At 45.2% G+C, this 144,179-nt stretch overlaps 1 protein-coding gene across 1 annotated transcript; it reads right to left on the bottom strand.

The window, feature by feature from the left end:
- Positions 1-15,195: 15,195 nt before the first annotated feature.
- HSPA12B (heat shock protein family A (Hsp70) member 12B) lies at positions 15,196-113,879 on the bottom strand. Its single transcript, XM_082262923.1, has 13 exons — positions 113,785-113,879; positions 104,848-104,893; positions 83,813-83,913; positions 77,361-77,485; positions 65,340-65,526; positions 62,321-62,425; positions 59,975-60,091; positions 52,442-52,622; positions 46,086-46,172; positions 35,612-35,716; positions 28,555-28,813; positions 22,085-22,188; positions 15,196-15,929 (listed from the first exon to the last, which is right to left on the bottom strand). Exons 2-13 carry the CDS (start codon positions 104,888-104,890, stop codon positions 15,295-15,297), a joined length of 2,049 nt encoding a protein of 682 aa, XP_082119049.1. The 5' UTR covers positions 104,891-104,893; positions 113,785-113,879; the 3' UTR covers positions 15,196-15,294.
- Positions 113,880-144,179: the final 30,300 nt, after the last annotated feature.

Here is a 144,179-nt window from a genome sequence, read left to right on the forward strand (position 1 = left end):
CAGGATCCCAACCCAGTTCCTGTGGCCACCCCTCCTGTGTCTGTAGGTATTCCTTCTGTGTCTGTCTCTGTGTCCCCCCAGCCTACTGTACCTGCTCCTCTTGTGTGAGAACCTTCCAGGTCTGTCCCCCCCCCAGTCTGTTATCACCCATGAGTCTTCCCCTTCTAAGTCTGACTTAAAGGAAGCCCCCTCCACCAGGAGTAGTAGAGGGTACCAAAAAGGATGCTGCTGCTGCTGCTTCTGTAAAGAAGTCTTCTGTGAAGACTTCAAAGAAAAAAGCAAGAGATGAAAACCTCTCAGTCTGACCTGCATTACCTGGAGGAGAGAAGGAGGGTTGTGAGGAGGAAGAGACAGGCGGTGAGGACGGAACAGGGACAGGAAGCCCCAGTGCCTGTCCCCAACCATTATAGGGCTTCTACTTTGGATATTTCCTCATCTGGGGCTTCTTCAGAGCAAAGTTCTGATTCTGAAATGGAGTTGGAGGAGGCCTCAAGAAAGAGAGAGGCTTCTGGTGATGAGCAGCAGAGGGGAGCTAAGAAGCAATCCACCCAATAACCCAAATGGCGGTTCCCCCTCCGTTAAAAGTGAAGACAATAAATGTCGCCAGTATTAAGTCAGTAAGAGCTCGTTCTATGGCCTTCTTTTTGTTCAGCCAATTAGATGCTGAAATGTTTTTTTTTTTTAAAGAGACTAGGCTCACCTCCTTGGCAGATATTCTTATGTATTAAAAAAGAATAGCGCACACATGCAAAAGAAATTACTACCAAATCTGAAGTCAATCCATAAATAAAAATGGGGATTTGGTCCCACCATATGGCCATATAGTGCTCAAGCCCACCACCACGTCAAAATTTTTTTGCTTGTTTATTAGATATTCATATGGCCAAGAGAGAGTGGCGGTATGGTCCACCTTGCTGGTCCTTATGGCGGTGTTGTGTAAAACCGGCAGGATAACTGTCCAGCCGGTTATTGAGATGGAGATTGGGAGATGTATGGTCTTAGACGCCCTTGTGTGGGGGGGGGACAGGACCTGCGCCTAATTAATGTTTATGGGCCGCACACAAAGTGGGACAGTAAATGCCTTTTTACAAGGATCAAGCCATTTCTTTTTACATCCCGGCAAGTGGTTTTTGGAGATGACTTTAACCACTTAAGCCCCGGAAGATTTTACCCCCTTCCTGACCAGGGGGTTTTTTGCGATTTTTTACTGCGTGACTTTAACGGACAATTGCGCGGTCGTGCGACGCTGTACCTAAACAAATTTGACGTCCTTTTTTTCCCACAAACAGAGCTTTCTTTTGGTGGTATTTGATCACCTGTGCGATTTTTACTTTTTGCGCTATAAACAAAAAAATAGCGTAAATTTTGAAAAAATAACAATATTTTTCACATTTTTTTATATGAAATCCCCCCCCCCCCAAAAAAAATGTAAAAATCAAAATTTTTTAACATTTTTGGCCAATTTGTTTTCTGCTACATATGTTTGGTAAAAAAAATTGCAAAAAGCGTATTTTGATTGGTTTGCGCAAAAGTTATTGCGTTTACTAACTAAGGGAAAGATTTCTGTCATTTTTGTTGTTTTTTTTTTTAACGCGTAATGGCGGCGATCTGCAATTTTTTTTTGCGGTACTTTGACAGATCGGACCCTTGACTGACATTTTTGACACTTGGGGTTACCAGTGACATTACTGCAGTAATCAGTGCTATACATATGCACTGTTACTGCAAAATGACACTGGCACGGAAGGGGTTAACTTTATTGGGGAAGGAGGGGTTAAGTGTGTCCCTAGGGGCGTGCTTTTTACTGTGATTGGCTGTGGCTACTAGTGTAGGAACAGTGATCAACGGTCCTACATAGTAGAACCATATGATCACCATTCCTACACAGGGAAGAATGACAGGCGGCTTGCTTACATTAGCCGCCTGCCTTTCTCCCTCTCCACCGATGATCGCCGAGTGACCGGCGGACATCGGGTCCGCCGGTCACACGCACAGACTTCCTAGGGAACGAGCCGTGGCTCACAAGGAAGTGACAGGCTAGTGACGTATATATATGTCACTTTGCCTGGCCGGGGCTGACCGCCGCCGTATATAGTCGTGCGGCGGTCGGCAACCGGTTAATACTGTGACTAGGCCCAAGGACAGGAAGGACTTCAAAGACAAGCTGGGACATGATAGCATTTTTTTAAATAGTATGGTTAGGGATGCTGGTCTTGTGGATGTGCACAATAAGCACCTTCCGGGTGACATAGGGTTCACCTTTCATCGAGGTATTAGTCAGAGTAGGATAGATAGGTTTTTTTTTTGAAGGAGGCCTCTGCTTTCTCACCCCCAGTGGTGCAGGCAGTGGAGTTCTCTGATCACTGTATGCTATCTGTGGTCTTGAATGCTTCAGACTTCCTTCAGAGGGGCAAAGGCATCTGGAGATTAAATTTGACTCTCCTTGAGGAAGAACATGTTAGATAATCCTTTGAGGAATTCTTTCAGGCACAGGTGACCATCCTGGACTTTTGTAGCAGCAAGGCTGAGTGGTGGGAGCTGACCAAAAAGAGGATTGCTGGATTCTTCAGGGGCCTAGCCAATAAAAAACAGTTTAATAGATACATGACCTACCAACGTTTGCGGAGGAAGCTGGATATTCTTGTCTCAAGAGGAGGAGATCCTGGGGCAATCTCTGAAGTGAAAATCCTTCTCCATCCGCCTCTTTGGTTCTGGAGTGGGACTATGGGAAATACCACTCGCCTGACCCTTACCAGAACTGCAAACAAGATGTAGCCGTTAAGACGGTCATTACCCTAAAGGATAGTACAGGTTCCTTGACAAAGTCCAGGTCAGGGATCCTGGAGGTCGTGAGGTCTTTTTATGCTGAACTTCTTGGGATGAAAGAGCTTGACCGAGACAAGATGGAAAGCTTTTTGCACTCTACTCCAGGTTCTAAATGGTGGAGATGTCCCATTGATGAATTTGACAGAAGAGATCACAGTTGAAGAGGTGATGAGTAGTGATGTACCGAACGGTTCGCCGGCGAACGGTTCCCGGCGAACTTTGCATGTTCGCGTTCGCTGCTGCGGGCGAACATATGCGATGTTCGGTCCGCCTCCTATACATCATCATTGAGGCAAACTTTGACCCTGAATCTCACAGTCAGCAGACACATTCCAGGCCAATCAGCATACCTCCCTCCCACACCTATAAATAAGCAAGGGCAGCATCCATCTTAGATCATTTCTGTGTTACTGAGAGCAGGGAGAGCTGCTGCTGCTGTTATAGCTAGGGACAGTTAGTCAGTGTTCCCGGTCTTGTTAGCCAGTGTTCTTGGTACACTCCTGCTGTAAGGACAGCACCCCAAAAAGCCCTTCCTAGGGCTGGTATTTGAGGGTTTTTTGGATATATATATATATATATCTATTGTCCCCAAAAAGCCCTTTTGAGGGCTGGTATTTGTGTAATTTTTTTTGTTCTGTGATATATATATATATATATATATATATATATATATATATATATATATTGTCCCCAAAAGCCCTTTTGAGGGCTGGTATTTGAGTATTTTATATATATATATATATATATATATATATATCTATTGTGCACTGCAGTTACCTGCCCGCTGTGTGTGAGAAGCCACAGACCCACCACAGACTGTACTGTGTGCACACCACACTCATTTCGGGTGGCACAGGCACAGTACCTTGCATTTTAAAAAATATTTTTTCTTTTCCTCTGTCATAATTGCAGTGAGTGCTGTGTCAGGTCCACAGAGTGCACTGTACCCACTGCAGTGCACTGCCCACCACTGATATATATACGGTGGCACAGCATCTTGTTGCAAATTGAAAAAAATATATTTTTTATTATTGCAGTTGCCTGGGCTGCCAGTGACTGTCAGGTCCACAGAGTGTACTGTGCCCACTGCAGTGCCACTGTGTGCCCACCCACCACTGATATATACGGTGGCAGGCATGACTTTTTTTGGATTAGTGTCTGGGGGGGTCTAAAAAGCGTACCTGTGAAGTTTCAGCTCTGTAGCATCATGTCCAGAACCAGAAAAAAAAAGATCATATAGGTGTAAAAGGGGTTCCCACCATCCCTGCTCTACTGAAAAAATATCTTTTTTTCTGGTTCTGGACATGCTACAGAGCTGAAACTTCACAGGTACACTTTTTAGACCCCCTAGACACTAAATCACACAAAAAAAAGTTCTTAAAAATTGTCATTTTTGATAGAGAGACAATTATTGGAAAAATTAAAAAAAAAAAAACTTAAAAAAAAAACAATTTCTTTGGATTTATTGTCTGGGGGGTCTAAAAAGTGTACCTGTGAAGTTTCAGCTCTGTAGCATGTCCAGAACCAGAAAAAAAAATAGAATTAGGGCTAGGGTTAGGGTTAGGGCTAGGGTTAGGGTCAGGGCTAAGGTTAGGGTTATTTTTAGTGCTTAGGGTTAGACGGTTAGAGTTAGAGGGGTAGGGCTACTAACTCTAACCCTAAGTATCTCACCGTAACCCTAACCCTAGCCCCTAACACTAAACCTAACCCTAACCCTCTAACCTTAACCCTAACCCTCTAAGCCTAGCCATAAAAATAACCCTAACCCTAGCCCTAAGCCTAGCCCTAAGCCTAACCCTAGCCCTAACCCTAATTCGTAATTTTTTCTGGTTCCGGACATGCTACAGAGCTGAAACTTCACAGGTACACTTTTTAGACCCACCAGATGCTAAATCCAAAGAAGTTTTTTATTTTTTTTTATTTTTATTTTTTTTTAATTTTTCCAATAATTGGCTCTCTATCAAAAAATTAAAATTTTTAAGAACTTTTTTTGTGTGATTCAGTGTCTGGGGGGTCTAAAAAGTGTACCTGTGAAGTTTCAGCTCTGTAGCATGTCCAGAACCAGAAAAAAAATTTGAATTAGGGTTAGGGCTAGGGTTAGGGTTAGGGTTATTTTTAGTGCTTAGGGTTAGACGGTTAGGGTTAGAGGCGTAGGGGTAGGGTTACTAACTCTAACCCTAAGTATCTCACCGTAACCCTAACCCTATCCCCTAACACTAAACCTAACCCTAACCCTTAAAGCCCAGTTCCTGTCCCATTTTGGTCGGTTCTGGTCTGTTTGCGGTTGTTTGCGGTGCGTTAAACGGGGAGTTTGGTCTGTCACTGTGAAGCGGGCGTAACCCTTACACTACCTGATCGATACAACATCATACCTGATCGTATACACACACTGGATGTTTTAAAGCACGTTATTCCAAACAATTTAGGAATGTTAGGTGATTTATGCCCTTTATGGAATAAAACCCGACTCTGCGTCAACTACGTAATTTTCCATGGGAGTTTTGCCATGAATCCCCCTCCGGCATGCCACAGTCCAGGTGTTTGTCCCCTTGAAACAACTTTTCCATCACTATTGTGGCCAGAAAGAGTCCCTGTGGGTTTTAAAATTCACCTGCCTATTAAAGTCTATGGCGGTTCGCAATGTTCGCCGGTTCGCGAACATTCGCCGATGTTTGCGTTCGCCGTTCGCGAACGGCGAATTTTATGTTTGCGACATCACTAGTGATGAGGGCAATTGAACAGCTTGTCATCAATATGTCACCTGGACCGGTCTGAAGGCTGTGTTTTACAAAGCCTTTAAATCTATTCTGGCCCCACAATTTGTAGAGGTTTTTAACAGTTGTCTTGCTGAGGGGGTGCTTCCCCCTTCCATGAGACACTCAGCTGTGATTCTTCTTTCAAAAGGTAAAGATCCTTCGATGATTGAGAATTGGCGCCCCATCAGCCTTCTCAATGTCGATAGAAAGGTGCTGACGAAGATACTTTTCTGGCGCCTCTCGGCAGTAGCAGAGTCTTTGCTTTCTCGCCATCAGCACTGTACAATTCAGGGTAGGAGCACCTTCACAGCGGTTTTAGCTGTCTAGGTGGCCTTGGAGCAGTGCAGGGCTGCAGGCTGGGGAAAGTATTTACTGGCATTGGATCAGGCAAAGGCTTTTGATCGTGTCAACCATGAGTACCTGTGGTTGCTCCTTAGTAAGTACGGTCTGCCGGGTGGTTTTGTCGATTGGTTAAAAGTCTTGTATAAGGGTGCAGAAAGCTTCCCTCTTGTTAATGGTTGGGTTGGGCAGTCCTTTGAGGTTGGCTCTGGGGTGCGCCAGGGTTGTCCTCTGCTCTATGTATTTGCAATCGACCCCTTCTTTAGGAGGCTAGAGAGCATGTTGTGTGGGGTACCAGTGGGGATCCTGGGTGAGCCGCCTTTGAGGGTTGTTGCCTATGCGGATGATGTGTCAGTGATTGTCACTGGGACAGATGAAGTGGAGGAGGTGGTCTCTCTGATATCACGGTACTCTGAAGCATCAGGCTCCAAGATCAATCAGGAAAAGAGTGAAGTTTTCTGGATGGGAAAGGAAGGTGAGGGGTTTGATCTCCCGGACACCTTTCCAGTGCCCCAGGAAAAAATTAAGATACTAGGCACTGAATTTGGACCCGGTGAATATGGCCTCAAAAACTGGGAATGCAGGCTGGAAGTTGCCAATACTAAGGTGGTCAGATGGAAGTTATTTATGAGGGAAAGGGTTGATCTGATTAAGACTTACCTGATACCGATCTTCTTGTATGTCAGCTTGCCAGTGTCTCTCTATGCTAGGATCTATAGTGTGTTCTTCCGGTTGCTGTTGGGGAACAGACTGAACCTCATCAAGAGGAATGTCACCTATCTATTCAGGAGGGAGCGTGGCTTTAGGTAGGGTCAACCCATTTCTTTTCTTTTCACTGCTATTTCTCAAGTTTAACATTGGTAATATGCTTGCAGTGGAACCTCCTGGATGGGCAGGCATGTTTAGATCTTGGTTTAGGCTTTTTCTATGACTTTGGGAAGAAGGTGGCCAAGTGAAGAATCTCAGGGGGTCATTGTGGTCAGCTTCCAGTTTATGTTGCTCTGCGCCTGAAGTTGCTGCAGCAGTGGTGATTGTTGGCTGAAGATCTCAGATCCGCGCCAAGAAAAGTTCTTATGAGCCGAGTCTTGAGCAAAGTCTTTCATGACCCGCTGGCCTAAGAGATTGCCCAGGCCCAATTTTGTGGGAGGGGTTAAGACTGATTAATTTGGCTATGAAAAAAGGGGGGGTTTTTTGGGACTTTAAATGAGGCGTGTGATTTTTACGCCTTTTCACTTTTTGGAAAAGTGGTCTACTTCTTTACGCTGCTCTCACTATTATATTATTGCACTTTATTCTACTTTTCATTCACTCTGTTTCATACTTTTCACCTTGTGCTATACTGGGGATGCTCTATATCCACCCTATGTTCACCATCATTCAATCTTATCATTGTTTTACCAACACTTCTATCGATACTCTCAGTATGTATACACTTTTGGGGCACTTTATGTTGGTTTTGCTACTCTTGGCTTTGGGAGCTCATTAATCTTCTCAACTCAATAATTGGCTATTATATTATTATTTACAATATAATATATAATTTACTAAAACATACACATTTAACCCAATTTTAGAAACCACTTCGGATGAATTATTGAGATGCTTATTATCCCTCCTACTACCAAGATTCTTTTACTGCACTTCCATTGTTCATCCCCATGCATGCCTGGTATTGCTCCCTCAGCTCCCGGCACGGATGGTATAGAGGACCTTCCATGGCGAGTCCCTTGAGATAACAGCTTCAATTCAATTGTAAGCAATTCTACATACCAAATACTTTTTCCCAATGGGCGTCTACACTGTTATATGCATTGTGACTTTCATGTTATTTCCCTCTTTTTATAGTTAACCAATTGCACCAGCTCCTGAGGAAGTGTTACATACACGAAACGCGTAGAGCATACATGATGCAATCTCTATGGATTATGTACTACCTTGTTATACAATGTTTTTACGGTTGATTTTATACTTATTGTGATATGTATTGGTACACTTTTGGATATGCTCTGTTTATTGGGATTTATTGTATGGCATCCACTGTCCTTATGTTGTTACAACCGTGCATACAAATAAATCAAGTTACATGTGCACCAATTCATGTTTTTTGTTGGGATGTGTATGCACATATACTCTTGTGTATAATTTATGGTCATTTTAATCACACGCCTCATTTAAAGTCCCAAACCCCCCCCCCCCCCCCCGCTTTTTTCATGGTGATATTAGGGATGGAGATACAAAAATCTTTGTAACCTCATTTAAAGTCCCGACTCCCCTTACTTTCCTTCCGCTTAATTTGGCTAGAGTCCCTCCTAAATTCAGGGATCTGGCCTGGTTGTGCTTCCATGGGAGGCTCTATGTTCGGGGCAATTTGAAATTCCGCAGTGGGATGGATTGTGTTTGTCCATGGGAGGAATGTACAGGTGAGGAGGAGACTATGGACCATTTTCTGCTTCGTTGCCCTTTTAAAATAGAGGTATACAAACAGGTTGGGTGGGCCCTTGGTGTTCCTTTGCTCTCCAGGCTGGGTTATGCTTAGTGGGTGTACGGAGCATTCAATACTGGTGGGGGCTTTTGTTTGGATACACTTTTTTTAGTTAGCCTAGTAGTCCGTTATTACACCTGAAACGCACGGTGTCAGGTCACCACTCGGCAAAAAATCCTTCCTGTTCAGGTGGTGGTGTGTGACATTCTGCATGAGGTGGGGAGAATTCGGGTCTTGAGAGAGACAAGTGGAGTCGGGGGGCTTGGTTGAAGGCGTGGAGGGGTTTCAAGCCTCCCTGACTGCCAGGAGTCTCTTTCCCGGGTGTGGCTTTCTGTCTCTTATCACCTTAGATTTTTTCTTTAAGCTTAGGTTTTGATAAATGGCTGCATACATAGGTGATGGGTTGTGCCTCTTAGGCCCTCTCTGCTGCTTTATGTAAATAGTTTTCTAAAACTTTTGGCAATGGACTATGTATATATTGTATATATTCTGCACATGGATGTGTATTCCTTTGTTTTCTGTTGGAATATTGTACTATGGTTCTGTTTTTTACTTTTGTATAAAATGTACTGCTTGATTCTTTTCATTAAAAGATCAGCAGAGTCCTCCAGCAGTGCAGAGTATTTCAGGAGAGGAGAGTAAGATAGAGGAAGGAGCAGTGTCCTCCAGCAGTGCAGAGTATTTCAGGAGAGGACAGTTGGATAGAGGAAGTAGCAGAGTCATCCAGCAGAGCAGAGTATTTCAGGAGAGGAGAGTTAGATAGAGAAAGGAGCAGAGTCCCCCAGCAGTGCATAGTATTTAGGGAGATGAGAGTTAGATAGATGAAGGAGCAGGGTCCTCCACCAGAGAAGAGTATTTCAGAAGAGGAGAGTTAGAGGAAGGAACAGAATCCTCCAGCAGAGAAGAGTATTTCAGGAGAGGAGGGTTAGAGGAAAGAGCAGAGTCCTCCAGCAGAGAAGAGTATTTCGGGAGAGGACAGTTGGAAAGAGAAAGGAGCAGAGTCCTGCAGCAATGAAGAGTATTTCAGGAGAGGAGAGTTAGATAGAGGAAGGAGCAGTGTCCTCCAGCAGTGCAGAGTATTTCAGGAGAGGACAGTTGGATAGAGGAAGGAGCAGAGTCCTCCAGCAGAGAAGAGTATTTCGGGAGAGGACAGTTGGATAGAGGAAGGAGCAGAGTCCTGCAGCAATGAAGAGTATTTCAGGAGAGAAGTGTTAGAGGAAAGAGAAGAGTCCTCCAGCAGAGCAGAGTATTTCAGGAGAGGAGAGTTATAGGAAGGAGCAGAGTCCTCACACGTGGTGTTAGATTCCAGGACAACACTCTGGTATATGTTGGATTTATCAGTACATTCCATAGTGGTTTATTGAGGTTGAGTCATACACTTCATACACAGGAGAACCAATTCTACACAATATAACAATACAGAAATATGTGAATACGAGTACAAAAATAAACTTTGAGTACATTTTGTGATATTCTCCACACGCAGCTCTGGCTCCCCCTGTGGGAAGCAATAAGCAATGACATGTCCATATTTCCTGCTGGGACAGGCCACACCGGCCTCTGCACTATTGCTGGTGGAGGGACATAATGAAAATGGTGATTATGACGTCTTCCATCTGGTTTGTGTTTTGTACATTTTAACTTTGTTTTTTCATCGTCAGCCTGGATTGCTTCTTTTCCTGAGACACGACCACGGGGGAATGCTCTGTACACAATTGGGGGACATTCGGTCCTATGTAGAGGAGCAGTGCAGAAGACCAATGGAGGTGTACAGCAAGTGAACACTGACCCCCTATAGCCAGCACAAAGATCTAATTAAATTCTGTGTCTGACATTTAAATAAAACATAGAAATCTCTGTTGTATCAAGTTACTATTGTTCTGAAGTATTCTGACATCTAGTGGTGGTTTAGGGCCACTACAGTTTGTTTACTTATCTAATTTAGTGTTTCCATCTGTTCTCACCTCCTGTTTAACACTAAGTTCAGTCCTAGTGAGACCCTCCCTGTTTCGTCCATGTTCCCTCTATCAGTGTTAGTTCTTTGTAAAGACAAGGTTTAGGAAAGTCATTGTCTTTTTGAACTCCCAAAGACTGGAAAAACTTCTTCTGTACTGAAATTATCTGAAGTAAAATTGCTCTGGATCCAACTTCTGTGTTTTGTTGAAGAGTTAAGCTGCCTGTGAATTGTGCCAAGTCAGCAGGTGAGCATATTGTCTGGGCAGACTGGGACTACAGAGTTAAGTCAATGCATACATTTACATTTGAATCACTGCTGATAATATTCATAACTATAAAGCATCTATTGAACAGTTTCACGTTACTATTGTTCTGTTGCCTGCTGACATCCAGTGGTAGTTCAGGGCCATTACAACTTGTTTACCTATGTGATTTGGTATTGCCCTCTGTTCTCCCTTCCTATTTAATGCTAGTTAGTTCAGTCCTAGCTAGACCCTCTGTGTTCCTCAGTCATAGCTAGACACTCTGTGTTCCTCAGTCCTAGCTAGACCCTCTGTGCTTTTCAGTTCCAGCTAGACCCTCTGTGTTTCTCAGTCCTAGCTAGTCCCTCTGTGTTTCTCTGTCCTAGCTAGATCCTCTGTGTTCCTCAGTCCTAGCTAAACCCTCTGTGTTCCTCAGTCCTAGCTAAACCCTCTGTTTTTCCTCAGGTCTAGTTAGACCCTCTGTGTTCCTCAGTCTTAGCTAGATCCTCTGTGTTCCTCAGTCCTAGCTAAACCCTCTGTGTTCCTCGGTCCTAGCTAAACACTCTGTGTTCCTCGGTCCTAGCTAAACACTCTGTGTTCCTCGGTCCTAGCTAAACACTCTGTGTTCCTCGGTCCTAGCTAAACACTCTGTGTTCCTCGGTCCTAGCTAAACCCTCTGTGTTCCTCAGTCCTAGCTAGACCCTCTGTGTTCCTCGGTCCTAGCTAGACCCTCTGTGTTCCTCGGTCCTAGCTAGACCCTCTGTGTTCCTCGGTCCTAACTAGACCCTCTGTGTTTCTCGGTCCTAACTAGACCCTCTGTGTTTCTCGGTCCTAGCTAGACCCTCTGTGTTTCTCAGTCCTAGCTAGGCCCTCTGTGTATCTCAGTCCTAGCTAGGCCCTCTGTGTTTCTCAGTCCTAGCTAGGCCCTCTGTGCTTTTCAGTTCCAGCTAGACCCTCTGTGTTTCTCAGTCCTAGCTAGTCCCTCTGTGTTTCTCTGTCCTAGCTAGATCCTCTGTGTTCCTCAGTCCTAGCTAAACCCTCTGTGTTCCTCAGTCCTAGCTAAACCCTCTGTTTTTCCTCAGGTCTAGTTAGACCCTCTGTGTTCCTCAGTCTTAGCTAGATCCTCTGTGTTCCTCAGTCCTAGCTAAACCCTCTGTGTTCCTCGGTCCTAGCTAAACACTCTGTGTTCCTCGGTCCTAGCTAAACACTCTGTGTTCCTCGGTCCTAGCTAAACACTCTGTGTTCCTCGGTCCTAGCTAAACACTCTGTGTTCCTCGGTCCTAGCTAAACCCTCTGTGTTCCTCAGTCCTAGCTAGACCCTCTGTGTTCCTCGGTCCTAGCTAGACCCTCTGTGTTCCTCGGTCCTAGCTAGACCCTCTGTGTTCCTCGGTCCTAACTAGACCCTCTGTGTTTCTCGGTCCTAACTAGACCCTCTGTGTTTCTCGGTCCTAGCTAGACCCTCTGTGTTTCTCAGTCCTAGCTAGGCCCTCTGTGTATCTCAGTCCTAGCTAGGCCCTCTGTGTTTCTCAGTCCTAGCTAGGCCCTCTGTGTTTCTCAGTCCTAGCTAGGCCCTCTGTGTTTCTCAGTCCTAGCTAGGCCCTCTGTGTTTCTCAGTCCTAGCTAGGCCCTCTGTGTTTCTCAGTCCTAGCTAGACCCTCTGTGTTTCTCAGTCCTAGCTAGACCCTCTGTGTTTCTCAGTCCTAGCTAGGCCCTCTGTGTTCCTTCCATGTTTCTTCAGTTAGTGTTAGTTCTTTGCAAAACTGGTGTTTAGGAAACTCATTGGGGTTGATTTACTAAAACTGGATAGTGCGAAATCTGATGCAATTCTGCATAGTAGTAGCTTCATACTTCAGCTTTTTCAATTAAGCTTTGACAAACAAGCCTGATTGGTTTCTATGAGCGGCACCACATTTTGCACCCTCCATTTATGGTAATATCAACCCCATTGTCCTCTGGGGGTTGACCTGAGGGGGGCCACCCCGGAGTAGGATAGTCAGTGGACGGGTGTCCGTGGTCAAGAAAGAGGATACTAGGAGAGTGTCCTAAAGATAACATTAGTTCATCAAGTCATCTGGAAAGAGACTTAACCCTAAATCCACCTAAGTGGCAAGGTGGATCAACAGCCTGGCTGTATCAATAGATAGATGTCCTCCAAACCTTGTGCATAGTTAATCTGGAGTATCCCACTATTCCCTTCTCCCATCCCTAATTTATAAAATAAAACACAAAACAACGACAACCCCCTGGACTAATTATTGACTGAGCCAAGAAGTAAAGTGATAAACTGTGAATGTGAAAGTTGCTAACGGTAACCCAGGGGGACCCAAATGTGCGGAAATCCAGCAGTCCTTAAGGGGGCAGTGCTACACACAAAATGTATACATAATCCTGCAGCGCGTTCCCCCGAGTCCATTCCAAACCAAAGAAATCAATACAACATTGGTCTTCCCTTTTACTGATTATTTACCAGCCCGGCGCACAAGAAACACAGGCTGCTACCCTCACAGTAAGTGTGGGCCTGAAAGGGAACAGGTACTCTTGTGCCCTCTTGCTATACTTCCTGTAAGCCTGGTTTGCTGGTATTTTGGGACAGGGGAGCTACCCTGGACCTTTCTTCTTTAAAATATACAATAGCAGCTGTCAAGAAAGCCACCGATCACCATCTCAGTGTTAACATGGTGATCACATGGCTTTGTCTATCCAAAAGCCATGTTAGACAATGATGGTGTTTAGAGCCGGTTCACACTAGCGCGACTTGTCAGCCTGACCAGTCACGCTCCCTCGTGGTCCATTGACCGCTACAGGACCCGTTCTAATACGCTCCGACTTAGAAAAAGGGTCCTGAACTACTTCGGGGCGACCTCGGAGCGACTTGCATAGACTTCCATTATGTGAAGTCCCTGCAAGTCGCTCCGAAGTCGTGGTGCATGGCAATGCACAAGTCGCCCCCGAAATAGTACAGAGTCGTGTCGCCCCAGTGTGAACCGGCTCTTAAGGTGGCTTTATTTATAAACAAACCATGCCACATCACCACGGGGAATGTTTATTTTTTGTGCCTCTTTTTTGTGCCTCATCATGAAGTACTTTGGATGCCAAAGGGACACAGGCGCCACTCTAAGTGTAATAAGAAGCTTTAATATGAATAAGAATCTCATACACCAAAATACTCACAAACGTGCATATGTAAGAAGCATGTAGTATAAATCATAGTTGTCCGTCTGTCCGGTAGAGCGGTTCAGGATGGCTCCAGTGGTCTCAGTTAGTCAGCAACAGCCGGTGGAATTCAGCGCTTCCTGGTACCTGAAACGCACAGAGGCCTCCTGAGGCCTGAGGAAGGAGCGCATGCTCCGCAAATGCGTTGCCGCCTGCGCCCATTTCGTCACATACGGGAAGTGACATCGGGATAGTGCCTCTGTGCGTTCCAGGTACCAGGAAGCGCCAACTTCCACCGGCTGTTGCTGACTAACTGAGACCGCTGGAGCCATCCTGAACCACTCTACCAGACAGACGGCTTCTTACATATGCTCGTTTGTGAGTATTTTGGTGTATGAGATTCTTATTCAAATTAAACCTTCTTATTACACTTAGAGTGGCGCCTGTGTTCCTTTTGCAGCTGCCATCAAGCATCTTCTTACTTGTCATCAGAGAAGCCCTCAGTGTAAATGAAGAATTTATATATGGACTTTCACATGGACTATCTCTCATATATTTATATCTGATATTGATATGTTGTACTTGTTTTTAGTGTGGTAACTGTTGGTCCCATATTCCTCGCGCCAGTATATATATATATGTTTGAAGTACTTTGGAGGCTCCTTTTGATGAAATTTCAGAGAACTTAATTTGTGTTTTAGATGCTAATTCAACATCCCCTGCTCATCCTTATGCCTCGTACACACGCAATGATTATCGGCCGACCGATCGGCCGTCTTTTGTCCAGTGTTGTTGTTTTGGTTGGAATGTGCTCTAGACTGCACACAAATTTTCTCGGCCAACAAAAATCAACTTCAGAAGTGATGTCATGCGCTGGTTTACTTTCCGTGTGTTTTTTCATCTCTGAGCATGCCCAGTCTTGCTCATCAGATTTTTGTCTGCTGAAATCTGTACTGACTGACGGAAAATCGGCCGTTCTGTTGACGGCCAACAAAAATTTTATAGCATGCACACCAGATTTTTTTCGGCCGAAAAGTCGGAGTCGGTTGTCGAAAGCATCATACTAACAAGTCGAAAATCGGCCGATTGGACGTTGTCCGAAAATTCACGGCCAACTATCGATGCGTGTGTACGAGGCATTACACTGCACCTGGCTTTCCAGCTCCACCATCGAGTATAAAAAAAGAAAGAAAAAAACTGTTGAGGGAATCCACCAGGTGACATAAATCTGCAATAGAAATATCAGTTTTGGACTGACTTGGTTGAATCAACCCGGATGGCATTATTATATAATGGGAAAATCAGTTTTTGGTGGACTGACCTTGGTGAATCAACCAGGTGGCATCATTCCATAATAGAAAGGTCAGTTTTGGTTGGATTGACTGTTCAATGTGCCGATCCATGTAGTACTTTAAAAATGCAACATGAAATAAAAATGTTCAATGCAGTCATACGGTGCATTTCTGAATTCGACAGTCCAAAACAGTCTAAATCATTAAGTGCTTGGAGTTATTGTCCGAATGTGGTAGGACTTTGCCCATCAGTTGGACAGGAAGTCAATGGCGGCTCGGACAATTTTTGAGGTTTTCACATCCATGGCAGTGACTTTGATCTCCGTGTCTCCAAACTGCATACTGGCTTTAATCTCTCGCCGAAATGATTTGGCGTCATTGATGTCTGGTAAGTCCAGGTTGATGGTGCCACACTTCCTGACTCCCGGATCGGTGATGTAGACCACATCATCGGTGGAGGAGCAGTAGATGTTGATGATAATCTTACGTTGCCCGAGGCGTGCCGGACAGTAGCTCCTCTGAACGATGTCACCGAGTGCCACTGATTGGTCCATAGAGACAAACTTGTCGAAGATGTCCGTGCACCAGTTCTTCCCGTCTTTCACCAGGAGTTTCTCCTTCGGATGTTTCCCCTCAACGAACTTATTGAGGACTCCGACCCCGTAGGTTAGTGGTGAGCGTCGCACCCTCACAATGGTCGGGTCTAGGCCAAATAGAACTGCGCCTTTGAGGATGGTCAGGCCAACGTCTTGGGGGATGATGACCCGGCAGATCTCGCTGAAGGCAGTCTGGACAGCATTTTGAAGCATCGGTGACTCGGCGAAACCACCCACCAGGAACAGGTACTTGATACCTCTCACCTCTGGCTTGTTCATGAGGTCACCTGCAGGCAACATGCATAAGAATGACATAATGATTGCATAAGTACAAACAGCTTTTCCTCCCATGATAAATACATAGTTTGAAAAGTTTTGTGTGGAGGAATTTAAGTGGAACAAAGCTCTGACCTCAACCCTACTGAACACCTCTGGGATGACATGGAATACCAGTGGTATTCCTATCTAACTATCTGACCTCACAAGTGTTTTTTTGACTGAATGGGCACAAATTTCCACAGACATGCTCCAAAATCTTGTGTAAAGTCCAGGGCCCCTCCCACTGATGCCAGGGCCCTGAACTACCATTGCAGGGCCCTTTGTTATGGTCCCGCAGCAGGACCCTTTCACATGTTCTGCAGTGGAACCCCTTCCTGCCATCTTGGGCCCCCTCAAGGTAGTGGAAAGCCAGGGCTTGATCGCAAGTGCCAGCTTTACAAACCCTGGTAGTTTCGCCACTAGTGTCAGCAATTTTTTTATTTGTTTATTTCTTTTTTTTATTATTTTATTTTTTTCATAATTTTTTACCATTTTTAGAAGCCCCATTGGGGGGGGGGGGTTTGGTGAAATATTGGGGGTCCAAACAAAACCTTTGATGTTTGACCTTTGAGGCAGAGAAAGGAGATTGGGGACACGGCCCTACACCTTCACCTCTGCAGCCTCAGCAGCAAGGAAAGGTAAGGACAGTTAGAGCTCTTTACAGAACTTCCTGTTCATTCACAAACCAAAGCATAGTAAACACAGTTTAATATGCTTCAATTATAAATGAACAGAATATAATATGACAGCTTAAATGCCCACCGAAAACCAAATAAAGGTATAAGCTATCCCAAGCGCTTCAAATGAGGACCACTCACCAATAAATAAATTGGCTATGCAGCTACTTAACTAAAACATATGGAAAAGGATATATAATAGATAGATACTCAACAATATCCCTATATATATATAGTAGCGCAAACTTGTCAAGAAGCAAGTGCCAAAAAAATACTGTGCCCACTGCACAAAAGTCCGAAATGCAATAAATGTCACATAGGCAGCAAACAAAAAGTTCAGAAATGACTCAAACAGTCCATATTCCTTCACTCTATCTCCTGGGATGATAATGTACAAAGACGTGTTTCTTAAAAGGATCACCACCACCACCGTGCTCCAAGGGGGGAGGAGAATTGCCCACTCACCAGATGCTGTGGCCCAACCCACTTTCGTGTTTGAGCATTCAGGCTTATAATGATGGTCACTGGTCCAGAGTATCCACAACAGGAATCACACCAGCACAGTCAAAAAAAGCTCAGCAGCCCTCTCTTCAAACCTTTTTAGAGTTCCAGCAATCCGCCAAAAATACCTTGATTTTTCCTCAGCAGGGGGCTCCCATCTCCCATCTCCACACGCCCACAATTAAGATGGGAGCCCCCTGCTGAGGAAAAATCAAGGTATTTTTGGCGGATTGCTGGAACTCTAAAAAGGTTTGAAGAGAGGGCTGCTGAGCTTTTTTTGACTGTGCTGGTGTGATTCCTGTTGTGGATACTCTGGACCAGTGACCATCATTATAAGCCTGAATGCTCAAACACGAAAGTGGGTTGGGCCACAGCATCTGGTGAGTGGGCAATTCTCCTCCCCCCTTGGAGCACGGTGGTGGTGGTGATCCTTTTAAGAAACACGTCTTTGTACATTATCATCCCAGGAGATAGAGTGAAGGAATATGGACTGTTTGAGTCATTTCTGAACTTTTTCCTGCTGCCTATGTGCCATTTATTGCATTTCGGACTTTTGTGCAGTGGGCACAGTATTTTTTTGGCACTTGCTTCTTGACAAGTTTGCGCTACTATATATATATATATAGGGATATTGTTGAGTATCTATCTATTATATATCTTTTTCCATATAAATGAACAGAGTCGGTGATCGGTACCATTTACTGACTCTGTCCATTCAGAAAATCGGCAGGTAAATTACATATTTACAGTCCACGTCCACGTCCCCGCTCTCTATCCTGACACATCAGCGAGAGAAGAGAGGGGGAAAGCTGGCAATGTTGTGGGAAGAAGAGGGGAGGCTGACCAGGGGAGCTCACAGGGGCCTGGGGGCAGCATTAGACAAGCAACCTGGATTGGAGGAGCGGCAGACGTGGCATACAGAGAAACCGATCCCCTCCACTTTCCTCCTGCAGGTGCTGAATGCCTGCGGGAGGGAAAGAAGAAGAAGCAGGCTTTCAGCAGCTGCAGGAGTAAGATGGGGGGGGGGGATTGATTCCTCTATATGCCACTCCTGTTGCCCCTCCTATCCAGGTGTACGGGGGGGCACACGGACCCCTTGGTGCATGGGGCCAGGTGGCAATTTCGACCCCTGTAGTTATGCCCCTGGTTGTTATTGCTGCAAAGGTATGGGGGAAAGGGGCAACTCCATATTAGTGGCCATGCTTTTGAAATGAGATGCCCAACAAGTTCTTATAGGTGTGATGGTCAGGTGTCCACACACTTTGTGCCTATATAGGGGGCAATTTATAACAGAGAACAGATATCACGATCTAATCTCCATTTTACACCCCTAGGATATGCACACATTGGCCTGCATTTTACAGATATTTCATGAAATCCAGGTTGTGGTGTGGAGCCAGTGGTGCTCCATGGAATATTCTCTGCTTTGTGCAGCAGAGAGAGCTCCATGATTGGAGAACAGATAGTCATATGATTTTGACAAGTTCTCCCATTCATTCGCAAGACTTCATTTTTATTAGGCCCCCACCAGCTTCAGACTCCAGAACTCCGGAAGTGGTACTGCTATATTGCTGCTTTTTAACCACTTAAGCCCCAGAAGATTTTACCCCCTTCCTGACCAGGGCCTATTTTGCGATTCGGCACTGCGTGAATTTAACGGACAATTGCGCGGTCGTGCAACGCTGTACCTAAACTAAATTTTTTTCCCACAAACAGAGCTTTCTTTTGGTGGTATTTGATCACCTGTGCGATTTTTACTTTTTGCGCTATAAACAAAAAAAGAGCGTCAATTTTGCAAAAATAGCAATATTTTTCACATTTTTTTAATATAAAATTCCCCAAAAAAAAAATGTAAAAATCAAAATTTTTTTACATTTTAGGCCAATTTGTTTTATGCTACATATGTTTGGTAAAAAAAAATCGCAAAAAGCGTATTTTGATTGGTTTGCGCAAAAGTTACTGCGTTTACTAACTAAGGGAAAGATTTTTGTTATTTTTGTTGTTTTTTTTTAACGCGTAATGGCGGCGATCTGCAATTTTGTTTGCGGGACTGCGACATTGCGGCAGACAGATCGGACCCTTGACTGACATTTTTGACACTTTTGGGGTTACCAGTGACATTACTACAGTAATCAGTACTATACATATGCACTGTTACTGTAAAATGACACAGGCAGGGAAGGGGTTAACTTTTTTTGAGAGGGAGGGGTTATGTGTGTCCCTAGGGGCGTGATTCTAACTGTGATTGGCTGTGGCTTGAGGTGTATGAACAGTGATCAACGGTCCTACATAGTAGAACCGTATGATCACTATTCCTACACAGGGGAGAATGACAGGCGGCTTGTTTACATTAGCCGCCTGCCTTTCTCCTGCTCTAACGGACGATCGCACACGCGCGGGGGGGTCCGTGACCGAGCGGGAGCGCGCCTCCAGCGGCGCACGCTCGCTCCCTAGACCCTCACAGGCTAGCGACGTAGCCCTACGTCGCTTTGCCTGTGAGGGGCTGACTGCCAACGTAAATCGTCGTGCGTCGGTTGGCAAGCGGTTAAAGATACCCCATAGTGTATTGCTTAGGGACTCTTGACCCTGGTTCTTTTCCCAACACTTCCGAGAGTCTTTTACATCTTGGTTGAATTTTCCCTCAATATAAAAGGAATAAAAATCCAACAGATATTAAGACCCTCCTGCTAATGGTTTGCAGACCTAAAAAAAATGTAGCAACTTCCTAGGTAGGGCCTAGAAGAGAGAGTGTAGTTTTTGGGTCTTTCTGCTTATCAGAGAGATTGCCAGGTAAATGTATATTGCTCTCTGCCTACCAGAGAGCAAGATCCATTGGTAGGGTCTGCTCATGGTGATCAGGTGCAGCTCATCTTGTCTGTAATGTTTCACATTGGTCCAATAGGGAGGCATATTGGACTGTAATGTTTCACACTGGTCCAATAGGGAGGCATATTGGACCAGTAGGAAGGCATATTGGACAGGGAAACCTGACAAGTGAGTGCACAGGCATTGTTACAGCCTTGGCAGAGGAAAGTGCATTGCTGCATGCTGGGATACTGTATATATGCCAAAGGCACGTGTGCTTGGGGTCTTCGGCTGGAGAGCAGGGTCCCGGAGGGAGGGGGCGGCTGCCCCTCTTCTGTAGAAGCTGCCATGCGGCCTTGGGTGGTCGTCCTGAGGGCCTGAACGTTAGAGAGGAGCTGAACCCAGAGGTCCTACTGAGCTGACTTGAAGGGAGACACTGGAAAGGATCTGATTCTGTGTACAATGAGTACAAATCTATGTCATGGGGCCTGTCATGGGCCATCCCTTCAGTGGAAGAGTCAGTAGACGGGTGTCAGTGAAGGGGATGCTAGAGAGTGTTCTGAAGATAAAGTAGTTGCCTCAAGTCTGCTGCTAGAGAGAGCAAGAGGACTTAATTCTTCCATACAAGTGGCAGTATGGTTAAAGAGTTGTCCTTATCTACTGTATATAGTTCAAGTTGTTGGAGTATCCCACTATTCCCTTCTACCATACAAGTTCCACAATAAATACAAAACCAAATCCCCTCGACAGCTTATTGAGTAACGAGCAAATGGGAGTAAGGATGGATGTGTGAAAAATCCCCTAGTGACTGTCTGCAGGTAATCAGAGGGAGACCCAAGAAGTCATTACACAGTAAGCCCTATGGGGACAGTGCTACATAGGCACAGAGTTCAAGGTCTCATCAATGGTGTCCCCCGAGAGATAAAGGAAACCTTTACTCCCCAGCTTCTCCCCAACTGTGAAACATCAGTTTTGGATGGATTGTCCCTTTTATTTTTCGGAACTGCAGACAACGGACTGACGCTCTCGCCTTGCAGAAGATCCCATCGGAGGTGTGCTATAATTCTTGCAGATGTTTTTCTCTGGCTCTCAGGGTTGCCCCATACATTATTAATATCGCCCGTCTGCCAGTAAATTATCCGTATCTGTTACATCTCCTGCGGGTGAATCATGGCTCAGGGATGAATCATGCTGGGATATCTCTCAGGACACAATAGTAAAACACTATTCATATTCTGCACAGGCAGATAAAATGACTGTCTGAGCCGCTGATGGAAAAAATAAAGAAGAAGAAAGACGGGAAAAAGAGAAAAAAAATCCTAACGTTCAAATGCTGCAAGAAGGCACATGAAGCAGCAGATAAATTGGACTGAGATGGGAGAGGTCTATCAAACCTAACCCTGGAAACTTCGCTCTCCACCTCCCTGGCTTAGCAGGGTATTGTCCCTAGAGATAAAATGGCCAAAAGTTTGGACGCCTTTATGAGCTTGTTGGACATCCCATTCCAATACCATGGCCATTAAACCCCTTTGCAGTTATAAAGGCCTGCACTCTTCTGGGAAGGCTTTCCACCAAATTTTGAGGTCTAGTACATTTACTGATCCTCACTCTTGTGGGCTCCTCCTTTCACATGACCGGTTCCCTGAAGCCTCTTCTCTTTGGCGCTCTGTTCATCTGATGCAGCTCTATAGTCCTCACGTACAATGCAGGACCAGCAGTGCTCCATTGTAAGTGAAGACGCCGGGAGCCCGCCCAAATCCTGGGGCGCAGTAGAGAGTAGTACAGTGATGGCTGCCAATATGGAAGGAGGAGAGAGGGGTATAAGGTAAGAAGAAAAATCATTTTTCCTGTTACCCTGGGAAAAAACAAGCACTGAACTCTCCCAGTGCTGGGGGACCCCACTGCAAGGGTAGAGCTTTCAGGTCCCCATATTTTATCTTTAAGGTTGGAATCTTTCTAAAAAAGCCCTGAAAAACCTGACAAGTTATAATATTTCCCGCTGAAAAAATACAAATCTGGCCGAACATACACTTTAGGACAACACCCACTCTCCAACATGGCCACAAATTTCTGCGGCATCGCGACACACTTTGTGATTTATTTATTTACTGTTTAACATTGTAGCCTAAGACTCTCCATACCTATGTGCTGGACGATCTGCTGGACGGTGGGCTGGAAGAGTTCATTCATGGCTTCGGAGGACATTCGCAGCATCCCTTGTGATGACCACTTCACGAAGTTCACGCTACGACAAAGACACAAATATCTGATCATTGCATGGCAGGCATTGAACATAAATCATTGTATCCTGGAATTAGAAGGACCAGTTTGTAAGCAGGTGCTTACCCGAGGTATTTCTGTGTTGGTTGTGTTCAGTACTTTGGGGGTTAATTGTATTTTCTGCTGTGTAAATTGCACTGCTTAGTTGAGGTTGCCCAGCAGAAGTGATGCTATACGGTAGGTAAGAGTTAACTCTGTTGGTCAGGTTTTCCTGGGCTTTTCTGAATAGCACCGCCCTCTGCTGGACATAACCTATAAAAAAAGGGAACTGAATATAGGACAAGAGCTTTCTAAGGACTGAACTGCTAAAATCGAAGCTAAATCTAACCTTGTGGGAGCCCAGTTGGGGTTCCAAGGGGTATGGACTTATATGGATTTACTGCCAGTTATTGATTATTGCTACCACATTATAGATTCACTGCCAATAATGGACTCTTGCTTGCAAAGTATTTTGAATGGACTTTACTACCTAATTAACAGCCTCAATACCAGGCACTTTCACCTCCTTCCTGCCCAGGCCAATTTTTTTAGCTTCCAACGCTGTCACACTTTGAATGACAATTGCACGGTCATGCAATGCTGTACCCAAATTTAATTTTTATAATTGTTTTGAGGCAGATAGCGCTTTCTTTTGGTGGTTATTTTTTGCTAAAAATTTGCAACATTTTTGAAAAAAAAAAAATGTTTTTTCTTACTTTGGTTAAGAATGTCTACCTCATGAGGCACTGCAACAATGGCACTTAGAGGACTTTTTCATTAATGTGTGTTGGAGATGTCATGGAAAACTGAAAGTGATTAAGTGCCACGTGGATAATGTGCAAACATAAATAGTGATGCTCAAACACTATTAGAAAACTTATATTTGGGTCCAAACTAAGGTGCACTAGTGACTTGTGGTATGACAAGGATAACCAATTTTTTATCCTGGACCCAAAGCAAGGTGCAATAGTAAAGTGCTGAGTGCTGTGCAATAAATATGCTGAAGTAATGGAGAAAACAGTGAATTTTATTTCAAAGAATAAATATGTTATACAGTGCAATTTACTAGTGATAAGTTGTGCTTGGTGAAAAAAAACAAATAAATAAAAGAATTTCTCCTTGGACTAAAAGTGCTTGTATATTTAAATAAATAAGGAGAGGTTCCACTTAGTGAAAGGTCAAGTAAAAAGGAGTAATTATGAATGAGAAAAAAAAGAAAAGAAAAAATGAAACAAATGAGAAAAATGGGGTTGCATCCACCAGTGTGACCACTAGGTGTCGCACCTCACATACGACCTGTTTTGCCACAAGATGGGATTTTTTCGGGGTTTCTCCGGTAGAATGAGCGTTTACAAGCTTTTGATTCCTCAAAAAGTAAGAGGGAACCCCATGATGTCGTATACAATGTGATAGAAAATGTAGAATAGTAGTAACTCACGGGTTAGGCTGTCCGAGATCAGTTGGTGTAGCCGGGAAGCTTCCGCGTTCCACGGCCCAGGCTCCGAATACCGGAAGTGACGTAATGACGTAATAGACTCCACCCTACGCGTTTCGTCAGAGGACGTCTGCTGGAGCGGCCCGGCTACACCAACTCCATTACTTTGGCATATTTATTGCACAGCACTCAGCACTTTACTATTGCATATTGCTTTGGGTCCAGGATAAAAAATTGGTTATCCTTGTCATACCACAAGTCACTAGTGCACCTTAGTTTGGACCCAAATATAAAGTTTTCTAATAGTGTTTGAGCATCACTATTTATGTTGGCACATTATCCACGTGGCACTTAATCACTTTAAAGGTAGCGCCGTTGCAACCTCTTTGCACCTATTTCATTTTTTAACCCCCAAGGGTTCGGTTGTTGGCAGCTTACACCTGTTAATCTTTATACATTATCTGCACAACTCCATAGCGCTGGTCACCCCCGTTCATTGTATTGTCATGGAGAACTGCTTCTGTGCTACTTACAACTACTTATGTAAAAGGACTTTGTTGTTCCATTTAACTGCCTGGTCTGAATTTATTAAAGGGGTGCATTGATGGTGTATCAAAGAACAGGGCTTATTCAAGGAGGTGAGAGAGGTTAGAGAACATATAGTACAGAGACCTAACACACTGAGAGCTGTCCTAATGAAGCAACATTGCCAATGTCTACTGTATTTGGGTCTAGTGCTTTGCAGTCAACCAGCCAGGAAGCGGGTGACATGGCATGGGAGACAGAAACTCTGGTATTGAAAGGATTTAATGCTTAGCCCTTTTACTGCCGACCAGTTGCCAACATACTGGAACCTTACTCATGGCACAGAGTACCTAGGGGACCAGCCTGTGGGTCACAAGATATGTAGTGGAGCCTCAGGAGGGGAGCAAGCATAGGTTTACAAGTAATATGCTTCCTCTATCCAGTGTGAATATACGGATCATAGTCACTAAGAGTGAGCTGACGGGTCTGCTGGGTTGGTGTGGACTGGTACAGGCTCTTCAGTATCAGCTCAGAAATGCAGCACACCTGGGGAGAGGTCTAACAAAGGTGGCCCATAGTGCATATGTGTCAACAGTGTAGAAGTTGGCCAAGGACTACAGAGAGTTAACACGTGTGCTCTCGGAGAAGTCTCGCTTTTAATCTAGAGCGTTGCCTTAATGTGGATTTCACTAAATGCAGCTTCTGCTCGCCACTGGAGGCACCAGCAAGAACTCACTCCTTGGTCCCCGCAGCTGGGCGCATTAAGCCCCGCCCACAACTTCACTATAAAGATAATAATGTGGGTGTGTGCATCTGTATATAAAATAGAACAGCTGTGTGTGCATTTTCTGGTCAAGAAAAAACAATAAAATATTTTATACAGATAAACATTTATAATATTTTATTCCTAAAACAGGCGAAGCTTCAGGCTTCTGTTCACCAAAGAAGAGTGAAATGATTTAACTGAAATTGGATTCAGGCAGCGGCTGCAGCAGGCCTTCTCGTCTAACATCACTGCCTGACCTCACAAATGCACTTCTGGAAGAATGGTCAAACATTCCCATAGACACACTCCTAAACCTTGTGGACAGCCTTCCAAAATGAGCTGAAGCTGTTATAGCTGCAAAGGTTGGGCCAACTCAATATTGAACCCTGCAGACTAAGACTGGGATGCTATTAAAGTTCATGTGTGTGTAAAGGCAGGCGTCCCAATACTTTTGGTATTATTGTGTGTGTGTGTGTGTGTGTGTGTGTGTGTGTGTGTACACACCCCTCACATTTTTGTAAATATTTTATCCTATATATTTTATTATATCTTTTCATGTGACAACACTGAAGAAATGACACTTTGCTACAATGTAAAGTAGCGAGTGTACAGCTTGTATAACAGTGTAAACTTTCTGTCTCCTCAAAATAACTCAACACACAGCCATTAATGTCTAAACCTCTTACACTGTTATACAAGCTGTACACTCACTACATTACATTGTAGCAAAGTGACATTTCTTCAGTGTTGTTACATGAAAAGATATAATAAAATATTTACAAAAATGAGAGGGGTGTACTCACTTTTGTGACATACTGTATATACAGTGCCTTGCGAAAGTATCGCAAGGCACTGTATTAGGTCAACATTGGATCATTCAGAGATCCTCACTGAACTTCTGGAGAGAGTTTGCTGCACTGAAAGTAAGGGGGCTGAATAATTTTGCACGCCCAATTTTTCAGTTTTTTATTTGTTAACAAATTTTTTTGAAATATCCAATAAATTTCGTTCCACTTCATGATTGTGTCCCACTTGTTGATTCTTCACAAAAAATTACAGTTTTATATCTTTATGTTTGAAGCCTGAAATGTGGCAAAAGGTTGCAAAGTTCAAGGGGGGCGAATACTTTCGCAAGGCACTGTATGCATTAATTGTAGAGATGCACTGTGTACATTTTCCACCTCTGAGTGTAGGCCCTCTTTAAATTGAATTTGATTAGGATTTCCATTAATACAAATGTGATACACACATACAGAATTGCTCTAAGTCTAGTTACGGGGGCCCCTGGGATATAAAGCTGTGACAGATGAGCTCCTGAACACACAGTGAAGTCATCACAGACGACTCAGAGATCACCTTGTCAACAGCGATTGCAGGATTGATGCACGGTCATTGGACTTGGTGAGAGTGAAAAATGACCGCTCCCTGTGGACTCTCTGCCAGCACTGAGTGATTGCCGAGGAGGTAGGAACTGAATACTCATTACACATAGATCGATAAATAGTGTTATCTATTTCCAAGAGGTGCTGGGTGTCAGCCATCATAGGTAAATTACTTTTTAAAGGGATGCTTTACCAATGTGATAGGTCTAAATTCCCACAAAGGCAAACAAGGCAACTAATTAGGGAAGTGCGCCATTGTACTGCACATGGAGAATTAAAAAGAGGAGCTGATGATATTGCTGACTCCAAATAGTTTGTGAACACCTGACCATCACACCAACTATATGACCACCTCTCCAAATGATTGAGCCAAGGTGTTTCCAGTGGTTACCGGTAATGCTACAGTACAAAGACATTTTAGACAATTGCGCTCTTCCAACCTTGTGGTAACAGTTTGGGGAAGGGCCTTTCCTGTTCCATCATGAACGTGCCCCTGTGTATAACCCAGTTCCATAAAAACATGGTTTGGTTGGATTGGACTAACTTGAGTGGTCTACAGAGAGCCCTGACCTCAACCCTACTGGATACAGAGCTCTGACCTCAACCCTACTAGACACAGACACCCGACCTCAACTTTACTAGACACAGAGCCCTGTCCTTAACCCTACTGAATACAGAGCCCTGTCCTCAACCCTACTGAACACAGAGCCCTGTCCTCAACCCTACTGAACACAGAGACTTGTCCTCAACCCTACTGAACACAGAGACCTGTCCTCAACCCTGCTAAACACAGAGCCCTGTCCTCAACCATACTGAACACAGAGTCCTTATCCCATCCCTACTGAACAAAAAGCCCTGACCTCAACCCTACTGAACACAGAGCCCTGTCCTCAACCCTACTGAACACAAAGCCCTGACCTCAACCCTACTGAACACAAAGCCCTGACCTCAACCCTACTGAACACAGAGCCCTGACCTCAACCCTACAGAGCACAGAGCCCTGACCTTAACCCTACTGAACACAGAGCCCTTATCCCATCCCTACTGGACACAGAGCCTTGACCTCAACCCTACTGAACACAGAGCATTGTTCTCATCCCTACTGAATACAAAGCCCTGATGTCAACCCTACTGAACAGAGACCTGATCCCAACCCTACTGAACAGAGACCTGATCCCAACCCTACTGAATAGAGACCTGATCCTAACCCTACTGAACACAGAGCCTCAACCTCAACCCTACTGAACACAGAGCCCTGTCCTGAACCCTACTGAACACAGAGCCCTGTCCTCAATCCTGCTAAACACACAACCCTAACCTTAACCCAACTGAACACAGAGCCCTGATCCCAACCCTACTGAACACAGAGCCCTGATCCCAACCCTACCAAACACTTTTCGGATGAACTAGAATGCCAACTTGGATCAATATCCAATATCAGTACCTGACCTCACAAATGTTCTTTAGGCTGAATGAGCAAAACATTCCCACAGATACCTTCCAAAATCTTGTGAATAGCCTTCCCAGAAGGGTGGAAGATGTTATAGCCATTGAGGTTGGGGAAACTCCATAATAATGGCCATGGTTATGGAATTGGATATCCAACAAGCTCATATAGGTGTGATGGTCAGTGGCCACAAACCTAATGGGTATTTAATGTTTACACATTTTCCAATAGCCGATCGGCATGTATACAGTAGTTTTGGGAATTCTAAAATGTCTAATTATTGCTAGTTTTTTGAACCATAAAAAAAATCCAGAAAAAGCTAAAACAGCTGAAGTTTTAAGCATATCTCAACTTTCCTTGTAAGAATTTAGCCAAGTACCACCTAGTAGGAATCACTTTGAATTGCAGAGAAAGCCATAACTTCAATTGCTAAACTACAATATATATTCTGAGGTTTGGGGGAATGGGCCATGGTTTAATTAGCTGCTACTGTTTAGGACCCCTGCAAAGCAGTGAAAGCTGCTGTTGTCACCAATCCAAGTTTCTTTCTACATATTGCTACGAAGAGTCTACTAGAGGGCGCTCAACATAATCGATTTGTGTCCTAGTACCTCTAGGGATATATGGAAAAATCAAACCAGTGACAAGAATAGCCCAGCTGAAAAGCCAAGTGCTCAGTCATGCTACGACTGGATGCTCCCCCCTTCATCAATCATTGAACTTTTCCATACTATACAAATTATAGATTTTTTTGGAGGCACCTTTTAAAATTACACAAGCTTATCTTCCTGAATTACCTGCTCTTTCGGAGAGCCGTCTCCACGTTATGCCCCTTGTGTCTGCGGTAGAAGTCGATGAAGGAGAAGGGGAGAGAGATGTTCAAGTGGTTGGACCTCTGCGGGGCAGCTGTCCTCTTCCGAGCCTCAAATGCGATCATCAGATCCACCCAGGCAGCTGGGCGCTTCACCTTGAAGGTCTGGATGAAATCTTCGCTGAATATCTTGCACAGCATCTTCTCAAAAGCGAGGTCAACCCCAACAGATCCATATGGACCCCCTTTAAGGACAAAAAATTAGAATCTCTGTCACCATTGGAACAGATTGTTATTCACTCCCTGTCAATGTGACACCCATACAAGAAATGGGAGGTGGAGCGGTTGCCACCAGAACAGGAAGGCATAGACAACAATAAAGAACATCGGCAAAAGTTGGAAGCAGAGGCGTAACTAGAACCTTCAGAGCCCGGTGCAAGAAACCATAATGGACCCCCCTTCTATCAGTCCCGGGCCCTTTCTATTGGTCCCAGAGCCCTTTACTGTGGTCCAGGGGGCCCTTTCCTCCAAGCCAGGGGGCCCTTCCCTCCGAGCCTGCAGCCCTCCCCACTGATCCTGGGGCCATTTACTCTCACCGCAGGGCCTGTTCCAGCAGTGGGACAATTTCACATGTTCTTTCCTGCCGTCTTGCCCCCCCCCCCCCCCACTATGGTGGCAGAACGCCAGGGCCAGTTCGCAAGTGCAACCTTTGCAACCCTGTTAGTTCCTCCACTGGTTGGAAGCTCTTTCCTACTCTACTAAAAACGTCTTTTTTGTTTGTCTGTGTCCCGATTGGAGATATTTTTATATTACTTCCTGTCCTAAGAGGAAGTGAGGTGGCAATAAAGACCTGCTCTATTTAGAACAACGATTTAGCTAAAGTTGGGCTTTCAATTAATTTAAATATCTCTTTCCCAATTAGGATTTCTCTCTTAGATCTGAAATGCTATCTGTGTACCTACATAGAAAATGTATCTTCTCTTCCTGTTCTCACAACTGTCACCTGAACAGCTAGTGAGGGGGGTCTCCATCAGAGGAACACAGATAGCATCCTGCTATAGGTCATTTCCTCGTTCTACTAAAAAATTTGTTTTTTGGTGCCCCGCTGGGGCAACTTCCCCCAACTCCCTGTTCTATATAATAGATAGGAAGTGGGGAGATGCGAGTAGATAAAAAACCCCCACACTACAACACAAGAATACATTTTAGAAAGGATTGGAACCCTGATCAGGATTTCTGTTTTTTCTGTTAAACTGACTTTAAAAATAACTGGTCTGATATGGGCATAAGAATATATGCATAAGAATGATAAGAATCTCAATCTTCACCCTTAATTTGTTATAACAGTGCAGCAATACCTCTCAAGAATGGGGGTGTGTGCAGTTATTCACTTGTATTCTCTCCCTGTCAGAGGCCCCCAAGGAGGCTGTCCTGTCTGCTGCCTGAGCTCAGGACTGATACCTGACACTGTCTGGGCTGCTGGAGGAGAGGGGAAACAGTTAGTGAACAAAGTCTTTATTTTTTTCCCAGAGGGGCAGGTTGTACATCCGGTGTCCACCAGCGGGTGTCTCCCAGCAGCCAGCAGTTTCCAGTAATCAGTCTCCACCTTATCCCGGCTGCTGGGAGGGTATTTAGTCCCTCCTCTACTATTACACTTCTCATCAGTGTTTAGCTTTGCTAGCCAGCTACTGTGTGCCATTTAACCTGCTCCTGATCTTGCCTTTTCCCTGCGTCCTGTACTCTGCTGCCCTAATTCTGCTCCTGATCCAAGTCCTGTTTCCCCCTTCTCCCTTCATCTCAGGTATTACCCTGTTTATCTGTGTTCCTCGTTTTCTATATATTGTATATAGTTAATTTGTTAGCCACCTCAGCTCCAGAAGGTTTTACCCCCTTCATGACCAGGGCATTTTTTGCAATTCAGCACTGCTCTACTTTAACTGGTAATTGTGCGGTCATGTAACGCTGTCCCCAAACAAACTTTATATAATTTTTTTCACACAAATAGAGCTTCATTTTAGTGGTTTTTGATCACCACTATGTTTTTCATTTTTTATTATATAAATGAAAAAATACTAAAGATTTTGAAAAAAAAAAACATACATCCAATTAAAAAAAAAAATAAATAAATCAAATTTCTTTATACATTTTGGCTAAAATGTATTCTGCTACACGTCTTTGCTAAAAAAAAAAAAAAAATCCCAATAAGTGTACATTGATTGGTTTGTGTGAAGGTTATAGCATCTACAAACTATGGTATGTATACTGTAATTTTTTTTTTTTTTTATACTACAAATGGAGGTGATCGGCGACTTATAATAGGACTGCGATAGTGCGGCGGGAAATCTGACACTAACTGACAGTGAGTGGGAACTTACTAAGTGCCACTGACATCACCAACATAATTATTATTATTATTATTATTATACAGGATTTATATAGTAACAGTTTGCGCAGCGCTTTACAGTGTGGGGGAAGACAATACAGTTACAGTACAATTCAATACAGGAGGAATCAGAGGGCCCTGCTCGTTAGAGCTTACAATCTAGAAGGGAGGGTCAGGTGAAACATAAGGCAGTAACAGAGGGATGGGCAGATGGATAAAATGGAGGTAGAGTTGTTAGGTGTGGGTAGGATAGGCTTCACTGAAAAGGAGGGTTTTCAGAGATCGCCTAAAAGCTAATAGAGTAGGAGATAATCGGACAGATTGGGGTAAGGAGTTCCATAGGATTGGAGAGGCTCTGGTAAAGTCCGAGGCGAGCGTGGGAGGAGGTGACAAGGGAGCTAGAGAGCAGGAGGTTTTGAGAGGAACGAAGAGAGTGATTAGGTTGGTATTTTGAGACTAGGCTGGTGATGTAGTTGGGGGCAGAGTTGTGGATGGCTTTGTAAGATGTTAGTATTTTTGAATTTAATTCGTTGGGTGAGCGGAAGCCAGTGGAGGGCTTGACAGAGAGGAGCAGCGGACACTGAGCGATTGGTGAGGTGGATGAGTCTGGCGGCAGCATTCATGATGGATTGAAGGAGGGATAACCTGTGTAGAGTTAAGCCAATGAGAAGGGAATTGCAGTAGTCAAGGTGCGAGATGAGCAGGGAGTGAACTAAGAGCTTTGTTGTGTCTTTGGTTAGAAAGGGGCGTATTTTGGAGATGTTGCGGAGGCTGAGGCGGCAAGATTTGGACAGTGATTGAATGTGGGGCTTGAAGGAGAGTTCAGAGTCCAGGACAACACCTAGGACCTTGGCATGCAGGGATGGGCTGATAGTAATGCCATCGATATTGACAGAGAGATAAGGGGAAGGGGCACGTGGTGGAGGAAAGATTATTAGCTTAGGTTTTGGAGGGATTGAGTTTGAGGAAGTGGTGTGACATCCAGACCGATATATCAGATAGTAAATTAGTGATACGTGTAGAGACTGGGGGAGAGAGCTGAGGGGTGGATAAATAGATTTGGGTATTTTCAGCGTAGAGATGGTATTGGAAGCCGTGGGAGGCTATCAGCTGACCCAGGGAGGAGGTGTAGATTGAAAATAGGAGGGGTCCAAGAACAGAGCCTTGGGGGACCCCAACAGAGAAGGGAAGAGGAGAGGAGGAAGTGGAATTGTAGGTAACGCTAAAGGTGCGGTTGGATAAGTAGGAAGAGAACCAGTGAAGAGTACAGTCACGGAGACCAAAGGCGTGGAGTTTTTTGAGGAGGAGGGGGGTGGTCAACTGTATCAAAGGCAGCAGAAAGGTCCAGGAGTAGGAGTATAGAATAGTGTCCATTGGTTTTGGCCGTTAGTAGATCGTTTGTCAGTTTTAGGAGAGCAAAAGAATAACTATAAAAAATATTAAATATTCAGAGTGTTAAAATCAACAGTAGGTACTTCACTATGGAGAAAATATGGTTTATTTAAAATTATATTAAAAAATATTGAATATATTGAAAAAAATTAAAAAAATATATATAAAAATGAAAAAAATTGTATATTTTTTTGGAAGAGAACTTCTTTCAGATATTTCTGCTTATGAAATTTTCCATTTTCTTATTAGAGAAGATTAATAGACGAAACAACCCCTGAGCAATCTGAATATTTAATATATTTTTTATAGTTATTCTTTTTGGAGGTAATTTTAACCTTTTTTTATATATTAAAAATAAAGTTTAAAAGATTGTCTTTTACATGATAAATATCGTGATCCATACAGGCTGTCTACGAAATGATGAGTGAGTAGCGTATACACTCCTAAGCAGTGACAAATAGGCAGGCATTGCATGGAGGCAAAAGATGGCTTCCGTTCGGCCTCATTTGTCAGCATCAATATGGCGGCGGGGGAGGTCGTATTGTTGCTAGGTGATGGAACGCTACTTAATAGCCGGGAAGCCAGGTTGTTGACGCCGCTCCTAGTAGACGTCTTGTTACGAAACCGGTAGGGCGGAGTCAGCGACGTCTATACGTCATTTCCGGCACCCGGTGCCTAGAGCCGTGGAACGCGGAAGCTTCCCGGCCATCCAACACTGATCGCGGACAGCCTTAAACCTTCCCTGTGAGTCTTTACATTTTCTCTGCTATGTTGTTTTGGTTTTGGTACCTAGGGGTCTCCTTCTTTTCTCTCTGAGGACCACATACAGACCCACCAGCAAGCAGAAAAGGGGCAGTGGAACCCACATACGGTACCTTCCGGCAACAGAGACACATCAGGTCGTATAGCAGGGTGCGACACCTAGCGGCCGCGCAGGTTGTTGCAACCCAAATACCTTCACATTCATTCATGTATTCCTATCATCATTTGCTCATTAGTAGCAGTTATTAACTCACTCTTTTCCTCTCACTGAGCACCATCACTTCTTCCTCACAGTGAGGATAGCTCTATGCTTTACCTGACTGTTTTTTAATAAAATATCACTAATCAATTTCAGCCTTGTGTTTTTCTTCTCAGCACCAGCACTTATGCACCTTATTAATACAATTAAAGACACAAGGTATTTATTTTAATTGATTTTTTTGTATTTTAACTTAAAACAAGCATTTTAAATTGCACTTTATAAATCAATTTATTTATTAATCTGTTTACCCACGGCACATATATAAGTGGTATCACTTCACACCACTACTCACGCCAGCACATTATTGCTACATTTTTACAATACGGTAGCGCCGTTCACAACCCCACTTGCACTATTATACTTTTACTTATAGTTCTCTTTGATTTTTATTCCTGCTTTGCAGGGAGAGGAAATAGACCGATTGTTCCCTCTATACAAAGCTCTGTATTGATTGTCAACGCAGGGATCTGGGCTGTGATTGGGCACAGCCGATCAGCAGGTCCCGGACATGAATCATTGGCTGGCAGGCTCCCGCTGTGTACAGCCATTGCCAAAAGTTTCAAGAATGACACAAATATTACATTTTCACAAAGTCTGCTGCTTCAGTGTTTTTAGATCTTTTTGTCAGATGTTACTATGGTATAGTGAAGTATAATTACAAGAATTCCATAAGTGTCAAAGGCTTTTATTGACAATTACGTGACGTTTATGCAAAAAGTCAATATTTGCAGTGTTGACCTTTCTTTTTCATGACCTCTGCAATTCCCGCTGGCATGGTGCCAATCAACTTCTGGGCCACATTTTGACTGATGGCCGCCCATTCTTGCATAATCAATGCTTGGAGTTTGGCAGAATTTGTGTTGTTTTTTTGTTTATTCACCTCTTGAGGATTGACCACAAGTTCTCAATGGGATTTATTTGTTTCTGTTAGAGACCCCCTATGGATTCCGGTTTTCCAGAGTGGGTTGGGTAGACATGTGCAGTTTCTTTCATTCCAAATGGAAATTCTGACAAATTTTTCGTCATTTGGAAATTAATTACAATATTACCGAATCCAAAATAACGAAACAAAAATTCAGAGGAAATTTGAATTCAAATTGTTTTCGAACCGATTTTTAAATTCCGAAGAGAATAAAATAGAATAGAAAATAAAGGAATAAAATAGAAAATAATAGAATAGAAAGAATAGCATTGAAAATAAAAGAATATAATATAATAGAGTAAAACGAAAACAACATAAAAGAATAGAAAAAAATAGAATAGAAAATAAAGGGAGAGAATAGAAAATAAAGGAATAGAAAATAATAGAGTAAAACAGAAAAAAATAGAATAGAAAAAAAAAGAACAGAATAGATAAGAATAAAAAACAATAACATAAAATAAAATAGAAAGGATATAACCATCTTCTGAAATTCAAATTTCAAATAGAGTAAATTCAAAATTGAATAGAATGGAAAATAATAGAATAGAAAAAAAAAGAATAGAATAGAATTAAAAAAGAATAGGAAATAAAAGAATAGAATTAAAAAAAGTAAAGAAAAGAATGAATATAACTGTTTCCCAAAATTTGAATAGAATAAATTCGAATAGAATAGAAAAGAATAGTAAAAAACAATAGAAGAGAAAGAATGTAACAATCTTCTGAACTTTGAATAGAATAAATTTGGATAAAAAAAGAATAGAATAGGATAAAATAGAAAAAAAAACAATAGAAAAGAATAGAAAGAACATAACAATATAACCATTTTCAGAAATTAAAAATTTGAATAGAATGCATTTGAATAGAATATAAAGGAATATAATATAATAGAAAATAAAAGAATAGAATAGAAAATAAAAGAAAATAATAGAATAGAAAAAAAAAAGCATAGAATGGAATATAAAGAATATAGCCAACTTCCAAAATTCAAATTTCAAATAGAATAAATTTGTTTAATTTGTTTTCGGAATTAGTTTCTTTTATTCAAATTTGAATTGATTTAAATTTTCCGAATTCAACTTGAGTTTAATTCGACCGAATTTGAAAAAATCAAATCGATTCAAATTTGATTAAAAGAAACAAATCCTGAAAATGAATAAAATTAATTTAACTAAACTAATTTATGTAAATAACGACTCAAAACAAAACTAATATTTTCGTTCTGCACATGTCCAGAATTGGAGAGTGGAAGCTGATTGGCTGCTATAGGAAGCTACATCCTTATATCTTCGCTGAATCGCTGTGATGCTACAATCCGGTCTCACCTGATGCTTTGTAGAGCTCCTTCAATGTCCCCTCCGGCTGCTCGATCTGATGTACTGTGAGGTCCACCGTACCGCCACCGCAGTCCACCACAATGTAGCGATCACCTAGACAGAGAACAGAGAGATTCAGTAAGAGAAAAGTCTGGGCTGATGATAAAGAGAACCTAGAATTACTCCTCACATGGTGGTACTGTGCCCAACCAGAGAGATGAAACCACGCACAGCAACTTCCAGTCTAGAGCTCTGCTGGAGTTCCATTGGACCATCTTAACATTTGTGGGGCACCTTGGTCTCCATTCTCAAGGTTCCATCAGTTACCTCGATAAAGGGACCAAAGACTCTCCGAAACGTCATGCTGGTCTAATGGAATTCCAGTAGAGGTCCGGAGAAGAACTAGGCATGAGAAAATTAACGTTCAATCAGTCAGCAGACTGCACCATCACCCCTAAATTGAAAATGTAAAAATGGTTGAGGAGCTAGAAAGGGGGCTATGTCGGTGGTGTATATCCCGCCCCTGGAGACAAAAAGTATTTCAAACAAAATAATATAGAAAACCTTTATTCAAAGATACAAATACTAAGATAAAATCTAACACACATATATTGATACAACTACCATCACATGTCCATGAAACCATATATGTGGACCTCTATATAACACCTTACCCATACCCAGTTCCACATATATATATATAGGACTAGCCTACAGCGGTGCAGGGTAGGGATCTCCGATGCATTTCGCCTATGCGGCTTCTTCAGGGAAAGATAGGTGCCGAGGATTCACAGAGGTTCATAGGGTTGTTAATAAGATCAAAGGATGGTCTCACACATGCAAGGGCCAATAGAGCGTCCAGAAACATTTAAAGCTTGGATTATCCACAAATGGGATCCTGCTCCTTTATTTCATTGTTTTGGGACCAGATCATATCCTTCATCAACGACATCTACAACTGCCAAAGGACCCTATGCTCCTGATTTTCGGCCCCTGGGACAAACAATTACAAATTTGGTCCAGCAGGCCTTCCACTCCATCCCATTCCTGGATCCTCACCTGCCTACTGGTAGCTCGGAGGGCTATCCTCTCTAACTGGATTTCAACCACATGTCCAACTGTTACTCAGGTTCAAAGAGAGATAGTACTTCTCCTCCGTAAGGATCACATCAATACGGATTTCAACTCAACATCTTCTCAACGTCGCTTTTATAGCAAATGGAAGGACTTCTCACCCTCACTTTCATCTGCCCAGGATTTGACGGCTATATACAAAACTTTCACATACACGGAACCCGACCAATGACGGTTTCTAGGACCCTACTCTACCAAGAGGCCAACAGTTCTAGGCCTCCTCTCACCCTTCTCCCCTGTCCTCCCCTCCACCCCCTTGTCTCTAGTACTGGATAGAGCTTTTTGATCTTCTCCGTAAGACCCATCCGTTTATTGGTGGTAACGATTGTGTCTCTGCCCTCCAGAGCCGTAACTAGAACCTTCAGGGCCCCGGTGCAGGAAACCATGAAGGGCCCCCCGGACCCTTCCCTTGAAGCCTGGGGCTCTTCCCACTGATCCTGGGGACCTTTACTCTTGTTGTGGAGCTCTTTATTACGGTCCCGCAGCGGGACCCTTTCACAAATTCTGCAGTGGGCCCCCTTCCTGCCATCTTGGGGCTTCCCAACGGAATGCCAGGGCCCAGTTGCAAGTGTGACCTTTGTGATCCTGGAAGTTCACCCACTGGTGTCAGTAGTTTTTATTTTTTTATTTTTGATCTTTTAATTGTATTATTTTTTATTATTTTGTTTAGTTTTTTACAATGTCACTGACTATGACTCTGTCCATTCAGAAAAGGAAGGAGCTGGTAAATTACATATTTACTGACCCCTTCCTGGTTCTCTATTGTGACACATCCCCTGCAGCAGCCAGCAGGAGAGGGAAGGGAGCATAGTGGGGAGGGGGGCAGCACAGTGGGGAGGGGGGGAAGCACAGTGGGGGAGGGGGGCAGCACAGTGGGGGAGGGGGCAGCACAGTGGGGGGGCCAGGGGAGCACACAGGGGCCCAGAGACAGCAGAACACAAGTGAACTGGATAGGAGGGGCGGAGGGGGCAGCATACAGAGGAACCAATCTCCTCCATTTTCCTCCTGCAGCTACAGGAGGAAAAAGGGGGACAGTGATTTCTCTACATTCTGCCCCCCCCCCTCCTATCCAGGTGTACAGGGGAGCCGCACAGGCCCCCTGGAGCATGGGGCCCGGTTGCAATTGCAACCCCTGTAGTTACGCCCCTGCTACCCTTTACTGCCATGGCACAATACCACTTGATGATTGACGAGTTTATTGTTTATTAAATGTTATTGTCTGATGTTCCTTTTTGGCTTTGAACTGCACCCTTTTTCTCAATAAAATTTAATAGAAAAAAAAAATCCCTTTAAAACCGTGTTGTACCGCCATCTTTGGTCCTAACATCTTTGGCTCTGGTTTCTGGCAGCGCACCCCCTGATGATGTGAGTCAGGCCTCCTCCAGCTATCTTGAATGGAAGTGAAGCATCTCGGGATTTGTGAAGGAGGCTTCACAGGACTGGAGATGTCATTCTTGCCTAGTCAAGACTGGTGGCTCTGGAGAAGGGATGGGGCAAGCATAAAGAAATTAGGGTGGGGGGTTAATGGATTTTAGTTGAGACGAATGGTCTGGCAACAGGGTCACTTTAAATGTTGTGCAATGTGTTTAGGTCCTCCAAGCTCTCTAGTGTGTCGGTCAGGAAGAGACCTGGACAGCGCGATCCCCTCCCCTGCACAGGAAATACAACTTTTTAATTTTAGCTCCGAACCCTCAGCTTAGTATCCGGCTCCACCCGCTCTTCCACCAACACTCCAACAGTGACCTCACCATCACCACCTCCCATCCGGGAGCCATAAAGCTCTTCACAGGACTGAAAACACGGCCAACGTCTCCTCCTCCAACCTCATCTGGTCTGCCAGGCCGGGGTTCCTCCACCGCCAATGTCAGAGAGACGGGGATTTTACTGACATTCTATTGGTCTATACCAGGGGACTCCAGACTTTTCATCCTACTCTACAAATATTCACCCACTGATAAAAAATAGTTTTATAAATTCAGTGAATGTAACTGAAATGAATAAATACATTATGAAGTGTTTTGGTGTGATGTGATTTATAGCAATTTCACTAACAAACCAGGGAAATTCCAAATAAACCTGAGCCAATCAGAGTCCTCCTCATCAGAGCTCCCTCTTACCCACAGTCCCCCTTACATCAAGGTACGCATCAGAGTCCCCCCTTACTTCAGAGCCCCCTCTTACATAAGAGTCCCCCCTTACATCAGGGTACCCATCAGAGTCCCCCCCTTACATCAGAGGCACCGATCAGAGTCGTCCCCCCACTTACTTCAGAACCCCTCTTACATCAGAGTCTCTCCTTACATCAGGGACCCCTCTTACATCAGAGTCCCCCTTGCATCGGGGTACCCATCAGAGTCCCCCCTTACATCAGAGGCCCAGTCAGATTCCCGTTTTACATGAGAGACCCCCTAGCATTAAAGTTGCCCCTTATCAGAAACTCACCTTATATCAGAGTCCCCCCTTAAATCAGAGTCCCACCCTTCATCAGAGTCAATCTAACAACAGAGGCCCCCCATACATCAGAATCCCCCTGACATCAGAATCCCCCCTTACATCAGAGTCCTCACTTACATCAAAGCTCCCTCTTGTAGCAGAATCTCCCCCTTTTTCATCAGAGTCCCTCCTTACATTATTCTTCTTTTAAACCAGACAGAAGACTGGATTTGCCTGGAGACTGTAGTTTGGAGACCCCTGATCTATAATCAGGGGTTAAAAAATTAAGTTTATTTATTGAACTAATATGTAGATCAAAGATCATATCTCTCCCTCTCCTCCCATCCCCCTTCCTCCATCTCTCTCTTCCTCTCCCCCCTTTTCTCCTTCCTCTCTCTCCCTCCCTCCCTCTACTTCCCTCTCCCTCCCCCCTTTTCTCTCCCCCTCCCTCTCCCTCCCCCCTCTCCTTCACTCTCCCTCCCATTTTCTCCCTCTTCTCTCTCCCTCTCCCCTCCCTCTCTCTACTTCCCTCTCTCCTTCCCTCCTTCCCTCTCCCCCTCTCTCTCCCCCTTTTCTCTCTCCCTCTACCCTCCCTCTCTCCTTCCCTCTCCCCTTCACTCTCACTCCCCCTCTTCTCTCTCCTCTCCCCTCCCTCTCTCTACTTCCCTCTCTCCTTCCCTCTCCCTCTCCCCTTCACTCTCACTCCCCCTCTTCTCTCTCCTCTCCCCTCCCTCTCTCTACTTCCCTCTCTCCTTCCCTCTCCCTCCCCCTCTACTTCCCTCTCCCTCCCCCCTCTTCTTCCCTCTCTCCCCCTCCCCCCTTCTCTCTCCCTCCCCCACTCTCTTCCTCCCCCTCTCTCTCCTTCTCTCTCCCCCTTCTCTCTCTCCTTCCCCACTCTCTCTCCCCCTCCTTCTCTCCCCTCCCTCCCCCCTCTCTCTCTCTCCCCTCTCCCCCTTCTCTCTCTCTCTCCCTCCCCCTCTCTCTCCTTCCCTCTCCCTCCCTCTCTCTACTTCCCTCTCTCCTTCCCCCCCTCTCTCTCTCTCTCTCCCTCTCTCTACTTCGCTCTCTCCTTCCCCCTCTCTCCCCCTTCTCTCTCTCCCTCCCCCTCCTTCTCTCCCCTCCCTCCCCCCTCTCTCTCTCTCCCCTCTCCCCCTTCTCTCTCTCTCTCCCTCCCCCTCTCTCTCCTTCCCTCTCCCTCCCTCTCTCTACTTCCCTCTCTCCTTCCCCCCCCTCTCTCTCTCTCTCCCTCTCTCTACTTCGCTCTCTCCTTCCCTCTCTCTCTCCCTCCTCTCTCTCCCTCCCTCCCTCTACTTCCCTCTCCCTCCCCCTCTCTCTCTTTCACTCTCTCTCTCTCTCTCTCTCCCCTCCCTCTCCCTCCCCCCTCTCCTTCACTCTCCCTCCCCTTTTCTCCCTCCTCTCTCTCCCCTCTCTCTCTCTACTTCCCTCTCTCCTTCCCTCTCCCCCCTCTCTCTCCCCCCTTTTCTCTCTCCCTCTACCCTCCCTCTCTCCTTCCCTCTCCCCTCTCTCCTTCACTCTCACTCCCCCTTTTCTCTCTCCTCTCCCCTCCCTCTCTCTACTTCCCTCTCTCCTTCCCTCTCCCTCCCCCCTCTTCTTCCCTCTCCCTCCCCCTCTTCTTCCCTCTCTCCCCCCTACCCCCTTCTCTCTCCCTCCCCCTCTCTCTCCTTCTCTCTCCCCTTCTCTCTCTCCTTCCCCCACTCTCTCTCCCCCTCCTTCTCTCCCCTCCCTCCCCCCCTCTCTCTCTCCCCTCTCCCCCTTCTCTCTCCCTCCCCCTCTCTCTCCTTCCCTCTCTCCTTCCCCCCCTCTCTCTCCCTCTCTCTACTTCCCTCTCTACTTCCCTCTCTCCCTCCCCCTCCTTCTCTCCCTCTCCCTCCTTCTCTCCCCTTCTTCTCTCCCCTCCTTCTCTCCCCTCCCTCCCCTTCCCTCTCTCTCTCCCTCCTTCTCTCCCCTCCCCCTCTCTCCCTCTCCCCCCCCCCTCTCTCCTCCTTTCTTCTTCACTGACCACTAAAAGGCTAGGGGGTTGGGTGGGGTGGGGGGTGTTGGCCAGCTGTATTGTTTAACAGCAGTGGAAAAAAGGTTAGGTAAATGACCTTACTCTGCCGTCAAACAGTGCTGTGTAAGTTTAAGGACTGGATGAACAAAACAGCCCGGAGTTCAGCTGTAAATAACTACGGCGTGCAGAAGAAAGTTCCATTGCTTCAATGTTTGTATTTCGTTTATTCATTTTCTAATGAGTTCCAAATTTTCAGAATGATTAGAATTCAGATCAGTCGAAAAACGATCGACTGATTTGAATCCTGTGTGAAGAATAGCTGGTTGTTAAGCAGCGCTCCAGGAAGGCGGCCGCCACGTCCTTAACAACCAAAGACTCATCAGCTGTCAGCGGGCTTCCCCACTTCCCCACTGACAGCTGCAATGAAATCAGAACAATGCCAGCAATTGAAAAATCCCCCCCCCCCCCCAAAAAAAAGGCATGGGGTGGGGTTTCTCCCCCTCCCCCTTGGTCCATACAAGGCCCTTTGGGGCTGGAGGTTTTTCTTTTTTTTTCGAGTGCGGCCGGCGGCGTGAGATGGATCTACTTCAGGTGACATTGTTTTCTACTTTTTAATAAAGGAATTCTCAAAAATGTGTTTACTGTCTTTACGTATTCACTTTTTACACATTTTTGGTAAAGGGGGCTTCCAGATTTTGATAAGCCCCCCACCCGCAGACCCCCACAACTACCGTCCAGGGTTGTGGGGATGAGGCCCTTGTCCCCATAAACATGGAAAGAAGGTGCTTTGGCGAGGGCATAGCCCCCTCCCCCTTCTCCAAAGCACCCACACCCCCCATGTTAAGGGCATTTGTTCTTGTATGGTCCACCCCCTTTACTAATCTGCCAGGCTGCATGCTTGGATAAGGGTCTGGTATGGATTTTGAGGGGGACCCTGCGCCATTTTTATTTTTTACATTTTGGCGTGGGGTTCCCTTTAGAATCCATACCAGACCTGAAGGGACTGGTATGAACTGGGTTTTATGTTATCGGTCGGAGTACCTATCTCCCAAACTCCTACATTTTTCTATACTTTGATTAACCACTTGCCGTCCGCCCGCCGCAGTTTTACTGGCTGGGCTGCGCAAATCGACGTAGGGGCACGTCAGTTTGTCGGAGGGTGAACATGCACCGCCACTAGGCAGCGGGGATGCTGATCCACGGGATCGGCAGCCATGATTGGATGAGACAAACCATTTACCACTGACAGGCGTGCTTACAATGATCAGTTTTATTCATTCATAAAAAAAACCTTTATCCCACAAGGAACAAAACCTGTTGGCTGTAACCAAACCACTTATAAAGTATTAGCTGGAGTTTGGCTTCAGTTTGTTAGTGTATTTAAATCTTCTAGTACATCTCCTCCACCCAGATTAACAATTCTGCTGTCCATAGGTGCCCCTTGTGCTCCTTCGTCCAGAGTGGGCACACGCTAATACAGGAGGGGTGTTACTGGCCAGATCACTAGGCAGAGGCGGCTCTAGACTTTTTGAGGCCTTAGGCAAAAATCAAATAGGAGGCCCCCCCACACGTGATAAAAGAAATAAATAAGCAGGCGATATTAAAATGAACTGCATATTGTGGCAGTGGTGGTGATGGGGGGCTGGGATGAGTGGCAGCAGTGGTGATGGGGGGTGGGATCAGTGGCAGCTGTGATGATGGGGGGTGGGATGAGTGGCAGCAGTGGTGATGGGGGGTGGGATCGGTGCGTGATGATGGCAGCGGTAGTGATGGGGGGGTGGGATGAGTGGCAGCGTTGGTGATGGGGGGTGGGATGAGTGGCAGCAGTGGTGATGGGGGGTGGGATCGGTGCGTGATGATGATGGGGGGTGGGATGAGGGGCAGCAGTGGTGATGGGGGGTGGGATCGGTGCGTGATGATGGCAGCGGTAGTGATGGGGGGGTGGGATGAGTGGCAGCGTTGGTGATGTGGGGGTGGGATGAGTGGCAGCGGTGGTGATGTGGGGGGGTGGATTGGTGGCAGCGGTGGTGATGTGGGGGTGGGATGAGTGGCAGCGGTGGTGATGGGGGGTGGGATGAGTGGCAGCGGTGGTGATGTGGGGGTAGGATGAGTGGGAGCGGTGGTGATGTGGGGGTGAGATGAGTGGCAGCGTTGGTGATGGGGGCTGGGATGAGTGGCAGCAGTGGTGATGGGGGGTGGGATCAGTGGCAGCTGTGATGATGGGGGGTGGGATGAGTGGCAGCAGTGGTGATGGGGGGTGGGATCGGTGCGTGATGATGGCAGCGGTAGTGATGGGGGGGTGGGATGAGTGGCAGCGTTGGTGATGGGGGGTGGGATGAGTGGCAGCAGTGGTGATGGGGGGTGGGATCGGTGCGTGATGATGATGGGGGGTGGGATGAGGGGCAGCAGTGGTGATGGGGGGTGGGATCGGTGCGTGATGATGGCAGCGGTAGTGATGGGGGGGTGGGATGAGTGGCAGCGTTGGTGATGTGGGGGTGGGATGAGTGGCAGCGGTGGTGATGTGGGGGGGTGGATTGGTGGCAGCGGTGGTGATGTGGGGGTGGGATGAGTGGCAGCGGTGGTGATGGGGGGTGGGATGAGTGGCAGCGGTGGTGATGTGGGGGTAGGATGAGTGGGAGCGGTGGTGATGTGGGGGTGAGATGAGTGGCAGCGTTGGTGATGGGGGCTGGGATGAGTGGCAGCAGTGGTGATGGGGGGTGGGATCAGTGGCAGCTGTGATGATGGGGGGTGGGATGAGTGGCAGCAGTGGTGATGGGGGGTGGGATCGGTGCGTGATGATGATGGGGGGTGGGATGAGGGGCAGCAGTGGTGATGGGGGGTGGGATCGGTGCGTGATGATGGCAGCGGTAGTGATGGGGGGGTGGGATGAGTGGCAGCGTTGGTGATGTGGGGGTGGGATGAGTGGCAGCGGTGGTGATGTGGGGGGGTGGATTGGTGGCAGCGGTGGTGATGTGGGGGTGGGATGAGTGGCAGCGGTGGTGATGGGGGGTGGGATGAGTGGCAGCGGTGGTGATGGGGGGTGGGATGAGTGGCAGCGGTGGTGATGTGGGGGTAGGATGAGTGGGAGCGGTGGTGATGTGGGGGTGAGATGAGTGGCAGCGGTGGGATGAGTGGCAGCGGTGGTGATGTGGGGGTGGGATGAGTGGCAGCGTTGGTGATGGGGGCTGGGATCAGTGGCAGCTGTAGTGGTGAGGGCGGGATCAGTGGCAGTGGTAATAGGGGGGTGCCATCCTCCCCCATCACCACCTCTTACTAATTCCCCCCCATCAGGGATGAGATCTGTGAAGATTGTGGGGGGATGGGATCAGCAAGAGGCCGTGGGGGTGGTGGGGGAGAATGGCACCAATTACCAATCAATTGCACTGGCAATTACTTACTTTGTCAGTCGATTTCCCCCTCAGCTTCAGACAGTTGTTCAGACTTCATGGATGCCTTTTCTTTGTGGGGTCTCCTAGCAGAGCCTGCCAGAGCTCCTCCCCCCTAACTCTATTGGCCGTCAGCTGACTTTCTCTTTTCATTTCCGCCTCCAGATTCTCTCTGCATCTATGGGCGGAGGATAGGCGGGGCGGTCCGCACTTCACAGCGACACTCTGCTTACCCTACCCTCTGCGACGAGCGGACAACAGCGTCTGCCCCTCCATCACACAGACAGTAATTGTCCGGAAATGTTGTGCCCCCTCCAAGCGGCGGAACGGTTGGGTGGGCTGCGGGTAGGCTCCCTCTTAGCGGGAACAAACAGAGGTAGCACCTCGCCGGCCCTGACTACATGGTTTAGGTGGCCGCGAGGCCCCTCTTAGCACGAGGCCTTAGGCGGCCGCCTAAATCGCCTAATTAGAGAGCCGCCTCTGTCACTAGGTAACTACAAAGAGGAAAAAGCCTAAAAAAAAAAAAGAAAACGAATGCAGCCACCACATCTAATGATTGGTAAGTTGCAATATATTACAATTTGTGGTTTAGGGGATTAATACTGCTTTGACCTGTTCCCTCCTTTCATTCATATGTCTTTTCCTGGTGCCAACATGGATCGGTGCCAGGAAAGGCAAATTCCTGTAAGTGACACAATTTTCCATTTTTTTTCCCCCCATCATGAACTATCTGCTGCCATCTAGAGGGCAGCTTTGATACCGTTCACCGTTGTTGGCCACTAGATGGCAGAAGATCCATTTGGTCTCTCTAAGTATTTCCTTTTTTTTTTAATTCTTTTTATTTCAATATGTGCATAAAAACGAACATTCCAAACGTCCTTTCAACAAAGGGACAAAACAATATAAAATAAAAAAATTATACAATATCCAAATAATTATCTGTTTACTTAGTATTCATAATCTCTTTATGCCAAGGTATATCCATTTAACTTAATTGATTGCCGTTGTCCCGGTGTGCCCCAACCCCTTGCTCCATCGCATTGATAGATTTATTTCCTCATCATACTATGTGCATCCCTCTATATCCTCTTGGTTATCTCCTTATATTCAACCATTGGTTAATGTTGATTGACTCCAATTATCCCAAATTTTATTATATTTTGTTGAGCATCCTCTATGCATATACAATACTTTTTCAAATGGTAAAATCTGATTTACCGCTCTTATCCAGTTCTTAACAGCAGGGGGCTTCACTTGAATCCACTTAACTGTGATTGTTTTCCTTGCCATAAACAGCGTTTCTCTAAGCATTATCTTGTGATATCTAGACCATGTTATTTCATCTAATATACCCAGCAAACAGGTTTCTGGGGTCAAAGGTACAGGCATATTCAGGACAGAGGATAATATTTGAATTATTTCCTGCCAGAATCTTGATATCACTGGACAAAACCACATAATATGTAAGTATTTTCAAAAATCCTGAAAGCTTCAAAAGTGGAAAAAATTGAATCCTTACCTGTCTGCATCTCCGACCACAGCTCCCCCATGCCCGTCTCCACCAGGAACGTCCGACTGAGCCGAGATTTCCGCAGCTGCTCTCTCGCTGATGGGAGAAGTTTTTTTTTTTTTTTATTTAGGATTTGTAACAATAAAACTTTTTTTTTTTTTTTTTAATTAACAACCAGATCCAGCCAAAACCCATATTTAATTTTTAAAGGTATGTGGATTAGAACCTCAGTCATGTTTTTTTTTTTTTTTTTTAATTAGCAACCAGAGCCAGCCAAAACCCATATTTAGTTTTTAAAAAGTATGTGGATTAGAACCTCAGTCGTGTTTTTTATTTAATTAACAACCAGAGCCAGCCAAAACCCATATTTAGTTTTTAAAAAGTATGTGGATTAGAACCTCAGTCGTGTTTTTTTTTTAATTAACAACCAGATCCAGCCAAAACCCCTATTTAATTTTTAAAAAGTATGTGGATTAGAACCTCAGTCATGTTTTTTTTTTTAATTAACAACCAGATCCAGCCAAAACCCGTATTTAATTTTTAAAAAGTATGTGGATTAGAACCTCAGTCGTGTTTTTTTAATTAACAACCAGATCCAGCCAAAACCCGTATTTCATTTTTAAAAAGTATGTGGATTAGAACCTCAGTCATGTTTTTTTAATTAACAACCAGATCCAGCCAAAACCCGTATTTCATTTTTAAAAAGTATGTGGATTAGAACCTCAGTTGTGTTTTTTTTTAATTAACAACCAGATCCAGCCAAAACCCATATTTAAATTTTTAAAAAGTATGTGGATTAGAACCTCAGTCGTGTTTTTTTAATTAACAACCAGATCCAGCCAAAACCGGAATTTAATTTTTAAAAAGTATGTGGATTAGAACCTCAGTCCTGTTTTTTTTTTTTTTTTTTTAATTAACAACCACATCCAGCCAAAACCCATATTTAATTTTTAAAAAGTATGTGGATTAGAACCTCAGTCGTGTTTTTTTTTTTTTAATCAACAACCAGATCCAGCCAAAACCCATATTTAATTATTTTTTTTTTTTTAATTAACAACCAGATCCAGCCAAAACCCGTATTTAATTTTTAAAAAGTATGTGGATTAGAACCTCAGTCGTGTTTTTTTTTATTTTAATTAACAACCAGATCGAGCCAAAACCCGTATTTAATTTTTAAAAAGTATGTGGATTAGAACCTCAGTCGTGTTTTTTTTTTTTTATTAACAACCAGATCCAGCCAAAACCCATATTTAATGTTTAAGAAGTATGTGGATTAGAACCTCAGTCGTGTTTTTTTTTAAATTAACAACCAGATCCCGCCAAAACCTGTATTTAATTTTTAAAAAGTATGTGGATTAGAACCTCAGTCGTGTTTTTTATTTTTTATTGCGGTTTGAGTCACTGTTGGGAAGATAATTCCCATATATCCTCCACCTTCTTCTTGGGGCAACAGATGTGGGGATGAGACCCTTGTTTCCCAACATGGTGCTAAAGCCTCCTCCCTTGCAAGGTACGGTGCATTCGGAAAGTATTCACAGGGCTTCACTTTTTTCACATTTTATGTTACAGCCTTATTCCAAAATGGATTAAATTCATTATTTTCCTCAAAATTCCACAAACAATCCCCCATAATGACAATGTGAAAGAAGTTTGTTTGAAATCTTTGCACATTTATTAAAAATAAAAAAAGGAAAAAATCCCATGTACATAAGTATCACACCCTTTGCCATGACACTCAAAATTGAGCTCAGGTGCATCCTGTTTTCACTGATCATCCTTGAGATGTTTCTACAACTTGATTGGAGTCCACCTGTGGTAAATTCAGTTGGTTGGACATGATTTGGAAAGGAACACACCTGTCTATATAAGGTCCCACAGTTAGCAGGGCATGTCAGAGCACAAACCAAGTCCAAGGATTTGTCTATAGACCTCTGAGACAGGATTGTATGGAGGCACAGATCTGGGGAAGGGTACGGAAAAATATCTGCAGCATTGAAGGTCCCAATGAGCACAGTGGCCTCCATCATTTGTAAATAGAAGAAGTTTGGATCCACCAGGACTCTTCCTAGAGTGGGCCGACAGGCCAAACTGAGCGATCGGGGGAGAAGGGTCTTAGTCAGGGAGGTGACCAAGAAACTGATGGTCACTCTGACAGAGCTCCAGCATTTCTATGTGGAGAGAGGAGAACCTTCCAGAAGAACAACCATCACTGCAGCACTTCACCAATCAGTCCTGTATTGTAGAGTGGCCAGATGGAAGTCACTCCTGAGTGAAAGGCACATTACAGCCCGTCTGGAGTTTGCCAAAAGGCACCTAAAGGACTCTCAGACCATGAGAAACAAAATTCTCTGGTCTGATGAAACAAAGATTGAACTCTTTGGCCTGAATGGCAAGCGTCATGTCTGGAGGAAATCAGGCACCGCTCATCACCTGGCCAATACCATCCCTACAGTGAAGCATGGTGGTGGCAGCATCATGCTGTGGGGATGTTTCTCAGCAGTAGGAACTGGGAGACTAGTCAAGATGGAGGGAAAGATGAGTGAAGCAATGTACAGAGACATCCTTGACCTGCTCCAGAGCGCTCTGGACCTCAGACTGGGGTGAAGGTTCATCTTCCAACAGGACAACAACCCTAAGCACACAGCCAAGATAACAAAGGAGTGGATACGGGACAACTCTGTGAATGTTCTTGAGTGGCCCAGCCAGAGCCCAGACTTGAACCCGATCGAACATCTCTGGAGAGATCTGAAAATTGCTGTGCACCGACGCTCCCCATCCAACCTGATGGAGCTTGAGAGGTCCTGCCAAGAAGAAACTGCCCAAAAATAGGTGTGCCAAGCTTGTAGCATCATACTCAGAAAGACTTGAGGCTGTAATTGGGGCCAAAGGAGCTTCAACAAAGTATTGGGCAAAGGGTGTGAATACTTATGTACATGGATTTTTTTTAGGTTTTTATATGTAATAAATTTGCAAAGATTTCAAACAAACTTCTCTCACGTTGTCATTATGGGGGATTGTTTGTAGAGTCTCCAGTGAGGCATGGAACCGGCCTCTGCTCAGACACAGTTTATACCATCCGTGCTGGGGGGGAGGATGTTATACGGACGGTATAAACTGTGTCTGAGCAGAGGCCGGTTCCATGCCACACTGGAGACTCTCCTCCCCCAGGCAGCCCAGACTGAGCTGTCCCAGCTCCCCCCAACTGCCCCCTGCTGGTCAGGTCAGGAACCCAGGTTGGGCAGGTGGGTAGAGAGTACTTAGAACAGAGGTTCAGCCTGGAATGAGGCTCAGGAGGAGGCCAAGAAGAGAGAGACTGGGAGGGGGAGGGGGGGGGCCGAGTCACTGCACCATGGGCCTCTGGTTTGTACTTGCCCTCTGGGCTGAAATTTGCCAGTCAGCGCTCTGTCCTTGTCTTCATCCCGCACTCAGTAGGTCAGCGGTGGAGACTTTTTACTTCTCCCCACCAGGAATCCTTTAGGCATGTCTGTGGCTGGCAGAAGTGGTGCAGTCTTTTTACGGGGCATCAGAGCGGCCTGGGGGGCAATTTCCCCTCCCTGCCCCCTGGCCCATCCTCCCTTGCGGTAGGCATTGTAGCAAATTAATTTAGAAATGAAAGAAAGGAGAGGTGAGAGTGTGCTGTACCTCTTTCATGTATTCTTTTTCTGTTTTATTGAATTACATCAGCTTATTATTGATTTGTAGTATGCTGACATCTAGTGGCAGTTCTGGGCCAATACAACTTGTTTAGTTATGTGATTTGGTATCGTCCTCTGTCGCACCCTCCCGTATAGTGCAGCTAGACACTCCCTATTTCTCGAATGTTCCTTCAGTCAGTGTTAGTACTTCGCAGGGACCGGTCTTAGGAAAGTCATTGTCTTCTTACACTTCCAAAGACTGGAAAGACATCCTCTGCACTGCAATTAGCCGAAATAAAATTGGGTTGGATTCAACTTATCGTCTTATTGGAGAGTTAAGCTGCCTATGATTGGTACTGAGTCAGCAGGTGACCATACTGTCCAGACACACTGGGTCTAAGGAGGTGTGTCAATGCATAGCTCCCTTGTCACCTCCTCCCATGCTCACCTCCAGGACTTCTCCAGAGCCTCTCCCATTCTCTGGAACTCTCTACTCCAATCTGTCCGACTATCTCCTACTGCTATCAGACGATCCCAGATAATCATCTCTTCTGAGAATCCTATATGGCCCTCACCTAGCAACTGCATATTTATTTTCTCCATCAGCCCATCCCCCACAATTATTAACTCTTTTTTATCTCTTTACCCTCTCTTAGATTGTAAGTTCTATTGAGCAAGGCCCTCTGATTCCTCCTGTATTAACTACTTCGATCCGCCCACCGTGTATTTACGTCAGTCCTTTGATGTTAAATATCGGGGTTATGGCAGCAGATAGCTGCCCCATATTTTTTTTAAACGGCGGGCGGTCCGCTTTAACATAAGGGTGGGCCCAGCGGGGGATTCGCCACGGGATCACCCTTATGGGCGGTGGAAGAGGTGCACCACCCCCCCGCCCTCCGCCCGCTTCCCGGTCGTTTTCCCCAGTTACTGCACCAGCCGGTAGCGGGAAAAACGATCCGGTATGCTGTCCCCTCAGGTAGGAAGTCGAGTGAGGGCAAGATGTTCCCCACTCCACTCTATGGTCTTGGAGGACCGAAGCGACGTCATACGTCGCTTCCTAGCAACCAATTTAAAGAGCCCATTTTTTTTCACCATGAAAAAAAAAATACTTTTTTTTTTCTTTTTTAGTGTAGATGTGAGATGTGAGGTCTTTTTTGACCCCAGATCTCACATTAAAGAGGACCTGTCATGCTTATTTCTATTACATGGGATGTTTACATTCCTTGTAATAGGAATAAAAGTGATAAAAAATGTTTTTTTTTTTTTTTCAAAAAACTGTGTAAAAATATAAAATAAAAGATGAAATAAATAGGAAAAAAAACAATTAAAGCGCCCCAGCCCTGTTAGCTCGCACGCAGAGGCGAACGCATACGCAAGTCACACCCACATGTGTTAACGGCGTTCAAACCACACATGTGAGGTATCGCCGCAATCGTTACAGCAAGAGCAATAATTTGAGCCCCAGACCTCCTCTGTAACTCTAAACTGGTAACCTGTAGATTTTTTTAAATTGTCGCCTATGGGGATTTTTAAGTACCAATGTTTGTCGCCATTCCACGAGCGTGGAGAATTTTGAAGCATGACATGTTGGGTATTTATTTACTCGGCGTAACATTATCTTTCATGTAGCACTGCCCCCTTGAGGACTGCTGGATATTACACTTTCAGGTCCCCCTGGGCTACCGTTGGCAATACTGGCATTCACAATTTAACACTTTTGGCTCAGTCAATGATCAGTACAGGGGTTTGTAGTTGTTTTTGCTGTTCTATTTTAAATAGGGAAGAGAGAAGGGAATAAGGGGATACTCCAAATTAACTATTCACAAGTTGTGAGGACTCCTGTCTGATGATGCAGCCAGGCTGCTCATCCACCTTTCCACTTAGGTAGATTTGGGTTTAAGTCTCTTGCCAGAAGACTTGGTGAACTATATTTATCTTTGGGACACTCTCCTCAGTATCCCCTTTCTTGACCACTGACATCTGTCCACTGACTATCCTACTCCGGGGTGGCCCCCCTCAGGTCAGGCCCCTTGACACGATCCCCTGTACTCACGATACTGTTTTTCTAGGGTCTCCAGTGTCTCCCTCTCAGTCAGCTCTCTAGGACCTCTGGGTTCAGCTCTGTTCCTCTGGCCCTCAGGACGACCTCCTGACGCCACGTGCCACTGCTACAGAGGAGGAGGCAGCCGCCACCCTCCCTCCGGGACTCTGCTCACCAGCCAAAGACCCCGCAGCACATGTGCTCCTGGCTTTTATACAGTATCCCAGAATGCACTGAGACAGCCTGTCTCTGCCAATCACCAGGACTGTATCAAAGCCTATGTATCCATTGGTCAGGTTTCCTCCCACTGTCCAATATGCCTCCCTATTGGACCAGTGTGAAGCACTCCTCTAGACCCAATGAATCACACACTGAGCAGACCTCACTAACAGATCCTGCTCTCTGGTAGACAGAAAGCAATATAGATTTTCCTGCTGCTCCTCTGATAGGCAGACAGAGCCAAAAACTATACTCTCAAAGCGCTGCGTAAACCATTGGCGCTATATACATCCTGTATAATAATAATACATAATAATAATAAATAATAAATAATAATAATAATAATACATAATAATAATAAATAATAATAAATAATAAAATGGCATATGAACCAAGACACTTAAAATTTGTGCAATACTGGATGGTCCTAAACCCGGCAAGTGTGACAGCGGGACCAATGGTAAGCTCACCTATTCGGAAGCTGGAGTCGATGCTGCGCGTGCGGTCGGTGGGGAAGCCGCCGTTGAACAGGGACTTGCTGCTGAGGTCTATCAGCTGGTGTAGGCGGAGCTTCCTGCAGTAGATAGAGGCGGCTTCCGGCTCCAGAGCGATCAGGAGCTGCTCCGGGTTCTCTGGAGACACCAGACCGGCCTAGAAATGATGGAGGGTAGAGTTTAATGATTACAACACAGAGAATAAAGTTACAGTGTACAGTCTGAGAGATGGATCGCTGGGGGAGGGGATGTTGGAGACATGTCTAAATCATGCCCCTCAGACCAGGCACAACCACTTAAGGTAGTATTAACCACTTCAGCTCCGGAGGATTTACCCCCCCCCTTCATGACCAGGCCTTTTTTTTGCAATACGGCACTGCGTTACTTTATTTGACAATGGCGTGGTCGTGGGATGCTGTACCCTAATAAAATTTATGTATTTTTTTCCCCCCACAAATAAAGCTTTCTTTTGGTGGTATTTGATCACCTCTGTGATTTTTATTTTTTTATTTTTTGTGCTATAAACAAAAAAAGAACAACAAAACACCATATTTTTTACTTTCTGCTATATAATATTCCCAAAAAAATAAAATAAAAAATAAAAATTTTTCATCCTTTTAGGCCAATTTGTATTCTGCTACATATTTTTGTTAAAAAAAAAAACAAAACAAATCGCAATAAGCGTATTTTGATTGGCGTGCACAAAAGTTATCACATCTACAAACTAGGGGAAAAATTTTTTTTATTGTTTTTTTTTTTTAACTAGTAATGGCGGTGGTATTTGATCACCTCTGCGTTTTTTATCTTTTGCGCTTTAAACAAAAAAAAAAAAACAAACAAAACGACAATTTAAAAAAAAAAAATATATATATTTTTTTCAATATATACTTTCTGCTATAAAACATCCAATAAAAAAATTGTAAAAAATCAAATTTCTTCATCATTTTGCTACATATTTTTATAAAAAAAAAAAATCGCAATAAGCATATTTTGATTGGTGTGCGCAAAAGTTATCGCTTCTACAAATTAGGGGAAAAATTTATGTCATTTTTTATTGTTTTTTTTTTTAACTAGTAATGGCGGTGGTATTTGATCACCTCTGCGTTTTTATCTTTTGCGCTTTAAACAAAAAAAAAAAAACATAAAGACAATTTAAAAAAAAAAAATATATATATATTTTTAAATATATACTTTCTGCTATAAAACATCCAATAAAAAAATTGTAAAAAATCAAATTTCTTCATCATTTTAGGCCAATTTGCATTCTGCTACATATTTTTGTTAAAAAAAAAAAAAAAAAAAATCGCAATAATAAGCGTATTTTGATTGGTGTGCACAAAAGTTATCACATCTACAAACTAGGGGAAAAATATATGTCATTTTTTATTGTTTTTTTTTTTAACTAGTAATGGCGGTGGTATTTGATCACCTCTGCGTTTTTTTATCTTTTGCGCTTTAAACAAAAAAACAAAAACGACAATTTAAAAAAAATATATATATATTTTTTTCAATATATACTTTCTGCTATAAAACATCCAATAAAAAAATTGTAAAAAATCAAATTTCTTCATCATTTTGCTACATATTTTTATAAAAAAAAAAAATCGCAATAAGCGTATTTTGATTGGTGTGCGCAAAAGTTATCGCTTCTACAAACTAGGGGAAAAATTTATGTCATTTTTTATTGTTTTTTTTTTAACTAGTAATGGCGGTGGTATTTGATCACCTCTGCGTTTTTTATCTTTTGCGCTTTAAACAAAAAAAAAAAAAACAAACAAAACGACAATTTAAAAAAAAAAATATATATATTTTTTTCAATATATACTTTCTGCTATAAAACATCCAATAAAAAAATTGTAAAAAATCGAATTTGTTCATCATTTTAGGCCAATTTGCATTCTGCTACATATTTTTGTTAAAAAAAAAAAAACGCAATAAGCATATTTTGATTGGTGTGCGCAAAAGTTATCGCTTCTACAAATTAGGGGAAAAATTTATGTCATTTTTTATTGTTTTTTTTTTTTTTTTAACTAGTGATTGCGGTGGTATTTGATCACCTCTGCGTTTTTTATCTTTTGCGCTTTAAACAAAAAAAAAAAAAAACATAAAGACAATTTAAAAAAAAATATATATATATATATATATATATATATTTTTAAATATATACTTTCTGCTATAAAACATCCAATAAAAAAATTGTAAAAAATCAAATTTCTTCATCATTTTAGGCCAATTTGTATTCTGCTACATATTTTTGGGGAAAAAAAAAAATCCCAATAAGCGTATATTGATTGGACTGCACAAAAGTTATTGCGTCTACAAACTAGGGGATACATTTTTGGAATTTTTTATTTATTCATTTTTAGTAGTAATGGCGGCGATCAGCGACTTATAGTGGGACCGTGACATTGGGGCAAAAAATCAGACACTAGCTGACACATTTTGGGGACCAGATCAGTGCTAAAAAATATGCACGGTCACTGTACTAATGACACTGGCAGGGAAGGGGTTAACATCAGGGGCGATCAAAATGGGTTAAATATGTTCCTAGGGGGTGCTTTCTAACTGTGGGTGGAGGTACTTGTACTGGGGGAAGACAGAGATCCGTGTTACTGCTTAGCAGAAACACAGGATCACATCCTTCCCTTGCCACAGATCGTCGTTCTGCCTGTGTCCCGAAGGATCACCAGGTGCCGGCGGACATCGCGTCCACCGGACCCGCTGATTGGCTCCAATCACAGGGGGGGGGGGGGGGTGGGTCGCCAGCGGCATGCATGCGTGCGTGCGCCCCAGAACTGGAAGTGCAGGATCATGTACAGGCACATGGTTCTGCCCAGAGAGGCCGCCCTGCTGCAGTAAATGTAGGTGTGGCTTGCCGACCGCTTGCTGCAGATATACTGCGGCAGGCTGGCTCGGATGCGCGAACCGCCGTACCTGTCGAGGGAGCGCTCCTGGGGGCATCTTGAAGCGGGGCATTTTGAACATTCTATATATATAGAATGTTTGGGGGTTCTAAGTAATTTTCTAGCAAGCTTAGGGGATCCTACACCCAGCAGTCACTCACGTGTTAAAATCAGTGCTGCTGTCGCTTTTGCTGTCAGCCTTGCAACAGAAAGAAGGCGCCCCCATCCCTATAGTAAACCATTGTGCACGGGGCAACCGCTCCTCCTGCCCACCCCTTGTCCCTGTTCACATGTCTAATGCCTTCACATAAAGCAAAATTTCAGCACAGTGGGCGGAGCTATGAAGATTATTATATTTCGTCTCATCAGCCGGATGCTCAACCATAACTGCAGTCATAGGTGTGCGTTAGGGTGTGCGCCCCCAAAGCTCAAACACACATCCCTTTCTCTACAGCCTCAGCTGCACTGGACAGTGAATGAATGGGAGGTGCTCTGTGCTGAATGACTTCCTGTTCATTCACACACTGGAACATAGCAAATGCAGTTTACTATGCTTCGGTTATAAATGAACACAGTAAGTGAGTGCGGTCATTTAGAAAAGGAAGGGACCGGTAATTTACATATTGATTAGCCCCTTCCCCCCACTCTTCATCCTGAAACATCCTCCACAGCAGCTGGGGGGAGAGGAAAGAAAAGGAAAGGAAAGGAGGAAAGCCAGCAGCACTAGACAAAAGGAAGCCTTGGCAATAGGGGGAATCGGCACTGCACAATGATTAGGGTGTGCCCAGGCACACCTGGCACACCCCCTGCGCACGCCTAAGCTGGTGTATATGGCAAACATAGCCCAACCATGTATTTCCTTTATTATAATCATCTAAACAATCTCAGTGTTGTAATGAGAATCTGCGACAAACTACCAAAGATATAGAATCCATCAAAGAGAGAAAACATATGTCAAATCTAACGAATAAACAAAAACAAGCTCTTCAAGAACTCAGAGATAATGATGATATTATCATCAAGCCTTCAGACAAAGGAGGAAATGTAGTAGTGATGAGCAAGGAAAAATACAAGAATATGTGCCACACTATACTTTCAAATACAAAATGCTACAAGAAGATCCTCCCCATAATGACCAAAACATACGACCAAATCTTCTACTCGAAAGTCGATAATGCATTCAAAGATGGCACCATCTCTCAAACGTTATGGGAATACATAAGGACACCACATCCGAAAACACCTACACTGTATGCGCTACCCAAACTACATAAGGACCTTGAAGACCCCCCTGGAAGACCAATTATTTCGGGCAACGGAAGCATATCTGAGTCTGTGAGCAAGGTAATAGACAGATACTTACGCCCTCATGTTAAAGAACTACCATCGTATACTCAAGATACCCTTCACCTCCTTAGAATACTGAATGATATCACCATTCCAGAAGAAACCTACCTAATTACGATCGATGTAGAATCCTTATACAACAACATACCCCATACCAAAGGGCTCCAGGCAGTGGAAAAGACACTCCAATGCCACAGTGAACGTGATCAAAACTTCAATAAATTCATTATCGATATGCTACAATACATACTCAATCACAATGTCTTTACCTTTGGTGGCAACTACTACATCCAAACATGCGGAGTAGCGATGGGAACCAGCTGCGCCCCCTCTTATGCAAATATCTATTTAGGCTCATGGGAGCAAGAATTCCTATCAAATGAGGCAAATGCCACCTACACTGACAAGATTCTTATATTTCAACGATATATTGATGACATATTGATTGTATGGAACGGGCCAGAACATATGATACAAGAATTACTAACCAGGATGAACAAAAACGAACATAACATGTTTTTTACAATGACCTACAGTAGACAACAAGTATCGTTTCTCGATACCCTAATATACAAAGACTCCACAGGCAAAATTTCCACCACTCTATACAGAAAAGATACGGCAGGCAATTCCATCCTCCATGCCTCCAGCTTTCACCCACAACCTCTAATCAACTCCATACCTTATAGCCAATACCTCAGGCTGAAGAGAAACTGTACAGATCCAATCAACTTCCAATTAGAGGCTAACGCATTGACCAACAGATTTCTACAAAGAGGTTATACTAAAACATCATTACGCAAGGCTTTTAATCGGGCCAATCAAAAAGACAGAGAAACACTCCTCTTTAAGAATAAGGAACCAACGAAAACTGAACCCGACACCCGGATAATTATCAGATTCACCAATGAGCACCAACAAATTAGAAATATCCTTACTAAAAATTGGTCTATTCTCATGGAAGAACACAGCACCTCCAAGCTTTTACCCCAAAATCCACCCATTACCTTTCGGAAGGCAGGCTCCTTACAACAACAATTAGTACATAGTGAATTTAAAGAAGGATCCAAAAAAGACCCCTGCAGAACTAAAGGCACGTTTCCTTGCGGGTGCTGTGCCCAATGTCACGTTATCCGCCAAACGACTAATATTACTCTACCCAATGGAGAACCATTTCGACCAAAACACTTTTGTAATTGCAAAACTAGAGGAATAGTGTACATGATGACCTGTGAATGTGGGTCCTTCTATATAGGGAAGACCCGACAGGAGTTTGGCAAACGGGTGAACCAACATCTTCAGACCATGCACGTTGGAAACTTTTTTGTCCCACTGGGCAGACATGTAAGAGACCATCATAAGTACAAAATGCCAAAAATAAACTTTATGGCTTTGGACAGGATTCACGTCCCGCTACGAGGCGGAGATTGGAACAAAACTTTGCTACAATTGGAAATGCGCTGGATCTCTAGACTTAAAGCAACTATTCCACCAGGGCTCAACGAAGCACAGAGCTTTCGTCCATTTCTCCAAGGTTTCTCGTCAGGGAAAAAAGACTAAACCAGAAACCTCCCGTCCTGAAACAATTTCCCATAATTTCCATACCTTCTTCAGATTTTTTCAACCTCAATCTCAATGTGTATGGACATTGAAATCGATCCTCTCCCACTCCTACAACTGTCCTGCCCTTGACCCTACTCTGGCCCTCCAATACCATACCACTCACTATTTAATCGCCCATACATCATCGCACAACCATACAACCTACCGGCGATATCCGACTTACTATTCAATCTCCCATACATCATCGCACAAACATACAACCAACTGGTGATATCCGACTATACTCCTCCCCTGACCCGCCCACATCCTCCCACAGAAATTCTTCTTTTTATTTCATTGCTGCAACCTATATATATTATGCTTTATATATGGACCTCCTTTATATAATTGTATTTACATACGATTACACTGATATACAGTGTACCACCTTCAAAATGTTTATACTGATATACAGTGTACCACCTTTTAAAATGCTTATTCTGTTAATCCACTTCCTCTTTGCCCCTTCTCCCAAGACTCCAGGAGCTCCCAGCACAGAAAGCCCCGAATCCCTACGGGATCGGGGCAATTTTGAAACCGATTGGTCGGTCCTGCACCTTCCTATCCCAAGTGGGGACTTCGGTTTCTAATCCGTGTCGGCGGCCGCACTGGCACGTCCGCACGGTCACAAGGGAATGCGGTTCCTGCTTCACGCAGGCGCACCCTGTACCACGCTACGGACTCTGCCTATGGGCGGCACGCAGCGCATCACCGCGCATGCGTGACTGCCTTAAAAGGCCGGGGAACACTCCAGGTCCTTCAGTCTCTCCTGGACCAAGGGAGAAGTCGGACCTGAAGCTTATATGCTGCCAGACTAGATGAGATCTCTTCTCACAAACGTAAGTTCAGCCTTGAAGGAGATTTATCTCCCTACCAAAGCTACTTTTCCATTGCCTACTTACTTTGAACCCCCTTTTTTTTGTACCTCACCTATATACAATATACCCTACTACTACAGACGATCTCTATCAATGTGAAAATTGGTTACCCCCAACCACATTGGACCTTGGACCAGAAACGCTGCCAAGAAGTAAATGATTATTATTTAGACCTCATTTAATGAGGAAAAAAACCCTCTTTTTTCCTCTCCTCCAATATTCAGCAAATCACCTCTCTCACCCATACTGTTCCTGTAGCACCTGGAGAAACTCCGGGGAGGCATTACCTTAGGAAGTGGACAAAAATAATCGGTGACATATCCTTGATAAAGGCCACAACTGGCCGAAACATGTCAGATTACCGATCAGGCCCCTTCTCTGCAATTATCCCTGTCTACTGACACGAGGAACAGCAGAGCAGGACCACCTACAAACCTATTCTCAAGTCACTCCTTTTCTCACGTGTATCACACCTTATTATTTCCTCTTCACTTGCACAATGGGACTTTACCCATCAAGTCACCATTACCTTTGTATATAAACCTATACTTTATGCAATAAACTGTATTTTATTTAATGCACAACTATTGCCTACCTCCCTTACTCCTGCCCTTAAAATCCCATACCTGACCTGAGGCATCACAATCTACAGAGAATCTGCATCCCATTCCTATTGCAGAGGATGGCTGACATTGGAATTGATGTTCTGTGCAGATCAGTAATATATATTGTGGGGTGTTGGGGGTCACCCCCCCCCCTTAGAATTATTAGCATGTTACCAGGTAGGCGGCCTCCCTCATGAACTGCTTGGCTGGCTGCTTCCAGATGGCGGGGACGGTGATGACCCATCGGATGGCCTCCTTCTCATCCAGGGAGGGGCATTGATCATGCAGTTCCTGCGATAAAGACACTCGTTAATAATCTGCAGGTGCCAAATGACATTAAGGGACGACTTGTATTGCTCTGGGCTGTGATGTGTTTTGTATAAATGAAATATTTCCATTTTCATTGCATTCCTTTTTTTTTTTTTTAGATCCTGTGCTTCTCTATGCAATGCAGGCAGATCATGGCTGGTGGGAGGGGCCAGCATGGTGCTGTACATAGCATCCCAGCCGGTGTTAATTTTGGCAGCAAATTTTGATTTAGTTTTAGTCCTAGTCTTTTGACTAAAATGCTATTTTATTTTTAGTCGTATTTTAGTCATCTGAATTTTTTTCGTTTTAGTCGTATTTTAGTCCACAAAATTAACACTGATCCCAGGACCCTGCCTCAGTACCCCTCTCCGGGGCCCTCAGCCCTGATACAAGCAGTGGGCTGGCTCCAGGGAGGAGGAATACAAATGTCAAAATGTCTGGAGCGTTCCTAGGTAGACTGCCGTAGATAACACCGACATGTGATGCTGAGCCTCCAGTAGGGGCATACCTAGAGCATTTGGCACCCGGGCGGATCCAATATCTGGCAACCCCCCCCCCCTCTAAAATGTAAAAACACCCAACTGGACCCCCTGCATATCTCTTCACCCCCAATATCTCTTTGTCACTACTGTGTACCCCCTCTCCACAACTGCACCTCTGGACCCCTTCACATTACACAGCCCCCCCTGCAGCTCTGGACCCCTGCACATTACACAGCCCCCCTGCAGCTCTGGACCCCTGCTAATTACACAGCCCCCATCCCCCCACCGCTCTGGACTCCTTCACATTACACAGCCCCCCTGCCCCTCTGGACCCCCGCACATTACACAGACCCCCCTGCCCCTCTGGACCCCCGCACATTACACAGACCCCCCTGCACCTCTGGATCCCTTCACATTACACAGCCCCCCTGCACCTCCGGACCCCTTCACATTACACAGCCCCCCTGCACCTCTGGGCCTCTGCACAATACACAGCCCCCCTGCAGCTCTGGACCCTTGCACATTACACAGCTCCCCCTGCAGCTCTGGACCCCTGCACATTACACAGCCCTCCCTGCAGCTCTGGACCCCTGCACATTACACAACCCTCCCTGCAGCTCTGGACCCCTGCACATTACACAGCCCCCCTGCAGCTCTGGGCCCCTGCACATTACACAGCCCCTTCTGCATCTCTGGACCCCTGCACATTACACAGCCCTCCCTGAAGCTGTGGACCCCTGCTAATTACACAGCCCCCCTGCAGCTCTGGACCCCTGCACATTATACAGCCCCCTCAGCTCTGGACCCCTGCTAATTACACAGCCCCCGCCCCCTCCCCCACAGCTCTGGACCCTTGCACATTACACAGCCCCGCCCCCCACAGCTCTGGATCCCTGCACATTACACAGCCCCGCCCCCCCCCACAGCTCTGGACCCCTGCACATTACACAGACACTGTACCCCTGGACCCCTTCACATTACACAGCCCCCCCCCTGCAGCTCTGGACCCCTGCACATTTACACAGCCCCCCAGCTCTGGACCCCTGCTAATTACACAGCCCCCCCAGCTCTAGACCCCTGCACATTACACAACAACATCCCCCTACAGCTCTGGACCCCTGCACATTACACAGCCCTCCCTCCTGCAGCTCTGCACACCTTTACATTACACAACCCCCTCTGCAGCTCTGGATCCCTGCACATTTACACAAAAACCACCCCCCCAGCTCTGGACCGCTGCTAACTACATAGCCCCCCCAGCTCTGGACCCCTGCACATTACACAGACCCTTCATCTCTGGATTCCTTTACATTACACAGCCCTCTGCACCTCTGGACCCCTGCACATTACACAGCCTCCCTGCGGCTCTGGTCCCCTGCAGGTTACAAACCCCTCTACCCCCATAGCTCCGCCCCTTCCTACCTTACTCGGGCATGGAGAGGGGGGAGACACAGCAGCGCTGAACAGAGGGCGGGAACTGCTGGAGTTAATGTTTCTGATTTGTCAATTTTCAATGTGTCAGATTTAACAGTCACACTGTGTAATGGATTGGCAAAGAGTGCAGATTCTGGTAGCACAGACAGTTCTTATTTCAGACACTTTGATCATTGTATCAGTGGGTAGTTTGGAATCTATTTGTCAATCCTGAGCAGAGAGCGATGGTAAGGTTCTGGTGACAGGTCCTCTTTGAACAGAAGCCGATCACCTCTGGAGTGTATGGCGCCCTCACCTTTATGGCGTGCTCCTTGAAGAATCGCAGGGCGTGTGCGAAGACCTCCAGCGCCTGAACCTTCCTCCCGTTCACAGCTTCCAGCTCAGTCTTCATGGTGAGGTCCTGTGGGAGGCAATCTGCATTACTACAGGAGGAGGCTGAGGAGAGCAGGGGCTTTACAGTGGTGGTGGTCAACTTTTTTTAATATAGGAATATTTGAATTCCACCACAAGATGTCCTCAGTTTTCTAGGTTGAATGCCCCCACCCGCAATAATTCAATTCTGCCAAAAGATGTCCTCAGTTTTTTGGGTTGAATACCGCCACCTGCAGTATGTCAATTCTACCACAAGATGTCCTCAGTTCTCTGGGGTGAATTCCCCACCCACAGTATTTCAATTTCACCAGAAGATGTCCTAATTTTTTGGGTTGAATGCCCCACCTACAGTAATTCAACCCCCCCCCCCCCCCCCCTCACAGGATGTCCTCAGTTGCAGTATTCCAATTCCACCACAAGATATCCTCAGTCCTCTGGGTTGAATACCCCACCCACAGTATTTCAATTCCACCACAAAATGTCCTCAGATTTTGGGTTGAATGCCCCACCCGCAGTAATTCAAATCCCCCACAAGATGTCCTAATTTTTTGGGTTGAATGCCCCACCCACAGTAATTCAAACCCCCCCCCACAGGATGTCCTCAGTTGCTGTATTCCAATTCCACCACAAGATGTCCTCAGTTCTCTGGGTTGAATGCCCCCACCCGCAATAATTCTATTCTGCCAAAAGATGTCCTCAGTTTTTTTGGTTGCCCCCACCTACAGTATGTCAATTCCACCACAAGATGTCCTCAGTTCTTTGTGTTGAATGCACCACCCACGGTATTTCAATTCCACCACAAAATGTCCTCAGTTTTTTGGGTTGAATGCCCCACCCACAATAATTCATATCCCCACAAGATGTCCTAATTTTTTGGGTTGAATGCCCCACCCACAATAATTAATCCCCCACAGGATGTCCTCAGTTGCAGTATTCGAATTCCACCACAAGATGTCCTCAGTTCCCTGGGTTGAATGCCCCCACTCGCAATAATTAAATTCTGCCAAAAGATGTCCTAAGTTTTTTGGGTTGAATGTCCCCACTTGCAGTATGTCATCTCCACCACAAAATGTCCTCAGTTCTCTGGGTTGAATGCCCCACCTGCAGTATTTCAACTCCACCACAACATGTCCTCCGTTTTTTGGGTTGAATGCCCCACCCGCAGTAATTCAAATCCCCCACAGGATGTCCTCAGTTGCAATATTCCAATTCCACCACGATATCCTCACTTTTCTAGTTTGAATGCCCCCACCTGTGGTAATTTAATTCCACCAGAAGATGTCCTCAGTCTTCTGGGTTGAATGATGCCCACTGAGGACATAGTGTGATTGTAGGGTGTCATGGACCCTCCCCTTAAAGGGATGTCATCATGGCACCTTACACTCGCAGTTAATGATGCAAGGAGGTGACTGGCCTACAGACTTGTGGAAAAGGTATGTAAAAACCCCACCCTCCAGGGGTTGAAGTTGTCCTTTGCCTCTCTTTCATATTCGGGAGCAGGCAACAGGAAGAATAGGAACACCCCAAGGTGGGTGGGAACACCCAAATCTACATCATGCAGAAGAAGAGAGGCAAGAACCATATCGGGGAAATCTATTCTACTCAAGTCTTATGTCAGCAGGTCACTCCGCCCACCAGAATCCACTTATACATGAAGTGACCCTTTATTTGTCATTTAAAGCGAGACTTCAGTTGAGTCGAGAACCTAAAACCATCCCCTCCACATGGACTACAGACATTGTAAGGATTTTAGGGAACTTGGCTGCAGATTCTTACCTGCTCCTGTTCTGAAGAAATTTATATTAGCACTTTAAGGGGTGGGTGCATGACACCCTGCAGTTACAGCATGTCCTCAGTGGGTGTTCAACCCAGAAGACTGAGGACATCTTCTGGCAGAATTAAATTACTGCAGGTGGGGGCATTCAACCTACAAAACTGAGGACATCTTCTGGCGGAATTAAATTATTGTGGGTGGGAGAATTCAACCTTAAAAACCATGGACATCTTCTGGTAGAACTGAATAACTGCAGGTGGAGCTTCCAACCCAGAAAACTGAGGACATCTTCTGGAGGAATTGAAATACTGCAGGTGTGGGGTATTCAACCTAGACAACTGAGGACACCTTATGGTGGAATTGAATTACTGCAGGTGTAGGCTTTCAACCCAGAAAACTGAGGACATCTTCTGGCAGAACTGAATTATTGTGGGTGGGGGCATTCACCTAGAAAACTGAGGACACCTTCTGGTGGAATTGAATTACATTTAATCCAGAAAACTGAGGACATCTTCTGGTAGAGTTGAATTATTGCGGGTGGGGGCATTCAACCTGGAAAACTGAGGGCATCTTCTGATGGAAATGAATAACTGAGGGTGGGGGCATTCAACCCAGAAAACTGAGGACCTCTTTTGGTGAAATTTAATTATTGTGGGCAGAGGCTTTTAACCTAGAAAACTGAGGCCATTTTTTGGTGGAACTGAATAACTGCAGTTGGGGCATTGAACCCAGAAAACTGAGGACATCTTGTGGTGGAATTGAATTACTGCAGGTGGGGCTTTAAACCCAGAAAAATAAGTCTATACCGATTGCTAAGTGGGAGGGTCTGCCTTCATTATCACCACCTGATTTGTCTCAGTGTTGTGCTTAAAAAAAAAAAAAAAAAAACTGGCCTTTTTCATGCTGAATCACCTTGTTAGTTTATGTCCCATCAGTGTGCCCCCCCCCCAGTCCAGGTGATGGGACAAGGTCACCCAGTGCCTAGGGCAGGGATGCCAAACTGCGCCCCCTCATTCCCTTAGGGTTAGCAGTAATGTTGCTGTCATTGCCCCTGGCAGCCTTGTAACAGAATCAACTGGCAGAATCCCTGCAGCAAACCACTGCGCCCAGGGCAACCGTCCCTCCTGCCCCCCCTCCTTCCTTGTCCCGGGCCCTGGTCAGCTCTTACGCTGGTGCTGTGGATCTTCATCTTGAACTTCTCGAAGTACAGCCAGTCTCGGGCCTCCTCGGGGTCCAGGTCGTGGTAGAAGTCTCTGGCCGTGTAGCCGAAGCTGTGGAAGGTCTTGTCCGGGGTCAGGAGAAGGCTGGTGGGTGTCTTCTGGTTGGCGACCCCGGGGTCACCTCCTTCCCATTTCCTATAGATGAAGAAGACAAGGCTGGTCAGAGGTCATCTCACCAAAACAGGAGGAAGAACGGAGGACTCTGAGAAGGCCAACTCTGGGAAAAAGCCAGAATAGATATGGCGCTAAGGGGCTGGGGGGGAAGGACAGTCTAACTGACCAAACACAAGAATATCGACACCCCCTTCACATCTAATGACCCCCAGCATGGCCAACATTAGGGAGTATTTTACAGTACAGGATCCCCTAGGGGGGCGAGGACCCTTTTCATAAATAATCATCACATTTTTCTTCTTTCCTATGTTATTCTTCCTTTTCCATCCTGATTCTGCTCATCTACTTCTGCCTTTTTAAATCTGACTTCAGGCTCCTCCCCCTGGACCGAAATGGCTTACTCTGGTTTCACTGCACACTGTGAGCTTCTCATAATGTGCATTAGAAGCTGCAGCACATGTAGAGCCCCGCCTCATTTCCTGGCTGGAGGGCTTCCAGCATCATCCAGCCCTTTCCTCCCCAACCTGACTGCCCCTGGCCCCACCTCTTTAATTTCTTGGATTTCAGATCTTTCATTCATGAAAGCTCAGCATCACATGTGACTGTTATTGTGCAAGTACAGCCACTGCTCCAGACTGACACCTACCCAAGATATTCTGATATTTGCATAACTCCACCCACTGTTTTCACCCTTGGGTGGGGGGGGGTATACTGAGGCAGGGGCCTGTGAGCATTTCAGGAAGCCATGCACAGCACCCTGCCGGCCCCTCCCACCAACCAACGTCTGCCTGCATTGCATAGAGAGGCACAGAGAGCAAGCAATGGCATCACTCGGTCTAAAATGTAAAAGTATGTAATGAAAACACAAATGTTTTATTTAAAAAATATCATTATCGTGATGATGAGGGGGAGGGGGGGGGGGAACCAGGGAGGGCGAAATATAAAGAGATTAAACTTCAGTCGGCAACATGTAAAATCACACAGAGAACTTCCACTACTTTCATATTATTAATATTATTATTATTATTATTATTAGTAGTAGTAGTTGTTCATATTATTATTATTATGAAAAATTATTATTATTAGTTTTATTCACAATATGTATTATTATTATTAATAATAAGAATATCATAATAAAAAATATGATAATAATATGAAATAATTCTAATGATAAAAATAATAATATGAAATACTACTACTACTATTACTACTAATAGTAATAATAATATCATTATTTATTAGCATTATTTCTTATTAGCATTAATTATTGTTGCTGTTATTATTATATTATTATTAATATTATCATTATTATTATTATTATTAATTATTATTATTATGCAATATTATAAGTATTAGCACTATGTTTATGAATAATAATAATAATAATACAATTATTTATTAGCTTTATATTTTTTATTATTAATAAAGATAATAATAACAATAAATAATGATAAAAATAAATAATGGTAATAATGCTAATAATAATAATATGAAATACTAGTATTACTACTACTAATAATAATTGCATTATTTATTATCGTTATTTATTATTTTATTATTAGCATTTTTTATTGTTTTTGCTATTAATTTTAGCATCCTTATTATTAATAATATTTGTCTTTCATATTATTATGCATTATTATTATTAGCATTACTTTTTATGAATAATAATAATAATAATATTATTTACTAGCATTATTTTTTTATTATTAGCATTATAAATTATCATCATTATGCATAATAATAATAATAATAATAATATAATAATAATATTATTTACTATTATCATTTTTTAATATTAGTATTATTTATTAATATTATTATTAATATTATTGTAATTATTATTAATATTAATATTCATCCCTGGTGTTTCAGCCATGAAGGGGACAACACTTCATTCTTGTCTCCCAGTTGAGCTCCTGCATTGTCCCCCTGTCACCCAGGCTTCAACACGGAACACACTGATATTGTCTGCTGTTGTCACCAGCAGAAATCTTGCCCTGGAATACGCCATGCAGCCATCTCTGGAGTGAATGCAGACATGAAGTTGCTGCAAAGAGCCCGCAGGAGATCACCAACATTAAAATGCAACAAATTAAAAAAAAAAAAAAAAAGGGATGAAAACAATAATTTACTTTAAATCTGGGAATAGTTTTGGATACACGTTAGCACCCGTAATGTCATTCCGTCAGGGTTTATATCTACTTTATGGGGTCTGGGTAGCCCATGTGGCTATAAAGATAAGTCCCTGGAACCTGCTCATTTGTCCAGCTGAATGTGACAAGTTCCAACTATCTCCTCCATGTCCTGCATACATGAGATCCTTCCCAGACCTCCACATTGATAGGTTCCAGCCATGGCTCCGACGTGAGATGTGATCATCCCTCTCCTCCATGGTTCTAATTATTCTTGTCTGGATGATGATGGAATCTGTGTAATCAGAGTGGCTGATGTGAACCAGGGAACGCGTTTCGTGTATCTGTTCTATGGCCGTCCTCCCAGACTCCATCTACTAGAAGAACGGGTCTACAGCTATCCATACGCCTGGCTGGATAAGATCTACGAATGACTGGAAACCCAATCCACATAGGAAGGGGGTCCCCATTCCATACACATGATAAGCGTGGCTCCCTGCCACTGGGCGGTGTCAGGACTTCCAAAAAAAGAAGCATCCTGTGGAGTGATGGAGGGGATGGAGACATGGCCAACTCACATTCCAACATTCCCCAAGCTGCTACCAGACTCCTCAACCAGGAGGACTCCACTCCAGACGTGTTCGGGCTTGGAAAGCAGATGGAGAATGAATAATATTTTGTTTTCAGCAATTCTTCTCTGCCCCTGCTAAGTCTGGAACAGTCCAGCAGCACCGGGCCAGTGCTTCGATAGGGGATGCATTTTTCTCGGGCCTTTCTCCCGTCCAATACAAACCAGTATTCACATGGGGTCCATTTATTTAAAAAAAGTTTGCCATTGGAATGTGTCAATCATTATGAATCTTCAACGTAATTTGCCTATTCGCTAGGATCATTAGCTCCATCTAGTGGCCACAATGCAATTTTCTTTCTGAAATACCTCAAACAAGGTAATACTGCATTATGAGCACTAGATGGCAGTGATGATCCTAGAAAACAAATGTATTCGGCAAATTATGGTAAGGATTTGCAATGACTTGTGTTTTCAAGCACAGAGGCACATAAGGCTCCTTTTATTACTCTGTACATACTAGGTCCCTCAAAGCAGGTTAGAGGTTTCAAGTGAACTTGGTTTTCCCCATGCTGTGGGTATTCTGTCAGCTAATGGTCAACAATGTAAGGAGACATTTTTCCTCCCACTGACCACCAATGTAAGATGGCACTCTACCCAGCCCCCCCCCCCCCACCAAACCCCCCCCCCCCCCACACACACACACACACTTATATCCAGTGAAAGAGGGCATTTTTCCTTGGACCACCAATGTAAAGAACATTCCTCATCAAACTGACGACCAAAGTATGGGGCATTCTTCATCCCACTGACCACTAATGTAAGGAACATTCTTCCCAATGACTACCAATGTAAGGAACATTCTTCCCACTGACCACCAATGTAAGGAACATTCTTCCCACTGATCCCCAATGTAAGGAACATTCTTCCCACTGACCACCAATGTAAGGAGCATTCTTCCCACTGACCACCAATGTAAGAGAGCACTCACCCCCCCCCCCCCCACACACACACACACTTATGCCCAGTGAAAGAGGACATTTTTTCCTTGCTCCTTGGACCACCAATGTAAGGGACATTCTTCATCCAGCTGACAACCAATGTAAGGCGCATTCTTCTTCCCACTGACCACCAATGTAAGAAACATTCCTCCCACTGGCCACCAACAAAAGGGACATTTTTTACTTCCATTGACCACCAACGTGAAGGGCATTCTCCATCCCACTGACCACCAATGTAAGGGGCAATCTTCCTCCCAATAACCACCACTGTAAACTCCAAAATGTTACCACAAGCCCTGTAATTTCTTTTGATGCCCCTCAACATAACATTACAATCTGTTTCATGAGAATCCTGGTTAGCCGGTGCAATTCTCCAGAAAATGTAGGAAATGGTTTATCAGTCGACATCTGTGCTGCACTTGTGAACGCTTTGGGGTTCAGCCAAGGATACATACAGTATACAGTATATATGAATGCACAGAGATTTGTGGAAAGCACACTTTCCTATGCCCTCAGTGCTCACTTTATTAGGTACACCCACCTAGAGACCACAAAGAGGGTCCCTTAGGGCAGTGGTCCTCAACTCCGGTCCTCAGGGCCCACTAACAGGCCAGATTTTAAGTATTACCTTGGGGAGATGCAGACTAGAATACTGCAATCACTGAGCAGCAAATTATATCACCTGGGATGTATTTCAGTTATCTTGGCCTGTTAGTGGGCCCTGAGGACCAGGGTTGAGGACCACTGCCCTAGGGCCCTAAGAGCAACAATGGTCGGGACGATGTCCCATCAAATTGAATTTGGTGTTATAGGGCCTAATGTGAGTTTATAGCACACCCTATTATACCACCAGTAGCCCGGAACACTCTAGAACAGGGGTCTTCAAACTATGGCCCTCCAGTTGTTCAGGAACTACAATTCCCGTCATGTCTGTGAATGTCAGAGTTTTACAATGCCTCATGGGATGTGTAGTTCCGTAACAGTTGGAGGGCCGTAGTTTGAGGATCCCTGATCTAGAAGGAAGGATGGACACAAGGATTTATGATGTGTTAGTCAAATTCTGAACATCTGTCTGCATGTCAGAGCGGAGGATTGAGATTTGTCTGACCAGTAAATGTATTTCTGTTTTTTAGTCATCCAGTTGTGGTCATTCCTGGTTCAATGCATCCTCCTTTTCCAGTTCTCAACTGGTAGTTGAGAAACCGTTACTGTGAATGTGATATACTGTATAGTTTATGATAATAGTTACCTTGGTCTGCTGTTGCTGTAGCCGTTCTTTTCCAAGCTTGAAGTTTATCTACATTTTTTTGTAGCTTTAAATAAAGTGTTGAGAAGATAAAACCCCTGTCAGGTTGAAGACGCACATCCCAAACATCCGAGTCCAAATACAAGCTTATTCCAATGATAAAGTGTTGCAAAGCTGACACTTTCGGGGGGCTGCAACTCCATTCACTTCTTATTGGAATGGAGCTGGTCCAACCAGCTGTTGATGATCACTGGGCAAACCCAAAATACTTCAGTAAACCCCAGCAACATCCAACTGTATAGTTATTATTCAGTCCATATACATTACCACAAAACGCATTGGAGATGCAAACAATTTACCATTGGAATAAAATTATATGTAAACTTGAATATATATAATGTGGTGCTTCAGAATTCAAGCACCTCTTATCCACTTTCTAGTGCAGTAATGACGAACTTTGGCACCCCAGATGTTTTGGAACTACATTTCCCATGATGCTCAACTACACTGCAGAGTGCATGAGCATCATGGGAAATGTAGTTCCAAAACATCTGGGGTGCCAAGGTTCGCCATCACTGTTCTAGTGTTTTAATTGCGTTCCCTGTTGTAAAATTTTGTCGGACCCGTGAAAAAAAATCGGACCTCGTCACTTCCGGTGACAGAGCATCACAAAACAGCTGATAGGAGTCGTCCGTGCGCATGCGCAGAAGACATTTTTCGAGGTTTGGAAAAATTATAACAGAGAGCGGACAGCTGATTGAGAGGAGGCGGGGCTGAGGTGCGATGGAGGACGGAGGACACCGCCGCGTCATCGAGACATTAGGGAGGGAGGCACATATGCAGAGCTGTCGGAGGAGGCGGGACGGAGGTGCGGCCATGTAATATATGCAGGGCTTAAGCGACTCCTTGTTTTATTATCTTTAGTAATTATCGTATTATTTATCCTTCGGATTTCATTACATTTACTATTTCTATAATACAAAATAAGAAATAGTAAATGTAATGAAATCCTAAGGATAAATAATACGATAATTACTAAAGATAATAAAACAGAAGGAGTCGCTAAAGTCCTGCATATATTACACGACCGCACCTCCGTCCCGCCTCCTCCGCCAGCTCTGCAGATGACGCGGCAGTGTCTTCTGTCCCACCTCAGCCCCGCCTCCTCTCATTCAACTGCCCGCTCTGTGTTATAAGTTTACCAAACCAAGATAATGTCTTGTGCGCATGCGCACTTGAGACTCCCATAACCGGAAGTGACGAGGTCCGATTTTTTCAGGGGTCCGAGAAAATTTTAGAACACCGGGGCTATGGTCACCAGGCTTGAAAGCTAAAGGAAATTTTACATTTTCAGTCGCCACTAGAAGAGGAATATAAGGGAAATTTTCCAATGGGGACACTTGTTCTGGTGGCAAAGGGGACATTTCCTTCACTTTAGAGATATTTAATCTCACTTCCTGTTTAGTCTACAGAATGGAAATGAGAAGAAATCTTTATATACACTACAATGTGTTTAGTGTTCAAATATTAAAGGTTCTTTTTAAACAAAAAAAAACAAAGCATCCCTCCTCCTTTGTCCATCTCATTTTGCTTGTGTGCAGCCTATGGCCATCTCTTTTTACTGACCCTTAGTCTTTGGCCATCTGATGTTGCTGTCCCATAGTATTTGACCATCTCATGATGCTTGTCTGTAGTCTATGACCATGTTTTGTTGTTGTCCCATAGTCTTTGACCATCTTTTGTTGTTGTTCCATAGTCTTTGACCATGTCATGTTGCTTGCCTGCAGTCTATAATAATCTCTTGATGTTGTCCCCTAGTCTTCCGCCATCTCATGTTGCTTGTTTGCAGTCTATGACCATCTCTTGTTGTCCCATAGTCTATGACCATCTCTTGTTGTCCCATAGTCTATGACCATCTCTTGTTGTCCCATAGTCTATGACCATCTCTTGTTGTCCCATAGTCTATGACCATCTCTTGTTGTCCCATAGTCTTTGGCCATCTCATGTTGCATGCCTGCAGCCAGGGCCGGTGCTTGACTATTTTGCACCCTAGGCAAGACCAGCTACTTGCACCCTCCCCCCCCCTCCAAAATAAAAACTGTACTTATTGCTCCCCTTCCTGCAAATAATGCCCCCCCCCTTTAACCCTACACCCCCCTCCTGTACACCCTGCCCTCCTTTAACCCTAAACCTCTCTTCCTGTACACACTGCCCCCCTTCCTGCACACTGCCCCCCTTTAACGCTGCCCTCCTTTAGTGCTACACCCCCTTCCTGCACACACTGCCCCCTTTAACCCTACACCCCTTTCCTGTACACACTGCCCCCCCCCCTTTAGATGTGACATCGACCGGTGGATGAGAAGGAGACAAGAGAGGAAAGTGGCAGTGGCCATGGCTGCGCCCTAGGTGGCAGTGCGCCCTAGGTGGCAGTGCGCTCTAGGCGGCTGCCAAGTTCGCCTAGTGGTAGCACCGGCCCTGCCTGCAGCCTATGATCATCTCTTGTTCTACCCTAGTCTTCGGCCATCTCATGTTGCTTGTCTGTAGCTTTTGACCATCTCTTGTTGCTGTCCCACAGTCTTTGACCATCTCATTTTGCTTATCTGCAGTCTATGACCATCTGTTGTTACTTTCTATTAGTTTCTGACCAGCTCATGTTCCTTGTTTGCAGTCTATGACCATCTCTTGTTGCTGTCCCATAGACTTTGACAATCTCAGGTTGCTGTCCCATAGTCTATGACCATCTCTTGTTGCTGTCCCATAATATATGACAATCTCATGTGTCTTTTCTGAAGTCTATGACAATCTCTTGTTGCTTGTCTTCAGTCTATGACCATCTCTTGTTGCTTGTCTTCAGTCTATGACCATCTCTTGTTGCTGTCCCATAGTTTTTGGCCATCTCATGTTATTTGTCTGAAGTCAATTCAATTCCATTCAAATAAGCTTTATTGGTAGGACCAAATACATTTTAGCATTGCCAAAGCAGTTGAGTTTGAGGGGGCGGGGGGTAATGGGTAATATAAAGGGGAATGAGGAGTGGGTCCATGTAAAGGATTTTTAAGTCCTCAGTTTTTCATGTCCCTCTCAGTCTGTGACACACTGTCACATATTGTCAGGGGCAGACTGGCAACCAGAGGCCCATGGTCCAGCGACTCGCCCCCCCCCTCTTCCTCTTCCTGTCCTCCCCTTGACCCCCATTCCAGGCTGAAGCCCTGCTCCAGGTACTCTCTACTCACTGGCTGAATCTGGCCAGGGGGCGGTTGGGGGGCAGCTGGGACAGCTCAGTCAGGGCTAGCAGGGGAAGGAGAGTCTTCAGTGGGGCATGGAACCAGCCTCTGCTCAGGCACAGTTTATACCATCCATGCTAGGGAGGTGGGAGGCCTGGGCTTTGTCCTTGTCTTCATCTCGCACTCAGTCGGTCAGTGGTGGGGACTTTTTACTTCTCTTCACCAGGATTCCTTTAGGAATGTCTGTGGCAGAAGCGGTGCAGCCATTTTACAGGGCATCAGAGTGGCCCAGGGGGCAATTTCCCCCCTGCCCCCTGGCCCAGTCCTCCCCTGCATATTGTGCAGCTATTGTCACCATTGGCTCCTCTTCTCCCAGTAGGATTTGGAGTTTCCACTTCCCATCTCTGTGACCATCTCTTGTTGCTGGCCTATGACCATCTCTTGTTGCTGGCCCATAGTCGTTGACCTTCTATTGTCACTTTTCTGTAGTCTCTGACCTTCTCTCGTGAGTCGTGTAATGGCTGTAGTCTCTGCCATCCCATGTCTGCAGTCTTTCACAGCTTTCTGTATTATTACATTCGCTGAATATTATGCATAACTCCTTGGCAATACCAGTAGCTGCCCTTGAAACCTCCTAGATCAAGAAAGTTGACCAACGCTACTATAGCGTGTGATGTATTTATTCAGACTTCCTATTGTTTCTAGGTGTAATATTATCCTAGGTAGCTCATAAACTCTACATCACATTCACATTCAGGCTTATATACAAGCCACAGTGACTCACAGCATCCAATCTAAATTTTAGCTTATTGTGCTCAGATCCATAAAAGATTAACCCTGATTGGTTGCTGTATGTTATTACACTTCATATACACAATATTGTCAAAAGTATTGGGACACCTGCCTTTACACGCACATGAACTTTAACCACTTGCTGACCACCAGCAGTTGGGGCAAGTTGGCTCTGTCCCGCAAAACAACGTAACTGTATAGGGGGAACAAATCAGCAGGTCCGGCGGCTGCAATTGCCCCCGGGCACCCGCGATTGCTCCCTTTGGAGACAGAATGGCGGTCTGCTGTTGTAAACAAGGCAGACCGCTGTTCTGTCAGTAATGAACACAGGGATCCTGTGTTCCTCTTATTTAGGAACACAGGTCTCTGTGTTCATCTAGTGAGTTCATCGCCCACACAGTTAGAAAGCACTCCCTAGGGACACATTTAACCCTTTGATCGCCCCTCATCTTAACCCCTTCCCTGCCAGTGTCATTATTACAGTAACGGTGCATATTTTTAGTATTGACTACTGTAGTAATGTCACTGGTCCCCCCAAAAGTGTCAAAAATGTCAGTTTGGTGTCCGATCTGTCCGCCGCAATGTCGCAGTCCCACTAAAAATCGCTGATCGCCACCATTACTAGTTAAAAAAAAAAAAAACGACATAAATCTATCCCCTAGTTTGTAGACGCGATAACTTTTGCGCAAACCAATCAATATACTCTTATTGGGATTTTTTAAAACTAAAAATATAAAAATATTTTTTGGCCTAAAATGATAAAAAAAAATTGATATTTAATTTTTTTTATTGGGAATATTATATAGCAGAAAGTAAAAAATATTGTTTTTTTTTTTTTTTTTTTTTCAGAATTGTCGCTTTTTCTTTGTTTATAGCACAAAAAATAAAAAAATCGCACAGGTGATCAAATAACGCCAAAAGAAAGCTCTATTTGTGGGTAAAAAAAGGACATCAATTTTATTTGGGTACAACATCGGATGACCCCGCAATTGTCAGTTAAAATAACGCAGTGTTGAATTGCAAAAAATGGCCTGGTCATTAAGGGGGGGGTCAAACCTTCCGGTCCAGAACTGGTTAATGACATCCCAGTCTTAGTCTGTAGAATTCAATATTAAGTTGGCCCGCTCTTTGCAGCTCATCCATGTCTTTATGGACCTTGCTTTGTGCACTGGTCCAAATTATTTGGTGGAGGGGAGATTATGGTGTGGGGTTATTTTTCAGGGGTTGTGCTTGACCCCTTTGTTCCAGTGAAGGGAACTCTTAAGGCGTCAGCATACCAAGACATTTTGGACAATTTCATGCTCCCAACTTTGTGTCTGCTAAAGCTGCAAAGGATGGGCCAACTCAACATTGAACCCTACGGACTAAGACTGGGATACCAATAAAGTTCATGTGCGTGTAATGGCAGGCATCCCAATACTTTTGACAATATAGTGTATGTGTTGCATCCTCTAGTATGTGATACTAGAATTGAGTGTAGATAAAAGCATTTCTGGTCAGGAATAAATCAGCTTCACTGAATTGGGTCAGGATTATTAGAGGCCAGGGCTGGATGACTGGCAGCTCTCTGGTGCCTCCCCCTGGTGTCTAGAAGTTTGGAGAATCTTCTAGAACTAGAGGGCGGAGGTTAGGAGGGGCTGCCTTGAATATTTATGGACTCTCAGCCAATCCCCAGAAGTGAGCTGGCAGGGAACTGGGATACCCATAAATAGACCTGAGCCATGCCAGCAGGGGAGTCGAGTGGAAGATGGAGAAGCAGTGCTGAGGGAGGCTGTCGGTGGCACTTGAGAGACCCCTTACCGGGGTGGGAAGGGGGGGCCTGGCCTGGAAGGGTCCAAACACAGGAGGCACTGGAAGGATTCATGCCGGAGAGTCAGCGGGAAGGAGCAAGAAGAGACAGTGAGTAGATTAGCACAGTGCAGGGACAAAACAAGGGGAGAGACTGTCAGCTTGTAACAGTGCTTTCATGAAGGCAGCGTAGTGCCAAGTCTTAATCTAACCTTGCCCTGGGAGGTCTCCATATATGTGTGCCAGTAGGGCAGGACTGAGGCAGAGAGTTAGTCTGGAGGACTGGGAGGAAGAGCAGCCAGTTGTGGCTGGTGGCAGCCAGGTGGGCCTGCAAGCAAGTGGAGCTGGAATCAGTGGCCACAGTGAAGCAGAAGAAGAGATGTCATGCTGTTCACTCTAATTGTGTTACTTTGTCATGGGACTGAGTGTTCCTGCCTGTAATGGGCCTTTTCTGAACTACCAATAAACTGTTAGTTCCAACAGGAGTGAGCAGAAGGTGCTCTGCAGTGGAAACCAAGTTTTTGCAGGTGGGAGGAAGAAGAGCATTTTTTTAAATAGAGATGAAGTTGTCCCTGGTTCTGTGTTTGAACCTTTTCAAGTTGGGCATCCCATAATTCCCCAACCCCATCCAGGTTATCATCCCCTAAAACAGGGTTTCTCAACCAGTGTTCCGTGGGACCCTAGGGTTCCTCCTGAGGTTGCTAGGGGTTCCTTGAGCGATGGGCAATTTCTGCCTCTCAGATAAGTTCCCAATGACACCATTGTTCCTTTTAGCTATCTGTAAGGGGGGTAATTCTTCCCAATGATGAGAAGAGTAAGGAGCGTTCTTCCCACTGACTGTCACACTAATGTGTCATGAGTTGTAGATTTTTAATTTTTAGCAGGGGTTCCCCGATACCAGAAATGTATTTCAAGGGTTCCTCTGTGTTGAAAAGGTTCAGAAAGGCAAAACAAGTCAAGGACTGTTTTCTGTGTTGGAGTGAATGAAGGAAAGTGCTGTGTGACTGGCTGTGCAGCAGTGGGGACCCTAACTTCAGTGACTCCTATGGGGGTAGTGCTACGTATGAATGACGCTATTTTGTAGAACGCCTCAGATCTCACCTCATCATGTGAATGGCTTCCGGGTCTTTGCAGAAGCTGAAGGCATAGCCGCTGGATGTTGTACCAAAGTCAATGGCCACCACTACGTAGAACTGAGGGGCTCGGATACTCCGACGCTCGCTCCTCTGAAAGACAAATCAAACCAGATGACTTTATTGGAGGATTTTGTTTTCAAGAGAATAAATAATTTATCAAACGTTTACAGTTGCAGTTAAAGGCAATAATCAAAAACTGGTTTAGGAAAGCAAAAAAGCATGAATACACTGCAGAATAATGAAAGCTGCACAAACATGGAGTCTACACAGCAACGTCTCTGTGGTTCATTCAATGTAACATATGGCTGCAATGCATGGTTTCTAGAAGACTCTATAACAGGGGTCTCCAAACTATGGCCATAGGTCCACATTTGGCTTGCTACAAGAGTTTACCTGGCCCATAGCAACTGTGGATGGGGGGGGGGGGGCTTCTGATGTGAAAGTGGGGACTCTGATTTGTGAAAGGGGAGACATCTGATGTAAAAGTGGGGACTCTAATTTGCGAAAGGGGAGACTTCTGATGTGAAAGTGGGGACTCTAATTTATGAAAGGGGAGACTTCTGATGTAAAAGGGGGGACTTCTGATGTAAAAGTGGGGACTCTAATTTGTGAAAGGGGAGACTTCTGATGTGAAAGGGGAGACTTCTGATGTGAAAGGGGGGACTTCTGATGTGAAAGGGGGGACTTCTGATGTGAAAGGGGGGACTTCTGATGTGAAAGGGGGGACTTCTGATGTGAAGGAGGGGCTTCTGATGTGCAGGAGCACTCTGATGCGATAAGGGATCTTCTGATGTGAAATTATTTCTTGAAGAATGTTTATTCGTTTTTTTTTAATTCTAAAATTTTTTTTTTTTTTTTTTTGGGACGCAAATATTTGTAAAATATACAACATGGCCCTCATACTGAAAAGATTGGAGACTCCTGCTCTACAACAGAGAATCTATCTGAGAATCACTGCTTCAGTAAACCTGTACTTGCACTAATCCCAACAGACAGTGTCCAGGAGGGGGCTCCCCACAGTAGCTGGGGTCTTCCGGTGAAGTTTTATGCCATTAGGCTCCTGGCTGGCTGTGAGATCAGCCACACAGATCTACAACTCTGTAAGAGCAGTTACAGTTTCTTAAGTTGCAGTGGATCTTACTCTTGCCCTTCTGATAACCAGTCAAAAAAACCTTGAGTGATGGGCGATCATTCCCCCTACATTATCCAGCAGTATCTTCTATCCAGCTCCTCCACAACACTTTGTAGCAAGAATATTCTTTGTAGGCCCAACTACCCCCAGATATCTACTCTAGCAGGTGGCTTAAGCTGAATTCCATGTTTCCGGTCACTTTAAATAGTTGGTTTGGGCCAGGCTGGCACAATTCCCAAGCCCTTTGGCCTTTGGCACATACCCTGGGCTGAGACAAGGCACAAGTGGGGAGACACTCTGAACACACATCTTCTCCAGGGGGCCCAGGAGGCAGAGAGCACTCCAGAAAGGTGACGCAAATATTTGTAATCTCCCAAACCACACTTCTAAACAAGTACCTAAGGGAATGGTTAAATCAGATATACATATACTGTGTTTCCCCGAAAATAAGACCGGGTCTTATAATAATTTTGGCTACAAAAAAATAATTTTGGCTACTAGGGCTTATTTTCAGGGGATGTCTTATTTATTTACAATAAAATGTTTTTTTAAAAAAGTGTCCTCTGTCTTCTCTCCCTCTCTCCCCCTATCAGCTCAGGAGTTAGCATTATGACATTCTGTAATCCCAAAAATAAACAATGGTTAACGTATCGTAAAATTATGTATCGGTTTTGTAAAAAGATTATATAATGTGCAGTGTGTCTCCTTTTTGTAACTTTATTGTGGCAAATACCTTCTTTACCGCACTGCTAGGTGCTCACGTGACCCGCCGAAGCTCTTCTTCCCCGCTCCGAGCACTGAAGAGGGAGAGGGAGCTGACCCCAGCCGGGAGGAGAGGAGAAGATCTCCGGCGGGTCACGTGAGCACCCAGCAGCGCGGTAAATAAGGTATTTTCCACAATAAACTTACAAAAAGGAGACACACTGCACATTATATAATCTTTTTACAAAATAGATTTCATGTTTTTCCAACAACTTTAACTAGGGCTTATTTTCAGGGTAGGGCTTTTATTGCAGACATTCCCGAAAATAACGCTAGGTCTTATTTTCGGGGTAGGGCTTATTTTCAGGAAAACAGGGTAGGTTCATAACTCGTGGATCTTTGACCTTGTTAGACCTAGTCTTTTTTAGGCTGCAGTGGATCTCAGATATATTTATAAATCTGACTCTTGGCCCTCTTGTAGTGATAACAAAAAAAAAAAAAAAAAAACTTGATTGGTGGGTGATCGCTTCTCTTACAATGTCCAGCCGTAGCGTCTATCACTCTAACAGGTAGCTTAAAGCTAAATTCCATGTTTCCTGTCACTTTACACAATAGTTTGTTTGGGCCAAGCTGGCACATACTCTAGGCTAAGGCAAGGCCCAAGTGGAGAGACCCTCTAAATCTGGGTTTCTCAACCAGGGTTCCATGGAACTCTGGGGTTCCTACAAAGGTTGCTAGGGGTTCCTTGAACAATGAGCAATTTCTCAGATAAGTTCCCATTGACACCAATGATCTTTAAGGGGGTAATTCTTCCCAATGACAACAAGTGTTAGGAGCATTCTTTCCATGAAAGGAACATTTTTCCTCTGTGTTACAAAGGTTGAGAAAATCTGCTATAAACACACATTTTCTTGCCCTAAGCCCAAGAGATAGAGAATGCTCTGGAAAGGTGATCCAAATATTTATACTCTCCCAGACCATACTTCTGACCTCAGGGACAAGTAAAAAAGTTTACACACCCCTGTTAAAATGTCAGGTTTCTGTGATGTAAAGAAAGGAGACAAAGATAAATCATTTCAGAACTTTTTCCACCTTTGATGTGGCCTATAGACTTACAACTCAATTAAAAAACAAACCAAAATGTTTTAGGGGGGGGGGGGGAGTAAAAAAAATAAAATAAAATAATGCAATCACATTAAAACTCATGTTAAATAGGAGTCAGTACACACCTGCCATCATTTAAAGTGCCTCTGATTAACCCCAAATAAAGTTCAGCTGTTCTAGTAGGTCTTTCCTGACATTTTCTTAGTCGTATCCTACAGCAAAAGCCATGGTCCACAAAGAGCTTTCAAAGCATCAGAGGGATCTCACTGTTAAAAGGTATCAGTCAGGAGAAGAGTACAAAAATGTTTCCAAGGCATTAGATATACCATGGAACACAGTGAAGACCGTCATCTTCAAGTGGCAAAAATATGGCACAACAGTGACACCACCAAGAACTGGACATCCCTCCAAAATTGATGAAAGTACTGGCTGTGTGGTACATGTAACAACAATCTCCCGTATTCTTCATATGTCTGGGCTATGGGGTACAGTGGCAAGACAGAAGCCTTTTCTTACGCAGAAAAACATCAAAGCCCGGCTAAATTTTGCAAAAACACATCTGAAGTCTCCCAAAAGCATGTGAGAAAATGTGTTATGGTCTGATGAAACCAAGGTTGAACTTTTTGGCCATAATTCCAAAAGATATGTTTGGTGCAAAAACAACACTGCACATCCCCAAAAGAACACCATACCCACAGTGAAGCCTGGTGGTGGCAGCATCATGCTTTGGGGCTGTTATTCTTCAGCTGGAACAGGGGCCTTAGTCAAGGTAGACGGAATTATGAACAGTTCCAAATACCAGTCAATATTGGCACAAAACCTTCAGGTTTCTGGTTGAAAGCTGAACATGAAGAGGAACTTCATCTTTCAGCATGACAACGACTCAAAGCATACATCCAAATCAACAAAGGAATGGCTTCACCAGAAGAAGATTCAAGTTTTGGAATGGCCCAGCCGGAGCCCAGACTTGAATCCGATTGAAAATCTGTGGGGTGATCTGAAGTGGGCTGTGCACAGGAGATGTCCTCATAATCTAACATATTTGGATTGTTTTTGTTAAGAAGAGTGCCAAGTCAAGATGTTCCATGCTGATAAACTCATACCCAAAAAAACTAAGTGCTGTAAAATAATCAAAAGGTGCTTCAACAAAGTATTAGTTTAAGGGTGTGCACACTTATGCAAACATATGATTTTACTTTTTTATTTTTACTTCCCTCCACCTAAAATATTTCAGTTTGTTGTTCAACTGAGTTGTACAGCTCATAGGTCACATTAAAGGTGGAAAAAGTTCTGAAATTATTTATCTTTGTCTAATTTTTTTACATCACATAAACCTGACATTTTAATAGGGGTGTGTAGACTTTTTATATCCACTATATATTCATAACTCATGGATCTATGACCCTGTAAGAGCAGTCACAGTCTCTTAGGTTTCAGCGGACCTCCATCTATTAAATCTGACTCTTGACCTATTAAACATTTATCTTGATAGCAGTCACAAAGCCCTGATTGATGGGGAATCAATCCTCTTGAAATGTCCAGCGGTAACCTCTAACCAGCTCTTTTGCAACACCTTTCAACAAGAAGATTCTCTGCAAGCCCAATTGTCTCTAGTTATCCACTCCAGTAGGTACCTCTGGCACATACTCCTGGCTCAGGCAAGGTCCATATGGAGAGACATTCTAAATACACATTCTCCTGCCCGTCATCTCTGACAAAACACATTGGGCGGAGCTACATGTTGACCTCATCATGTTACTCAGAAAGTGGACTCGGCTGTGGACCTGAAAGTGGAGCTAAGGCGGTCCAGAAATATTTTTTTACTGCCCAGTGACTTTTCTCCTACATATAAGATTCTCTGCAAGCCCAATTGTCTCCAGTTATCCACTCCAGTAGGTACCTCTGGCACATACTCCTGGCTCAGGCAAGGTTCATATGGTGAGACATTCTAAATACACATGCTCCTGCCCGTCATCTCTGACAAAACACATCGGGTGGAGCTAAATGCTGACCTCATCATGTTACTTGGAAAGTGGACTCGGATTTGGACCTGAAAGTGGAGCTAAGGCGGTCCAGAAATATTTTTTTACTGCCCGGTGACTTTTCTCCTACATATAAGATTCTCTGCAAGCCCAATTGTCTCCAGTTATCCACTCCAGTAGGTACCTCTGGCACATACTCCTGGCTCAGGCAAGGTCCATATGGAGAGACATTCTAAATACACATGCTCCTGTCCATCATCTCTGACAAAACACGTCGGGTGGAGCTACATGCTGACCTTATCATGTTACTCGGAAAGTGGACTCGGCTGTGGACCTGAAAGTGGAGCTAAGGCAGTCCAGAAATATTTTTTTACTGCCCAGTGACTTTTCTCCTACATATAAGATTCTCTGCAAGCCCAATTGACTCCAGTTATCCACTCCAGTAGGTACCTCTGGCACATACCCCTGGCTCAGGCAAGGCCCATATAGAGAGACATTCTAAATACACATCCTCTTGCCGTCATCTCTGACAAAACGCATTGGGTGGAGCTACATGCTGACCTCGTCATGTTACCCGGAAGTGGACTCGGATGTGGACCCGAAAGTGGAGGTAAGCCGGTTCAGAAATGTTTTTTTACTGTCCAGTCACTTTTCTCCTACAAGTAAGTGCATTGAATGTGTTAAATAATATTACTCATCGGGTTTTAAGACTATTTTGGAGCATTTTGGCTCCTGTTTCTTTCCTAATATGTACTGATATGGTGGAGTTTGACGGAGGATACCTGTGGGCAATTCCTCTTCTTGTTAGTGGTGGATTCTGCCGAGGAGAGCCAGGAACCTTACCTTTGGGTGACCAATATTTCCACATGCTATATATCAATTCTCTATAGTATGGGAGTCATACATTTTCAGTAACCTTTATGCTTGAGCATACACTGTATGGTGGTGGAGATCTGTTTTGGAGTAGGATACGTTATTCAAATGTTCTCAGACACTTGGAATTCTTGAATGATTCGCAGTGTGGACAGCTTTCACCTGTGGGATGGTTTTTGGGGGGGCTTTTTATCTTTTCTAGATATTTATGCATTTTAGCACGACACAGTATAAATGCAAATACACATCCCTCCAGGCAAAAGCCCAGGTGATAGAGAACAATCCGGAAAGGTGAAATAAATATTTATATTCTCCAAGACCATACTTCTGAACAAGGAGCTCAGGGATTGGTTGGGTCAAATACATGGTAATAACTGAGTGATTGTCCTCCACGTGCTAATTACTGGACGCTCCTTAATAACCGGGAGAAGCAATCCACTGAATTTAAGAAAGACCTGCAAAGCACAAAGAGGTAAACCGGTGCTCAGGCCGGTTACAGCCTAGCTACAAACATAATACATTTAATGAGGGACACACCAGGGTCAGGGGTCCCTACATGTGAATGTCAGTAAAATGTGCATAAGTGTGCAATAATAATGGACACAATATGTTGGGTCAACTTACCGGAGACTGTGATGGGGTGAGTGGGGCAATATTACAGCTGTCATTGTGGAGGCTCGGTGAATTTGGCGGTGATGGCGAGTAGGAGCTATCCATGTCAGACTCTGCAAAAGAAGAGGTAGGACAATGTCAAGATTTGCTAAAAATTGTTTTTGAAAGCAGTTTCAGGAAAAAAGTAAAAGCAGTCATGAAATGATTCATGGTCTCCAGCAAAAACAGCAACTCAACTTAATTCATTGACATTCATTTCTCTGTAATCAACTGCAACCAGTATCCAGAGTACACCTTGCGGGGTCAGTGGGAGTGTTCTTTCCTGAAGTTGGGATCATGCAGCTTCCTCTTTCTGTATCCACCACATCTCCAGTCATATTCATCTTCTAGGACAAGTCTGATGTTGGCAGGTGGCTATGACTTGTTTAGTAGAGATATTTTTTTTGGTTCAGGCTCTCTGTGAGATGGATGCTGCAGTGGGCATGGTTGTGTATTCCTCTACTGCAGACATAATGGAGTAGAGTGTCTGCGGGTTCCCAGATCACCAGATTAGACATAATGGAGTGGGGTGACTGGGGGTTCCCAGATTAGACATAATTTAGTAGGGTGACTGGGGGTTCTGAGATTAAACATAATAGAGTAAGGTGACATGGGATTTTTAGGTCACCAGATTAGACATCATGGAGTAGGGTGACTGGGGTTACTGGCGCTTCCCAGATTAGACATAACGGAGTAGGGTGACATGGGGTTCTTAGAACACTAGATTAGACATATTGGAGTAAGGTGACTGGGGCTTCCCAGATTAGATATAATGGAGTAGGGAGACTGGGGGTTCTGGGATTAGACATAATAGAGTAGGGTGACATTGAATTCATAGGTCACCAGATTAGATATCATGGAGTAGGGGGACCGGGGCTTCCCAGATTAGACATAATGGAGTAGGGAGACTGGGGGTTCTGGGATTAGACATAATAGAGTAGGGTGACATTGAATTCATAGGTCACCAGATTAGACATCATGGAGTAGGGTGACTGGGGGTTACTGGGGCTTCCCAGATTAGACATAACGGAGTAGGGTGACATGGGGTTCTTAGAACACTAGATTAGACATATTGGAGTAAGGTGACTGGGGCTCCCAGATCATTTGACGTAATAGAGTGGGGTGACTGGGGCTTCCCAGATTAGATATAATGGAGTAGGGAGACTGGGGGTTCTGGTATTAGACATAATAGAGTAGGGTGACATTGAATTCATAGGTCACCAGATTAGATATCATGGAGTAGGGGGACTGGGGCTTCCCAGATTAGACATAATGGAGTAGGGAGACTGTGGGTTCTGGGATTAGACACAATAGAGTAAGGTGACATGGGATTCTTAGGTCACCAGATTAGACATCATGGAGTAGGGTGACTGGTGGCTACTGGGGCTTCCCAGATTAGACATCATGGAGTAGGGGGACTGGGGGTTCCCAGATTAGACATAATGGTGTAGGGTGACATGGGATTCTTAAATCATACGATTAGACATCATGGATGGAGTAGGGGGACTGGGGGTTACTGGGGCTTCCCAGATTAGACATAATGAGGTAGGGTGACATGGGGTTCTTAGATCACCAGATTAGACATAATGAGCTAGGGTGACATGGGGTTCTTAGATCACCAGATTAGACATAATGAAGTAGGTGACTGGAGGTTCTTGGATCACCACATAAGACATAATAAAGTGGGGTGACTGGGGGTTAATGGGTCTTCTCAGATTAGACATAATGGAGTAGGGAGACATGGGGTTCTTAGATCACCAGATTAGACATAATAAAGTGGGACAACTGGGGCCTCCCAGATTAGACATAATGGAGTAGGGTGACTGGAGGTTCCCAGATTAGACATAATTGAGTAAGGTGACATGGGATTCTTAGATCATCAGATTAGACATAATGAAGAAGCGTGACTGGGGGTTACTGGGGCTTCCCAGATTAGACATAATGGGGAAGGGTGACATGGGATTCTTAGATCACCAGATTAGACATGACGGACTAGGGTGACTGGGGTTACTGGGGCTTCACAGATAAGACATAACAGGATGAGGTCACATGGGGTTCTTAGATCGCCAGATAAGACATCATGGAGTGGGTTGACTGGGGCTTCCCAGATCCCCAGATTGGACATAATAGAGTAGGGTGACTGGGGGTTCTTAGATCACCAGATTAGACATAATTGAATGGGAAGACTGGGAGTTCTCAGGATCCTCTGATTAGAAGTAATGCAGTGAGGTGACTGGGGGTTCCCACACCCCCAAATTAGATGTAATAGAGTAGGGTGACTGGGGGTTCTTAGATTGCCAGATTAGACATGATGGGGTAGGGTGATTGGGGTTCCCAGATCCCCAGATTATACATAATGGTGTGGGGGTGACTAGGGGATCCTGGATCACCAGATTAGACAAAAAGGAGTTTGGTGACTGGGGGTTCCCAGATCCCCAGATTGGACATAACAGAGCAGGATGACTGGTAGTATCTTCGTAAATCATTGAATTATTTATCAGCTCAGTAATTCCCTACTATCTGGTTTTGTACACATGCCAGCTAAAAACTGGAATCCAACTTGCGCTGTAAGGGCCAGCTCTATTATTTGATAGGCCGGAGGTCACGGAGGTGGAAGCACGTGGATGGGTTCACAGCAGGGATACCGCTCAGGTTGGGAATTTAGATGTCATCATTGTGGTGGTTTCAGTAGATGTCAATAGAGAAAGGAGGGGGAGGGGCAGTGGCACCAAATCTACACAAGTGCAGAATCAGTTCCCTCCTGCTATACATTGTAAAGTATGGGGGTTTAACCAAACCTCACAACTTTTTTTAGAAGGGAACGGAAGAACAACTGTTAGCAAAACTATGTAGGCATAGGACACACCCCCTTAACCACTTGCCGACCGCCCGCTGCAGTTTTACTGTGGCAGGCTGGCTCGGCTGTGCGAAATGATGTAGCCCTATGTCTGTTGGGCGTGTGGTGCTGGGGGGGGGGGGGGGGGTGAGTGTGCGCCGCCGGCGACGCGCTACCGCCCCCACTAGGCAGCAGGGATGCCGATCCATGTGACCGGTGGCCGCAATTGCCACCGGGCACCCGCGATCGCTCCCCACTGAGAGAGAGAATGGTCAGCTGTTGTAAACACAGCCGACCCTTCTTCTCTCTGAAATGATCACAGAGCGCCTGTGATCCTCCTATTTAGAATCACAGGTCTCTGTTGTCATGTCACAAGCCCCTCCCCTATACAGTTAGAAAACACCCCCTAGGCTCACACTTAACCCTTTGATCGCCCCCTGGGTTAACCCCTTCCCTGCCAGTGTCATTATTACAGTAACAGTGTATATTTTTAGCACTGATTACTGTAGTAATGTCACTGGTCCCCCCCCAAAAGTGTTGAAAATGTCAGTTAGGGGTCCGATCTATCCACAGCAATGTTGCAGTCCTGCTTAACCACTTAAGCCCCGGAGGATTTGGCTGCTAAAGGACCAGGGGTTTTTTTGCGATTTTTTACTGCGTGACTTTAACGGACAATTGCGCGGTCGTGCGACGCTGTACCTAAACGAATTTGACGTCCTTTTTTTCCCACAAACAGAGCTTTCTTTTGGTGGTATTTGATCACCTGTGCGATTTTTTGATCACGCGCTATAAACAAAAAAAGAGCGTAAATTTTGCAAAAATAACAATATTTTTCACATTTTTTTATATGAAATTCCCCAAAAAAAAAAGTAAAAATCAAAATTTTTTAACATTTTTCGGCCAATTTGTTTTATGCTACCTATGTTTGGTAAAAAAAATCGCAAAAAGCGTATTTTGATTGGTTTGCGCAAAAGTTATCGCGTTTACTAACAAAGAGAAAGATTTTTGTCATTTTTGGTGTTTTTTTTTTTAACGCGTAATGGCGGCGATCTGCGATTTTTTTTTCGGTACTGCGACATTGCGGCGGACAGATCGGACCCTTGACTGACATTTTTGACACTTTTGGGGTTACCAGTGACATTACTACAGTAATCAGTGCTATACATATGCACTGTTACTGCAAAAATGACACTGGCAGGGAAGGGGTTAACTTTATTGGACAGGGAGGGGTTAAGTGTGTCCTAGGGGCGTGCTTTCTACTGTGTAGGGACATTCCTATTGGTGTAAAAGCAAAGATCAACCGTTCTACATAGTAGAACGGACAGATCTTTACTTTTACACAGGGAGAACTGACAGGCAGCTTGTTTACACAAGCTGCTCTGTCTTTCTCCCTTCACAGGAGCGATCGCAGTGTGACTGGCGGACATCGAGTCCGCCGGTCACACGCACTGACTTGCCTGTGAACGAGCCGCGGCGGGCGCGCGCCTCGGCGGGCGCGCGCCCGCCCGCGATAGGCTCGCAAGTCAGTGACAGGCGAGTGACGTACCGATACGTCACTCTGCCTGGCCGGGGCTGACCGCCGCAGTATATAGTCGTGCGGCGGTCGGCAACCGGTTAAAATCGCAGATCGCCGCCATTACTAGTAAAAAAAATAAAATAAATAAAAATGACATAAATCTTTCCCGTAGTTTGTAGACGTGATAACTTTTGTTGAAACCAATCAAAATACGCTTATTGCGATTTTTTGTTTTACCAAAAATATGTAGCAGAAAGCAAATTGGCCTAAAAGGATGAAAAAATTTGATTTTTAAATTTTTTTTTATTGGGAATGTTATATAGCAGAATGTGAAACATATTGTTTTTTTTTTTTTTTTCAGAATTGTCGCTCTTTTTTTGTTTATAGCCCAAAAAAAAAAAAAAAAAATCGCACAGGTGATCAAATAGCACCAAAAGAAAGCTCTAATTGTGGGGAAAAAAGTGACATCAATTTTATTTGGGTACAGTGTCGCACGATCGCACAATTATCCATTAAAATAATGCAGTGCCGAATTGCAAAAAATGGCCTGGTCATTAAGGGGGAAAATCCTTCGGGGCTGAAGAGTTGGGAGCTATGGGTTTAACATCTGACAGCAAACATCAGAAACAGTTATTACTAAGATGGTTCATGACTAGGGTATTAAAGATGTCCTGTCTCGGGAACTGTCTGACCTCCAATCCAATTCTCCTAATAATACATAAGAACTCACACAAGACACCAATTTGGACATTAAAGACCAGATTTAGGTGTCCCCAGCTCTAACTGCAAAGTATACCCCAATACTGACCATATGTAAAGATCTGAGGGGGGCTCATTCTAACAGACCAAAAAGGAGCACTAGGGCCATACAATATGTGTATTTGTGAATGTGAATTGGGGACCTTAGATTGTAAGCTCCTTGAGATCAGGGACTGATGTGAATGTACAATATATATCTGAAGAGCTGCGTAAATTGACAGCGCTATATAATTACCTGTAATAAATACTTAGGGTTGGCCGATACCGAGCATTTGCACGAGTACTTGCACTCGTGCAAATGCTCCGATGCTTAATCCAATACTTCCCAGAAGTCAGTGGATGGAGAGAAGCTGGAGGGAGCGTGAGCACCGTCAACGTTCAACAATACACTGGCCGGGGTAAGCTGGCCGGGGCAGGGGGCGCAGCCGCTATGTTTTCTCAAGACAAATAGTTCTGTCCGAATCAGAAGGAGGCAGAGGACTTGTTACACCCAGCCCATATAGTGACTGCTTTCTAACTGCGGCCCGAGTGCAGGGTGTACCAACATGGGCGTCGCAGTGTTCTGATGGAACGTCACTTCTGTTGCTAGAGGCAGGGAGGCCAATCTGTGCCCATCAGTTATGCCAATCAGGGCTGTCTTTCAGTGCCCTTTACTGCCACCTATCAGTGCCCATCAGACAGTGCCACCTATCAGTGCCCATCAGCGCTGCATAACAGTGCCACTTATCAGTGACCATCAGTGCTGCATATTAGTGCCTCCTCTTCAGTGTCACCCCATCAATGCCCTTCAGTACCCCCCATCAGTGCCACCTCATCAGTGCCCATCAGTGCCACCTATCAGTGCCAATTAGTGCTGCATATTAGTGCCTCCTCATCAGTGCCACCCCATCAGTGCCACCTCATCAGTGCCCATCAGTGCCACCTCATCAGTGCCCATGAGTGCTGCATATTAGTGCCTTCTGGTCAGTGCCACCCCATCAGAGCCCTTCAGTGCCGCCTCATCAGTGCCACCTCGTCACTGCTGCCTCATCAGTGCCCATCAGTGCCACCTATCAGTGCCTCCTCATCAGTGCCCTTCAGTGCTGCCCCATCAGTACCCATCGGTGCCACCTCATCAGTACCCATCCATGCTGTATATTAGTGCCTCCTCATCAGTGCCCTTCAGTGCTGCCTTATCAGTGCCAATCAATGCTGCCTCATCAGTGCCCATTGGTGCCACCTATCAGTGCCCATCAGTGTTGCATATTAGTGCCTCCTCATCAGTGCCACCTATCAGTGACCATCAGTGCTGCATATTAGTGCCTCCTCATCAGTGTCACCCCATCAGTGCCCATCAGTGCCACCCCATCAGTGCCCTTCAGTGCTGTCCCACCAGTACCCATTAGCGCCACCTATCAGTGCCCATCAGTGCTGCATATTAGTGCCCTTCAGTGCTGCCACATCATCAGTGCCACCTATCAGTGCCCATCAGTGTTGCATATTAGTGCCTCCTCATCAGTGTCATCCCATCAGTGCCCTTCAGTGCCACCTATCAGTGCCACCCCATCAGTGCCCTTCAGTGCTGTCCCACCAGTACCCATTAGTGCCACCTATCAGTGCTTATCAGTGCTGCATATTAGTGCCTCATCAGTGCCACCCTATCAGTGCCCTTCAGTGCTGCCTCATCAGTGCCACCTATCAGTGCCCATCAGTGCTGCATATTAGTGCTTCCTCATCAGTGCCCTTCAGTGCCACCTCACCAGTGCCCATCAGTGCTGCCTCATCAGTGCCACAATATTAGTCTGTATTGTGCTTTGAAAACTGTCACGTGACATTAAAATAAAGTATCGGTATTAAGTATCGGCGAGTACTTGAAAAAAGTATCGGTACTTGTACTCGATAAAGTCTTAAAAAAGTGATATAGGTGCAACCCTATAAATAATACAAAAAATAAATAACTAAGAGAAGTTGATTGTCGGGGGGTACATACCCTTTATATCCTCCTTAGTCTTCAGCTCCCCGACGAAGGTTTGACTATTTCAAGGATAAACAACGCTCAGCCTCCAACCCTCAACCTCCCGACAAGTTCAATCAGTGTCAAACAGCGACTGTTCTCATTTTGCCGCACAAAGGGGTCGTAGACGCAGAGCGCGGTGCCATGATTTCATCCGAAGCCCCCCCCCCCCGACACCGCCGTGGGATTTCAGAAATTTCCCCCCTTGATTAATACCACATGTGCGCAAAGACTCCGAATCCTGCGATGAAAGGCGGCCAGAACCTTCCCCGAGGACCTAGCAGCCGTCCTCTCCATTCCCGGCCCCTTCTCCTATAAACTGTTCCATGCCCACCCTGGAGGCAGCCCCCCGATATCAGACAAGGGGGCCCCAAAATCAGAGCCGTTCAAGGATCAAGCTGTTGTTGAAGACGACGTGCACGCAGCGCGCCCCAGGAAGGGGTTAACCGCCGTCTGCCTCCCGTAAGAGGCTTAATTTTCAGGAATCAGGCTTCCGTCTGGCTCAGCATGAAAGTTCCAAATTTTATTTACATTTCACCATAGAAGAAAACGGATTATTCCCGGGTTCAAAGCGCAATTTTGACAATGAAAAAAGGACGCTCGTCTAATTAGGAAACGGGGAGGTTGTGTTATAAAGCCGCGTCTTCTAAAATCTCAGAATAAAGCCAATCAGCCAATTACTGGAGGGGGAAATGAATTGGAAACAGATAAATGAATATTGATCTGATAGGTGATAGAAATATTTCCTAAACATTTTTAGATTGTAAGCTCTGCTGAGCAGGACCCTCTGACTCCTCCTGTATTGAATTGTATTGGAACTCCACTGTCTGCCCTCATGTTGTAAAGCGCTGAGCAAACTGTAGGCGCTATATAAATCCTGTATAATAATAATAATAATATGGAATGGATGGAAATCATAGGATTGGTTGGAGAAGAAAAAATTATTTTATTTTAGGGCGAGGAGATATAAGTGATCTGATGCTTTATCCCCTTGCCTACCAAGGGATGTGTTTAACCACTTATGGACCGCCCACTGCAGTTTTACGTCGGTACTTTGTAGGGATCGACCGATATAGTTTTTTCTTTGCCAATACCAATATTTTGGCCATCGAATATCGGTATCGGCCGATATTTTGAACATTTAAAGTTTTGCAAAAATCTGTTACTGAACCCTTTGGTGGGTGTCTGGCTGCCATCCTGTGGTTGGTGGCTGACTGGCACCCTTTGGTGGGTGGGTGGCTGGCTGGCACCTTTTGGTGGGTGGCTGGCTGGCCCCCTGTGGTGGGTGGCTGGCTGGCCCCCTGTGGTGAGTGGCTGGCTGGCCCCCTGTGGTGGGTGGCTGACTGACACACTGTGGTGGGTGGCTGGCTGGCACCCTGTGGTGGGTGGCGGGCTGGCACCTTTTGGTGGGTGGCTGGCTGGCACCCTGTGGTGGGTGGTTGACTGGCACCTTGTGGTGGGTAACTGGCTAGCTGGCACCCTGGGGTGGGTGACTGGCTAGCTGGCACCCTTTGGTGTGTGGCTGGCTGGCACCCTGTGTTTTGGGTGGCTGGCTGGTACAGGCCGGGCCTGTGGCTGGCTGGCTGGAACCCTTTGGTGGGTGGCTGGCTGGCACCCTGTGGTGGGTGGCTGACTGGCACCCTGTGGTGGGTGGCTGGCTGGCACCCTGGGGTGGGTGGGTGACTGGCTGGCACCCTTTGGTGAGTGGCTGGCTGGCACCCTGTGTGGTGGGTGGCTGGCTGGCTGGTACAGGCCAGGCCTGTGGCTGGCTGGCTGGTACAGGCCTGTGGGTGTGTGGGTGGCTGGCTGGCTGGCACAAGGCAGCTGTGGGTGGGTGCATGTATGTGGCGGCTGTGTTAAACACACTGTATGCTCTGCACACTCACTGTCCTGAGACTCCCCGACTCCAGACGAGGCTGAGGGAGGCGGCCTAAGAAGGCAGAAGCTGTCCGAGTGTGGCGCAACATACACAATGACGTCACGACAATATCGGCAATATCGGTAACCTACGAGAATGGTCAGAATGTGGATCACTCTTCAGAGATTAAAGAAACGCGTGAAGGAACCCCAAGGCTGCATTTCCACCTTTGCTTTTCCTAAATGCGCGACAAAACACAGAAATGCACGTTTTGTAAACACACCGCAAACACTTGAGGTTGCTGTTCATTGTTATTGACGCCCCAAACACGGTTAGTAGACGCGTGTTTTGCCACATGATAGTCGCGTGACAAAAGACATTTTTTAAGTGAATGGGCTGCTCTATGTGCAATGTGCTAACCCCCCCCCCCCCCCGGTCCCTGGCTCACTCAACCTGGGCAGGCAGCGGCGGTGGCGGCTTCCCCCTCAGTCTCCTGCTTGGGTCGGGCTTCCCCCTCAGTCTCCTCCGTGGGTCAAGCTTCCCCCTAAGTCTCCTCCCTCCACCTCCTCCTTGGCCAATAGCATGGCTTCTCCTTTCGGCCAGTCGGGAAACGGGTGTCAGGACCCACTTCCTGATTGCCCAGGAGGAGAATCAGTGTGGCAATAGTGAATATTCATTCGCTATTGTCACACAACTGGGTGGGCTCAGGGCGCAGTGCTCTGCACCCCGAGCACACCCTTTTTTAAAAGCCTATTAGAGCCTCTGGCTCTAATCACGTGATTGAAAAAAAAAAAAAAACACTATTGGAATCCATGCGTCCGGCGCCCTGCATGTAAATTAGGGGGCCGGACACATGGATGGGGGGGCGGCGCCCCTTCGCCCCCAATGGATGGGCCGCTATTGCTCAGATGTGAATGGGGTCTAAGTAATCTGAAGTTTTCTCCCTTGTCTATCAAGGGACGTTTATAAACGGCATGGTATTCAAGGGGTTAAAACAAGCTCCTGGCTGCTGCTGCTTCGCGAGCTTGTAATTGATTTCATCGTTTTTCATGTAAAAGGGATTCAGGCAGCTTTAAAGCCACCTGATCACTTTTATAGGACTCTGAAGGGGCTGCCCCTGCCGCTGCCCTCTGTGGTTTTTTAGGCTCGCCTTTTCTTCTGAAAAGCCAGAGTCAAGCAGACAAGCATGTTTTTTTTTTTTTCTGCGTGTGATTTTGCTACAATTTCGATGCTTAACCACTTCTGGACCGGATGACCAGGCCATTTTTTGCGATTCGGCACTGCGTTACTTTAACTGACAATTGTGCGGTCGCTCGATGCTGTACCCAAAAAAAATCGATGTCTTTTTTCCCCCACAAATAGAGCTTTCTTTTGGTGGTATTTGATCACCTGTGCGATTTTTATTTTGGCGCTATAAACAAAAAAATAGCGACAATTCTGAAAATAAATAAATAAATAATATTTTTCATTTTCTGCTATATAACATTACCAATCAAAAAAAAATAAATAAAAATCAAATTTTTTCATCATTTCAGGCCAAATTGTATTCTGCTACATATTTTTGGGAAAAAAATCACAATAAGTGTATATTGATTGGTTTGCGCAAAAGTTTTCGCGTCTACAAACTCCAGAAGTGGTTAATGAACATTACAAGGATTATAACAAACTTTGTTGCAGATTCCTAGCTTTTGTTATTCTGAAGAAATCATTGTTTGCTCCTCTGTGCTGAGTGGGACTAATAGGAGTGGTTCCATAATTATCTATCAGCTGTGGCAGCTGCAGAGCACTAATGAGGAAACCTGCTGTACCTGCATCCCTTTAGACGTGTTCCTATTGGGAGTATCTCACCAACAATGATATTTTTGTTGCAGGGGATGCCAGAAATCTGACTTGTATCTTAGTGCAGACTTCTGGGAAAATTGGTGAGCCAATCACACAAGCAGGAAATGATGTTTCTGGGGGTGTGGTCAGTATACATTCTGTGTACAGAACACCTCCAGACGGCCATATTGCATTTTCAGAAAATTACAACAGCTGCAGATTGAAAAGGAAAGTTAATTTTTTATAACATTCAATCACAATATAATTTGTGTCACAATTGTATGCGCTATATGAATTTTCCTTTATTTGCTATTTTTTCCCCATGAAAGTGGAGTTACCCTTTAGGGCCGGGTTCACATATATGCAAATTGGATGCAGTTATGGTGAACACCAAGTCCGTCCCCGATTTTGTCCCTGGATTAAGTCCTGTGTGCCCAGCGCTCTGTGTATTATGCAGTCCTGTACCCAGCGCTCTGTGTATTATGCAGTCCTGTGCCCAGGGCTCTGTGTATTATGCAGTCCTGTCCCCAGCGCTCTGTGTATTATGCAGTCCTGTCCCCAGCGCTCTGTGTATTATGCAGTCCTGTACCCAGCATTCTGTGTATTATGTAGTCCTGTGCCCAGCACTCTGTGTATTATGCAGTCCTGTGCCCAGCACTCTGTGTATTATGCAGTCCTGCACCCAGCACTCTGTGTATTATGTAGTCCTGTGCCCATTGCTCTGTGTATTATGTAGTCCTGTGCCCAATGTTCTGTGTATTATGCAGTCCTGTGCCCAGTCCTCTGTGTATTATGCAGTCCAGTGCCCAGCGCTCTGTGTATTATGCAGTCCTGTGCCCAGCACTCTGTGTATTATGCAGTCCTGCACCCAGCACTCTGTGTATTATGTAGTCCTGTGCCCATTGCTCTGTGTATTATGTAGTCCTGTGCCCAATGTTCTGTGTATTATGCAGTCCTGTGCCCAGAACTCTGTGTATTATGTAGTCCTGTCCCCAGCGCTCTGTGTATTATGCAGTCCTGGGCCCAGCGCTCTGTGTATTATGTAGTCCTGTGCCCAGCGCTCTGTGCATTATGTAGTCCTGTGCCCAGCGCTCTGTGTATTATGCAGTCCTGTGCCCAGCACTCTGTGTATTATGCAGTCCTATGCTCAGCGCTCTGTGTATTATGCAGTCCTGTTCCCAGTGCTCTGTGTATTATGTAGTCCTGTGCCCAGCGCTCTGTGTATTATGCAGTCCTATACTCATCGCTCTGTGTATTATGCAGTCCTGTTCCCAGTGCTCTGTTTATTATGTAGTCCTGTGCCCAGCGCTCTGTGTATTATGCAGTACTGTGCCCAGCGCTCTGTGTATTATGTAGTCCTGTGCCCAGTGCTCTGTGTATTATGCAGTCCTGTGCCCAGCGCTCTGTGTATTATGTAGTCCTGTGCCTTTTGACAATAAATAAAAAAAATGTCCCCAGATTTAATTTTCAAAATCTGGTCACCTTCTGTGTGGTCCAGTTCAGGTTTGAATTCAGGCAAAAATTCGGACCTGATTCGCACCTGAAATGGTGAACAGAATTGCACCAGATCCCAGGCACAAAACCGTGGCCGCACATATGTAAACCATGTAAAGCATAAAGGAAGCTATGTACAGATCCCTGCTGGCCCCTCCCACCAGCCATAATCTGCCTGCATTGCATAGAGAAGCACAGAGACCTAGTGATGACATCACTGGGTCTATAATAAGGTATGCAATAAAAAAAAAGCATGTTGATGGGGGGGAGAGGGACCAGGGAAGGTAAAATAAAAGCAGATAAAACTTCAGCTTTAATGGTTTTTGAGTCTGAAAAGTACCAGGCATTCAGCTATAAAGTCTTCTCTCCCCCCCTCCTCCGGTCTTTAGCGGGTTCAGGACAATTTCACATTATTTGCAGCAGATAATATAGAGTAATAGATCACTGCGCTGTGACAAATGGGATTATTTATAGGGAGACGTTTAAAGTTGTCAGAGAAACCACTAATGGGTTCCTTGTGCGCGGCGCTCCTCGCACACACAAGCTGTATAGACCAGGCCTGCGAAGACGCGTGCCAGGACAATGGTGGAAGGCTCTGACTCGGTTCAATGGAAAAAAATATATCTACTGCAGGACTGTGGGGAATAAATTATCAGTTACAAAGTTATACAAGAAAAAAAGTTACAAATTTAGGAAACATCTTCTGAACACTTTGTTCTTCTTGTATCCGATAATTGCAATTTGCAACATTTTAATCATCATAATGCTGCAGGAAACTACGATCCTTTTAGTGCCGCTTCACACTATAGTGATGTCAGACATCGCATGTGAACCGCACTGCTCTGCAAATCACATGCGATGTCTGTGCGATGCGACTTCAGCCATACAGATTGTATGGCTGAATTCGCAACGCATTCCGACCAAAGTCGTGCAGGACCCTTTTTTTGGTCCGCACCAGAATCGGATCGCATGGGTGTCCGATCCGATTCCTGTCTGAACTGACAGTTCGCACTGCGATATGCAAATTGATTTGGGGGTGTCATTAACCACTTCTGGACCGGACCTTAATGACCAGGCCATTTTTTACGATACGGCACTGCATTACTTTAACCAACAATTGCGCGGTCGTGCGACGCTGTACCCAAATAAAGTTGATGTCCCTTTTTTCCCACAAATAGAGCTTTCTTTTGGTGGTATTTGATCACCTCTTCAATTTTAATTGTTTGTACTATAAACAACAAAAGAGCGACAATTCTGAAAAAAAATATATATATATATATTTTTCACATTCTGCTATATAACATTCCCAATAAAAAAAAAAATAAAAAATGTAAATTTTTCATCATTTTAGGCCAATTTGTATTCTGCTACATATTTTTGGTAGAAAAAAAATCCCAATAATTGTATATTGATTGGTATGCACAAAAGTTATTGCGTCTACAAACTGGGGGAAATGTTTTTTTTATATTTTTATTACTTTTATTATTATATTTTTTATACTAGTAATTGCGGCGATCAGCGATTTTTAGTGGGACTGCGACATTGCGGCGGACAGATCGGACACCTAACTGACATTTTTGACACTTTTGGGGGGTCCAGTGTCATACAGTAATCAGTGCTAAAAATATGCCCTGTTACTGTAATAATGACACTGGCATGGAAGGGGTTAACACCAGGGGTGATCAAAGGGTTAAATGTGACCCTAGGGGGTGCTTTCTAACTGTGGGAGGGAGGGGGGGGTGGGCTTGCTGCATGAACACAGAGACCTGTGCTCCTAAATAAGAGAAACACAGGATCCCTGTGTTCATAACTGACAGAACAGCGGTCTACCGTTTTTATAACGCCGATTAGCTTCCCCTGTGGCAAATGGGCACCAGGGCCTCCATAATTGCTGTTGTGTTAGCCTGTTAGGCCCTGACTTTTCACATGTAGCAATTTGGGATCTTTACTGGGCAGATGCAAAGGACACCATCTTGTGGAAGGAAGCACTCACTGACTTTTTTGTTAACCTGAAACCGCCAGAGGTCCCCGCGAAGCGACGTACAGGTACGTCGTTTCGCGGGACAAAGCCGACCTGCCGCAGTAAAACTATGGTGGCTGGTCGGTTAACTTTGTATTGACACTCCCAGCAGTTCACATATGGCAGTGTGGACTGTCTGCGAGTCAGATGCGATGCGGGAACCCACAGTGGATTTGCAGTGTTCCCGTATCGCACCGATGTGAACCGAACCTAACTGTTGCAGCATGCTGGAAATGCCTGACTTTATATACGCTTAGGAGAAGGGGACCCCGCCTCCACCACAACCTCACATCACTATTGGTTGAACTGGATGGACTTGTGTCTTTTATCAACCAGACTAATTATGGAACCTCCAGGTAACAGTAGGTGAGGGTGGGGACCCAGACTTACAGAAGGAATTAGTGCAGACTAGAGCACAAGAGTGCATGCTACCCTTGGGTGATCGGTTTTTGTAAAGTTAGCAGGAGGAAAGGTTTACTTTAAAAAATAATACTGTTAGACCCCGTTCAGACAGGGGCGACACGACTTGCTGGGGCGACCTCGGCGCGACTTGCACGGACTTCATATAATTGAAGTCAATGCAAGTCGCCTCCAGGTCGCCCCAAAGTAGTACAGGACCCTTTTTCTAAGTCGGAGCGACTTGTGTCGCTCCTATTAGAACGGGTCCTGTGCTAATCAATGGCAGGCGACCGACCGCGACTTGTCAGGCGACCAAGTCGCCTGACAAGTCGCGCTAGTGTGAATGGGGTCTTACCCTTTTAAGGGCCTATCCACCCAAAGGTTATAAAGCCACTGGTGTTTTATATGTCTTGGAGACTCCATCAATGAGATCTACCGGCCCTAATTCCCAGCTCTGTTTCTGCACACCTTGGAGTTCTGGTTGTTCTTGCCCACCTTTGTGTGTCTCAACTCCTTCTATTACATTATTCACCACCTACAATAAATAATAACCGAGCAGGGATAGTGGGAGCCCCTTATAATGGGCACAAGGGTGTACAGACCCAGGAACTCAGCACAGGGATGGTGGGAACCCCTCATAATGGGTACAGCAGGTGTACAGACCCAGGAACTCAGCACAGGGATGGTGGGAACCCCTCATAATGGGTACAGCAGGGGTACAGACCCAGGAGCTCAATGCAAAGATAGTGGGAACCCCTCATAATGGGAACAGCAGATGTACAGACATAAGAAATTCACACAGGGATAGTGGCAACCCCTCATAATGGGCACAGCAGATGTACAGACCCAGGATCTCAATGCAAGGATGGTGGTAGCTTCTTATAAGGAGCACCACAGGTGTACAGATACTAGAATTTAGCACAGAGATGGTGGGGACCCCTAATAATGGGCACAGCAGGTGTACATACCCAGGATCTCAAAGCAAAGATAGTGGGAACCCCTCATAATGGGAACAGCAGATGTACAGATATAAGAAATCCACACATGGATAGTGGCAACCCCCTCATAATGGGCACAGCAGATGTACAGATATAAGAAATCCGCACATGGATAGTGGCAACCCCTCATAATGGGCACAGCAGATGTACAGATATAAGAAATCCGCACATGGATAGTGGCAACCCCTCATAATGGGCACAGCAGATGTACAGGACCTCAAAGCAAGGATGGTGGGAACTTCTAACAATGAGCACCACAGGTGTATAGACCTGGGAACTTGACACAGGGATGGTGGGAACACCTCATAATGGGCACAGCAGGAGTACAAATTCTAGAACTTAGCACAGGGATGGTGAGAAGCTCTCATATTGGGTACAGCAGGTGTACAGACCCAGAAACTCAGCACAGGGATAGTGGGAACCCTTTATTATGGGCACAGCAGGTGTACAGACCCAGGACCTCAATGCAAGGATGCTGGGAACTTCTAACAATGAGCACCACAAGTGTACAGACCCAGTGCAGGTATGGTGGCAACCTTTAACAACGGGCAACACAGGTTTGCAGACCTGGGAAATCAGCACAAGAATGATTAATGGGTGCAGTAGGTGTAAAGATTTGGGAACTCAGTGCAGGGATGGTGGGTATCCCCCATAATGGACACAGTAGGTGTGAAGATCCGAGAACTCAGTACAGGGATGGTGGGAATCACTCCTAATGGGCACAGTAGACGTCCAGACCTGGGAACTCAGTATAGGTATGGTGGGAACCTCTAACAATGGGCAACACAGGTGTGCACACCCGGGAAATAAGCACAAGGATGGTGAGGACCCCCCATAACGGGTACAGCGGGTGTACAGAACTGGGAACTCAGCACAAAGGCGCTGGGAACCCCTGATAATGGGTGCAGCTGCTGTACAGACCTGAGAACTTAGCAGTAGAGTACCAAAACATAAAATGAGTGGACTGGCACTTAAAGCGCCAAAGCATAAGTTGGGCAGAGCAAGGGTTGACTTGTAATGGTGTGCAGGGTCATGTACAAAGAATGGGAAATAAACTGCAATCTTCAGTTATCTCCCTCTTCAGTGGAATGATTATTACAGAGAACATAATTTGGACTATTTGGAGAATTTGGGGAATTTATTTCTATGCCATCTCGCAGACGGCTTTGGTATTTAGGAGAGGCAGGATTTGATGGAGCCTACAAGGTTTTCCCTCAAACCCTTCAATAACTCTGCAGACTGGGTGTTTCCAGGATTTTTTGGTTCCATTCTAAACATCCTCTGAGAAAGTAGAATGGGGAGGAAATATCTTTGTGTAGATTTCCTCTTACCCTGGCTGTTATCTGAACTCCCTGCAACCCCCCCCCCCCCCCCCCACATCAGCTTTTTTTTTTTATTTAGGCTCCAAAATAAACACAGCCCCCCCACCCATCACTCCTCGGCCCCCCCACCCATCACTCCTCGGCCCCCCACCCAGCTCTCCTCATTCCCCCCCTCCAATAAGGACTGGCAGGGTAGGAAGTGCTGCCTGACAGCTAACATCTGTCTTTCTAAAAGTCACCGGTGCAAGATGGATCTTTCATTTTGTTAAACACAATAAGGCTGCACAGGACAACAGAATTGTTCACACACTTCCTTTAACATAGGAAGACGGGGGACATTGCATGACACGCCCTGATGGCGCTGAAAAACTGCAGCCATTGCTGGGATAAAGAGAACCCGTGCTTTGGATGGACTAGGTAAAGTAACTAGTTCACTCTAAATGGAGTCTTAAGTTAACGTTCTTTTTCTAGGCTGACAGATTATACCCAGAGAAAGTTTTGACTTTCTTTCAGGTTTTTGATGGCAAATTGGGATGACAATAGTCCTCAGACAATAGAACATCCTTCTGATGCTGCTATCATGACATATTGACAGCATCCATCCAAAGGGCCCCCAACTCATTGATACTCAAGCATTCCCCTGTAGGATCCCCGTGGTGCCCGTGTTGGGTCTTGGTGCTGTTTAGTGTTTCCCCTCTAGGGGAAATAAATGTGGACACTGGCTCAGACAGTAGTGGTGGGAAGAATGAGTGCTGTACACCAGTGCTGTATTTTGGCCTAGGCCAACAAGGCCCAGGCCTAGGGCAGCACTTTGCAGGGGGGCAGCAAAACCACCCCCCCCCCACCACCTGAGACTCTATTGGCCACTGGTTGCTAGAACCACCTCTCTCACCCCCCTCTCTCTCACACTCACCCCCCTTTCTCACTCTCTCACCCCTCCTCTCTCTCTCTCCCTCCCTCTCACCTCCCTCTCTCTTTCTCAACCCCTCTCTCTCTATCATCCCCCTCTCTCTTTCATCTCCCTCTCTCATCCCCCTCTCTCACCCCCCCTCTCACTCTCGCTCTCATCACCACTCTCTCTCGCTCTCTCATCCCCCCTGTCTCTCTCGCTCATCCCCCCTATCTCACTCATCCACCCTCTCTCTCTCTCTCATCCCCCCACTCTCTCATTCCCCCACTCTCTCATCCCCCCCACTCTCTCACCCCCCTCTCTCTCATCCCCCCTCTCTCTCTCTCATCCTCCCCTCTATCTCTCTCATCTCCCACTCTCTCTATCATCCCCCCTCTCTCACCCCCCTCTCTCTTTCCCTCCCTCACCCAACCCCTCTCTCTCTCTCCCTCCCTCACCCAACCCCCCCCCTCCCTCTCTCTCTCGCTCATCCCCCCTATCTCACTCATCCCCCCCTCTCTCTCTCTCTCATTCCCCCACTCTCTCACCCCCCACTCTCTCACCCCCCCTCTCTCTCATCCCCCCCTCTCTCTCTCTTCGATCCCCCCCTCTATCTCTCTCATCCCCCACTCTCTCTCTCATCCCCCACTCTCTCACCCCCTCTCTATTTCCCTCCCTCACCCAACCCCTCTCTCCCTCACCCAACCACCCCTCTCTCTCTCTCTTTCATCCCCCCTCTCTCTCTCCCTCCCTCACCCACCCCCCTCTCTCTCTCCCTCACCCACCCTCTCTCTCTCTCTCTCATCCCCCACTCTCTCTCTCACACCCTCTCTCTTTCCCTCCCTCACCCAACCCCTCTCTCTCTCCCTCCCTCACCCAACCCCCCCTCTCTCTCTCTCTTTCATCCCCCCTCTCTCCCTCCCTCACCCACCCAACCCCCCCTCTCTCTCTCTCTTTCATCCGCCCTCTCTCCCTCCCTCACCCACCCCCTCTCTTTCTCCCTCACCCACCCTCTCTCTCCCACCCCCTCTCACCCCCCCCTCTTGTGAGATCTCAGGGGTTCATGCTGGGACTTGTAGTCCTTCAATTTTGGAGGAAGACACATCCACTAAAAAAGGAGAGGGGAAAATTTACATGGGGGAGGGCGCCCAATTTTAGTCTTGCCTAGGGCAGCACAAAACCAAAATACACCACTGCTGTACACCCAGCCATGGCGACGGGTGCCCTGTCTGGACCACAAGCTGGGAGAACCTGTGACTCTTTTGCATGTGACCAGGTTGATGGCACAGCCTCAGACAAACCCGGCCTAGAACCACTATGCCGAGGCCCCCAACAACTCTTGAACAACTGTTAAAGTGCCTTTTCCAAAGATCTTTAGGCTGTGCAGTGCAAGCCAAAGCACAGGGAAGGTTTCCATCCCCCCCCCCCCCCCCCCAGCTGAAGCTATTCATGTAGGTCTCCACGTGCTAGAACATTCTTCTGCTGCTGCTATCAAGTCAAAGTGACAGCATCCATCCAAAGCCCCCCCCCCAACTCATTGATACTCTAGCATTCCCCTTCCGGACCCCATTGGTGCCCAAGTTGGGTCTCAACTGCCATTTAGTTTTTGTCCTCTAGGGGTCTTTATTTCCTTCTAGTTGTTGATATTAAAGAGTGGTAGGGGTGAAGCCCTGGGGGCCGTAGTAGGTTGTAATAGAGGAAGCAAGAAATCAGGGTAAATAGCGTCTAGGCTCCTGTTGAGTGTCAGGGCCTGCATCTTCAATTATGTAGGCTACCCTGCATGGGCTTTCCTCTTTGGGGGAAATTCATGGTCTTCTCCCCCTTAGTGGGTTTACCAGAAAGGCTGAAGTACTCAGAACCTTGGAGCAGGCATAGCACTGTTCAGAACCAACCATGTCTGATGAAGTGAACATTACCATGAAGTAATAGACTGTTGAAGGGTAAGTTGCTTTGAACTGCTAAATACCATGCCTTTTTGACTGGTATGAAGTAAAGAAAAAGTCCAGCAAGATGCAGACTGAGCCTTGTGGCCTTTGCCTGGGGAACAAGAAGTAAATGTAGACATCGGCTCGGACAGGGAATCGGTAGTGGCTGGAAGGAGGAGTGTTGGCTCACCTGGCAGTGGTGACAGGTGTCCTGTCTGTACCACACGGTCCACAGGAAAACCTGTGACCCTTCTGCATTCAACCAGGTTGGTGGCACAGCCATAGAAGGACTTGGCCGCAGAGATGTATAGTAACTAAGTAGAACTACTTCACTACTGTACTTAAGTACCGAAAGGCGGTATCTGTACTTTCCTGGAGTAGAATTTTTTTCTCCTACTTCCACTTTTACTTCACTACATTTTTTCGATGATTTCAATACTTCTACTCTACTTTTTTTTGTGCTGCATAGTTACTCGTTACTATTATAAAAATTACCACTGCCAGAACAGTAGATGGCAGGTTTCATGAAGCTCAAAACATGTGTATTATCAGCGCATAGGAAAATAAATGCTACTGTATGTATAAATAAAAGCTGTATTTGAAATAATAAAAAACAATATGATGTTCAAACTTTTGACTTCTTTCTTTAATAACTACATAACACAGTACTTGTACTTTTACTTTCAGTACTTGAGTAGCAAAATTTTTTAAAAAAACTACTTGCAATACTTAAGTACAAAAAATGTTGAATACTTTAGTACTTCTACTCAAGTCACTTTTTGATCGAGCACTTGTACTTTTACTCAAGTCACTTTTTGATCGAGCACTTGTACTTTTACTCAAGTATGGGTTTCGAGTACTTTATACAACTCTGGTCGTGTGACAGTGCTCAGGCTTAGCAATTTGCTGCTAAACCTGAGCACCTTCAAGTGGAAGGAGGTCACATGTTCCCCCAAACATAGAACCACCAGGGATTTTTGATGGCTGAAGTAGCAGGGGAGCTTGGAGAGGTATCCGGGGTCTTTGTCCATGTTCACTTGGAACATCCAATCATGAATAAGGTAAATTAATGAGTAGAATATTGGTACCATTTGGGTTCTGTTTGGCAATTTCTTCTCAATAATCACCAGGAATACTGGTAGTATTATTATTATTAATAATTTAAGATTTTTACTTACCTATTTGCAGCGTTTGCATTCGATTGTCCAGGATTGCCGTCATGTTCTAAAAAAGCACAAGGCAGGTAAAGATTGTTACAAATGTCATTAAAGAATAATTATAATCAATAAATATTAAGTCATAGCATTATTAATAATTAAAAACAAATATTTAATCATTAAATAATAATCATTACATAATCATTTATTCATAATAATTAAAAAACTCAATAATACTCAATAAAGTCTGCAGTTTACTCAACGATTATTATACATGTACTTCTTCTGGCATAATACAATTGTCGCACTACTCCCTTGGGAGCTGCTGGATGCGGATTCCCCTGGGTTACCCATAGCAACAACACGACAGTTTAGCATTTTCAAAGTGTTTTGGCTCAGTCAGAAAACAGTCTGGGAGTTTTGTTTTTTTGTGGTTTTATTGAGAACTTGGATAGGAGAAGGGAATGAGTGGGATACTCCAACTTGAATAAACTATGCACAGTTTTCTGAGATGACTAAATATAGCTGAGTGCGGCAAGGCCGCTGCTTCACCTTGTCACTGGCAGTGAAGAAGACATTAACCACTTTACCACCGGAGGATTTTGCTGTCTTACGTCTAGGCCACTTTTTGCGATTCGGCACTGTGCGACTTTAACTGACAATTACGCGGTTATGCAATGCCGTACCCAAACAAAATTTACGTCCTTTTTTTCCCACAAACAGAGCTTTCTTTTGGTGGTATTTGACCACCTGTGGGATTTTTACTTTTTGCGCTATAAACAAAAAAAGAGCAACAATTTTGAAAAAATAACAATATTTTTAACATTTTTTATATGAAATTCCCCCCCAAAAAATGTAAAAATCAAATTTTTTTATCATTTTAGGCCAATTTGTTTTCTGCTACATATTTTTGGTAAAAAAAAAAAAAATCGCAATAAGCGTATTTTGATTGGTTTGCGCAAAAGTTATTGCGTTTATTAACTAAGGGAAAGATTTCTGTAATTTTTGGTGTTTTTTTTTTTGACGAGTAATGGCGGCGATCTGCGATTTTTTTTGCGGGACTGCGACATTGCGGCAGACAGATCGGACCCTTGACTGACATTTTTGACACTTTTGGGGGTACCAGTGACATTACTGCAGTAATCAGTGCTATATATATGCACTGTTACTGTAAAAATGACACTGGCAGGAAAGGGGTTAATTTTATTGGAGAGGGAGGGGTTAATGTATGCCTGGTGCTTAGTGACATGTGTGGGGGAAGGTGACTGAGTGACACAAGGACAGATCGCATGTTCAGCTATGCTGAACCCTGCAATCTGACCCTGCCTGTCACTTAGGAGATCCGCCCGCTCTGTTTACACAAGCGGGCGGATCTCCAGACTCGATTCCCCGACGATCGGGGAAGAGCAGCGGCGATCGCCGCCACTCCTCCCCTGGCCCGACTCCCGCTGTGACTGAATACAGCGCGCGCGCGCCGCCGAGAAGGGGGAGTGTCTGCCGACGTAGGTCTACGTCGTCAGACCTACAAGAGCCACTTTGCCGCAGTACAGCTCTAGTGAGCAGACGGCAAGTGGTTAATGAACTGTATTAGATAAGTTGTACTGTAGCAGAGGCGTAACTAGAACCTTCAGGGCCCCGATGCAAGAAACCATGAAGGGCCCCCCAGACCCCTGGCCGGGGCCCTTCCCTTCAAGCCCAGGGCTCTTCCCACTAATCCTGGGGCTCTTTACACGCATTGCATGGCCTTTTATTACGGTCCCGCAGCAGGATCCTTTCACAAGTTCTGCAGTGGGCCCCCTTCCTGCAATCTTGGGGCCTCCCCACAGTGGTGCAATGCCAGGGTCCGGTCGCAAGTGTGACCTTTGAGATCCTGGAAGTTCACCCACTGGTTTGCTACCGGGCCCCCTGGAGCATGGGGCCCGGTAGCAATTGCAACCCCTGCAACCCCTGTAGTTACGCCCCTGTACTGTAGAACACTCTTCAGGGCCCTTCCTGGCACCCCCTTTGTAAAATAATAAACCCAGAGGTGATCAAATACCACCAAAAGAAAACTCTAGGAAAACAATGTTAGAAATGTAATTTGGGTACAACGTTGCATGACCGCGCAATTGTCAGTTAAAGTAACGCAGTGCCGTATCACAAAGAAATGGCCTGGTCATGAAGGGGGGTAAATCTTCCGAAGCTCAAGTGGTTATTCTAATGGATAGAATAAATGAATATTCTAACCAGTAGAATGAGTTTACATTCAAATGTATCTAAACGAAGAACGCACATAAACATGCACAGGTAGGCACAAGTAACAAAATGCAACACTATCGGCAGTTTTTCTGGCAGAAAAAATGGGGTTTGGAGATAAACCTGACCTGTCGGCAGCTGTACAATCTCTTTGAATAAATCCACACTAATAGTGTAAATTTTCACAAAACTTCACTTTTTTATCATTAAAAAAACTACCCTTGAGCTTCAGGTGGTGACTTTTCCTAAGCTGAGTCTGTCTGCTGCAGGCAAAAGGAAGCATTTACTCAGTCTCCTCTCCCCCAGTGATCAGACATCAACTTACAAGAGGATGCAGCAGGGGTCATCTGTGTCAGACATTTGTGAACACTTACTTGGTGGCGTCATCTCTGTCTTGTAGTTTAGTGGAAGGCCACTACCTATGGTTAGCTGTAAGCCTCCTCTACACATTTAAAGGCTGGATAACCCTAACCATAGATTATTAGAAAATAGAATAAAAAATCATTTGAAAATGCAACCGAACTATCGATAGCGTATTCCATTCACCCATCTCTGTATCGAAGATGTTCCACCTAAAACTAAAAAATGGTGGAAATCAGAGGGGGTTGTTCATTTGTGTGCACTGTCCAGTGTCCACTTTACACTAAGGGAACACAAACATAGAGACACCTGGAGTAATGGGTTTGCCTGGCACATGAAGATCCAAGGGGCACCTCAGGTTGAGATTGTCCATAAAGAAGATTGTACCTCCTAGCACCACTCCTGTCACATGGTACCGTACCTCCTGGCACCACTCCTGTCCCCAAGCCCTATATCTTCTGGCACCACTCCTGTCCTGGGGCACTATACCTTCTGGCACCACTCCTGTCCTGGGGCACTATACCTTCTGGCACTACTCTTGTCACGGGGCACCATACCTTCTGGCACTACTCTTGTCACGGGGCACCACACCTTCTGGCACCACTCCTGTCCCCAAGCCCTATATCTTCTGGCACCACTCCTGTCCTGGGGCACCATACCTTCTGGCACCACTCCTGTCCTGGGGCACCATACCTTCTGGCACCACTCCTGTCCCCAAGCCCTATATCTTCTGGCACCACTCATGTCCTGGGGCACCATACCTTGTGGCACTACTCTTGTTACGGGGCACCATACCTTCTGGCACCACTCCTGTCCCAGGGCACCATCCCTCCTGGCACCACTCCTGTCTCAGGGCACCATTCCTTCTGGCATAACTCCTGTCCCAGGGCACCAAACCTTCTGGCACCACTCTTGTCTCGGGGGAATCCCACCGTCTGGCACCATTATTGTCTCAGAACACCATACCTTCTGGCACCACTCCTGTCCAGGAACACCATACCTTCTGGCACCACTCCTGTCTGTGGGAACCACACTTTCTGGCACCATTCCTGTCTTAGAACACCATACCTTCTGGCACCACTCCTTTCCAGGAGCACCATACCTTCTGTCACCACTCCTATCTTGGGGCACCATACCTTCTGGCACCACTCCTGTCTTGGGGCACCATACCTTCTGGCACCACTCCTGTCTTGGGGCACCATACCTTCTGGCACCACTCCTGTCTTGGGGCACCATACCTTCTAGCACCACTGTCCATCAAGAGATCTCTATCTCCTGCCACCACTCCTGTCCCATGTCACACTAGCTCCTTGTACCACTGCTCTTCAAGGGAACAGTACCTCCTTGCACTATTCTTGTTTCAGGAATGGTTCCAGCAGGTATGGACCCCTTAAGGGACACTCTCTGTCAGAAGGGCCCTCAACGGGACCATACCTCCTGGCACTATTCTTGTCCTGTGTAACTATAACTTCTAGCATCATTGCCCTCAGGGGAACCATACTTCCTGGCACCATTCCTGTCCCATGGAACCCTACCTCCTGGTATAACTGTCCCTCAAGGAGACTGTACTTCCCGGTACTATTCCTATATCAGGGACAGTCTCAACCTTAGAGAAACCTCAAGGGAAATTTACCTCTGCAACTACTCTTGCCCCGGGGCACTGTTTCCCCTGGCAACGCTGTTCCTCAAGAGGACCATTTCCCCCTGGCACTGCTACTGTCCCTTGACACTGTACCTCCTGACACCACTGTACGTCAAGGGGACTTTACCTTCTGGTACCACTGCAGTATGTGGAGTTCTGCTCAGAGGTATAATCCCCTTGAGGGACTGTACCTCCTGAGACCACACCTGCCCTGCGTTACTATACTTTTTGGCACCACTGTTCCTCAAGAGGACTGTATACTCTAAAAACAGTCCTGGCCTATGGTACCGTACAACCTGACACCACTGTCTCTAGAGGGAACTGCATCTCTGGGCTCAACTCCTGTATCAGCCTGAGGTAGATCTCAAGGGGACTGTAACTCCTGGAACAACTCCTGCCATGTTTCATTGTATTGTCAAGCACCAATGTTTCTCAAGTGGACTTTACCCCCTGGAACCACTCCTGTCCTATGTCACCAACCTCAAAGCACTGCTATCTCTCAAGGGAACTATACCCCCTGGTACCACTTCTGTTTTAGGAGTGGTGCCAGGAGGAATGGTCCCCTTGAAGAACAGTCTCAGCTTGAGGGGACCTGAAGGGGGTCATATCTCCTGGCACCTATAATGTCTGGTGGCACTGTACCTTCTGGTACCACTGTCCTTCTAATGGACCATACCTCATGGCAAAAACTAGGTATCATGGGTGGTGCCAAGAGGTACAGTCCCCTTGTGGGAAAGAATCAGTCTGAGGGGGATCTCAATGGGACCATACCTTCTGGAACTACTCCTGCCCGTGTCACTGTACCATCAGACACCACTGTTTCTCAGGAGGACTGTACCTCCTGGGAACACTTGTGTCCTATGGCATTGACCTCCAGGCACTACTTTCCTTTAAGGGAACTATACCTCCTGGTATCACTACTGTATCAGGTGTGGTGCCAGGAGGTATGGTCCCCTTGAGAAACAGTCTCAACTTGAGGGGGACCTTAAGGGGGATCATATCTCCCGGCACCTATACTGTCTGGTGACACCGTACCTCCTGGTACCACTGTCCCTCTAAAGGACCTTACCTCCTCGCAACACCACTGTATCATGAGTGGCGCCAAGAGGTACAGTCCCCTTGTGGTAAAGTATCAGTCTGAGGTGGATCTCAGTGTGACTGTTCCTCCTGGAACCACTCCTGCCCCATGTCACTGTACCATCAGGCACCACTGTTTCTCAAGAGGACTGTGGGAGCACCGTACCTCGGAGCACTACTGTCTCGTAAGAGAACTGTACCTCCTGACACCACTCCTGTATCAGGAGTGGTGCCAAAAGGTTTGGTCCACTTCAGGAACAGTTTTAGCTTAAAGCCTCGTACACGCGCAACAAATTTCCGCCGACCGGTCGTCCGTCTTTTGTCCAGAGTGGTGTCTGTTGGTTGGAATGTGCTCTAGACTGCACACAAATTTTCCCATACGACAGAATTCTATTTTAACTGATGTCATGTGTTGGATAGCTTTCTATGTGTTCTTTCATCTCTGAGCATGCCCAGTCTTGCTCTTAAGATTTTTCCCCGTCGAAATCTGTACTAATGAGACGAAAATCGGACGTTGTGTTGACGGAGGACAAAAATTTTAATGCCTGCACACCAGGATTTTGTCAGCCGAAAAGTCGGCTGTCGAAAGCACCATACTAACAATCCGAAAATCGGCAGATCGGTCGTCGGACGAAATTTCACGGCCGAAATACTTATCGTGTGTACGGGGCTTAAGGGGATCTCAAAGGGATCATATCTCCTGACACCTATCCTGTCTCTTGGCACTGCACCTGCTGGTCCCACTGTCCCACTGTGCCAGAAGGTAAATTCCCCTTGTGGGAAAGTGTCAGCCTAAGGACCCCCTTGGACCTTTATGCACCAGACAAACCGATCACTGCAGATGCCTCTGTATTGGTGTTTCCTTGGTGTAAGCTGAACACTGCAAACAGATGACTAAAAACACAATCCTTGAAACAAATCTGCAAAGATCTATTATATGAGATAATTCTCATTATTTCAGCTATATCTGCATCCGCGAAGAAGTGGATTTTCCTCCAAATAAAAGATACGGATGAAAATGAGTATATTTGAGACAGTTATGTGATGTACAATATATTGCATAACAGTAATGTTGCAATTAAATGTTTTAAGGCTTTACAAAAAATCTGTGAATGTTAAAGACCCTACTGGAGTTCTCAGTTCTAACACATAGGCCATGGTGGCTCACTTTGCTTGCTGCATAATAGGATTTCACATTAGGAGTAAGCAGGGCCGGGACAAGGGGTGGGCAGGAGGGACGGCTGCCCTGGGCGGCGTGTGGGCGCAGTGGTTTATTGCAGGGATGGGGGGGGGGCGCAGTTTGGCATAATTGCCCTGGGCGCTGGATGACCTTGTCCTGGTACTGGGAGTCAGTGGCGGCCGGTGCTTTGGGGGCGCCGCCCCCCTATCCATGCATCCGGCCCCCTAATCTGCATGCAGATCGCCGGACGCATGGAGTTCAATGGGGCTTTTTTTTTTTTTTAATCACCTGATTAGAGCCAGAGGCTCTAATAGGCTTCAGCAAAGGGAGGACCTGGGGCGCACTGCCCACCCATTGTGTGACAATAGCGAATGAAAATTTGCTATTGTCACAACACGGATCCTCCTCCTGGCCAATCAGGAAGCGGGTCCTGATTGGCCGGAAGGCAAACCCCATGCCATTGGCCGAGGAGGAGGCGGGAGGACTGAGTAGGGGGACCTGAGGTAAGTGCAATGGTCTCGCGGGGGGGTCACACTTAAGCTGGTCACTCTGCATTGAAAGGGGGCACGATGATCTCTGCATTGAAAGGGGGCATGCTGATCTCTGCATTGAAGGGGGCACGCTGGTATCTCTGCACTGAAAGGGGACACGCTGGTCTCTGTGCATTGAAAGGGGGCATGCTGGTCTCTGTGCATTGAAAGGGGGCACGCTGGTCTCTGTGCATTGAAAGGGGGCACACTATACCTTAATTACTAAAGGCCCCTTTCACACTTTTGTGACCTCAAAGTCACGCAATTTTTTACAGCGTTTTTTGCCGCAAAGCAATGCCTATTACATTTTTCTGTTTGCGCCCCCCCAAAAATTTTGAGCACCAGCCGCCACTGCTGGGAGTAAGACTGGCTGATGTGGGCTGAGGCTGGAACTCCGGTGTGAGGGTTTTACAACTAGAGCTTCAAAGAGACCTGAGCAGACGGAAAATGAGTCAGCTCATCGTCACTCATCCCTGACCCCAGAATGACTTGTAAAGGTAATTTTCCGTCTTCTAAAAGTTTTTATGTAGACATGTAAACGTGACCGGCTAAATATAATTTTCCTCAACGTATGTGTAAGGAGACACATTTATAAGTTTGGTTCCCAATTAACTACGTAGAAGCCTAAAAGTTCTTCTTAGTAGGTGTGCAGTGGTTCCACTTATTATTTTTTTCTCTCTTAGTGCAATTCTATCAGTCTGCTCTGACTGATTGAATACAAGGCATTATATGGCTGAGTGGTTTTGTCTCAGCAGTCTTTCATAAGTGATACCCATAACATTACTGGTGTTATCGAGAACCTTCAAATCTACGTATAAAAGTAAGATATATAAAAATATGGAATGTTAAAATGTGAAAGTGACAATAAAGAGTCAGTCCACCAAAAATTTATATTTTTGTGTTTGGTGGATGCTGGAGAATCTCTTCTGTCTCTTAGGAACTACATACAATCTCTACATTGAGGTTTAGGGCCTCTATACCTGCTGGGCCAATTATGAGGGGTTCCCACCATCCCTGTGCTGATTTCCTGGGTATGTACACCTGCTGTGCCCATTATGAGGGGTTCCCACCATCCCTGTGCTGAGTTCCTGGGTCTGTACACCTGCTGTGCCCATTATGAGGAGTTCCCACCATCCCTGTGCTGAGTTCCCAGGTCTGTACACCTGCTGTGCCCATTATGAGGGGTTCCCACCATCCCTGTGCTGAGTTCCCGGGTCTGTACACCTGCTGTGCCCATTATGAGGGGTTAATTTTGTTTATTGAAAAATCTTACAAACAACAACTTATATACAATAAAACCATAATAAATAAATTAATAAATAACATATTTACAAAATAATTGAATATAACTATACAAAACCAAAAACCAAACAAGAACATTATGAGGGGTTCCCACCCTCCCTGTGCTGAGTTCCCAGGTCTGTACACCTGATGTGCCCATTATGAGGGGTTCCCACCATGCCTGTGCTGAGTTCATGGGTCTGTACACCTAGGTTGCCCATTAAGTGTGGTTCCCACCATCCCTGTGCTGAGTTCCCGGGTCTGTACACCTGCTGTGCCCATTATGAGGGGTTCCTACCATCCCTGTGTTGAGTTCCTGGGTCTGTACACCTTCTATGCCCAGTATGAGGGGTTTCCACCATCCCTGCGCTGAGTTCCTGGGTCTGTACACCTGCTGTGCCCATTATGAGGGGTCCCCACCATCCCTCCAAGATCAAAAATGAATATGGAGAAATAAGAGGAGCCAGGACACCCAATGGTGGGCAGGAACACCCCCAACTTTTAGGGGGACAGAATTTTGAGCATTCTAAAATTTGTAAGAAGCCAGGGTCTGATGCAGCCGACCAGACTCAATTTTGGTGGAATTGTCCTTTAGAAATGCCTCCCATTATAATAAGAGCTGAATATGGACAATTATTAGAAATCCGCCATACCTCCTAAGCCTTTTCTGTTGCCTCCTTATGGATTTCGGCTCATCCAGGGACTGTAATTCGGTGTTGTGGTGAATCTGAAGGTTCTCTATATCTGGTAGAGCGTAGAACTGAGCCATCCAAAGCCTGGGACTCGGGGACCACCCAGCCTCTCCCTTCCAGCTCCTGTCCGGAGCCCAACGCCTCTCCTGCCTCTGTACACCCCTTCCTTCCTCCGCCGCCACATTACCCTTTATATATTGTGGCTAAGGGTGGTGGTCAGGGAAGGGGGAGGGGGAGGGGGGGTCTAGCTATTATAAACTCACTTCCAATTATTTTTAGAGGAGCAGCAAAAGAGGAAATGTGCCTTTTGAGTGATCTCAACAGATTACATTTTTGCTACATTTGTAGCAAGGCGTACCTAAGTGGATGTATGTTCCCCTAGGCAATAAGTGCTCAACTTGCTTGATAAAGGGGCCTCAAGTGTGGCCCCTGACATCACTATAGGGCCACCCATACAATTCTGTAAATGAGAGACTGCAGACATAATAATGGAGATGGTCAGAGACTGCAGACATACAGTGCCTTGCGAAAATATTCGGCCCCCTTGAACTTTTCGAACTTTTGCCACATTTCAGGCTTCAAACATAAAGATATAAAACTGTAATTTTTTGTGAAGAATCAACAACAAGTGGGACACAATCATGAAGTGGAACGAAATTTATTGGATATTTTAAACCTTTTTAACAAATAAAAACCTGAAAAATTGGGCGTGCAAAATTATTCAGCCCCCTTAAGTTAATACTTTGTAGCGCCACCTTTTGTTGCAATTACAGCTGTAAGTCGCTTGGGGTATGTCTCTATCAGTTTTGCACATCGAGAGACTGAAATTTTTGCCCATTCCTCCTTGCAAAACAGCTCGAGCTCAGTGAGGTTGGATGGAGAGCGTTTGTGAACAGCAGTTTTCAGTTTTTTCCACAGATTCTCGATTGGATTCAGGTCTGGACTTTGACTTGGCCATTCTAACACCTGGATATGTTTATTTGTGAACCATTCCATTGTAGATTTTGCTTTATGTTTTGGATCATTGTCTTGTTGGAAGACAAATCTCCGTCCCAGTCTCAGGTCTTTTGCAGACTCCATCAGGTTTTCTTCCAGAATGGTCCTGTATTTGGCTCCATCCATCTTCCCATCAATTTTAACCATCTTCCCTGTCCCTGCTGAAGAAAAGCAGGCCCAAACCATGATGCTGCCACCACCATGTTTGACAGTGGGGATGGTGTGTTCAGGGTGATGAGCTGTGTTGCTTTTAAAAGTTTGATTTTGGTTTCATCTGACCAGAGCATCTTCTTTCACATGTTTGGTGTCTCCCAGGTGGCTTGTGGCAAACTTTAAACAACACTTTTTATGGATATCTTTAGGAAATGGCTTTCTTCTTGCCACTCTTCCATAAAGGCCAGATTTGTGCAGTATACGACTGATTGTTGTCCTATGGACAGAGTCTCCCACCTCAGCTGTAGATCTCTGCAGTTCATCCAGAGTGATCATGGGCCTCTTGGCTGCATCTCTGATCAGTCTTCTCCTTGTATGAGCTGAAAGTTTAGAGGGACGGCCAGGTCTTCGTAGATTTGCAGTGGTCTGATACTCCTTCCATTTCAATGTGATCGCTTGCACAGTGCTCCTTGGGATGTTTAAAGCTTGGGAAATCTTTTTTTTATCCAAATCCGGCTTTAAACTTCTCCACAACAGTATCTCGGACCTGCCTGGTGTGTTCCTTGTTCTTCATGATGCTCTCTGCGCTTTAAACGGACCTCTGAGACTATCACAGTGCAGGTGCATTTATACGGAGACTTAATTACACACAGGTGGCTTCTATTTATCATCATTAGTCATTTAGGTCAACATTGGATCATTCAGAGATCCTCACTGAACTTCTGGAGAGAGTTTGCTGCACTGAAAGTAAAGGGGCTGAATAATTTTGCACGCCCAATTTTTCAGTTTTTTATTTGTTAACAAAGTTTGAAATATCCAATAAATTTCATTCCACTTCATGATTGTGTCCCACTTGTTGATTCTTTACAAAAAATTACAGTTTTATATCTTTATGTTTGAAGCCTAAAATGTGGCAAAAGGTTGCAAAGTTCAAGGGGGCCGAATACTTTCGCAAGGCACTGTAATAATGGAGATGGTCAGAGACTGCAGACATAGTACAGGAAATGGTCAGAGACTGCAGACATACTACAGGAGAGCATCAGAGACTGCAGACATACTACAGGAGATGGTCAGAGACTGCAGACATACTACAGGAGATGGTCAGAGACTGCAGACATAGTACAGGAGAGGATCAGAGACTGCAGACATAGTACAGGAGATGGTCAGAGACTGCAGACATACTACAGGAGAGCATCAGAGACTGCAGACATACTACAGGAGATGGTCAGAGACTGCAGACATACTACAGGAGATGGTCAGAGACTGCAGACCTTCTACAGAAGATGGTCAGAGACTGCAGCTATACTACAGGAGGTGGTCAGAGACTGCAGACATACTACAGGAGATGGTCAGAGACTTCAGACATAGTACAGTAGATGGTCAGAGATTGCAGACATACTACAGGAGAGAATCAGAGACTGCAGACATACCACAGGAGAGGATCAGAGACTGCAGACATACTACAGGATATGGTCAGAGACTGCAGACATACTACAGGAGAGGATCAGAGACTGCAGACATACTACAGGAGATGGTCAGAGACTGCAGACATACTACAGGAGATGGTCAGAGACTGCAGACATACAGTACTACAGGAGATGGTCAGAGACTGCAGACATACTACAGGAGATGGTCAGAGACTGCAGACATAGTACAGGAGATGGTCAGAGACTGCAGACATACTACAGGAGATGGTCAGAGACTGCAGACATACTACAGGAGAGGATCAGAGACTGCAGACATGCTACAGGAGATGGTCAGAGACTGCAGACATACTACAGGAGATGGTCAGAGACTGCAGACATACTACAGGAGAGGATCAGAGACTGCAGACACATTACAGGAGATGGTCAGTGCCTGACCTCACAAATGTGCTTCTGGAAGAATGGTCAAACATTCCCATAGACACACTCCTAAACCTTGTGGACAGCCGTCCCAGAAGAGTTGAAGCTGTTATAGCTGCAAAGGGTGGGCCAACTCAATATTGAACCCTACGGACTAAGACTGGGATGCCAATAAAGTTCATGTGTGTGTAAAGGCAGGCGTCCCAATACTTTTGACAATATAGTGTACGTAAATATGGTGCATTTTTCATGCAGCATTAAATATTGCAAATGATATCATTTTAATTCTACAATATCTCAGTTTATAGAAAAATATATTTATATATACGTTGGGGATTTTAGCCACTTCAATACCGGGCACTTTCACCCCCTTCCTGCCCAGGCCAATTTTCAGCTTTTAGCGCTGTTGCATTTTGAATGACAATTGCGCGGTCATGCAACACTGTGCCTAAACCAAATTTATGTCATTTTTTCCCACAAATTGAGCTTTCTTTTGGTGGTATTTGATCACCGCAAGGTTTTTTCTTTTTTGCTAAACAAATTAAAAAAGACCGAAAAGTTTGAAAAAAAAAATAGTTTTTTTGTTTATGTTATAAAAATTTGTAAATAAATAAGTTTTTTCCTGCAGTGCCGGTTCACACTTATGCGATGCGGGAAGGTTGCGAATTCGCAGCCTGTTCCCGCATCGCAAACGCACCTCTGGCAGTTCACACTGCCATATGCGATACGCTGGGGGTGTCAATGAAATCTTAACGACACACCCAATTTGATCGCATATCGCAGTGCAATCTTACAGTTCGCACAGGATCGGATCGCACAAGTGTGAACCACTGTGCGATCCGATTCTGATGCGGCTGCAAAAAAGGGTCATGTGCGTCTTTGCTGCGGGTGCGGTGCGAATTTAGCCATACAAAGTGTATGGTTAAACTCGCACCGCACAGCCGATCGCGTGTAATGAAGGAGCAGTGCGCTCCAACATTACATGCGATCACCGCAGCCGCACATATGTGAACCGGCACGCACTGATGAGAATTGATGAGGCCGGCCGCACTGGCAGGCACTGATGAGGAGGCACTGATGGGGTGGCACTGATGATGAGGCACTAATATACAGCACTGATGGGCACTGATATGCAGCACCGATGGGCACTAATAGGTAGCACTGATATGCAGCATTGGTGGGCACTGATAGGCGGCACTAATGGGCATTGATATGCGGTACTGATGGGCACTGATAGGTGGCACTGATGGGCACTGATAGGCGGCCCTTATGGGCACTGATAGGCGGCACTGATGGGCATTGATAGGCAGCACTGTTGGACACTGATAGGTAGCACTGATATGCGGCACTGATGGGCACTTATAGGTGGCACTGATATGCAGCACTGATGGGCATTGATAGGCACTGATAGGTGGCACTGATGGGCACTGATAGGCAGGACTGATGGGCATAGGTGGGCGGCACTGATAAATGGCAATGATGGGCACTGGTGGGCAGCACTGATAGATGGTAATGATGGGCAGCACTGATGAGAAGGACACTGGCAGGCTCCTTGAGCACTGATTGGCATCCCTGGTGGCATGGGTGGGCATCCCTGGTGGCATCCCCCCAAAGGGTCTGCACTGGTAATCAATGCTCTGATTACCAGCACAGACCAAGCCCCCCCCCCGTCAGGAGAGCCGCCGATCGGCTCTCCTCTACTCGTGCCTGTCAGGCACGAACTGAGGAAAGCCGATCAACGGCACTTCCTATTTACTATGTGACCAGCTGTGATTGGACACAGCTGGTCACATGGTAAAGAGCCTACGTCATAGGTTCTTTACCGAGATCGGAGATGCGGTGTGTCAGAGTGACACACCGCAGCACGGATCGCCGCTCTGCGCCCATTCAGGATAGTGCAACCACTTTGCCGCCGTCATTTTGCTATATGGCGGGTGGCAAGTGGTTAAGTAATCTTTAGGCCTAAAATCTGCATTTTAACATTTTGTAAAAAAAAAGAAAACAAAATGGGGGGGAAAGTGATTCTTTTCCCATTATCCTGTCAATGATAGCTAAAAAATGGGAAAAGTTCATCTCTATATGAAGAGATTTCCCAGAACACTAGGAAATTGAACACTTTTGACTCTGAGTGACTCCAGTTCATTTTCCCAGTGTCAATAGAACTGGTCACATTTTTCCATACATTAGTTTGTCTCTAGTTATTGTCAGAACGAGTTAGATGTAACAATCACTTGTTACAAAGACATATGTATTTCCTCTGCTCCTCACCTCCATCTAGTGGCCATGATGTGGTATTTTACTACTTCCCATAATAAAATAAGATTCATTCAAAAGAGAATATAGAATAAAGAACATTTGTTTTTGCTATGGCTATTGCATTTTTTGTGTGGCCGGCTTTAACCCCTTCTGGACTGGAAGATTTTCCCCCTTAATGACCAGGCCATATTTTGCGATTCGGCACTGCGTTACTTTAACGGAAAATTGCGCAGTCATGTGACGTTGTACTTAAATATAATTGATGTCTTTTTTTCCCCACAAACAGAGCTTTCTTTTGGTGGTATTTGATCACATGTGCGATTTTTATTGTTTGCGCCATAAACAAAAAAAGAGCGACAATTCTGAAAATTACTGCCGAGTGGCTATTTTGCTGCCCCCCTGCAAAGTGCCGCCCTAGGCCTGGGCCTTGTCGGCCTAGGCCAAAATACAGCACTGGCTCCAATAAGCTGAACCCCCCCCCCACAACATATGTGAAGGGGAGTCAGAGAAAAGATGGAGCTTGGAGGGGATCAGACTGATCAGATCAGATCCTTCAACCCTCCTAAGAAAGATCTGTCTACAACTGATGCCTCCTGGAATGTTGTAATGGAGGTCATCCCATGTCTATGTCCAGCCTTATAGAAAGACTTTACCTCCATCTAGAACCTGACCTTTGCACCAGGTACCCCAACTCTGGTTTCACGCCATGTTGTGATTGGCAGCAGCTAGCACCAATCACAAGGAATGTATCTCTCATGGTGTATCTTGTACTGAGCACAGAACCCCTCCCCCTTTCTTGACACCAGGTATAGGGAAGCAGATACCTTCTTATAGCATGGGGTGACCAGACGCCTCGGTTTCTAGGGACAGTCTTCAATTTTAGGAATCGCCTTCTTTTGAAGGATGGCAAACCCTGCACAGCATCAGGAGTAGACAACCCCCAGGTATAGAAAAAATAGATGCCCTTCACAATGTATTTTTTCCTGGAGAGGGTGGAAACCCTGCCCCATAATTGGAGTACAGAACCCCCCCCCCCCCCCCCAGGTATAGAGAAGCAGATATCTCTTTATGGCACCTTATTTTGGATAGTGGTGCACCCTGCTGCATGGATTGAATGCAGAAACCCATAGTAGTACCCCCATGGTACCTTTTATTGGAGAGGGTGGCAGATCCTGCAGAATGATTGGAGCACGAAACCCCCCAGGTATAGAAAAGCAGACATCAGGTCATGGTGCCTGTTTTTCCGAAGAGGGTAATGAAAGTAGTACCCCCATGGTACCTTTTGTTGGAGAGGGTGGCGAATCCTGGAGAACAGTTGGGGCACAGAACCCCCCCACGTATAGGATAATAAATATTCCCCCCATGCAGATGCTGGCGAAATATGCAGAACAATTGGATCATAGACCCCCCCCCCCAGATATAGTAAAGTAGATATCAGAATCCCACCAGTTATAGTAAAGTGGGATATCAGGTCATGGTGCCTTTTTTTCGAAGAGGGTAGTGAGGGTAGTAGTACCCCCTTGGTAACTTTTGTCAGAGAGGGTGGCGACTTCTGAAAAATGATTAAAGCACAGAACCCCCCAGGTAAAGAAAAGTAGATATCAAGTCATGGTGCCTTTTTTTTTTTTGAAGAGGGTGGTAAAAGTAGAACCCCCATGGTACCTTTTGTCGGAGAGGGTGAAGAATCCTTCAAAATGTTTGGAACACAGAATCCCCCCCCCCCAGATATAGGAAAGTATATATTCCCCCCATAGAGAGGGCAGTGAGATATGCAGAATAATGGGAGCACAGAACTCCCCAGGTATAAAAAAGTAGATAGAAGGCCATGGTAACTTTTTTCCGAAGACAGTAGTGAAAGTCGTACCCCCCATGGTAACTTTTGTTGGAGAGGGTGGCAAATTCTGCAGAACCCTCCCAGGATTTGGAAAGTGGATGTGTCGTCCCCCCCCTGCGGAGAGGGTAGTGAAATTTGCAGAAGATTTGGAGGACAGGATCCCCCAGGTATAAGAAAGTAGATATCCAGTCATATTGCCTTTTTTTCGGAGAGGGGGGTGAATCCTGTGGAATGGACAGAAAATAAAACCCCCCAGGCATAGAAAAGTAGATACTCCCCCCAAAAGTACCTCTTGTTGGAGATGGCGATGGTTCCTGCAGAAGAGACAGAGAACAGACATTCCCCCCCCCCCCCCCAGATATAGGAAGTCAGATATCCCCACTCAGTACCATTTGTTGAAGAGGGGGCAAATCCCACTGAAGGGACAAAGCACAAACCCCCCCAGGTATAGAAAAGCAGATACCCCCCCTCTGTGTATCATTTGTCAGAGAGGGCAGGAAATGCTGTAGAACTGTTGGAGTATAACCCCCCCACCCCCCACACTCGGGTATAGACAAGCAGAATTCCCAACAATTTTTTTTTTTTAAGTGGGGGGTGGGTGAATCCTGCATAAGTGACGGAGAGCAGAACCCGCCAGGTATAGGTGAGAAGATCCCCCCCCCCCCCCACAATAGCTTTTATCGGAGAGGGAGATGAACCCTGTAGAAGGGACAGAGAACAGAACGCCCCCCCAGGTATTGAAAAGTAGATACCCACCACCAGCACCACGATACCTTTTATTATTAGGATTTCTGTAGATTAGACAGAACACAGTCACCCCCCCCCCAGGTATAGAAAGTCAGATGCCCCCCCCCCCCCGGGTACCTTTTATCAAAGAATGTGGCAAATATTATGGAATGGACAGAACCCACTCCCCGAGGTATAGACAAGTAAATACCCCCCCCCCCCCCCCACCACCACAGTACCTATTATGGAAGAGGGTGGTAAATTTTACGGAGTTGATAAAGCACAGACCCCACCCCCCCCCCAAGTATAGGAAGTCAGATATCCCCCCCACAGAACCTTTTATTGGAGGAGACTATGAATAGTATGTAACAAGCAGAAAACTGACCCCCCCCCCCCTAGTATAGGAAGTCAGATATCACCCTACAGTACCTTTTATTGGAGGGGACTTTGAATAGTACGTAACTAATGGTAAACTGACCCCCCCCCCCCAGTATAGGAAGTCAGATATCAACCTACAGTACCTTTTATTGGAGGGGACCATTAATAGTATGTAACAAGCAGAAAGCGGACCCCCCCAGTATAGGAATTCGGGTATCCCCCCACAGTACCTTTTATTGGATTTGACCATGAATAGTACATAACGAGCGGAAAACGGACCCCCCCAGTATAGGAAGTCAGATATTCACCCGCAGTACCTTTTATTGGAAGGGACCATGAATAGAACGTAACGAGCGGAAAACGGACCCCCCACCCAGTATAGGAAGTCAAAAATCCACCGCAGTACCTTTTATTGGATTTCATCGTGAATAGTATGTAAAGAGGGGAAAATGGACCCCCCCTCAGTATAGGAAGTCAGATATCCCCCCCGCAGTACCTTTTATTGGAGGGGACCATGAATAGTACGTAACGAGCGGAAAACAGACCCCCCAAGTATAGGAAATCAGATATCCCCCCACAGTAACTTTTATTGGAAGGGACCGTGAATAGTACGTAATGAGAGTAAAACAGACAAACAGACCCCCCAAGTATAGGAATTCAGATATCCCCCCCCCCCCCATGGTACCTTTTTTCGTAGAGGGTGGCGAATCCTGCAGAATGGACGGTGCACAGACCCCTCGCCAGGTATAGAAAAGTAAATACCCCCCCCCACACAGTTCCTTTTGTCGGAGAGGCTGGCGAATCTTATAGAACGGACCCCCCCTCATTCAGGTTTAGGAAGTTAGATACCCCCCCACGGTACCTTATTTCGTAGAATCCTGCAGACTCAGCGCTGATTCTCTTAGTGGGGCTCACATAAGACTCTGTGGTCGCCTGTGGCAGACTCAGCTCATTATCCCTCTCCTCCCTCCTCGCCTTCCTCTGGGCAGAGCCGTCCCAGCCCAGCGCTGGCTTAAGTTGCCAGATGCAGGAGAGGAAGGAGGGAGGAAGGAGGGCCCCCAGGAGCCCCCAGGGAGGGAAGCATGGCTACCCAGAACACTCTGCTATGGGGGCTCTCCTATGTGGGGGTCTTCTTTATATTCTTGACTTTCCATGGAGGATAGCCATCGGTTTACCTGTGTATAAAGAAGGACAATGCTGATCACTGGGCTCTGTTTATAAAGATTTTGTAGAATTTTTTTTTGCAAAAATTTGGATCACAGTTTACGCTGCCCTAACCTGAAAGTAGATATTAACCACTTAAGCCCCGGAAGATTTGGCTGCTCAATGACCAGGTCCTATTTTGCGATTCGGCACTGCGTGACTTTAACGGACAATTGCGCGGTTGTGCCACACTGTACCCAAACAAAATTTTCCCCACAAACAGAGCTTTCTTTTGGTGGTATTTGATCACCTGTGCGATTTTTATATTTTGCGCTATAAACAAAAAAAGAGCGACAATTTTGAAAAAATAATATTTTTCACCTTTTTTTATATGAAATTCCCCCCCCAAAAAATGTAAAAATCAAAATTTTTTAACATTTTAGGCCAATTTGTTTTCTGATACATATTTTTGGTAAAAAAAGTTATTGCGTTTACTAACTACGGGAAAGATTTATGTCATTTTTATTGTTTTTTTTTTTTTACTAGTAATGGCGGCGATCTGCGATTTTTTTTTTTGCGGGACTGCGACATTGCGGCGGACAGATCGGACCCCTAACTGACATTTTAGACATTTTTGGGGGTACCAGTGACATTACTACAGTAATCAGTGCTATACATATGCACTGTTACTGTAATAATGACACTGGCAGGGAAGGGGTTAACTGTACTGGTGATCAAGGGGTTAAATGTGTCCCTAGGGGCGTGATTCTAACTGTCAGGGGGCGTGGCTTGTGAAGTAATCACAGAGACATGCGATCCTATATAGCAGGATCGCATGGCCTCTGTGATCACTTCAGGGAGAATGACAGGCATCACTTTGCCCAGCAGCGGCAGAGTGCCACAGTACATGTACGGTGGGCTGGGATGAAGTGGTTAACCTGAACTGATAATTACTAAGCTAAATAATTATTCTCTTTTTTATTCTCTTTTTTTTTGTTTTACAAATACTTGTTCTTGTTTTTTTCTTTCTGCATCTCAGTGCTGCTGATCTCCTGCATCCTCTTTGCAACCACATGCTCTACAGCAATGACTGTATGGTATCTCTCAAGGCAGGCTTGCTTATGGTAACCACAATGGACCATGCCTGGGTTATAGGGAACGACCGATTATCGGCAAAGCCGATATATCGAGGGCTGATCTGCACTTTCCCCGATATATCGGAATTGGCCCCTGAGGTTACCGATATTACCGGTATTTTGGGAAAGTGCGTGTACCGGAGTGATGGCTGCAGCTAGAGGCATCACCCCGGTACCGGCGTCCAGAGCCGATGGTCGGCTGTCTTGTAATGACAACCGATGTGGCTGAGAAGCCGCTCGGCTGTCATTACAAGGAGCGGGAGGGAAGTCCCCCCCCCCCTCCTGCCGCCTTCCGTGGCTCACCCGGGTCTCCTGTCCAACCAGGATACCCGGGCATCCTACTTCCACGGCTGCCGAAGTCGCATTCGGCTCTGATCGGGTCTCCGTGTAAAACCCGGAAGTGATGTCATGACATCACTTCCGGGTACTCGGCGCCAGATTAAAAAAAATGACAGCATTCAAAACAGCCAAACTTGGCGTTTTGAATGCTTTTAAGTGCAGAGGAGGGGTTTGGGGTCTTTTAATCTACGTCGGCAGTCAGCCCCTCACAGGCAAAGCGACGTAGGTCTACGTCGCTAGCCTGTGAGGGTTTAGGGAGCGAGCGCGCGCCGCCGGAGGCGCGCTCCCGCGCGGTCACGCACCCCCCCGCGCGTGTGCCCGGTGGACCCGATGTCCGCCGGTCACTCTGCGATCGTCGGGGGAGAGGGAGAAAGTCAGGCGGCTTGTGTAAACAAGCCGCCTGTCATTCTCCCCTGTGTATGAAGGATGATCATACGGTTCTACTATGTAGAACCGTTGATCACTGTTCATACATCTGAAGCCACAGCCAATCACAGTAGAAAGCACGCCCCTAGGGACACACACAGCCCCTCCCTTTCAAAAAAGTTAACCCCTTCACTGCCAGTGTATTTTTGCAGTAACAGTGCATATGTATAGCACTGATTACTGTAGAAATGTCACTGGTAACCCCAAAAGTGTCAAAAATGTCAGTCAAGGGTCCGATCTGTCCGCCGCAATGTCGCAGTACCGCAAAAAAAATCGCAGATCGCCGCCATTACGCGTTAAATAAAAAACAACAAAAATGACAAAAATCTTTCCCTTTGTTAGTAAACGCGATAACTTTTGCGCAAACCAATCATAATACGCTTTTTGCAATTTTTTTTACCAATCACAGGTAGCATAACACAAATTGGCCGAAAATGTTAAAAAATTTAGATTTTTACATTTTTTTGGGGGGGAATTTCATATAAAAAATGTGAAAAATATTGCTGTTATTGCAAAATTTACGCTCTTTTTTTTGTTTATAGCGCATGATCAAAAAATCGCACAGGTGATCAAATACCACCAAAAGAAAGCTCTGTTTGTGGGAAAAAAAGGACGCCAAATTCGTTTAGATACAGCATCGCACGACCGCGCAATTGTCCGTTAAAGTCACGCAGTGCCGAATCGCAAAACACCCCCTGGTCAGGAAGGGGGTAAAATCTTCCGGGACTTAAGTGGTTAAACCCCCAGATCCCTCCACAAGAGTACCTGTCAAGTAAAAAAAAAAAAAAAAAAGTTTTTTAATGTACGAAAATATCGGCCCATATGGGCCGATACCGATACGCATTGACCAAAATATCGGTATCAGCAATGAAAAAACGATATCGGTCAATCACTACTGGGTAATGAAAAAAACGACCGATTGCAATCTCAGTCCGAGGTCTAAGTGACAACAAGGGAGAACAATGGGGAGGCAGGGACGTGGTGCTGTCACCTTATAACAGTACCTGAACAAGCACCTTCATGTAAGGGTCACAAGGGATTTTTTTAGGGCCCGTTTATCTTTGCAGTGTGGTAAGGCGCGCGTTACCGCAAAACTCGTTACGCATGTTGATGCGTTGTGGTGCCATGCATTCAAAAAATAGGACAAGCCTGGTTTTTGACACACTTCGGGTGCATCGGCGGCCAGGTATTTTTAATAGGCTGCCTTGATGTCACGCCCCTTAATGCGTAAAAAAAAGAGGGGTGATGACGCACCACAAAAATGTAACTTGGCTGGGGAGACTCCCGATCATGTGACCCCTCTGTGAAAGCCAATCACAGTGGTCACATGATCAGCCGATCCTTTCCGCACCCTTCCTGGGCATTTAGAACTATTTAAAGGAAAGGGGTGAAAGAAGAACTTGTAATGAGAAAACTTTGGAGTCATTGCTGAAAAAGCTACTTGCCTGGCTTCTGGCTGCTCAGCAGGTCACTGACTCAGGACAAGAATGCAGATTAGGAGGGTCAGGAGGTATTTAGAACACTCAACCCCTTCACTGCCTTTTTATTAAAGTGTTTTTAGGCACAAGTTTAAAAAATAAAATGTTTGAGCTGGGCAAAAGTAAAGGACATCAGTACTGGAATATGTAATAACATCTTTTATTAGGATTGTCATTCTCCTACCAGTAGCTGTTGCTTTCAATTCTGTTTTCCTTTTACTATTAACCACTTTACCACCGGAGGATTTTCCTGCTTTACGTCCAGGCCACTTTTTGCGATTCGGCACTGTGCGACTTTAACTGACAATTGCGCGGTCATGCAACGCCGTACCCAAAAGAAATTTACGTCCTTTTTTCCCCACAAACAGAGCTTTCTTTTGGTGGCATTTGATCACCTCTGCGCTTTTCATTTTTTGCGATATTAATAAAAAAATGCAACAATTTTGAAAAAATAACAATATTTTTCTACTTTGACAGTTAAAAAATATCCAATATATTCAATTTTTGTCATATATTTAGGCCAAAATGTATTTAGCTACATGTCTTTGACAAAAAAATTCTCAATGAGCGTATTTTTAACCGCTTTAAGACCGGAAGATTTTACCCCCTTCCCGACCAGGCCATATTTTATGATTCGGCACGGCGTTATTTTAACGGACAATTAAACTGTCGTGCGACGCTATACCCAAATTAAATTGATGTCCTTTTTTTTCACACAAACAGAGCTTTCTTTTGGTGGTATTTGATCACCTGTGCGATTTTTTATTTTTGCACTATAAACAAAAAAAGAGCGACAATTTTGAAAAAATAACAATATTTTTCACATTCTTTCTACATGAAATTCCCCCCCAAAAAAATGTAAAAATCAAAATTTTTTAACATTTTACGCCAATTTTTTTTCTGCTACATATTTTTGGTAAAAAAAAATCGCAATAAGCGTATTTTGATTGGTTTGCGCAAAAGTTATCGCAGCTACTAACTACGGGAAATTTATGTCATTTTTATTGTTTTTTTTTTAAACTAGTAATGGCGGCGATCTGCGATTTTTTTTTGCGGGACTGCGACATTGCAGTGGACAGATCGGACCCGTGACTGACATTTTTGACACTTTTGGGGTTACTAGTGACATTACTACAGTAATCAGTACTATAAATATGCACTGTTACTGTAAAAATGACACTGGCAGGGAAGGGGTTAACTTTTATTGGCAATCAAAGGGTTAATGTATGCCTGGTGCTTACTGACGTGTGTGGGGGGAGGGGACTGTGTGACACAGACACAGATCGTAGGTTCAGCTATGCTGTCCCTGCCTGTCACTTAGGAGATCCGCCCACACTCGATCCCCGACGATCGGGGAAGAGCGGCGGGGATCACCGCCGCTCCTCCCCTGGCCCGACTCCCGCTGTTACTGAATACAGGGGGAGCGAGCCTCCGGCGGCGCGCGTGCGCCGCCCACAAGGGGAGGAGTCCAGCAACGTAGACCTACGTCGCTGGACAATATCGAACCACTTTGCCGCAGTAGGCTCAATGTGAGCGGTCGGCAAGTGGTTAACCTTGGAAGTTGCTCCATTCACGCTTGTACCACTCCAAAGTTGCACTGACTTTGTAGTGCAACTTTAATGCAACTTTGGCGCAACTTCAGATGGGTGCAACTTGGATACGACTTTGGCTTTGATCAGTAATAATGGACAACTGTTGCACACAAGTTGCATTGTATAATGTTCAGGTACGACTTTCATGCAACATTTGAGGGTTAACATTGAAGTCTTTGGCCCTCCTGTTGCATAAAAGACTGACCAAAGTAGTGCATGAACTACTCTGAAGTTGCTGCAACTTTAAGTTGCACATACAGTGCCTTGCGAAAGTATTCGGCCCCCTTTAACTTTGCGACCTTTTGCCACATTTCAGGCTTCAAACATTAAGATATAAAACTGTAATTTTTTGTGAAGAATCAACAACAAGTGGGACACAATCATGAAGTGGAACGAAATTTATTGGATATTTCAAACTTTTTTAACAAATAAAAAAATGAAAAATTGGGGGTGCAAAATTATTCAGCCCCCTTAAGTTAATACTTTTGCTGCAATTACAGCTGTAAGTGGCTTGGGGTATGTCTCTATCAGTTTTGCACATCGAGAGACTGCCATTTTTGCCCATTCCTCCTTGCAAAACAACTCAAGCTCAGTGAGGTTGGATGGAGAGCGTTTGTGAACAGCAGTTTTCAGTTCTTTCCACAGATTCTCGATTGGATTCAGGTCTGGACTTTGACTTGGCCATTCTAACACCTGGATATGTTTATTTGTGAACCATTCCATTGTAGATTTTGCTTTATGTTTTGGATCATTGTCTTGTTGGAAGACAAATCTCCATCCCAGTCTCAGGTCTTTTGCAGACTCCATCAGGTTTTCTTCCAGAATGGTCCTGTATTTGGCTCCATCCATCTTCCCATCAATTTTAACCATCTTCCCTGTCCCTGCTGAAGAAACGCAGGCCCAAACCATGATGCTGCCACCACCATGTTTGACAGTGGGGATGGTGTGTTCAGGGTGATGAGCTGTGTTGCTTTTACGCCAAACATAACGTTTTGCATTGTTGCCAAAAAGTTCAATTTGATTTCATCTGACCAGAGCACCTTCTTCCACATGTTTGGTGTCTCCCAGGTGGCTTGTGGCAAACTTTAAGCTACACTTTTTATGGATATCTTTAAGAAATGGCTTTCTTCTTGCCACTCTTCCATAAAGGCCAGATTTGTGCAGTATACGACTGATTGTTGTCCTATGGACAGAGTCTCCCACCTCAGCTGTAGATCTCTGCAGTTCATCCAGAGTGATCATGGGCCTCTTGGCTGCATCTCTGATCAGTCTTCTCCTTGTATGAGCTGAAAGTTTAGAGGGACGGCCAGGTCTTCGTAGATTTGCAGTGGTCTGATACTCCTTCCATTTCAATATTATCGCTTGCACAGTGCTCCTTGGGATGTTTAAAGCTTGGGAAATCTTTTTGTATCCAAATCCGGCTTTAAACTTCTCCACAACAGTATCTCGGACCTGCCTGGTGTGTTCCTTGTTCTTCATGATGCTCTCTGCGCTTTAAACAGACCTCTGAGACTATCACAGTGCAGGTGCATTTATACGGAGACTTGATTACACACAGGTGGATTCTATTTATCATCATTAGTCATTTAGGTCAACATTGGATCATTGAGAGATCCTCACTGAACTTCTGGAGAGAGTTTGCTGCACTGAAAGTAAAGGGGCTGAATAATTTTGCACGCCCAATTTTTCAGTTTTTTATTTGTTAACAAAGTTTGAAATATCCAATAAATTTCGTTCCACTTCGTGATTGTGTCCCGCTTGTTGTTAAGTCTTCACAAAAAAATTACAGTTTTATATCTTTATCTTTGAAGCCTGAAATGTGGCAAAAGGTCGAAAAGTTCAAGGGGGATGAATACTTTTGCAATGCACCTTTATATAAATGGGTATCATTGGATAACATTGATGTCCAAAGTTGCATGACAAGTTGACAAGTGTAAATGGAGTCTTACGGGAGATACATTTCCCACATTCATCTGATTAGGATAGTGATGAGCGAGGTATTTAGTGCACTTTATTTGGTGGAGGATTGGCACCTGGGCATGAAGAGTGAAGACACGTGATGTTTTACAAGATTATGCACGTTTATTCCTATTTTATGTTATATATATTTTTTCACTGAACTTTTTCGCTGCCAAAGCAGTTGATACATTGAAGAGATTTTTAGGGATTTTAAAATATATAGTATATGTTTGGTATAAAGTATAAAGTTGATGTGATGGGCAGTTCCTACATATTTAAAGACAGGGTATGGGCAGGGCCAAGACACAAAATGGATCTGATGGGAGGTTCCTAGATATTTAAATGTGAGGAATGGGCAGGACCAACACATGAAGTGGATGTGATGGGCAGTTCCTTCATATTTAAAGGTGGGGAATGGGCAGGACCAACACATGAAGTGGATGTGATGGGCGGTTCCTACGTGTTTAAAGTTGGGGAATGGACAGGACAGGACCAACATATGAAGTGGATGTGATGGGCAGTTCCTTTATATTTAAAGTTGGGAAATGGGCAGGACCAACACATGAAGTGGACGTAACGGGCAGTTCCTACATATTTAAAGGTGGGGCATGGGCAGGACTAACACATGAAGTGGATGTGATGGGTGGTTTCTTCATATTTAAAGGTGGATTATGGGCAGGACCAATACATGAAGTGGATGGGATGGGCAATTCCTAAATATTTAAAGGTGGGGTATGGGCAGGGCCAACACATAAAGTGGATGTGATGGGTGGTTCCTACATATTTAAAGGCAGGGTATGGGCAGGGCCAACACATAAAGTGGATCTGATGGGAGGTTCCTTCATATTTAAAGGTGGAATATGAGCAGGACCAACATATAAAGTTGATGTGATGGAAGGTTCTTACATATTTATATGTGGATATGGGCAGGACCAGAACATAAAGTAGATGTCATGGACAGTTTCTACATATTTAAGGGTGGAGTAAGGGCAGGACCAACTAATAAAGTGGATGTTTCGGGTGATTCCTATATATTTAAAGTATGGGCAGGACCAACACATGATGTGGATGTGATGGGCAGTTCCTACATATTTAAAGGCAGGGTATGGGCAAGACCAACATATGAAGTGGATGTAATGGGTGGTTCCTACATATTTAAAGGTAAAGAATGGGCAGGACCAACACATGAAGTGGATGTGATGGGCGGTTCATACATGTTTAAAGTTGGGGAATGGACAGGACCAACACATGAAGTGGATGTGATGGGTGGTTCCTTCATATTTAAAGGTGGGGAATGGGCAGGACCAATACATGAAGTTGATATTATGGGTGGTTCCTACATATTTAAAGGCGAGGTACGGGAAGGGCCAACACATAAAATGGATGTGATAGCCAGTTCCTACATATCTAATGGTGGGGAATGGGCAGGACTAACACATGAAGTGGATTTGATGGGCAGTTCCTTTATATTTAAAGTTGGGAAATGGGCAGGACCAACACATGAAGTGGACGTGATGGGCGGTTCCTACATATTTAAAGGTGGGGTATGGGCAGGACTAACACATGAAGTGGATGTGATGGGTGGTTTCTTCATATTTAAAGGTGGATTATGGGCAGGACCAACACATATAGTGGATGGGATGGGCAATTCCTAAATATCTAAAGGTGGGGATTGGGCAGGACCAACACATGAAGTGGATATAAGGGGCGGTTCCTACATATCTAAAGGTGAGGAACAGGCAGGACCAACACATAAAGTGGTTTTGATGGGCAGTTCCTCCATATTTAAAGGTGGGGTATGGGCTGGGCCAACACATGAAGGGGATGTGATGGGCAGTTCCTACATATTTAAAGGTGGGGCATGGGCAGGTCTAGCATATGAAATGGATGTGATGGGTGGTTTCTTCAAATTTGAAGTTGGATTATGGGCAGGACCAACACATAAAGTGGATAGGATGGGCGGTTCTTACATATCTAAAGGTGGGGATTGGGCAGGACCAACACATAAAGTGGATGTGATGGCCAGTTCCTTCATATTTAATGGTGGGAAATAGTCAGGACCAACACATAAAGTGGATATGATGGGGGGTCCCTACATATTTAAAGGTGGGGTATGGGCAGGGCCAACATATGAAGTGGATGTGAGGGGCGGTTCCTACATATTTAAAGGTGGGGCATGGGCAGGACTAACATATAAAGTGGATGTGATGCGTGGTTTCTTCATATTTAAATTTGGGGTATGGGCAGGACCAACACATGAAGTGGAGGTAATGGATGGTCCCCACATATTTAGAAGAAGGGCCTGGGAGATACCAACCTATAAAGAGGGCATGCCACGCCGGAAAATGGGCAGACAAAATGCAGACTGTGGACGTGGTTAACAAGTTGCAAGATCCAGGACTATGTCGGTAAGTATGAGATGTACTTTCCAAAAAAAAGTCTGTTGGTGTATTTGCTCATAATTTTGAACATTTATGAATTTAGAATTATTTTTCCTTAGGCAACACGTCATCATATCCGAAGCTGAGCTTCCCAAAATAGAGGAAAAATACCAGTTGAATATTTTTGATTGTTCCCTATTGGATGCAGTTTTGGTGGTTACCTCATTGGATTGTGTTTCTATTATTACTTCCCGCGGCTGTTTCCTCTTCCCGTGTGTGCACATCCTCTAAATATAACCCCTCACACTTGTCTTTCATCCCCACTGCCCCCTGTACCTCTGTGTTATCTCTGACCCTCTCTCATCACTTCCTTCTCATCTGCTCAGCGTGTGTCTCCAATCCTCGCCCAGTATCTGCATTAAGACAAGTCCTGTCTGGGGGGAAAATGGAAAATCAATGCCAGTGCAATTGGTTAATAAATCTAATTTTTAGTAAAAAAAAATGCATTCAAATTATTTTAGTGGACATAAAGACAATCAAATCTCTAAGAGGTGTATTTTAACCACTTTTCCGCTGCTCACTAGAGCTCTACTGCGGCAAAGTGGCTCGATAACGTCTGGCGACGTAGACCTACGTCGCCAGACATTCCCCTCTCTCGGCGGCGCGCGCGCCGCCGGAGTCTTGCTCCCACTGTATTCAGTCACAGCGGGAGTCGGGCCAGGGGAGGAGCGGCGGTGATCACCGCCGCTCTTCCCCGATCGTCGGGGAATCGAGTGTTGAGATCCACCCGCTTGTGTAAACAAAGCGGGCGGATCTCCTAAGTGACAGGCAGGGATAGATTACAGGATTCAGCATAGCTAAACCTGCAATCTGTCCCTGTGTCACTCAGTCCCCTCCCCCCACACACGTCAGTAAGCACCAGGCATACATTACCCCCTTGATCACCAAAAAAAATTAACCCCTTCCCTGCCAGAGTAATTTTTACAGTAACAGTGCATATTTATAGCACTGATTACTGTAGTAATGTCACTGGTCCCCCCAAAAGTGTAAAAAATGTCAGTCAAGGGTCCGATCTGTCCGCCGCAATGTCGCAGTCCCGCAAAAAAAAACGCAGATCGCTGCCATTACTCGTTAAAAAAAAAACACCAAAAACGACAGAGATCTTTCCCTTAGTTAGTAAACACAATAACTTTTGCGCAAACCAATAAAAATACGCTTATTGCGATTTTTTTTACCAAAAATATGTAGCAGAAAACAAATTGGCCTAAAATGATGAAAACATTTAGATTTTTACATTTTTTTGGGGGGGGATTTCATATAGAAAATGTGAAAAATATTGTTATTTTCTCAAAATTGTCGCTCTTTTTTTGTATATAATTGTAAAAATTGCAAAAAGCTAAAATCGCACAGGTGATCAAATACCACCAAAAGAAAGCTCTATTTGTGGGAAATAAAGGACTTAAATTTCGTTTGGGTACGGCGTGGCATGACCGCGCAATTGTCAGTTAAATTCGCACAGTGCCGAATCGCAAAAAGTGGCCCAGACGTAAGACAGCAAAATCCTCCGGTGGTAAAGTGGTTAAAAAGAAACTGTGCATAGCAATTCATAGCAAGTGTATGTAGAGCCATGGCCAAAAGTTTTGAGAATGACACAAATATTCATTTTCACAAAGTCTGCTGCCTCAGTTTTTTATGATGGCAATTTTCATATACTCCAGAATTTTATGAAGAGTGATCAGATGAGTTGCAATTAATTGAAAAGTCTCTCTTTGCAATGAAAATGAACTTAATCCCATAAAAAAAAACATTTCCACTGCATTTGTGAAGAAGGCTTCAGGGCGACCAAGAAAGTCCAGGAGCTCCAGGACCATCTCCTACAGTTGATTCATGTGCGGGATCGGGGCACCACCAGTGCAGAGCTAGCTCAGGAATGGCAGCAGGCAGGTGTAAGTGCATCTGTACGTAGAGTGAGGAGAAGACTTTTGGAGGATGGCTTGGTGTCAATAAAGGCAGCAAAGAAGCCACTTCTCTCGCAGAGGCCGCCAGCTCCCATAGGAGGCTACATACCTACATCTTTGAAATACTCCATATAGTCGATGGACACCCCTACTTTACTCTGTTGACCTCTAGCCATGCTAAATACTCATCTATAACAGGTACCAATACATATATGTAGGGATTTCTTTGGACCAAGTGGATTACTGTGGCGCCCATGGGCGCCTTAGGCGCACGCCAGCTTCTCTCCTTTTCACCCTCTTACCCAGTAAACTATGTTTATGGGAGACTCGGTATTCCTCTTTCGGTATACTTACCGTTTTAATTAACAGTCCATTTCTCTCCATACGAAGACTCCCCCTGGCACACTTAGTGTTTTGAACTCTGGTTGACCCCTGAAGAAGGGTATTATACCCGAAACGCGTAGGGTCCTGTCCGGTTCTCTCCACCAGCTGTACCTAGGAGTCTTCTGCGCTGAGGATGGTCTGTTCTTGCATACAATTTTAAAATTTTGATGTATATCCAGTCATTTATTGTTTGGAATATGCAATTATTGTACAACAAATTTTCCTTTTTGTGTATAAATAAAATTGATTCTTTTTAATACTCTGGTGTATACTCTTTTCAGTGTTAAATGGCATTTATAGTCCCAAACAATTGGGGGTCCCTTCCAATTCTCTCCAGGAAAAACATCAGGGACAGACTGATATTCTGCAAAGGTCCAGGGATTGGACTGCTGAGGACTGGGGGAAAGTTATTTTCTCTGAGGAATCCCATTTTCAAATGTTTGGGGCATTCAGAAAAAACCTTGTCTGGAGAAGAAAAGGTGAGCGCTACCATCAGTCCTGTGTCATGCCAACAGTAAAGCATCCTGAGACCATTCATGTGTGGGGTTGATTCTCAGCCAAGCGATTGGGCTCACTCACAATTTTGCCTAAGCACACCGCCATGAATAAAGAATGGTAAAAAAACATCCTCTGAGAGCAACTTCTCCCAATCATCCAAGAACAGTTGAGTGAGGAACAATGCCTTTTCCAGCATGATGGAGCACCTTGACATAAGGCAAAAGTGATACCCAAGTGGTTTTGGGAACAAAACATGGAAAATTTGGGTCCAAAGCCAGGAATCTCCCCAGACCTTAATCCCATTGAGAACTTGTCATCAATCCTCAAGAGGCAGTGAACAAAAAAAAAAAAAAAAAAATTCTGCCAAACTCCAAGCATTGATTATGCAAGAATGGGCTGCCATCTGTCAGGATGTGGCCCAGTATGCCAGGACGAATTGCAGAGGTCTTGAAAAAGAACGGTCAACACTTCAAACATTGACCCTTTGCATAAATGTCATATAATTGTCAATAAATGCCTTTGACGTATTAAATGCTTGTAATTATACTTCAGTATACCATAGTAACATCTTTACTCACTTTTGTTGCCAGCGGTTTAGCCCCCGTTCACACTGGGGCGACCTGTCACCTGGTCGCCTGACAGGTCGCCTTCCATAGGGAAGCTGCGGACCCGTTCTAATAGGAGCGACACAAGTCGCTCCGTCTTAGAAAAAGGGTCCGGAGCTTCTTTGGGGCGACCCGGAGCGACCTGCATTGACTTCAATGTTATGAAGTCCGTGCCGGCGGCTCCGAGGTCGCGGCTTAAACATTAATAGCTGTGTGTTGAGTTATTTTATAAAATATTTACAAAAATGTGAGGGTGTATTCACTTTTGTGAGATACTGTATGTATATATATATATATATATATATATATATATACACAGGGCTTTTTTTCAGCAGGAATGCGGGGGAACGCAGTTCCGGCACCTCCAGCAATGAATGTATGTAAAAGCAAGGGGTGGGGGGGTGTTGGAGGGTCTTTTGATGCTGGCTGCTTGGGGATCTGTTGTCACTGGTAAGGATCTGTTATTGTGTGAGGGTCTATTGTTGCTGCTGGGGGATCTTTTGTTGCTGGGGGGTCTTATGTTGTTGGTAGGGATCTCCTGTTGAGGTAGAGGTCTATTGTTGGCTGATCTATTGATACTGGTTGCTGGGAGAGCCATTGTTGCTACTTGAGGGGTCTAATGTTGCTGGGGTGGATCTTTTGTTGCTGGGTGAGGTATTTTGTTGTGTGTGGGAGGTGGGTAGGGGTGGAACCAAGGGGCAGTGCTCCGAGGTGGGTAGTGGGTGGAGACAAGAGGTGACTCAGAAGGGGGGAGTTCCTGCACCTACTGTATTCTCCGAGAAAAAAAGCCCACCCTGAGTTGAGTTGGCCCACCCTTTGCAGCTATAACAGCTTCAACTCTTCTGGGAAGGCTGTCCTCAAGGTTTAGGAGTGTGTCTATGGGAATGTTTGACCATTCTTCCAGAAGAGCATTTGTAAGGTCAGGCACTGATGTTGGACGAGAAGGTCTGGCTGGCAGTTTCCGCTCAAATTCATCCCAAAGGTGTTCTATTGGGTTGAGGTCAGGACTCTGTGCAGGCCAGTCAAGTTCCTCCACCTCAAACTCACTCATCCACACTATATTGCTAAAAGTATTGGGCCACCCCTTGAAATAATTTGGTGGAAAGGTGATTATGGTTTGGGGTTGTTTTTCATGGATTGGGCTTGGCCCCTTAATTTCAGTGAAGGGAACTCTTAAGGTGTCAGCATACCAAGACATTTTGGACAATTTAATGCTCCCAACTTTGTGGGAACAGTCTGGAGATGGCCCTTTCCTGTTCCAACATGACTGCGCACCAGTGCACAAAGCAAGGTCCATAAAGACATGGATGAGCGAGTTCAGGGTGGAGGAATTTAACTGGCCTGCCCAGAGACCTGACCTCAACCCGATAGAACACCTTTGGGAAGAATTAGAGCGGAGACTGCAAGCCAGGCCTTCTGTCCAACATCAGTGTCTGACCTCACAAATGTACTTCTAAAAGAATGGTCAAACATTCCCAAAGACACACTCCTAAACCTTGTGGACAGCCTTCCCAGAAGAGTTGAAGCTGTTATAACTGCAAAGGGTGGGCCAACCCAATATTGAACCCTATGGATTAAGACTGGGATGCCATTAAAGTTCATGTGTGTATAAAGGCAGGCGTCCCAATACTTTTGGTAGTATAGTGTTTTTTGTATCTGGGCTATAAACCTGTGGTTTTGGATGTAGAGTGTAGAGTTGGTCGGATATTTGGATAATGTTAGTCTGTGGATGTTTTGTAAAGTAGTGGTTCTGGGTACACATTTAGCCTCGGAGTGTAATGATTCGATGGCTCCGCTCCTTTTTTATGGAAGTGAGATATGGAGACTCCTCCCCCTTTAAGACGGCTCCGCTGTGCCTCTACATAAATTCTACAAATAGCGCTGTATAGCGTCGCCTTCCATGAACCGCCTTCGTTCTCATATTGCCGGATCTGTAATAACAGGGATCCGTGCCCCTGCTGCTCCCGCCCCCCCCCTATGAATTATAGAGCCTGCTCATGTCCCCCCTCTCGTTTCCTCTCCAGGTGCACCCACCCCCTATCGTCTTGCCGTTACGGCGAGCGTCCAGCGTCTACGATTCCAGGGACTCACATTACATGTTCCTCTGGCTGGGGATCCGCACAGCGAATAATTACATAATCTGCCAAACATCTTCCCTGAAATGACTTGCAGATGAGGTGGTTTTCCTTCTAAACATAGTAAGGGGGGGGGGGGGGTTCTGCTAGTAAGGTGGGGCTACGTTGTTTGCGCAGCATCATCAGACTGACAGATAAACACACCGAGAACAACGTAAAAACATAGGGGACCTTTTAGCTTAAAGGGGAACTCCATCCATTCCTATAGATTTTACTCTGATTTCACTGCACACTGTGAGCCCCTCACAATGTGCAATAGAGGCTGCAGCAAGTCAGATAGAGCCCCGCCTCCTTTCCTGGCTGGAGGACATCCAGCCTGACTGTCCCTGGCCCGCCCCTTTAATTTCTTTCAATCACGGAGGCATTTCCCTGGGTGGGTTGCATGTAAATACATCCTTCCTAGGAATGACTAGGAGCGCCCACTCCTCCACCCATCAAGGCGTTTTGATATTTGCATACCTCCGCCCACTGCTTGCATCAGGATGCCGTGATATTTTCAGGAAGCTCCCTGCTGGCCCCTCCCACCAGCCATGATCTGCCTGCATTGCATAGTGTGACAGGAAGTCAGGTAAATCTGTGGATGTAGTCACAGACAGGAGATACATTCCCACCTGGTTTGGAAAGTTCACCAATTACTATAGGGTGTCGGCTGCAGAGAGAGCCAGCAGGAAGTTGAAAGGCCTTCAGCTGTTCGGAATGAGGAAATGAAGGCCTCTATAATTTGTCCAAAGGAAGTCTAAGGATTGCTGCATCCTGACGCCGTGTGGGTAGAGGACAGTCAGATGTGTGCCCCCTGAAAGCTGTGTGAGCATGGGGAAGACCTCCTGAAGCGATGTGCGCTGAGGAGGGTGAAAACGAGGGAAGACTTCTCAAGGTGAGGACATGGATTGTTTTTCAATGTGAAGAGGACAAAGGAAAGTTCTCTATGTGGAGAGAAAACAAAGGGACATGTTCAATGGACATTGTGCTGTGTGAAAAGAAAATGAATGGACTATTGATGGTCTGCTGTAGGATCAGCCAAGTCTGCCCAACAGTAGGTTGGAGACAGACTCCGTAGGTAGGTTCCTGTATGTGAGAAGGTAGCCGCCCCACAGTGGCAAGGATTTATTTTGTGTTTTATTTTATTTTGGATGTTTTTGCTGCATGCACTTGTTTGAAGAAATTGGAAGAATAAAACCATACACAGTTTTTTCAACCACTCCTCGGCTATCTCCCTGTGTGACGAACCCCCCCCAAGGGGTCATCCACGCCTACAACCGAGTGAATCCCCACAATAGACAATAAAGTATTTAATAAAAATGGAAAGGTTTTATTAAAAGTTAGCATGTTGATGAAGGGGAAGGAGGGACCAGCGAAAACATAGGCAAACTAAACTTTAAAGTTGAAGTTTAACCAAAAAAAAAAAACCTCCCTACAGCTTTAGTAAAGAAGGATGTCCCATGTGTTGCAGGCAGCTGGATCCCGGAGAAATCTTCACTCAAGGGATGCCCTGTCCTCTTCCTGTCGCTGATCTCCCAGCACTGTAATGGTCAACAGCTTTGGATCTTTAGACAGTGAGCTGTTACACCAATATGTAACATATAATATAATGTATAGTTATGGTAATGGCTATATAATTGGTCATTATACTGCCATCTTGTGGTTATTTCGGTTGTTGCACTTGCCTTTCTGTCTCTCTCTTCTGTGTTCCCTCCTGTCCCCTCCCATTTATGATGTATTTCCTGTTCCTGCTTCTTTATGCTTGTTAGCAGCATTTTTTCTGGCTCTGAGGAAGGGGGCTCGCCCCTGAAATGCGTCAGCCTAGCCACAGCAGCCCCATGCGACCATCTGCATGTCCATTCGTCACAATTGGGACCTGGCTACCTTGGAGACTGTATATGCAATTTTGATGTGTGTTGTATCACACCAGTCTTGTGAGTACTTTGTACACTTTTTAATATTTTAATAAATGGTTTTATGGTAATGCACTAGGTCGGTGCGCCCCTCTTTTTCTTTTTTGTCTTTTCTACCAGGAATAGGTCTCAGCAAGGGATAAGTCACTATTACAACAATTGGAGTCAGAATAAACAAAATAGCAGCACAATTGGTCTGGCGGTGACCCATCGCCCCTTCCCTGCCCGAAGATCTACAGCTTTTACCAATTGCAAAAAGGTAATGATGTAACTAAAGCTATTGGGATTTTTTCATCTCTAAACTTTCTTTTTAATGATCACAGCAGTAAGGTGTAATGAGGAATTCAGGGATGACAGTCACATGATCTGTGAGTGAAGAGCAGAGAGAGGAGCCCAGATTAACATGTTTTCTTATGTTTATGGAGGAGATGATGGCTCTTCACTGGGTATAAACTCCACACAGTCTGAGCGCAGCATATAGAGTGCTAATAACAACCTATACATGCCAAAAATAATACAGACCCAGCCATCGCCCAACCTTGCCAGAAGGATAAATATAACCAAAACCTGCTTCATCCAGAATACAACACATATTTCTTGTATGTATGGACTTTGCACAGTAGTATTTCTCTTATCCTGTATGCTGGATGTAATTCTCAGTATCTGTTCTTATTCTGTATGTAGGGACTCTGCACAGTACCCCTACCTGTTGGCGCCACCAATCTCGGTGGCTCAGTTCTAGCATTCCCAGCAAGGGTGCGGTTGAACCGCTCACAGGCGCCATTACCCTAGGGGTGATGGGGGGTGGTGGGAGACTTCCGGGGGAGGCAGATTTTTGTCTTGATTACTGATTCAAAGTTGGGACCTTGGTCTAACAGGATCCACTTTGGGCAGCCATAAGGTTGGGTAATGTGCTCCCAGAAAAGCTTGGCAGTGGTGGCAGCTGGTTGGTCGTTGGTATCCAACAATGCAAATTTGGTAAACTCATTAAAGAAAACCGTACTGATAACCAGAGGGCATGCTGGAGATTATCAGGAAGTCCATGGTCACCAATTCAAAAGGTTCAGGGATGGTGATTGTCATAGGAGTTGTCTTCTCAGGGGGAGCCTTGTGTACAGTGTGACTTTTGCACTCCTGGTGAGCTTTGTGCACCTCGTTAGACAAATAGGGGCAGAAGAAGCACCTCCAGACTAGAGACGCAGTCCAATCTGTCCCGAAATGGCCGTTTGCTGTGTGGTGAACAGAAGTACAAGGCAGGTAAGCCGCTCAGGTGAAGGTACTTGTCGGGTGCGTGTCAGATCCGTAATCTTTAGGTACCCACAAAGGCAACGACCTCACTCCGATGTAAGAAGAAGCATACATTTATTCACCACTTTTAGATCCATACATGACTTAAAACATCACGGACAAGAACCAAAGGTTGACGCGTTTCACGAAATTACGTTCGCTTACTCATAGGTTATGAGTAAGCGAATGTAATTTACTGTTTGGGCCTCAGAGATGCAGTGACGAGGTACCATGTAGAGATAAACCAAGGTAGCATGCCTGGGCAGCGATATTGGTGGCGGGTTCTCACCTCTATGAGGTTGGGCTGAGTCCTTTTTAGAGGAGGCTATCCCCTGTTTTAAGGTGGCCACATTCTGAGTTAGCTTTGTCAGCACTGTCTTCATGACTGACAGGGTTTAAGGTGCCAGGGCCTCCTCCTTGAGATATCCAGGTTCATATTTCTTGGTCACTGCCACTATCGCATCCACCTCTTCTTGTTCCCGCACAATCCCATCCACCACAGCATCATGGAAGGAGGTGGTAGGGTGCACTTTAACTTTCTCTTGCAGTGCTCTCCCAACTAGGTCAGCTTTCATACCAGTTATGTACTGGTAACTTAGTATATGGTCTAGACCAGTGATGTCAGCACAGCCACGCACATCCCTCTTTTACAGGTGCCTCCAGAGGTTCTGCATGACCACCACATATTGAGTGAGGTTTTCATCCTCCTGCTGTTTCCTTACAAAGAACCTTAGCCTCAGCTATGGAAGCAGTATCTCCTCCCCAACAGGCCATCCAAGTGTGAAATAATGGGGTTGATTTAACCACTTACCGCATATCGACATATATTTATGTCGCCAGACTTTGCGGGGGTATACCGGGAGGATAGAGGCACCATCCCGGTACCGTGGTTTACAGCTGACGGTCGGCTTTCCGTCTGTAATGACCAATGCGGCTCGGGAGCCGATCGATCGTTACCCGGGTGAGCGGGAGGGGACGTCCCCCCCCTCCCGCCGCCTTCCGTGACTTTGCTCGGGGCTCCCGTCCCACCGGCTGGATGGAGTCCCGATCAATGCCGGAAATGGCTTTGATCGGGTCTCCAATGACGTAATGCGGAGGCGGCGTCCATGACGTCACTTCCGGGTTACTGTGCTGCAAAAAGCAGCAAATTTAAAAAACGCTGTATGCAAAAATGCAGTTTTCGGCGTTTTGCATACAGGTAAGTGCAGTGGAGGGGTTTGGGGTCTTTTAGACCCTCGATCCCTCCATAAAGAGTACCTGTCACTGCATATTGGTGTCACAAGGGATGTTTACATTGCTTGTGACAGCAATAAAAGTGATCAGATTTTTTTTTTTTTTTTTAAAACCTGTAATAAAGTTAAAAAAAAAAAGAAAATAAATAGGAAAAAAAAAAAATTTTTAGCCTCCCCCGTCACCGTTAGCCGTTAGCTCACGCACAAAAAAAATGTATACGGAAGTCGAGCCGCGAATGAAATCGCTGTTCAAACCACACATGTGAGGTATTGCCGCGATCGCCAGAGTGTGGGAAATAATTTTAAAAAAAGAGCTACACTCTAACTCTAAACTGGTAACCGTTAAATAAATTTAAAGCGTCGCCTATTGAGATCTCTATTGACTGTAGTTTGTCACCATCCCACGGGAGGGCGCAATTTTAAACCGTAACATGTTGGGTATCTATTTACTCGGCGTGACTTGATCTTTCACAATATACAAAAAGAATGGGCTAACTTTACTGTTTAGTATTTTTTAAATGCAGTGAAATGTGATTTTTCAAAATTTTTCCAAAAAAATTGTGTTTTAAAGAGCGCCGCGCAAATACCGCGTGACAAAAAATGTTGCAATGACCGACATTTTATTCTCCAGAGTCTTTGCTAAAGAAAAATATGTATATATAATGTTTGGGGATTCTAAGTAGTTTTCTAGGAAAAAATACTGATTTTAACTTTAACTATGAACAAAAAGTGTCTGAAATAGGGCTGGGGCTTAAGTGGTTAATTAAACTGGAGAGTGCAAAATCTGGTGCAGCTGTGTATGGTAGCCAATCAGCTTTTAAGTCAGCTTTTTTAATTAGGCTTTGAGAATAAGCCCCCGTTCATATTGGGCCAATTTGACATGTCAAATCGCCTGCCAAATCAAAGCCTATTGCCGGCAACAGCACCATCCAAATCTGTGCGACGCCGACTTTGTGGTGCTGCACCGATTCCCAAAAGTAGTTCCTGCACTACTTTCGGTGACTTCGGAAGCGATTTCAATAGACATCTGTGCATGAACCTGCACAGATGTCTCTTAAATCACCCCCAAAGTTGGACTGAAACCCTGCTTTGAAATTGTGCGAGTTTAACTGAACTCGAACGATTTCAAACCCGCATTGTGTGAACCTAGGCTAAAACCTGGAAACTGATTGATTTCTATGCAGAGCTGCACCAGATTTTGCACTCTCCAGTTTTAGTAAATCAACTACAATCTGTTCTAAAGTAGCCCACTCCTCTGGCAGCACATCACCGCATGGCGGACGTCATCCTTTAAGGTTAATAGCCAGCTCCGCCACCAGTAGGGCTGGAACCTGGTACAGGCACACAGCGCTTTCCAGTCTCTTCTTCCACTCTGTGGCTGCCAGTCTCTTCTCTCACTCTGCTAAGTGAATATTTGAGCAATTAATCTGTGGTATTAGTGGTAAGGCTGATCCTAACAGAACCATGCTGGAGCACGATCCACCTTCTGCATCTACTGCAAGGGACATATCCTGCCAACTGTCGCCAAGTGTAGGTGGGTGCAGCATGGTGCAGCGCAATAAATCACTCACAGTCCAAGTGCAATCAGTAAAACTTGTATTGTAGAAAAGGTAAATACAGTTCACAACAAACCCAGTGAAAGGAGGCCTAACCAGGAACTCTTGCGACTGCCAACAGCAAAGCAGGTATCAGCCAAAGCGACAGCGTCTGTCTGGAGGAGCAGA

Source organism: Pelophylax lessonae, assembly GCF_965119305.1.
Source record: "Pelophylax lessonae genome assembly, chromosome: 1".
Taxonomy (NCBI): Eukaryota; Metazoa; Chordata; class Amphibia; order Anura; family Ranidae; genus Pelophylax; species Pelophylax lessonae.

Bases quoted from the DNA above. Each gene is read 5' to 3' on its own strand.
- HSPA12B (XM_082262923.1), bottom strand. From the start codon at position 104,890: ATGACGGCAATCCTGGACAATCGAATGCAAACGCTGCAAATAG. The intron at 35,717-46,085 runs GTAAGGATTCAA...TTCTCTGTCTAG, and splicing joins GTGGTCGGAGATGCAGACAG to GTGATCGCTACATTGTGGTG. The intron at 15,930-22,084 runs GTATGGAGAGTC...TGTTGCCTGCAG, and splicing joins GCAGATCGTCCAGCACATAG to GTGACCTCATGAACAAGCCA.